The sequence below is a fragment of the Neovison vison genome, chromosome 11 (assembly GCF_020171115.1).
Source record: "Neovison vison isolate M4711 chromosome 11, ASM_NN_V1, whole genome shotgun sequence".
Lineage (NCBI taxonomy): Eukaryota > Metazoa > Chordata > Mammalia > Carnivora > Mustelidae > Neogale > Neogale vison.
The window spans coordinates 153351466-153495644 of record NC_058101.1 but is presented as its reverse complement, the minus strand read 5'-3'; the positions used below and the strand labels follow the sequence as shown (position 1 = coordinate 153495644).

At 43.8% G+C, this 144179-nt stretch overlaps 2 protein-coding genes across 2 annotated transcripts; one reads left to right on the top strand and one right to left on the bottom strand.

Moving 5' to 3' along the window:
- Positions 1 to 23847: 23847 nt before the first annotated feature.
- On the top strand, positions 23848 to 30421 carry SOX7 (SRY-box transcription factor 7). The gene is made up of 2 exons (XM_044225047.1): positions 23848 to 24085; positions 27700 to 30421. Exons 1-2 carry the CDS (start codon positions 23848 to 23850, stop codon positions 28620 to 28622), a joined length of 1161 nt encoding a protein of 386 aa, XP_044080982.1. The 3' UTR covers positions 28623 to 30421.
- A 23558-nt stretch (positions 30422 to 53979) lies between these two features.
- C11H8orf74 (chromosome 11 C8orf74 homolog) lies at positions 53980 to 89807 on the bottom strand. Its single transcript, XM_044268077.1, has 4 exons — positions 89739 to 89807; positions 88075 to 88267; positions 56586 to 56989; positions 53980 to 54219 (listed from the first exon to the last, which is right to left on the bottom strand). Exons 1-4 carry the CDS (start codon positions 89784 to 89786, stop codon positions 53980 to 53982), a joined length of 885 nt encoding a protein of 294 aa, XP_044124012.1. The 5' UTR covers positions 89787 to 89807.
- Positions 89808 to 144179: the final 54372 nt, after the last annotated feature.

Below are 144179 nucleotides of genomic sequence, written 5' to 3'. Positions count from 1 at the left end.
AGTTTTGGAAAGTGGCTTTAGTTGTGCAATCACTATAATTACTGTTTTATAGAACATTCCTATTAGTCAATAAATTTCCCTGTGCTCCTTTGTAGTCAGCCACCTCCCCCCATGCCCTGGCCCCCTGGCAACTACTGATCTACTTTCTATCATTACAACTTTATTGTTTTTAGAATTTCATATAAGTGGAATCATTTCAACTTAGCATAATGTTTTTGGGATTTAACAGTGTTATTGTATTTGTCAGTAGTTTGTTCATTTTTATTGCTAAACAGATTACATTTAAAAAAAAAGATTACATCTAAGGATAGGCCAGTTTATGCATTCATTAGATGACCATATGAGTTTTTTGCATTTGTATACTCTTGCACACAAACCTTCTATGAACATTCAAATACAAGTTCTTATTTGGACATACACTCATTTCTCATGGAGAAACACCTAGGAGTGGAATGGCCAGGTCATATGATAAATGTTTGCTTAACTTAGAAACTGTCAGTTTTCCAAAGACTACCACTTAACATCCTCACAAGCAGTTTATGAGAGTTCTGTATGTGCCACATCCTCACCAACACTTGATATTCTTTTTTTTTTTTTAAAGATTTTATTTATTTATTTGAGAGAGAAAGAGACAGTGAGAGAGAGCATGAGCGAGGAGAAGGTCAGAGAGCGAGAAGGTCATGGAGCTGGGAGCCCGATGCGGGACTCGATCCCGGGACTCCAGGATCACGCCCTGAGCCGAAGGCAGTCATCCAACCAACTGAGCCACCCAGGCGTCCCAACACTTGATATTCTAAACACTTTTAGTTCTAACCATTAACCAGATTGTATAATAGTATCTTGTTGTGGCTTTAATTTGTATTTCCCCCTAATATCTAATGATGTTGAGCATTTTTCATGTGCTTATTGGCCATTCTTATATTTTCCTTTGTAAAGTGTCAAATATTTTCCCACCCTTTCATTGCATTTTCCTCGTTACACTGAGTTGTGAGATGATTGTGTACGTAGAACACCCTCAAGAAATCTGTTCTAAAACCCTCCTTGAACTGATAAGAGTTTAACAAACTCACAGCATATGAGGACAATACGCAATTATATTTTTTTTATCTTTTAATGAACTATTAGAAATAGAAATTTTTAAAAATACTGTGTATAATCATTCAGAAAAATTAAATACTGGGAACATCAGCAAGGTGACAGACAAGGAAGCTCCAGACCTTAGTTCTAAAAAAAAAAAAAAAAAATCAAATAAACAACTCTAAGCTTACTAAGATAACTTTGTAGACTCTCTAGAAATCAGCCAAAGAAACACCCAATCAAGATAAAACTACACTCAAAATGCTAGGAAATTTCATGATGTTTTTACTTCCCTTCACCCCACTCCCCCACAATGAAATCAAGAGGAAATGACCCAAGCCTGAGTTCTGTCTCTTAGGCCAGAAAGAGTAGAGGGGAAATTATAATATTCTGTCCTATCTATGGGCTGACCAAGGGACCGTGTCTCTCTTGCCTGTCTGAGAGCTCAGACAGGAAATAGCAGCAAGGTTTGGATCTTTAGCTGGAAGCCTTGGAAGAAAGTGATAGGTACCATGGCATGTAAAACTACAGGGGGACTGCACTTGTGCAGATACCTGGGCATAAGAGATTGTGGGCAGAGGAGTATAACAGAACACCTAAGGCCCTGAGAAGATTCTGAGTTGGGACGCTTAGGGAAATTAAGACAGTTAAAAGCAGGGTAAAAAATGGGGAGGGGATGATATAGGGGGGAACATATACACAAAAGCCCAGGTAGGACACATGCTTAGAAAAGATCTTAGAGGGGGCGCCTGGGTGGCGCAGTTGGTTGGACGACTGCCTTCAGCTCAGGGCGTGATCCTGGAGTCCCGGGATCGAGTCCCACATCAGGCTCCCAGCTCCATGGGGAGTCTGCTTCGCTCTCTGACCTTCTCCTCGCTCGTGCTCTCTCTCACTGTCTCTCTCTCTCAAATAAATAAAATAAAAAAATCTTTAAAAAAAAAAAAAAAAGAAAAGAAAAGATCTTAGAAACTCTTCAGTCTTCACCCTGTGCTGATTTTCAGACTCAGGGGTATGCTTATTAGTAAAGGTATCCCATGACAATCTGGAAAGACTAGTAAAGCAGCCATTTTCTAAATGCTCAGTTTTCAACAAAAGATCACAAGACATGTGAAGACACAGGGAAACAGGCGCCATTTGAAGGAACAAAATAAATTTCCAGAAATAGTCTCTGAAGCAACACGCAGTGAACTTACTAGAGAAAGACTTTAAAACAAGTGGCTTAAATATGCTTAAAGAGTTGGGGTGCCTGGGTGGCTCAGTCGTTAAGTGTCTGCTTTTGGCTCAGGTCATGATCTCAGGATCCTGGGATTGAGCCCTGTGTTGGACTTTTTTCTGAGTGGGGAGTCTTCTCTCTGTCTCTTTCCTCTTCCACTCTCTCTCTCAAGTGAAAAAAAAAAAAAATCTTAAAAAAAAAAGTCATGGCGTACCTCTATTTTTAATTTCTTAAGGAATATCCACACTGTTTTCCAAAGTGGCTGCACCAACTTGCATTCCCACCAACAGTGTAAGAGGGTTCCTCTTTTCCACACCCTCCCTAACACTTGTTGTTTACTGTCTTGTTAATTTTGGCCATTCTAACTGGTGTAGGGTGGTATCTCAATGTGGTTTTGATTTGAATCTCCCTAATGGCTAATGATGATGAACATTTTTTCATGTGTCTGTTAGCAATTTGTATGTCTTCTTGGGAGAAGTGTCTGTTCATGTCTTCTGCCCATTTTTTGACATGATTATCTGTTTTGTGTGTGTTGAGTTTGAGGAGTTCTTTATAGATCTTGGATATCAGCCCTTTGTATTATCGTTTGTGAATATCTTCTCCCATTCTGTGGGTTGCCTCTTTGTTTTGTTGACTGTTTTCCTTTGCTGTGCAGCAGCTTTTGATCTTGATGAAGTCCCAAAAGTTCATTTTCACTTTTGTTTCCTTTGCCTTTGGAGACATGTCTTGAAAGAAGTTGCTGTGACCAATCTCAAAGAGGTTATTGCCTATGTTCTCCTCTAGGATTTTGATAGATTCCTGCCTCTGTTGAGGTCTTTTATCCATTTTGAGTTTATCTTTGTGTATGGTGTAAGAGAATGGTTGAGTTTCATTCTTCTATATACATAGCTGTCCAATTTTCCCAGCACCATTTGTTGAAGAGACTGTCTTTTTTCCATTGGATATTTTTTTCCTGCTTTGTCTAAGATTAGTTGACCATAGAGTTGCAGGTTGATATCTGGGCTCTCTACTCTGTTCCACTAGTCTATGTATCTGTTTTTGTGCCAGTTCCATGCTGTCTTGGTGATCACAACTTTGTAGTATAGCTTGAAATTAGGCAATGTGATGCCCTCAGCTTTGTTGTTTTTTTTTTCAACATTTCCTTAGCAATTTGGAGTCTTTTCTGGTTTCATACAAATTTCAGGATTGTTTGTTCCAGCACTTTGAAAAATGCTGGTGGAATTTTGATCAGGATGGCACTGAACGTATAGATTTCTCTAGGTAGTATAGACAGTTTAACAATGTTTATTCTTCTGATCCATGAGCATGGGATGCTTTTCTATCTTTTTGTGTCTTCTTCAATTTCTTTCATGAGTGTTCTGTAGCTTCTTGAGTACAGATCTTTTAACTCTTTGGTTTATGCCCAGGTATCTTATGGTTTTTGGTGCTGTCCTTCAACTGTCCTTCAAAAATGAGGAAGAAATTAAGATATTCCCAGACACACAAAAGTAAATGGAACCTATTCTCTAATTTCCCTTTCTACATTTTCATTGTTAGTGTATAAGAAAGCAACTGATTTCTGTACATCGATTGTATATCCTGCCACATTACTGAATTGCTGTGTGAGTTCTAGTAGATAGGGGGTGGGGTCTTTTGGGTTTTGGGGGGTGGAGTCTTTTGGGTTTTCCATATAAAGTATCATGTCATCTGCAAAGAGAGAGAGAGTTTGATTTCTTCTTTGCCAATTTGAATACTTTTTATTCCTTTTTGTTGTCTGATTACTGTTGCTAGGACTTCTAGTACTATGTTAAACAACAGTGTGGGAGTGGGCATCCTTGTTGTGTTCCTGATCTCAAAGGGAAGGCTGCCAGCTTTTCCCCACTGAGAATATTATTCCCTGTGGGTTTTTCATAGATAGATTTGATGAAGTTTAGATAGAAGTTTATGAAGGAATGTTAGCTCTATCCCTATACTTTGAAGTGTTTTAATCAGGAACAGATGCTGTATCTTGTCAAATGCTTTTTCTACATCAATTCAGAGGACCATGTGGTTCTTCTCTCTTCTCTTATTGATTTGTTCTATCAACAAAGATACATATGTAGTGAACAGAAGGCCCATCTGTACCCCAATTCATAGCAGCAATGGCCACAGTCGCCAAACTGTAGAAAGAGCCAAGATGCCCTTCAATAGACGAATGGATAAGGAAGATATGGTCCATATACACAATGGAGTATTATGCCTCCATCAGAAAGGATGAATACCCAACTTTTGTATCAAGATGGCTGGGACTGGAGGAGATTATGCTGAGTGAAATAAATCAAGCAGAGAGAATCAATTATCATATGGTTTCACTTACTTGTGGAACATAAGGACTGACACAGAGGACACTGGGAGATGGAGAGAAGTGAGTTGGGGGAAATTGGAGGAGGAGACAAACCATGAGAGACTGTGGACTCTGTGAAACAAACTGAAGGTTTTGGAGGGGAGAAGGGTGAGGGGTTGGGTGAGCCTGCTGGTGAGTATTAAGGAGGGCATGTATTGCATGGAGCACTGGGTGTGGTGCATAAACAATGAATCTTGGAACACTGACAAAATGAAATAAAAAGTTTTAAAAAGAGTTAAAACATGAACTAAAGGAACTCAGGAAAAGTATTTGTGGAAAAAAAATGGCAATATAAACAGATAGAAACTATAAAAATGAACCAAACAAAATTCTGTGCTGAAAAATATAATACCAAAATTTTCATTAGAGGATTTCAAGAGCAGATTCATATACATAGAAGAAACAATCGATAAAATTGAAGACTGGACATTTGAAATTATCTAGTCTGAGGAGCAGAAGGAATAAATAAGAAAAGTGAACAGAGCCTTAAAAACTTGTGAGACATGAACAAGCATAACAAATAAGCATTGTAAGAGACCTAGAAGGAGAAAAGAGAGAGGGGCAGAGAGTATTTGAAGAAATAATGGCTAAAAACTTACCAAATTTGAGGAAATATATGGATATAAATCCAAGAAGTTTAACAAAATCCAAGTAGGATAAACCCAAAGGGATTCATACCAAGACATGAATTATTAGACAATTAGACTGTTGAAAGCCAAAGATAAAGAGAGAATCTTGAAAGCAGCAAGAGAAAATTTACTTAGCACATACAAGAGATCTTCAGGAAGACTGTCAGTAGATTTCTCAGCAGAAAACAATGAGGTGATATATTTAAAACGATGAAATAAAGTGGAGAGGTGAGGCCCAGTCAATCAAGAATTCTATATCCAGCAAAACTGTCCTTCAAAAATGAGGAAGAAGTTAAGATATTCTCAGACACACAAAAGCTAAAGGAGTTCACTGCCATTAGATCTGTTCTATAAGAAATTCTAAAGGGAGTCTTTCAAGTTGAAATGTAAGGACACCAGATAATAACTCAAAGCCATGTGAAAATATAAGGTTCTCTAGTAAAGATAAACACTCAGACAAATACAATAAAACAGTATTATTGTAATTTTAATTTATAACTCTAATTTTAATTTTCTACAGTATTTAAAAGACCAATAAATATAAATTTATGTTAGTGGTTATGCAATACACAAGGATATAATTTGTGACATCAATAAGAGAGGTTAGGGGAGCTGAGCTGTAAAGGAATAGAGATTTTGTATGCGATTGAAATTAAGTTTGTATCAATTCAAGGTAGATTGTAATCTAAAGGTGTTTTCATTTTTCAAAGACAAATAATCTCTTCCCAAGCCTGTATTTCTTTGTTTGTTTCAGAAGTCTTCCTAGATGCACAGTTCTCCAAAATGTCAAAATGCTACCTTCAGAGTAGAAAATAGATTCTTCCAATCATATCTTAGACTTGAGGATGAATACCTAGTCCCCATGGTAACCACAGAGAAACTATCTAAAGAATATACAAAAAGGAGATGAGAAGAGAATCAAAATGTCTCACTACAAAAAGTCATCTGAACACAAAGGAGAGTGGTAATGGAAGAAATGGATAAAATAACCTATGAGCATATGGAATATTTTTTAAAATATCAAAAGTAAGTGCTTCCATATTGGTAATTTAACTATAAATGGGCTGAACTCCTCAATCAAAAGACATAGAATGGTAGAGTGGATACATACACCAAAACTGTCTATAAAAGATGCTGTCTATAAAAGCTATCTATAAAAGATGCACTTTTGGGGCACCTGGGTGGCTCAGTGGGTTAAGCCTCTGCCTTTGGCTCAGGTCATGATCCCAAGGTCCTGGGATGGAGCCCCACATTGGGTTCTCTGCTCAGCTGGGAGCCTGCTTCCTCCTCTCCCTCTGCCTGCCTCTCTGCCTACTTGTGATCTTTCTTTGTCAAATAAATAAATAAAGTCTTCAAAAAAAAAAAGATGCACTTTTCATAGGTTGAAAGGAAAAGGATGGAAAGAATATGTCAGGAAAATAGCAAGTAAAAGAGAGCAGGGAGCTATACCAATATCAGACAAAATAGACCTTAAGTCAAAAACTTACAAGAGACAAGGATATTATATATTAAAGGGTCAATTCACCAAGAAAATGTAACAATTATAATAACATACTCAAACAAATATCAGAGCTCCAAAATATATGAAACAAATATTGACAGGATTGAGAGGAGAACTAGATAGCTATACAATAATAGGGGGAGACTTCAATACTTCAATTTCAATAATGGACAGAATAGCTAGAGAGAAGATCAGTAAGGAAACAGAGGACTGGAATAAAACAATAGATCAATTGGAGCTAACTGACATATACAGATCACTCCACCCAACAGCAGCAGAATATGCATTTTTCTCAAATACATAAGGAACATTCTCTGGAAATGACCATATATTAAGCCACAAAACAAATCTTAATAAAGCTAATAAGACTGAAATCATACAACATATCTCTGTTAACCACAATAGAATGAAACTAGAAATCAACAGAAGAAAAACTAGTAAATTCACAAATATGTGGAAATGAAAGAACACATTCTTTTTTTTTAAGATTTTATTTATTTGATGACAGAGATCACAAGTAGCAGAGAGGCAGGCAGAGAGAGAGGGGAAAGCAGGCTCCCTGCTGAGCAGAGAACCCAATGCGGGGCTCGATCCCAGGACTCTGGGATCATGACCTGAGCCGAAGGCAGAGGCTTAACCCACTGAGCCACCCAGGCACCCCTAAAGAACACATTCTTAAGCAATCAATCAATGAACTCATAAGACAAATTAGGATATATCTCTTGAGACAAACAGAAGTGAAGACACAACATGCAAAATCTTACCAGATACAGTGAAAGAAAGCAGTACTAAGCAGGAAAATTATAGCTGTAAATGTTTACATTATAAAAGAAAGTCTCAAATCAAGAATCTAATTCTATACCTTAAGGAACTAGAAAAAGAAGAACAAACTAAACCCAAAGCTAGCAGAAGGAAGGAAATAGTAAAGACTGGAGCAGAGATAACTAAAATAAGGAATAGAAAAACAATAGAGAGCACCAACAAAACCAAGAATTGGTTTTCATTAAAGATAAACAAAATTGGCATGCCTTTAACTAGGTTGACTAATAGCACACATGCATGAGAGGATTCAGGTAACTAAAATCAGAAATGAAAGAGGGGACATTACTACCGACTTTAGAGAAACAAAAGGGATTACATATAAATATTCTCTTATAAAAAAAGTACTGTGAAAAATTGTATGCCAACAAACTGGATAACCTAGATGAAATGAACAAATTCCTAGGAACATACAAGCTACCAAGATTGAAACATGAAGAAATAGAAAAGTCCAAATAGAGCTATAAGGGAGATTGAATCAGTAACCAAAAATCTCCCAAGAAAATCCTGGGACTAGATGGCTTTACAGGTGAATTCTCCCAAACACATAAAAAATTAATACCATTTTTTCTCAAACTCTTCTAGAGATTAAAGAGGGTGAAATACTTCCAAATTTATTCTATGAAGCCAGCATGGTTTTGATACCAAAGCCAGACAAAGACACAAGGAAAACTACAGACTGATACCCCTTTTGAATACAGGTGCAAAAATACTCAACAAAATACCAGCCAACTGAACTCAGCAGCATACGGAGATGATTACACAATAATCCAAGTAGGACTTATTCCTGAAAAACAAGAATGATTCAAGTACAAAATCAATCAATGTAATACACATAGTTAACAGGGAAGGGAAAAGGAAACAGGAAAGGGAAGAAAACCTATGCCATCATCTCAACTGATACAAAGAGAGAGAGAGAGAGAGAGATAATTTGATACAATTAACACTCTTTCATGGGAAAAACACTCAACCAATGAAGAAGAGTAAGAAACTACCTCAACATACTGAAGGCCATATATGAAAAAGCCACAGCCAGCATCATGGTCAATGGAGGAAGACCTGAATGCTTTTCCTCTAATATCAGGAACAATTCAGTGATGTCCACTTTCACCATTTCTTTTTTCTTTTCATTTCTTCTTTTCATTAAAAAAAAAAAAAAATATATATATATATATATATATATATATATATATTTAAATTTGTTAGTTAATCTATAATGTAGTATTGGTTTCAGGAGTACAATTTAGTGATTCATCACTTATATTTAACACCCACTGCTCATCCAAACAAGTGCCCTCCTTAATACCCAACACCCACTTAACCCATCACCCCAACCACCTCCCCTCCATCAACCCTGAGGTTGATCTCTTAGCAATCACTCTCATTATTTCTATTCAGCATAGGACTGGACATTATAGTCAGAGAAATTAGGCAAGAAAAAAGAAAAGAAAAGAAGAAAAAAGCGTATCCAAAATTCAAAGGAAAAAGTAAAACTATCTCTGTTTACAGTAATAGGATCTTACAAGCAGAAAACCATAAAGATTGTAGTATTCTTAAAAACTAAGAATAAACAAATTCATCAAAGTTACAGGATGCAAAATCAACATACAAAAATCAGTTGGTTTCTATGCACTAACAATGAACAATCCAAGAGGAAATTAAGGGAAATTTTTCATTTAAGATAACATCAAAAAGAATAAAATACTTAGGAGTAAACTTATCCCAGGAGGCTGGGTTAAGTACACTGAAAACTACAAAATATTGCTGAAAGAAATTAAAAAAGACAAATAAATGGAAAGACATCCCACATTTATGGATTAAAAGACAACATTTTTAAGATGTTATACTACCCAAACAATCTACAGATTCATTGAAATCCTGATTAAATTTTAGTGACAGATTTGTGCAGAAATAGAAAATTCCATCCTAAAATTCATATGAAACCTCAAGGGACAAATCTTAAAAAAACAAAAAAAAAACCTTAAAAACAAAGTTGGAAGTCTCACATTTCCTGCTTTCAAAACTTGCTACAAAGTTGCAGTAACTAAAATACTGTGGTACTGGCATAAAGACAGATAAATAAACCAATGGAATAGAGACCCTAGAAATAAATGCTTACATGTATGGCCAAATAATTTTTTTAAGATTTTGTTTATTTATTTGAGAGAGAGAGGACAAGCAGGAGCAGGGGGAGAGGCAGAGGGAAAAGCAAACTCCCTGTTGAGCTGGGAATCCCACCATAGGCTTGATCCCAGGAACTCAAGATCATGGCCTGAGGTGAAGATATGCAAATAGTCAAAAAGCAAGAAAGTGGTCAACCTCACTAGGGAGGTGTAAGTTAAAACTACAAGAAACTATTTCACACCCACAAAGATGGTATTACAAAAAGGAAAACAAAAACAAAAAACAAAGTAACAAGTGTAATGAGGATGTGGAAAACCTGGACCATTTCCTCCACTCTCTTCCTGCTTGAATGATTTCTGAACAAAAGTCCAATGTACGGGATGCCTGGGTGGCTCAGTGGGTTAAAGCCTCTGCCTTCGGCTCAGGTCATGAATCCAGGGTCATGGGATCATGTCCCGCATTGGACTCTCTGCTCAGCGGGGAGCCTGCTTCCCTTCCTCTCTCTCTGCCTGCTTCTCTGCCTACTTGTGATCCCTGTCTGTCAAATAAATAAATAAAACCTTAAAAAAAAAAAGAAAAGTCCAATGTAATTCTTATCCTTGCTTCTCTATAAGTAAGGCAAGTTTTCCTCTGGCTTCTTTCAGGAATTTTTTCTTTGTCTTTAATTTTCTGCAGTTTGAGTATGATATGCTTAGGTGTAGTTTGCGGGGGCGGGGAGGAATTAATCCTTTCTGGTGTTCTCTGAGTTTCCTGAATATGTGCCTTGGGAAACTCTTGGTCCTTTTGCTTCAAGTATTTCTTCTATTCCTTTTTCTCTGTTTTATTCTGCAATGTGAGGACATGTGTAATTCCCTTACACATATGCTACACCATTTATAGTTGTCTCACAGTTCTTGAGCATTCTGTTCCTTTCTCTCTCTCTCTCTGCTTTTCAGTTTGGGGAGTTTCTTTTTTTGTTTGTTTTGTTTTGTTTTGTTTTCAGTGTTCCAAGATTCATTGTTTATGCACCACACCCAGTGCTGCATGCAATACGTGCCCTCCTTAATACCCACCACCAGGCTCACATAACCCCCCACTCCCCTTCCCCTCCAAAACCCTCCGTTTGTTTCTCAGAGTTCACAGTCTCTCATGCTTCATCTCCCCCTCCGATTTCCCCCAATTCACTCTTCCTGTGACCATTTCTGCTATGAACATTGGGGTACACATGGCTCTTCTTTTCACTATCTGTATATTTGGGGTAAATACCCAGTAGTGCAATTGCAGGGTCATAGGGTAGCTCTATTTTTAATTTCTTAAGGAATCTCCACATTGTTTTCCAAAATGGCTGCACCAATTTGCATTCCAACCAACAGTGTAAGAGGGTTCCTCTTTCTCCACAACCTCTCCAACACTTGTTGTTTACTGTCTTGTTAATTTTGGAGTTTCTATTGACATACCCTCAGACTTGCTGATTCTTTGCTTAGTCGCATCCAGTCTACTAATGAACCCATCAAAAGCATTCTTCAATTCTGTTATAGTGCTTTTACTTTGAACATTTCTTTTTTATTCTTTCTTAGAATTCCCATCTCTCTGTTTGCATTACCTGTCTGTTCTTGCATATTGTCCCCTTTTTCCACTAGAGCCCTTAGCATATTAATCATAGCTATCTTAACATGATAATTCCAACATCTCTTAATATCTGAGTTTGGTTCCAGTGCTCACTCTGTCTCTTCAAACAGTGTTCTTTGCCTTTTAGTATGCCTTGTAATTTTTTTTTTTTCTTGAAAGCCGAGTATGACGTACTGAGTAAGTGGAACCTGGTACTGGTTCCTGTGGAAGTTTCTCATCATGGATTTCTGCTCTGGCAAATTGTGATTCTTTGTATCCACCTATCTGGCTCTCTAATTTTGGAGACAGCAGTTAGCCTTTTGCTTGGAAAAACCTCTTTTCTTCCTTCTCTATAGGGAGAAAAACACAGTTCTTCCCTACTGTATGTTTCTTCCCTATGAGTCTCCTTTACTACTTGCATAAAGAACTTCACTTCTGGTTGCCAAATGTGTGGAAATTCTTCGAAACACCAAGAAATTCTCCGAAATGCCTGTTGACTGTCCTATAATTTATCTCAATTCTGTCATTATCTACCCAGAGATAACATCGGATCCTACAGGTTAAGGGCCTGGTCCCACAAGACTGCCCCCCATGTCCACACACTTCACATGTCAGTTGCAACACCTTCTTATCACCTATGCTTCTAAACAACTGATTATAGATCAGAAGTTCAAATGACCCCCTCCTTGGGCTCTACCAATTTACTAGAGTGCCTCAAAGATCTCAGGAAGACGCTTATATTTACCAGTTCATTAAATGATATGATAAAGAATACACATGAACAGCCCCATAGAGAGGTAGATAGGGCAAGGTGTGGGAGGGTCCTGAGCACAGGAGCGTCTATCCCTGGGGAGTTGGTGTATGCCAGCTTCATGCTGTGTCTGTGTTCATCCACCTGGAAGCTCTATGGATGTCTGGATTTGGAGACTTTATGAAGGCTTTCTCCTGTAGATATGATCAATTGTTAACTCAATTTCCAGCCCCTCTACCCCTCTTGGAGAAGTAGGGAGTGGGGCTGAAAATTCCAAATCTGATCTTTCTGGTGAACCCCCCCATCCAGGAGCCATCCAAATACCCACCCAGACTCACTTCCAAAGAACTTATTAGGGAATTGCAAGGGTTTCAGGAACTCAGTCCTAGGAAGCAGGGACAGAGACCAATACGTTTTTTTATTACCTAATTTTCATGACCTTTCATTATTTCAATTCTCTGATAGATCTAGAAAGAGTTGTTGAATTTCAGTTTATCTTCTTTCTTATTGTTAGAATGGGATTGATGATTTCCAGGCTCCTTACATGCCGGACTGGAAACTAAAATTGCCATGCCTTTTAACCTATCTGTGTTTTTGTGTCTAAAGTGAATTTTTTACAGGCACCATATAGTTAGTCTGGCTTCTTTTCCAATCTGACAATCTCTTCCACTTAAATGAAGTGTTTAGGCCATAAATGCTTAATGCAGTCATCAATATGGTTGTGTTTTAATCTAATAACTTACTATATGTTTTCTTTTCTTTTTTTAATATTTTATTTATTTATTTGACAGACAGAGATCACAAGTAGGTGGAGAGGCAAGCAGAGAGAGAGGGGGAAGCAGGCTCCCCGCCTGGGGAGAGAGCCCAATTTGGGGCTCGATCCCAGGATCCCGGGATCATGACCCAAACTGAAGACAGAGGCTTTAACTCACTGAGCCACCCAAGCACCCTTATGTTTTCTATTTGTCCCATCTCCCATCTGTTTTTTCTCTTTTTTTTCCCCTCCTTTCATATCTTGGGTAAATTAGATTAATTAAAGTTCTTATGATACAATTTTATCAACAGTAAGTCTATTTGCTTTTTTAAAACACTGGTTGCTATAGAGTTTATAATATGTATCTTTAATTGATCAGTCTACCATTAAATAATGTAATATCACCTCACATATAGAATGAGAACATCACAACAGTTTATTTTCATGTCCCTTCTTATGGCCTTGGGACTACTGTCATAACATTTTATTTCTACATATTTTAAAAGTGCCATAATATAGTGCTATTATTTTTGATTTAAAGAATCAATTATCTTTCAAGGAGGTTTTTAAAGTTAAAAAAAATATATCTTATATTTACCCATATATTATCATTCCTTTATGTGGATCCAATTTCCGTCTGGTATCATTTCCTTTTGCCAGACGGACTTCCTTCAGGAAAAAAAAAAAAAAAAAAATATATATATATATATATATATATATAATATATATATATATATTATATATGGCAAGCCTACTGATAATGAATTCATGAAGCTTCTGCCTCTTTGAAAAGCCTTTATTTTGCTTTCATTTTAAAGGACATTTTTGCTGAATATAGAATTCTAGGTTGAGTATTTTATCATTTTTCTTGATTAGCAGTTTAAAAATGTTATTCCATTGTCTTTTGGATTGCATAGTTTCAAGCATGGAGTCTACTGTGATTCTTATATTTGTTCCTCTAGTTATGTGTCCTTTTAACTGGTTGCTTTTAAGATTTTCAGAAGTTCAACTATGATGTGTCTATTTGTGGTCTCTTTATGTTTCTTCTGGTTGAAGATTGTTGATCTTTTTGAAACAGTGGATCTGTAGTTTCCATTAACTTTGGAAAATTTTTAGCCATTATTTTCTCAAATATAGATTTTAATATCGCCTTTTCTTCTGGGACTTCAGTTGCTTTTATGGTGGGCCACTTAATATTGTCTCATAGGTTATTGCTTCTCTATTTTCATTCATCTTTCTCTCTGCTTTTCATTGTGGATAGTTTGTCTCTTGTTCACTAATATTTTATTCTGTAATATCTAATCTGATGTTAATCTTAGCTAGTTTATTTTATATTCCAAATATTGTATATTGCAATTTTATAAAATTTTGATTTGAGTCATTTTAGATCCTTTATTTATTTCCCTATCACATTTTTTCCTTATCTTCTTGAACATATGGAGTATATTTAAAATATCTCTTTTAATATCCTTATCTGCTAGCCATTTGTATGTCTTGATTGGAGAAGTGTCTGTTCATATCTTCTGCCCATTTTTTGACGTGTTTGCCTGTTTCGTGTGTGTTGAGTTTGAGGAGTTCATTATAGATCCTGGATATCAACCTTTTGTCTGTACTGTCATTTGCAAATATCTTCTCCCATTCCGTGGGTTGCCTCTTTGTTTTTATGACTGTTTCCTTTGCTGTGCAGAAGCTTTTGATTTTGATGAAGTCCCAAAAGTTTATTTTCGCTTTTGTTTCCTTTGCCTTTGGAGACATATCTTGAAAGAAGTTGCTGTGGCTGATATCAAAGAGATTACTGCCTATGTTCTCCTCTAGGATTCTGATGGATTCCTGTCTCACGTTGAGGACTTTTATCCATTTTGAGTTTATCTTTGTGTACGGTGTAAGAGAATGGTCGAGTTTCATTCTTCTACATATAGCTGTCCAGTTTTCCCAGCACCATTTATTGAAGAGACTGTCTTTTTTCCACTGTATATTTTTTCCTGTTTTGTTGAAGATTAATTGACCATAGATTTGAGCTAACTCCATTATCATTTCTCTTTCTATTTCTATTGTTGCTTTTTTTTATCCTGGTTATGAGTTGTACTTTTTTTTTATGAGGCAGTGCTCTACTGAGGACAATACCTGATGCCTCATGTATTAAGAGCTTTACACCTTGGCCAGTGGGAACAGGAACTTTCTGGCCCCGTGTGAACTCAGATTATTCCTCCTACTTTTTTTCCAGATTTTTTTTCCCACACAGTATTAGTATTTTTTCACCTATATGTACAGATGAATACTCAGCCAAAGATCAAGGAGAGCCTTCTGCAACTCTTTGAGGCTCTTCCTCTGTGCAGTCTGTTCTTCTTTGCTTTGTCCTTCCTGAGCTCAGAATTTTGTCTCCTTGACACAGCAAAAACCCTGGTCTTTGTTTCAGTTTCTCTTCCCCATGCTATGGCTGGAAATTTTCTCCAGACAGTGAGCAGGGATATTTACTGGGTTCACCTTGTTTATTTATCTTTTCCATGATTATTGTTGCACACTGTGTATAATGTCTGTAAACTTCTGTTTTATATATTTCATCTAGTTTTGTCGTGATTTAAGGTGAGAAGATAAATCTAATCCCTGTTTCTCCATCATGAGCAGAAGTGGAAGTTTCTGTAACTTAAAGTTTACTTTCTTACACATTATTTACATTATTTGTTTATATACAACCAGCCTCATTTCATTTGAACACTACATCTTCTGGGGAACTGAGAGTGCATTGGGCTGAGTCATTTTACCCATTCTGCCTCTCACTAGCTATCATTTAATGTCTGTGAACCTCGGTTGCTCATCTACAAAACTAGGGTATTATTGTGTTCCTTGCTTTCCTTGTAGGATGTTTGGAAATGAGATGGGATGTGACTTGTAAAATCACTTTCAATTTTTTAAAAAATAAACAGATAAAAATAAATAGGTAAAATACCTGTTTATATAAGTAAACAAGACTGTTACTAGTTCTGCTTCAAAATTACGTTGACTAGATTCAGTGTTGAAGTGAGAGGATGGCAAGAGTTAAAACCCAGTTGAAGAAGGCCTTGGAAACCATTTCCCCTACTTGTACTTCAATTCTTACCAAATAGCCCAAACCCCCTTCCAATAAAACTTTACAAATTCCAGTTCCAAATGTGGATCCATAACTCATTAAGCTTTTTTCAAAATGTAATTTTGGTATCCAGACCCAGTCCCAACCTTTAAATTGTTTTATGGCCCTAATATACCTTATGCCTCAGCAGTCTCCATCTTTGAAATGAAATTACCATTACCCTGTTTCTATTATTTTCTTTGGGGAAGCTTTGAAAAACCTTTTAAAGGAATGGCATTGTGTATTATATGTGGGCAGAAGACATGAAGAAGAGGGTGACATATTTCTTTGCCTTGACTTTGACCTTGGGGTAGGAAAGAGTGTTGTTATGAGTTACTTAGTTATTTGAGTTCTAAATTTATGGTGTTCTTACCACCATCATCTCACACATACACATATTTCATAGTGGTTTCAAAGGTATGCCAAAATTCTTTAGCATTTCCCATATTGAGACTTGGGATCTATGTTACCTTCCCTTAAATCTGGCCAGGCTTGTGACTGCTTTGACAAATAGAGTATTGGTTAGAGGTGATGCCATGTGACTTCTAGGCCAGAGCAAAAAAATCCCATGTACTTTGTGCAATTCTTGGAGTTGCACTAGCATTTAAGAAGTCCATCTACTTAGAGGCCACCATACTAAAAGGAAGTCAATACAATATGGGAAATTCATGAATAGATACTCTGGTTAGCCCAGCCTTTGAGTGACTCCAGCCCTGGTGCCAGACACATGGCTGAAAAAACTTCCAGATAATACCAGTTTGTGATCATTCTAGTTACTTTCAGTTATTTGTACCTTTCCACCTGAGACCTCAGACATCATGAAGCAAACACCCTTACTGTACATGATCCAAATTCCTGATGCACAGAGTCACCTAGAATAATGGGTGGTTAATCACACAGCAGTAGAGAACTGGAGGGCATCCCTTCCTAAATCACTGTCACAGGCTAGTAGAAATGTGGGGCAAATCATTCAAGGACCAATTTAGATAGGTGGTCTGAGTGGATATGTGGAATGAGGGGTGTGTTTCCCAGTGAAGTCTTCATAAAGGGACATCTAAAACTGCTGAGACATTCAATCTTTCTGAATAAAAATCCAGAAGCTGTGGAATGCAGTCTGTTCACATGAGTTGTTAGGGGCAGCTTACTTCAGTGCTTGTGAGAAGTGATCCCTCTTGTTGCCCTACTAGCTACCCACCCACTGGACATTGTTCCCACTGCCCTTCCTCCCTCCCTCCCTTCCTCTTTCCTTCTATCTTTCCCCTTTCATTGAATGCCCTTTATGTGCAACACATTATTTTAGGTTTTGGAGTGTCAAAGATAACTGTGCATTAACAGAGTCCTTGGCTATATTTTGATGCTTTGATATCAGGGACCTTGCTGACTCTGGAGGGACTGCCCCTCCCAAGGCTAGCCAATCCCTAGAGACAGTAAACAAGTCAACTGCTAGTGCACTTTTCAAGTACAAAACCACACCCACAACCATCTCCTTCATAGCACTCTCACACTCTGGGCCACTATCCACCTGCCCAAATCACCTCAAGGCCAGGTACCAGACAAACAGGAACAGCTCTTATACTCTAGAGCCCGTTCAAATTCTTCAGACTAGCCAATCCTAAGCCTGATTCCCCTCCCTCACATGGCCTTCCTGAGGAAACCACAGTGAAGGCTTTTGCCCCCTTCCAGTGCTTCCCCATATGTCCCCAAGAGTATAGAGTACCCTCTTGGGAACTGCATGTAACTAGCTTTCCAGTGGCAGTTGTCTTCTGACTTGTTGGCTTTGTGATACCTCAAATTTTCTATTAATATTCTATATTGTAGGGGCACCTGGGTGGCTCAGTGGTTTAGGCCTCTGCCTTCGGCTCAGGTCATGATCTCAGGGTTCTGGGATCGAGCCCTGCATCGGGCTCTCTGCTCAGCGGGGAGCCTGCTTCCCTCTCTCTCTGCCTGCCTCTCTGCCTACTTATGATCTCTCTCTGTCAAATAAATAAATTCTTAAATATATATATATATATATATATATATATATATATATTCTATATTGTAAAACAGATGATATTCAGTCCTGCCCTAAGGAACTTACAATTTAATGGTGGTGGGATGCCTTAAAATAGCAGGACTAGTAAAATTCTGTTTCATGATCTGATTTTTACACAGGTGTGTTCACCTTATGAAATCTCAGCAGAGTCTCCATTGGCACACTTCTCCATAGGCATGTTATTCTTTATTAAAAAGCAAAACATAAAATAATGGTAAAAGCAAAACATAAAATAATGGCAAGCTGAAATCTATTCAAGAAGAAAATCTCATAAGCTAAACAAACAGGACGTATCCTTAGCTTCTCACACCAGAATTGTTGGTTGATGACACAGTTCTCCATGATGAGATCTCCATCAGGATCACCTCACAATATCAGTCATGATCCTGCCACTATTTACCCAGAAATCAGACTCCTGTACAGAAAGCCCAAGAAAAGACTCATTCCCATTTCTTCCTATTTCCACTATGTATTATTTAAAGATGACTTCTAATCAGTTTCTCTTATTCCTCCTAGGCATTTGGAAATGCCATATTCTTTGGAAAGAATAGGCAATAGGATAAAGAGATAGAAACAGACCCCCTTGAACCGTTAGTTTTTCTTGTAATCTGTTGGTTTTTCCATCTAAAGTCTGAAAGTCTAGCTTCTGACTAATTAAAGAGAGATCATTTCAGTGGAGTAATCCTACATACATACTCCCTTACAAAAGAAAAACTGGCCATTGTTCAGAGTGGAGTAGGAGAAAATTAATGTAGAAAAAGTGTGTTCTTGGCTTGGAGCTCTTCCAGCCCTCAGTGCTAGGGAGAAGCAAACACAAAACCCAGAATGTGCACTGGCTTCCCTCTGCCTTGCCCTGCAGAATGCATACAACACAGGCAAGCACTTCATCTCACTGGCTTCATGTTACTCTCCACCATGTGCACTGGTTAGGTGACTGGCTCAAACGTGTCAGCCAGCAGTAGCCGATGGGACTGGACTTACATCTTCTGGCTTCAAGTCAGGGTTCTTCCCACCATTTGCTGGGAGACAGGATTAATCGGCAAAGAGCACCTTTGTGTGTCGGGGGGGATTCTGTTGTGTGTGACAAGTCTGATGTGGGCCATCTCGGGAAATCTTGGGCTTCTGCACCCCAGTTCTTTTTTAGTATTAAGTCCTTCTTACAAAGGGATTTTGATATTGGCAAGAAGTCTACCCTCCCCACATTCAGGAACAATGTAGTTTGGAAACCCTATTCCACTTCCCCTAGTGCCTGTAGAAAAGCAATTAAACCTCAGAGGCAGTGAAGCTCTGTCCCGGTTTCCTTGTGCTCTGCCTACTCCAGGCCACTCAGGCAAGCCTACAGGTACATCTTAAGTCCACACAGTGTTGTTTAATCCCACCTACCCAAATGATTCTAAATTGGGGAACTTGATGAATTCCTCCTGAATGACTATGAAGAAATTGCTCTAGGTTAGAAAAGAGCAACCCTGGGTACAACTGCTTAGAGGAAAGTCAGGGTCTCTTTTTGCTAGATCAGCCGTGAGGAGTGGGGGGAGAGGCAGCTGGCAGGCCTGGGCAGGTTTCCTGGCTCTCCAACATGCACCTCACCCATGGCCAACAGGGTTTGCTCATTTGCTTTTCACATTTCCTTGAACTTCAAACACCCTTTGGGTGAGGAAAGCTCCAGTGGAACTTGGAGGGACCGGACTGGAAAGGGCACAAGGACAGAGGGAGACACAGCAGCTGGTTAGAAGCCCTTCTCTCTGGCCTGGGGCTCTGCTGAGGGTGGGAAGCTGGGAGTTGGCCCTGGAGAGCCCTGCAACCAGGGAACAAAAGCACAAAGGCAAGGGATGTGTGTTCATGTCTCTGCTCTGCGCCTTGCAAGCTGCAGCCTCACCTGTGTCATCAGGGAAAGGGCTTTATGATACCACTGGGGCTGTCTGCTTCCAAGAAGGTTTGTGTAGAGGCCCAGATGGGTCAGCAAATGACCTTTTACAAAGACTGCCGGTCAAGTACATAAATTAATGTGAGCAAAGATTATGGTGGTGATTATTTCAACCGAAGGATGAAATGCACCAGCAAACACATACACAAACCATTGTAGACATGAGAACTGGCAGCTGTGGCTCCCCCAGCCCAGTGCTATGCGTGGTCCAGATGCTGAGCTCCTGTGCAGGAGCTGCCACTCAGAGCAGGGAATGTGCACCAGACTCCCCTCCTTCCCCTTCTCCCAGAGTCACCAAAATTCTTAGGTTTGGAACAGAATAAGGAAAACTCCTTGAGGGGGAAGGTTCTGAAGGCCTGACCCTATTAATTTTATGTAAAATGTCATCCATTCATTGTAACAATTCACAATTCTTTAAAGCACAGGAGATGATTTGACAACTAATGTATCAGTCATCCTGATTTTGTCCCCATTTTACAGATGAGGAAACCCGGGCTGAGATCAAGTAAATGACATTGCTAGTAAATTGTAGCAATTTACACTGGGGCTTTCAGACTTCAAGTCCTGTATTCCTGGAAACCTATGTTCAACTACAGAGCTGAGCTGAAGAAAGATGGGAGGGAGTAGAGAAAGAGGGGGAAAGTGGGAGGGAAAAAGGAGGAAGGAGGGAGGGAAGGAGGGAAATAGGGGAGGAAAGGAAAAAGAAAAGAAAGGAAAGGAAGCAGAAGTCATTTGAGGGAGCAGAGAGTGCCGTTCTCGCAATACACACGGGAAAGTAAAGGCTTGCTCAGGTCCCTGTGCGGACAGGTCTCCTGTGTTGTTCTCGCTCGGTGCCCACTGTGTCCCTGAGGTCTCACACGCAGACCGCTGCTCAGACTCTGCTCTTCGGTGTTTGACGGAACCCTCCTCCCATCCCGCTGCGGACCCCACTCCATTGCCCCTACTGGAGACTTCTTGGTTTGATTGCTTGCGAATTCACCGTGCGGAACCCCTATGGACAACTGGCTGCAGTCCGGAGCCCAGCGCAGGCCCAAGCAAATGTAGGGGCTGTTGCGCGGTGAGACAGATGGAGGATGGGGGATCGCCAGCCTTGGCCCTACCTCTCAAGGCTCGGGAGCACCGGGCTTTGGGGACGCTTGGGGTCCATTCGGAGTTCCGGAGACTGAAGGTCGCAGTGACCAGAGAGGCAGAAGGACACGCATCTCTTAGCAACGCCCCCAGCAGGGCACGTTCGCATAAAGTTGCCCTGGTAAATCAATGCGCGGGTGCAAATTAAGTAGTGAAGGAAAGGAGCGAACAAAAGAGCCCAGGTTCCCGTGAGCAGAGCGCTCAAACGCCGAGAGCAGCGCTCAAGAGAGCCATGTGGCCCTTAACGTCCAGGTCCTGGACGACTCAGTCTCGTGCACTTTCTCCAGACGAAATGCAAGAAATTAAACAATTGGAAACATCAATCACAGCCTGTATTTTCTCTGCGCCCGCCCCCGCTGTTTTCTCCAACTTTGCGAAAGACCTTTGGAACCCAATTTGACCGCTCCGCGCTACCCGGATCCCGCGCCTCTTTCTAACCTGGTGCCTGGGCGCAGCCCCACTGCGTTCTCTCTCTGCTCCCGAGACGCGCCGGCAGCGCGCCAGAGGCTGGGGCTGGAGTGGGAACGTCCGCGGCCGGCAAGGGCGCTCTATCCTCTAGAGGCCTCTGGGCCCTCGGAGCACTGTCTGCGCCCTGCAGCGGCGGTGGGCTTAGAAAAAGTCGCAGCCCAGTTGTTTCAGGGATCCACGTTTGCAGCGCAGTTCCCCCTCCCGAACCCTCAGTCGTGGGCCCTTCTCCTTCCCTCCTTACCCCAATTAGGTGCCCTCCCGTGGCCTGGCGGGACTCTGGTGCCCCGGGGTTCCTAGATTATCCTGGCCTGGGGATTTTTCTTGAGGAGTTTCTGGTAGAGGGGTCTAACACAGGAAGTGACCTAGGCTTCCAGGGGTAGGGATGTCTGCCTAGACTGTGGACACATTCTCTCTGCACGCAGCCCCTTTTCTCCCCACTGTCCGCTTGGTCCCTGGAGCCAGCGAGGCCCTCTGCTCCACCTTGACACCCTCTTTCTTGCCAGCACCTGCTCCCTTTGCTGCTCAGCTCTGGCCTGTGAGGGTAGTGTTTGGAGCACATGGGTCTAGGGTGCTGCTGCTGTATCCTTCTGGAAAAGGAGAAGATAACTAAGCAATCTGTTATTTTATGAGTAAAGCCCATTCTGAGATGAAAATTATCCCGGGTTCTGTAGATTAAAATTAGGATTTAAAAACAGGAGTTGCATTTCTCTACCCACTTGCCTTGGGGTCCATGGGGCCTGTTTGGGAGTGCATGTTGCATACGAGGCACTTATGAACTGCGTGCACCCTAGGGCATTGAATTTTGGTCTTAAAATTTACAGGGCTTTACATTCAGAGTTGTATTAACAGCAAGCATCATATAGAGGTTAAGCTTTCATGTGTATTATCTCACCGAGTCTTCACAACAGCCTCGTGAGATCAAGTCTTATCATTGTCCTCCTTTTAGGTTTAGGGAAAAAAGGCCTAGAGAGATACATGACTTGCCCAGAGTCATGCATTAAGTAATCAAACACTGAAGACAGATCCTGGCTGCAGACCCCAGGGTCCTCCCAGGACAATGCTACCTCCTTTCAGGGTCACCTCTACTAGGCCCTAAACAGGGATGGCGCTCAGTAAATATTTGTAGATTGAATTCCAGGATCTAATCAAGCCTCATGATTGTCGTGTTTTATACAGTAGGGTGTGTCTAAGCCTTATTTACTCACTCACTTATTCTTTCACTTATTCGGCAGTTCCTGAGCGCCTACTGTGTGCCGTGTTGCCCTGAGAGCCAGGACAGCCCTACTCATATGAGTTACCTGGAGGGCTGGCATCTTGGAGAGACTACCCTGAGCTCCCAGCCCTCAGCCCTCCCAGAACCTGCAGCCATCTAACCTGGGAAGTCGGAAAGCCGCTCGAAAGCCATTGAGCAAGGGGGGAAGGGAGGGCCAGAGCAACTCCACTCCTAGAAGCAGGAGCCAGACGGAGACAAGATAAAATACAACCAGAAGGAAAACACAGAGAGAAGATGAGGGAGCTGAAGACCCAGAGGACCTCTGAGACTAGTGTGGTGTGGAGATAAGGGTGTTAGAGGAGAGACATCAGATGGCAGAGTGAATGAAGGAGAACTGAGAATGCAGTCCAGCCCTCAAGACAGCCTGGGAGTCGCAGGGGCTCTGTGAGCACGGCACAGGGCCCCATGCAGAGGGCATCCCTCCTCCTGGCATGTCTCTGGCCGCCAAAGCTGGCTGGGAGCGAGGGTGTTGGAGCCCTGTTCATTTTAGAAGGGCAAGAATGTTGCGTTCAGAGCGGTTCACACAGGCTGCTCTGGGGGGATTCATGGTCAATTCCTCTCCCGCCCGGCCTGGCCTAGCGAAACCTGTTTGGCTTCAGTTCTCCACGGGATTCCAGACGCGGGAGGAGCTGGTGGAGTGTGGCTGGGAGAGGCCACGGCCAGTCGGGACAGGGCACTGGAGTCTGGCTCCCGCTCCGGGGCGACGGGACTGCGGGCGGCGCCAGCCTCCTGGCTCTGCGACACCTGCACCCAGAGCAGGCAGGACGGGAGGCGGCCAGGGGCGGATTCCCGGGAGGGACTCGGAAGGCAGAGGGGCGGGCCGGGGCGGGCGCGGGGAAGTGGCCCTCCCTCCCTTATCCCCATCCTGGCAGGTCGGAGCGGGGACGCGGTGGCCCAGTACGCAGGGAGTGGGCCCGAGCCTAGACGGAGGGAGGGGCCGCGCCGCCTTCCCGAGAGTCATTGGAGGACGCGGCCGCACGAAGCTGATAAATAAAGGGACGGGCCGCGGCTGCCAGCCAAGTTGGACGCCCGACCCGTGCGAGGGCCAGGTCAGCGCCTGCCCTGCGAGGCGAAGCGAGGGGATCCCCGAGCGGCCATGGCCTCGCTGTTGGGAGCTTATCCGTGGCCCGAGGGGCTCGAGTGCCCGGCCCTGGAAACCGAACTGTCGGATGGGCTGTCGCCGCCGGCCGCCCCCCGCCCGCCGGGGGACAAGGGCGCAGAGAGCCGTATCCGGCGGCCCATGAACGCCTTCATGGTGTGGGCCAAGGACGAGAGGAAACGTCTGGCGGTGCAGAACCCGGACCTGCACAACGCCGAGCTCAGCAAGATGCTGGGTGAGTAAGCCAGCGGGCGGGCGGGGTTTCCCGGGAGGTTGGCGGGCTGGGGGCGCGGGCAGAGGCGGGTCCCGGGGGCTCGCTTCTAGGGGCCGTGTTGCGGTCCTGAGAGCGCGGGGTGCCTGGGTAGGACCCGGCTTGTGGGTATGCTCGGGGAGTGCTCGCGCTCGCTGTGCCCGCGAGGTTGGGCATCTGTGCGAGCGTGGGTAAGCGCACAGTAACCGGGATTCAGAGCCGGGATACCTCGACGACGCCCAAAGTGAAACCGCGAGGCCTGCTGGGGTGGGCCAGGAAGCCCACTCGAGGGAACCCAAGGGACAGGCGGGGCCATCAGCTGCCAGGCCCCGGTCGCCCAGCGACCGGGACCTATGCGCACACAGGTCGGGACGGAAACTCGGAGGCTGGGTGGAACCGGTGTTTGCTAGGAATATCAAAGCGGGAAACCCACTATTCCCTGATTTACCACTAGCACAATCACAGAAGGAGGTTGTTAACTATTATTAACTAATATTCGTCAAGAGAGACCTTGCAAGAACGCATCCTTTCTTTAACTTAATTATTAAACCTACAGCAAAAAATGCGCACATAGACTCGATTCGTTAATGTATTTCTCAATCGCAGGAGGTAGATACTGTGATTGGGACGCTCAGGGCGGCCAGTGAGGTCTGTCCTGAAGCCTGCCACTTTGAGGGCTGCTAAGCCGGGGCAGCGGGCCTGGGGACAAGGACAAGCCAGAAAAGAGGAGCCCAGAGAAAGGAGTTAGGGCAGGTCTAGAAATTTAGAGTTCCAGTAGGGTTTTTGTGAGGGTTTCTTCTTTCCCAGGTCTGGAGCTGAGTACTTTCAACTGCTCTACTCCTTTTTGCCCTTCCACGGAGGTTTTATTCATTTTAACTTGTGGAAACATTTCAAAGCACTTTGTAGGCACAGTGGGACAAGGGGAAGTATGTGGTCACCTGAGGCTGGACTGACCCTCCCCAACCACACCCCTCCCCCCCAGAACTGAGCTTTTTTTCTTTTCTCTCCAGAGCTCCAAACCTTGGAGTGAGGGCTGTCACCCACCTTTCTTCGGCTAAACCTACAGGCCCCCAAAAGGGGTCCTTCCTGCAGTGTAGATTTCCTTTCAAAGCTGCTGGTTTCCGAAAGTCTCCTACCCATGCATAGCCCAGTCCCCTGGCTAGATAGGCCCGGGACACAATGGTGGGTCAGTGTCAAAGCAAACCCCTTTGTCCATAAAAATATTAAAAATTATATTTCATACTGTATGGGCATAAAGACAAATATATTAATATATACAACAGTAAAGCATTTACCTAAAAGTTGATTTTTTTTCTTCAGGTTTTTAAAGAAATGAAAATACTTTTTTTTGGTGGGTCCTTCAACATTTTTTTTCATGGGCCCAGGCACTGTGCCTTTTGATAAAGTGCAGCTCCTGTGACCAGGACAGAGTGAGTTTTCCGTTGCAGGCCCAGGCCAGAGGTGGGAGAGGAGCTCAGGCTAGGAACCGGTTTGCTAGGAATATCAAACACCTCGGGACTGAGGCTGCCTGCAGCCCAGGGAATGGGAAGGCGAAAGGACCTACCTGACAAATGCCTCTTGTGAGCTGATCCCTGTTGACAAGTCTCACTTAAGCTTCCAGAGGTTATAATTCATTTTGCAGGAAAGACACTGATTCCTTCCTGCCTAACTGCACAAGGGGCAAGGGGCTTTTAAAAATATGGACTTCCTACACCTGTTACTAGGGGGCAGCATGATGATTCACTTCCACCCATGATCTTGCCCAGGACTTTCTTTTCTGACCTAGGAAAGGGTCCCCAGCTTTTTTGCCTCTAAGCTTTCCAGTCTACAACATCACAATTTCACCTAGTAGCACTACTATTTTTAGGATACTATGAATAAAAAGGCACATAAAAACAGTTAATATATTTAATGAAATTTAAAATGACTATTTTATTAATATTATGATATCTATGTACGCTTAGAAACTAGAGTGACATTTTAAATTCAGTCCACAGACAAGGTGTGGGGTGTGCCTCTATTTTGGGCCTCTTGCAACAACTCTGCAGTCTCAGCCACAGGCTGGGAACTGCTGACCAGCCCTAAACCCAGAGTTCCTGACACTTTTGGAGTTGCTCTTTTAAGTGACACGTAATTATATTAATTGATGGGTCTGTCACAATAGTTATAAACTTTCATCCCAATGGTAGAGTGCCTTTAATAATTGCCCTCCTCCAGTGCTCTATGAGGGCCAGGCATGCAGAGTCAGGGTCAGTGCAGGGTACTGAGGTGAGAGGACACGGAGCTCTGTATGGGGCCCTATGCCAAGGGTTCTGGGTGGGACATGTGGCTTCTTTCCTTACCTGGAGTGGGGATGGGTGTACTTACCTCCAAGCTAGTAGGTGTCAAACTTCAGGATACATTAGAGTTGGGTTGGGGGGAGGGGGCTTCCAAAGTTGCAGAACCCCCTGGGTCCGCCTGGGAGGTAAGGGTCCAGTGATGACCTTCAGAAAAGCAGCAGCCAGAGGGATGTGCAATGCATGTACTGACAGGTTAGAGAGAGAGAGAGAGAGAGAGAGAGATGCTAAAGCAATTTATAAAACTATACAGAAGGGAGTAAGGATGAATAGAAAGTCCAAGTGAAACCAGCACTTTAGCACCAATCGGTTACAAGCGTGAGATGCTTCTTAAAGAGAGAGTTTTGAATTGGACAATATCACAATACGTTTTATAGTGAGGAAAATAAAGACCCAGGGAAGTCAAAGAACTTGCTTCTGTGAGAAGAGTCAGTGACTGAGCAACTGGCCCCTGCCACAGTCACAGGCTACTAATTAAGTAGAGAGCAGGACGTCTTATCACGAGTGCGTGTGTGCATGCTTTTGCACCTGTGTGCGTGTGCACACATGTGTGTGCACGTATGTGTGTGCATGTTGCAGGCAGATGCTAGCAGGCTGGCAATAGGCTTCATATGGCAGGGTCCTAACTGACCTTCAGATGTGGGGCATAACTGTCTGTTCCCCTAAGTGAGATCCTGTAATTTACTTACATCTGTAAAACGATGGACAGAGCCCAGAGTTCCCTCACAAGAGGGCCTGTGGGATTTATGCCATAAATAAATATAGCATCACTTCCTGAGAGGCAGCGATAATCAGCAAAGGCAAAGAGTTTTCATTAAAATGCACAAATGAGTAGACTTGGTCCACTTAGGGTAAAAAAGAACCCAGATCAAAGTGGTCGTTATATATTTTTATCGGGCATCTGACATTGGGTCTGGTGGGCTTTTCAGTATGAATCCCGCATTTTTTATACGTTTGCGTGATTCGTGGCTTTAGGCTTTTATAGGAGAGGTGAAGCCACCCTGTGCATAGTTGACCTTAGTGGTTTTGCAGGCTGCAAGCGGGAGAGATTTGTTTGGTCCCACAGTGCCAGGATCTGGGATGGAAGCGGGATGCGAGGGGTGCAGTGTCCTTTGTGTCCTTTGTGGGTCGGGGCGGGTGGGATGGAGGCTGACGGCGAGTGCGAGTGTGGACGCAGGGAGGCAGGAGCGTCTGACACAGGTGAACCGGCCTCTCCAAGCCGCGCAGATGCTGAAAGGGGCCTTCTCTGACTTGTGTGAGCAGGAAAGTCGTGGAAGGCGCTGACGCTGTCCCAGAAGAGGCCCTATGTGGACGAGGCGGAGCGGCTGCGCCTGCAGCACATGCAGGACTACCCCAACTACAAGTACCGCCCTCGCAGGAAGAAGCAGGCGAAGCGCCTCTGCAAGCGCGTGGACCCGGGCTTCCTCCTGAGCTCCCTCTCCCGAGACCAGAACGCTCTGCCTGAGAAGCGGAGCGGCGGCCGCGGGGCGCTGGGGGAGAAGGAGGACAGGGGTGAGTACTCCCCCGGCTCCGCCCTGCCCAGCCTGCGGGGCTGCTATCACGAGGGTCCAACCGGTGGAGGCGGCACCCCGGGCAGCATGGACACTTACCCATACGGGCTACCCACGCCCCCGGAAATGTCGCCCCTGGACGTACTGGAGTCGGAGCAGACTTTCTTCTCCTCCCCTTGCCAGGAGGAGCATGCGCACTCCCGCCACATCCCTCACCTGCCTGGGCCCACTTACTCACCGGAGTTCGCCCCCAGCCCCCTCCACTGCGGCCACCCCCTGGGCTCCCTAGCCCTCGGCCAGTCCCCGGGCGTCTCTATGATGTCCTCTGTACCTGCCTGTCCCCCGTCTCCTGCCTATTATTCCCCTGCCACCTACCACCCACTCCACTCCAACATCCACGCCCACCTGGGCCAGCTCTCGCCACCTCCGGAACACCCCGGCTTTGATGCCCTGGATCAGCTGAGCCAGGTGGAACTCCTGGGGGACATGGACCGGAATGAGTTCGACCAGTATTTGAACACTCCTGGCCACCCAGACTCTGCCGCAGGGGCTGCGGCCCTCAGTGGGCATGTCCCCGTCTCCCAGGTGACATCAACAGGCCCCACAGAGACCAGCCTTATCTCCGTGCTGGCTGATGCCACGGCCACGTATTACAACAGCTACAGCGTATCATAGAGTACAGCGTCTGTATCAAAGAGGCCGAGGCAGCCAGCCCGGCCCTGCCTCGCGCAGCCTCTACTTCCCGAGCTGAGCAGAGGTAACCGCGCAGTGTTACCAACGTCCTCCGACAGCCCGGGGTGTGCATGTTTGAACTGTCAGCGGGGCAGAACCGGGCTCTGCCGATCTGAGTGCCCCTTTGCTCCCTGCCACCTACATTTTGAGTATATTCCTTCAGATGGGTTTTCCACTGGCTACACCCTGGGAATAAGGCAAGGTAGCTGCCAAAAGAAAGATGGTTAACTGGTAGATTTTCATTTACTTCTCTGGGTCCCCATCGCGGAAACCAATGTGTGAAAATCTCAGCGGCATTCACACCTCTCCAGCTTCTGACCCAGATGCTGGTGGGACCCCCACTTGGTTCTTTTCGCCTTGCAGCCCCTCCCCCAGTCTGTAAAGTTGGGGACAGACTTGACATCTAAGGCACCTTCTACTCCAGGGTTTTCTGATCTAGGATTCTTTCAAGGCTAATTAAAAGGAAAACGAAGTTTGTCTTAGTAAATTCATTAATGTCCAGCCTGGTGGTAGTCCGTGTGTGCAGCCCAAGAACACACAGCTTTCTGCACTCGCACGACCTTCTAAAATGATCTTGGTCTTTCAAAAGGACAGTACTCCTCTTGATTTGGGAAATTAACCACTAGAATTGACTGTGCTGCTGAAAACAAGATTGAATTCAAACCACTGGTTTTTAAATCTTTTTAAAAGATGAATTATTTTTTATCACACATTTCAAGAGAATATACACAGCCTGAACATATACAGTGTTTGTGGGACATGCACAACACACACACCTTCATGCACACCCTTAAATGCATGTCTGTGCAGCCTAGATCAGATACTCTTGTTGATGTTGGCAATTTCTTGTTAACTCCCTGTTCCGAATGACCCAAAGAGCAGGGAACTTAAAAAGAATTTCTACACAAAAACATCACTTACCTCCAATCTGAATGTGTTCATTTCTTGAGCAAAATTTTAACACACTCTCCCCTCTGAAGGTGCAAAAGGAGCTTCCTTCTCACTGTAGCTTACTTCCCTTCATCATTTCCTGGGATTTCTTTTTCTCTTTTTCACTGTTCTTCCTCCACCCTTGAGTTGCCCAGGAATTCAAAGATCCGCTGGCTTAAAAATCCTAAACATCATTCCTATGGCTGAGATGGGAATTCAGTCTCCTCACCAGACAGCTGGTTTTTGGGAACATCGTCGGCTAACACTTCAAAACAACTTCCCCTTTGCTATACTGACTTCCCAAAGAACAGAACTGCACTGTGATTCAGAAAATGTTTCTGAGCCCTGACCCCACCCCCAAAAACATTTCCATCCTTCTCTCAAACCTCCTTTGAAGGAACATACCTAGCAATGAGGGAAAAGACAGTTGTCTTTTAATTCCAGCCTATTATTGCCTGTATGAAATATGTAAGTGTTTTATATATTATCCTATTTTTAGCTTATATTTTATATTGTTGAGAGATCCTTTTTTTCTTCCAAGACATCCTACTATTAAATTACTTATAAGATATAATTAATCTTAATGCTATTGCTGTATATGACATTTGGTAATAAATAGTGAATCATTCACGACAGTATGATTGACTGGTGCAGTCCAGAATGTATATTAATAATCTTGTAAAACATTATCACAGACGTTAAGCTAAACTGTTCCATTTTTTTTTTTTTGTAAAAACTACACGTGCTTTGGAACGGTTGTAGATATTGATCTGTCTAAAATATTTAATTTAAATAAATGTTTTTGTACCATGGCCATTCTATCATTTGAAATGTAGTTTTGCAAACAGAAAAGGTTGTCCAGGGAGCCGTAGATATTATGCCCAGTTCCCCTTTATAGTACTGGTCAAAATACTTAATCAATTTTTTTTTATCTTAAAAAATTATCTTGTAGGTTGGTTTATTTTATTTTATGAATTATGATAAAGAGATAAAGCCTAATTTGACATGTTAGAAACAGTGTTTTTATCATGAATATTGAAAGAAAAGATGAGTTCATAACCTACCTGCAGAACCATTTTCTCCGGATGACTTCATACTTGCAACGTGGAATGAGGTGATTATCAGGCGCTCTCAAGATAGGATGTAAGTTCTGCCCAATTGCTTCCTTAAGGCTGCCACATTTTCTCCTCCTTTGAAATAATCTAGAAAAATATCTAGCTTTCTCCCGTTAATATGCATTTATTGATGTGGTATAACAAGACATCACTGACTTTCAAAACCCAGTGGAATGTTGTGGAGAAGGCAGAGAAGTACCTGAATTGGTAATTAAAAGATGTAACATCTTGTGAGGTTTAGGATTAAAATCCCAGCCAAAAAATGCCTGGAAAAAGCTGATGCTTACTCAGTCCCCTTGCGGGTCGCCGTGCCTGGCTTCTCTCCATGGGGAAGCAGCTGTAACTTGTTCTCCTCCCAGACTCTCTGGGCCAAGGAGTGGGTTCTGGGAGGGCCCAAATGGGCTTATGTTTATCCTTCAATTCTGATCATAATCTATAGTCATTACTTTCATAGCACTTTATAGATGTAGGGAAATTTACGGCAAGTTTTATGGGCTAATCCTCACCCACGATCCCAGGTGGGGCTCTGTCATCCATCCACCCGCTGTGCAGCTGGGACACTGAGGCCCTGGGTGGGAGGTGGTGCAGTTTAGCTCACCCCACTCAGCTGGTGGAGGCTGGCATTCCCCCACTTCATCAGATACATTTGTTGGCAACATCAGTCAAAGAGTCTAGAGGCTTCATGCCTCTTTTAGCACTTCACCATGGCATGGGACAACATGCAGTCCAATTCCTACCTCTCACAGCCCTGGGGAAAGAAAAATGGCAAAGAGGAAATTACAGGGTCAGAGTCAAATGAAACCCAAAGTCATGGTCATCCAGGCCCACTGCCGTGGCTGGCTGGCAGACTTCAGGGCCATCAGCTGTCTGGAGGATGCGTCGTGCAGTGTCTGCACAGGACTTGGGCCCTCGGCACTGCCAACTGGGCATTTTTCATTCCAGGAGATATTGTGGGGGCAGGGCCATCGTCCCTGCCTCTGGGAGGGCAGGAAACAGGCAGGCGATGGGGCTGCTCTTTTACTTCTGCTCAGCCATGGGTGAGACAGTTGTGCCCAGAAGCCAAAAGTACTTAGGAGCTTTAGCTGCCCATTCTGAGAACCCACCAGTCCCCAGCAACAAGAGGACCTTTTCCTTTAGCTGATGAGGATTGATGGGGTATGCACAGTTGTCCTTTTTTTCTCCAACATAGGTGTAGATATTTCATTCTTCCTTAAGATCCTTCAGTATTTGCTCATAGTGCACAGTACCCAGGGTGAGCACAGAAGTGGGATCACATGAATGCAATGAAGTTCCTGCTTCTGTGCTTCTCACTCATTAGCTCCAGTAATATATGCATATGCCAGCTTCTCACCCCCGGCTTCCCAACTGTATGAGCTTCAGGACTCACAACACCTTGCTTAGCCCCATGTGAGTGCCCCTATGGTTAATCTTCTTCCTCTTTCCAGAAGCCATTGGATACTTACTGCACAAAAAGCCTATTGTTCTCTGAGATGTTTTCCTTTCCCATACTTCTGTGTTTAACCCAGTGCTCTTACCTACAGGGGAGATCCTCACTCCCATCACCTGTCTGATCACATCCCACGAACCATCCAAGTCCACCTTACCTGTCCCCAACCCTGCCTGGCAGAGGGGCCAGTCACTGGTGTCCCTGAGCTCCCATGGGTCTTGAGCAGACCTTGGTAACAGCCCTTACTGCTTGGCAGTGGAATCATCCACGCATATGCATCTTCCCCAGGAGGACAGGCACACAGTAGTTGCTCAACAGAAATATGAGGCAATAAATAAATAAACGTCTGAGGTATTCCTGTTCATCTTGGTGATAAAGACCTAAAACCTCCTGGGTCCCTATTTCCCTGCCCATCCCTCTGGACACTAACACCCTAGAGCTTTTGTGTGTGTCTAGTTCTCAGGGCTCAGGCTGGATGTGATGCATCCATGGCTATTCAGTCCCACCTGCTAGACTGTAGTCTCTAGTAAACAGGTCAGGAATGGGCTCGAGGTACAGCAAGAAAATCCCCTCTCCCATCCCATCCTAGGGCAGCTGAATAGACCTGAGGCTTGTAACATTTGTAACTGCCTGCTTTGCTTTTGAAAATTATGCTCTTGATTTCCTCCCAGTGAAAAGGATTTGGAAGGAAGGGAGGGAGGAGGGAAGGAGAGAGGGAGGAAGGGAGAAAAGAGATCTATCTATCATCTTTTTAATCTATCCTTCTATCTGTCCATCCATCCATCCATCCATATCTATCATCTATCTTCCACTGATATTTAAAATTCTAAAAAGAGACAGTCTTTGTAGAAAGTGTAGAGAAAAAAATATCATCTATTATCCACATCTTCAAGACATTGCTTGTAATTCTTTTACATAGGTCATCCAGTCTTTAAAATTTTGTTTGCATCTAGCTCTATGTACACATATGTTTCTTATAATACACATTTTTATTCATTGATATTAAGTAAAAATTTTCCTGTGCTACTGAACATAATTTTTCTGCAAAAGGTGTTTTCTTGTCAGTTGAAACAGCAATTTGAAAAAAAGAAAAATCAGCCACCCCATGACTTTGATGTAACTATTTTCAATATGCTTATTTTGGTATCCTGAACTTGCCAAGCTTGTATTTGTGTGTTCAAAATTGTACCTGGTGTGATCATAGCGTAGATATGGATACTGCTGGCATTTGGCTTTAATTTTCTCGAGAATCATAGAAAACACAGAAGTTTTTGCCATATTGATATTTATCTTCATAATATTATTTCCAATGATGGCTCAGTATTTCAGAACATTAATGTAGCTTAATTCACTTGACCACCCTCTTGCTATTCAATCTCCCACTTTTATTTTTTTCCATTACACATAACACTGCAGTGAACATTTCCTTGTTTTTGTCTTTGACTTGACTTCCAGCAGGGAATCACGAGATCTAGATAAATGAACAAGTTTACAGCTTTTGCTTCAAACTGCTTGTTTGTTGGGTTCCTAAAGAGTCTCGATTGATAGCTAAGGCACAAAATGTCTCCATTCAATTCCCAGGATGAACTCACTCTCCACAGGAAGGATTAAAACCCCTGAATACTCCTTATGACTGACTTACATCTGACCATGCTCACTTGGCTTCACTTGTCATGGTGACTTTTTTTCCCCGAAGACCTATTATGTGCTCACTGCTGGTTTCCATCAGCAAATTGTGATGTTCCTTTCCCCTAACACAGCAATGGATGGCGTGTGTTTTCCCGAGCATCAATAACTATGTAGGGGAAAGGACTACTCTACCAGCAAGGCAGCTGGCTTAGTCCCAGAGCCCCTCAGAATACCATCAGCACGCTGGCTGCATTCACAGGGCACCCAGAGCTCTAAACTCTCTAGGAGAGTATCTGCAAAATGCCTGGACCTAGAAGCAAGTGTCTGACCTAACCCCATCACTAGATTTTAATGGGGACTTGCGTAAATCCCCAAACTCGTTCTCTCATCTAAGGGGCTAGTGAATTTATAGATTCTTAAGAAATTGTAAACTTTATATGCATGTGTAGGATAGGATACCTGTTTTCTATGTTTGATTTCTTCAACCAATTCAGTTTTGTTTGTTTGTTTGTTTTAGGCTTGGAGGCTGGTACTAGTTTGAAAAATTTGGAGCCATATGATTGTCCTACTGGGGTTGCTTGGGTGAGAGAAATAAGGGAAAAGGATTCCTTTAATATGGCTAAGGGGATTACAGAGGACTCACTCAGTTTCCTTGTCTGGATACTGAGTGGGATTGGAAGAAAGCACGGAGTCATTTAGACCATTCTCTATTGAGGGCTGCCTCTTAGCCACTCGTGGCAGACGGTTTTCCATCTGATCTGAGTCCTTCCCAAAAAAGGGATCTTTCTCTCTGCAAGGCAGTCTAACAACTTCCATCATCAGAAAGTTCTTTCTTGTACCTCACCTAAATCCTTCCTGTTTCAGTCCAAGTCCTTGTGGGCTTGTCATCATCTGTGCAGAGGGACACATTTGTTCCCATCTCGCCCAGGTCATTCTCATCCCTGCAGGCTGGTGGTCATGCTCCTCTGCTATTCACTGTGGGGCCATGTCTGAGGCCCGTGTTGGGTGTGGTTTCCTCCCTGAGGTCTGCATTCCCTTTAATCAGATGCTGAACTTTGTAGGGACGTGGGAGGGGCAGGAGGAGGAGGTCTTGTATGCTGGGTGAGAGAGGGAGGCTGGGGATTTCACCAGGGAGTGGGAGCGTGGACTCTGTGGGCACTATTGGAATGTTCTGTGAGTAGGCATAGGGTGTAGTCATTTCTCAGAGGGTCACACAGCTGGGTCACATGGTGGGTCCCCTGGCACTGCTCACAGTCTTTCAATGGTCACTCATCTTCCATCACTCTAAGGGGCCATGGGGTGGCACAGGTCTGGGACAAGTGGAGGGGACCTTAAAACAACAAAAATGTTCCAGTGGATTCTGGAAAAATCACTAGTTTCTGATGAGTGAAGAGTTTGCAGCCTCCAGGGGCCTCAGGGAGCTGGCTGTTGCGTCTTAGAGGTTCTGATGACAAAACTTAAAGGTGGGGCTGTGACTTCTGTGGGGAACAGGTCATGTGAAGGGGACAGGTAGCCACAGGCATCCACCTGCTCCAGCCTGTGTCTCTCCACACCGACTAGTTCTTACCATGTCAGAGGAGCTGGAGAAGTACAGAGCTCTTCCCTTCCAACCCAGCAAGTCCTGGAAACTGCTTTTCCTTCATTCCTTTCCCTGAAAAGCAGAAGCAGCAGTTCCACATCTCAGGGCCCTGTGAAGGTCAGGGGAAGTGTGCAACCTTAAAATCGACGATGAAGTGATTTGTTCTGGTGATGACTGTCACTCTGCTGGGGGTATCTTCATGTAAACAGAATGGTTACATTTTCACTGGAAAGAATATGGGGCTAGAAATTAGGAGATTCTCATCCCAATTCTGTGACCCTGAAAAAAATCACTGGAGGTCAAAACTGGAAGGAATCATTGTTATCATGCTGTCAACCCCCAGGTTTGATGAGAAAGGAAATGGAGGCCCAGAGAAGTCAGGGGACTGGCCTAAGAGCAGGCCACTGAGAGTAGGAGTGGGAGCAGGTCTGTGGGGGGAGAGCTGTGATGGGGAGGTGAAGGGTGAGAACCTTCAGGACCAAGGTGGTCAGTCTTCCTTAGCCATGCAGGGTGGCTAGGACGGAGCTGTGGGCGAGGGTGCCCCACAACTCTCTCTGCTACATGGGCAGGGGAGTTCCTCAGCAGTGGGCAGAGGCCAGGGGCATAGGTACAGGGGTGTGGGTTAATAGGAAGAAAGAGCCCTAGGAATGAGATGGGAGGGGAGGCAGGAGCACTGTGTGTTAGCAGGCCTTCAGAAGACCTCTGGAATTTCTTCTTGCACTTCTTGAAACCCAACTGGTCTTGGTGGGTGCTGGCCCAGGGGAGGGAGGCTGGGAACAAGCCTCCCAGAGGACAGAATCCCAGTGCACTCTGCTGAGAGGCAGGCACACAGCCCTAGGATTCCCAGACAATCCAGAGGCTGGCCCTGAGGGGCCTGATGAGCACACCAAGACCTCTCTAGGAGCCAATGGAACCTTGTGTTGTATTTCTGCCGTCTCTGCCGGCCCTCCCTTCCTGCCCCTCCATGTTCAGGCTGTAGGGACCCTGAAAGGTAGCAAGGGGGTCAGAGGCTGCTGAAGGGCTGGGAGGCCAGGGTGCCGGGGACAGAGCTCTAAGGGCAGCAGGCCATGGCCTTCCACGCCACCTCTCTAGTGGGCTGGAAGATGAAGAGGAGAAAGGGATGGGGGAGGGGCCTTGAGAGGGCGGAGGAGCAGCCTGGCTGCTGAGTATTTTCCTGCCCATGGGAGCTGCTGTGACCAGGAGGAGGAGGAGGATGTGGCCGGAGCCCAGTGTTTCCTGCCTGATAAGCCAGCCCCTCCCTGGGAGCCCTGGCTGGGCCCACCTTCTCGCCCAGAGCCCTGCCCAGGGAGGGACTGGCTGAGGAGGAAAATCACTTCTCCAGATTAGCTCGCCCAGGCTGAGCCTTCCTCCTCCGCCCCTGTCCCTACGGCAGCCACAGGAAATGAGGCTGGGGCCCAGCAGCCCAGAGGTCCCCACCTTCAGAGCACTCAGGCTCCAGGCCTAGGGACTCCGGTCTGTCTCGGGACCCCTCTGTCCAAGTCTCCCAAGAACGGAAGCCTTCTTGCTCTCAAGTCAACCATTTCCAAGGGGGGCAGTGAGTGCAAAGCTTTCATGTGTTTGTCAGATCTTATGCCTGGAGTTGGGGCCTAGAAAACAAGTCCCTTTACTCTAGGTCAGTCCATTCAGCCGGCCCCTCCCAAGGGGGCCTGTCCAAGGGCACAGAGTGTGGGGGGCTTATGAGGCAAGACACTAAGCAGGCCCAGGAGACCCAGCCCCTGCCCTTCTCTGCCCTGACAAGCGTGTGGTTGGGGTGATTCTCTGACCCTTTCTAAGCATTGCCTCCCCACTGTACATAGGAGGGGAGAGCCAAGTGAGAGCTAGAGGCCTGCCCTCCTCCCAGCATTCATATCGAGGACTGGATTCAGGGCACTCCTGGAGCGGCAGGCACAGTGGAGGGAGGGGACTGGAGGGAAAGCATCTACTCTTCAGCGTCATCTTGGACTGACCAGGCTTTATGCTCCCCTCTCTGTTGCCCATAGAGAACATCCCCTTTTGGTTTCCCACATACCATCCTGTCCCTTTAGGCCAGGTTCCTCCCTGGGAGCCAGGGAGCCTTGGCTCCAGGTTGGAAGCAAGGGTTGCGCGTAGGCTCCCAAAGCAAAGGAGAGATGCTTTTCAGAGAACACTGTTTCGAAATAAGGACAGAGTCCCAGAGAGTGTAGGGACACTGCTCAATGACACATTCACAGATACAAGCCTTACCAGGACTGCAGACCACTGACCCCAGGTGGGCCCCCTAGTGCAATGGTATGGTGTTCCCAGCATGCCAGAAGGGCCATCACCTCCCCTGCAGCCCAGAACTTCTTCCCAACCAACTGGTAAAGGCACCCCACCTCCACACTCCCACCCCCACTGGGAAGCTGATTCTTGGTAACCAAACTGGCCAAAGGGAGTATTGAATCCCAGCACAGATGAACACGCACTTGCCTGGGAAAAACATCTACATAGCTGTGGACAGATACCTGGGTATGCACACTCCCGAGGGTGAACAGGCAGCCCCTCTCTCTTCACATCTGGGGTGCACTGCCTTTTATAAAGCACGTCCTTATTTGGATTTCATGTAATCTTCACAGCAATCCCGATGTAGGTACAGTTATGCCCCGTCACAGGTCCCGGAGCTGAGGCTCGAGTGGGGCAAAGAGACTGAGGAAGGTCCCATCGCTGGTAAGTGCACAGGGACCCTGCCCAAGGATGCTCCCTGAAGCCTGCTCCCTGGGGTGAACTTCCACACAAGCTCAGCTGAGCCTGAGGAGCCCAGGTAAGCAGAGGAAGGTCTGGAATTCCCTGGGCAGCAAGACTACCTGCATCCCGGCTGAGCACTGGGAGCTACCTAGGCTGCCAGGCCTTTGCAGTCCTCTCTGCTAGGTGGTCTCCTGGTCACAGGATACTTGGAGATGAGAGAGGTGGGTGAAGGGGAGAAGATTGGGGTTTACACCTTTTCATTTTATGCTCTGCAGGGCTGGGCCAGCCAAGTGCCTGCTGCGCTGCTGTGCCACCTGGGGTAAATCACTTTCCCTCTCTAGGCTTCCATAAATGAGGAGCTTATACTCAAGAGTTTCCAAGGGGCAGAATGCTCTGCATCCCTGAGCCTGTGAAAGAGAAACAAAGAAAAGAGGGGAGTTCCCTTCCTTTCTGTTCCTGGCCTCAGCATGGGCAGTGGTCTCTGGGGAGATGGCTGTGGTGGGCTGTCCCTGGGCAGGTGTCACTCTGAACAGAGCCAGAGCTGTGGTTCTGACATCCAGGCCCTGAGCACCTCCTACACATCATCTGTTCTGTCTCAGCTACCCTGGGGGATTGTCCAGCCTCTGTCACCAGGCTACATCATGAGGCAGACACCTGATCTGACCCTATTCCTGTGTGTCACCCAGCCCCACCTCCTTGGGACTCTGCCCTACCTTACTTACATCAATGATCTTTCTACCTCTCTGCATAGGTTGTTGGGCTGGACAGGATGAGGTAAGAGGCTTCTTACCTCTGAGCCCGGCCTGGCAGGTCCTCAAGTAACCCTGACACAGAGGAGCAGCCCTCCCCATCAGGCATGACCTAGTGCAAATGTTGCAGCTGGTCTCCGGAGAGATGCTGGGATTCCTCCATGGTCCATGGAGACTCCTGGGCCCTGTCTGGTCAACCCCACTCCAGACACTCACCACCGGCACTCACGGGCTATCACCCTGAGCCTCTTCACCTCCAGTCCTGCTAGAGGTTCCATATGGTCTGGAAATATGACCCTTTTCATTAAACTTTTGCCTACAAGGTGAAGCTCAAACTTTTCAGAGGACATTCAGCCCCCACGCTCCTGGCCAGCCTCTTCTCCCCTGACTTACTTCCCATAGCACAGCCTGTGTTCTGGGTGCAGCAAATTTCCAAATAGGACCTGTTTCTTCATACCCCAGTGCCTTTGCATAGGTTGTTTCCTCAGGGTGGAAAGTCCTTCTCCCCATCTTCACTCTGTAGATTCGTCCTTCATGTCTCGGGACCTAGTTCAAATGCTTCCCCTCTCAAAAAGCCATTTCCACATGCCTTCTACCCATCTGACCTACCCTGTCCCAGTCTTCCCCACAAGCCCCATCTATTCCCATAGCACTCTCACACAGCATCTACAGTGCGATGAGGCAATCTCTCTGTCTTTGAGCATCTGTCCTCCCACTGGTCTGGGAACGTGTTTATCTGGGAAGGAATCTTATTTATCTTTGACTCCATGGGGCCTACTTTGTGTCAGGCACATAGTAGGTGTCCCATCAACCTCAGTTGGTTGACAGAACAGCTCTGCAGGGTTCAGACACTTACAGGTCTGTCCTCTGCCCAGTGTTTGATCTTAGACATGTCGCCTCATTTTCCTGTGACTCAGTTTTTCTGTCAATTGGTACTGGTTTATGTCAAGAGTTTTGAGATTAGGTAACAAATAGAAGCAATGGGTATAGCTCAGGAGATGATCAATGGTGAGATATAAATTTCTGAGACAATCACCTCTTGATGATCCTTGGAAAAATTCAATTCTATACTGGCTTTCTGCCACGTCCTAGCCCATGTTCATATCCCCCACTTGGTCATCAGTCAGGAATGAAAACTATTTGTAATATCATCCCTACCAGAGTAGGTTAGGAGGAAATTTGTTGCTGCATTTGGGAAGATGATACATACATACATATATATGTATGTGTATGTATATGTATATATGTGTATATATATGTATGCATAGAATTTATCACACGAAGGAGCTAACTGTTAATTCTACAGTAATAAGGAAGCTAAACTAACTTTGGAAGTAAATTTAGCCCTTTAGTAAGTTACCTTTTCTAGGCCTAATTATAAAAAACTTTTATTATTTCCTTTATGTAGGTACATACAGAAAACTTGGAAATACACAGGTACAAGAAGAGAGAGAGGGAGATGGAGAGATTCCCCCCTCTAATGGCCATGAAAAGGACACTTGCTGTTATCACTGTGTTGTATTCCTTTCAAACTTTTCTTTTTAGGTATATGTGTGTGTTCATATGAGTGGTTTTTTTTTTTTAACTTATTTTAGAATATTGGGATTACTTTGTTTAGTGACTCATTTTTTTAAAAAGTGAAAATGTATTCTAAATATGTTTCTGCATCAATGCATGTCTCTTATCAGATGATGAATATTCTGTTGTGGGCTCTTCTAGAAGTTGCTTTTCCATTCCCCATGTTACTGGACCCAGTGAACAACCTGTGGTTTGCTGAAGAAGTCTGAATTGCCCTAAATGAGGACCCAACTCTTCCACCAGAATGAGTGAAGTATACAATCCCCACCTTTGGGGGTTTCTTAGACTTCAGCTGGACCCCTTTCCCCTAAGACTCCCTCCCTTGCAAGTTCCCCAAGAGGTATGTGGCGCTTTCTTTCCGGTGGTGTGTATTATGAAAATAAATAGGCACGAATTTCACTTTCCAAGTCTAGGTTTTGTTTTCCTGCTAAATGTCAGTTCTCAAACAACACATTCCCTCTTCTCCCACATCATGCTGCCCCCTCTCCATGCCACCAGCTGCCGCTCAGCTCTGGTGGGAAAGGCTGCTCTGGCACGGGGAGTGCAGGCTCAGGTCCGGCGGCTAGGGACACAGGGATGCCCACTTTCATTGCCATGCTGGGTGCCTGGGAGGGAAGTGACTCGTCTGAAGTTTGTTTAGTGAGTCAGCAGCTTGGCCCGGCTGCCCTGAGAGTGCTGGGAATCGGCCCCAGGCTCAGGGCTGCCAGGCCTCAGCCTCTGACGTGCAAGGTCTTGCTCAGGGAGGAAACCTCTCTTCCTGGGAAGGCGGGGCAAAGGCCCTGGGGTGTGCGCCTGAGGCTGGGGATGATCTCCCTCTGCTAAAAACTGCACAGGGTGATTCTGGGTGGTATTTTCCTGTTTCTTCTTCTCTGTCCAGCCAGACTGTGACTGGAAAGGTCATGTCTTCCTGTCTCCAGTACCTTTCCAGGTTGAGCCCCTTCTAGCACATTGCTGCAGGGGAGAGAAAGTGTGCACACAGGGCAGAGACTTGGACCCGGCTCTCAGCTCCTCTACTTGCTAGCTGTGAGAGCCAGAGTGAGTCACCTCATTTCCTCGAGTCTCAGCCTCAGTTTCCTCAGCTGGAAGAATGGGGATACTGAGACCCCCTCCCCCGGTGGATAAGTAGATTGAAATCTCATGCTGTCATCTAGTGACTCAAAGCAGACACGTAATAAATGAGCACTGCTCCTTTATGCTTCATCTCGCCACAGCCCATCTGGGAATCACAGTGGCTCCCTACCCTGGGCAAACGGCCTTACATTTAGGGCCCCTTTCCTTACTCCTGTCCCCAGCCCTTGTCTGCACTGAGACAGGCTTCATGGAGTGGGCACAGTGCCTCAGTAAACACACAATTTATAGAACCACAGAGCTTGCTATGCAAATGCAACTTCAGGCCAGGCTCCCCCAGTCCCCTTGTTGAACTTGGAGGAGAGGAGCCCCCCCAGCACTCCTACACAGACATCCTGAGTCTTTAGGATCCCAGCAGCCAGACTTACCTCCAACACTGCTGCCAGCTTCAACCATCTGCTCTTCTTTCCAGCAAAGAGCCTTTGCTCAGATTGGTGCTCTGCCCGCTCAGGTGCCCCAGCCTGCCCTCCCTCTCTCTGAAGCCTCCTCTCCCTGAGGCCTGCCTCTCCTGTGACCCGTCCGCCCCTGCATGCCTCTGGGCCTGCCACCCTCCGTCACATACTACCCTATGGTGTTTGGCTTCTCCTCCAGATGGAACCTCCTAGAAGAGAGAGAGATCAAATCAGTCTGATGGCTGATTTAGAGGAAAGGGTGGAGAGTTAAGGTTAGGTCAGGGTTTGAGTCTCAGAAGGTTACTTACCAGCTCAGGTGGGAAGAACAGGTAAGTTCCCCAACTCCTCAGAACCTGTTTCCCTGTCTGTGAAATGAGGATAATGAGAGGCAGTGTCGGGCACTTGGTAGGTCCTCGGTGTTAAGCTGAAGATGGTTTTTATTGTGTATTGTCTGCATTCTCCTCTGCATCTTGCACACTCCAGGGGTTCCTCAAGCACTCCCCAAAGGAGGAAGCAGCACACTGTGGATGGTGTGAGTGGCGGGGCCGGGGAGCCGGGACGGGGACACAAACTGCCCAGAGAGGCCTTATTGGGTCCAGTTGGAGCTTCTCCCGTGCGTTGACATCCTCAGCCCTCTCACAGGCTCCCCTTCATGCTCAGTTTTAGAGAGTTTTCCACAGCTACTCACACAGATCGGAGGGGGGCATGTCCAAGGATAGACGCTGGGAAGGGACTCGGAGGCAGAGCTTCCTATGGGGAAGGCAGCCCTTCCTCTACACGCGCGCACACACACACATACACGTCTGCCAGGATCGCAGTTGGGTGGGAAGAGTGGGACTGGAAATTTTGGAAAGTGGGCCCTGGCTTCTGGGTTGGTGTTTTCCCTGCCAGTGGGCATGATAGTGACCTTGGGCAAATCCCTTTCTTTCCCTGCGACTCACTTTCCTCCACTTCAGGTGGCTGAAGTGGATTCCTGCAGCTCTAATATTCTATGACTCTGAGATCAAACAAACTTCTAGTCTCAAATAAATTAGTATCAAGTTAAGAGTTTACTCTAAAATTTCAGATAAGTGACAGTGACTGTACAGGTGCAGGGAAGATTACCATTGAGTAATGGCTGGCAGTGTTAATGAATGAATTTGCTTATGAAATTTACCATTTATTTAACCCTTCATTTACCTAGTGTTCTGTGCCAATGTGGCAGATCAGATATGGTTAAAAATATGCCACTCCCTGCACTGAGAGGTATGTCTATTTTCCTACTCCCTTGATTCTGGGCTGGGCCACTGCTTTGGCCAATAGAATACAGTGGAAGTGGAAGTGAAGCCCTGTGTGTTCCTTCTACTTCCTCCTGCTTGGAGCCCAGCTTCCATGCTGCAAGAAAACCCAAGTAGCCTGTAGAGAGGCTGATGTGAAGGAGAATCGGAGCTCTGCATCAACAGTCTCAGCTGAGCCTTCCGCTCTGGTTGAGTTATCCTAGCTGATGCCTTATGGACAGAGCCAAATTGTCCACATGAACCCTACCCAAGTTGCAAAATCATGATTGTTGTTTTGAGTCACTGAGTTTGGGGAGAATTGTTACACAGCAAAAATAATGGACACAGAGCTAGTGCTGGTATATGGGGATCCAAAGATGAAGAAATCTGTCTTAGCCTATACTCCTCCCCGAAAAAGACCCTAAGACAAAGATTTTCTTACAGCATATAGTGTTTTTGGGAAGTGATCTCAGAGAGCAGGAATGAAGACAAAATGGAGGAAGACAGAGGAGGAAAACGAATGTAGGGTGTGCCTCTGAGTTTTCCATTTCTGTGGGTGATTGGTGCTTGATACCACTGGGACCTTCTGAGGAGCCTTACAGATCATGTCTCAACATAGCCTGCCTAAGGAATAGGAGGGAGAAGCACTTAGCCATGAGTTCCCACTTTGAATTGGCTGGGTTGTTCCATGGGATGTTAAGTTCCCTGTACTTCTGGGATGTGCATGCATGAATATCATGTGGGTTCCTGATGGTGCCCCATGCTGTGACTTCAGAGAGGTCCCCAGGCAGAAAGCAGGAGACATTCAGCATATACTGGAGATGAGCTGTTGTCAGCATAAAGTGGACAAAATCTTCATGGAAGAACTTTTTGTAGCCCTGGCTCAAATCAGAGATGCGGCCATGAGAAGAGGAGGTAGCTTAAAGGAAGTGTCCAGGGTGACATGGACCTTTGAGGAGGTGGCCATCCACTGCATGTAGTAGTGGCTATTCTATGAAGCTGTCAGCCTATCTCAGCTGCCCCCAAAGGCTGGACTTTATACTGGGCTTTTGAGTCCCAACCACCAGCTATCTCCGGTTCAGATTTTGAAAATGAGTGTCCTCCAAACACCTAAAATGTCCAACCGGTATTGTCCTTGAGACAGAAGCCACTGACTCAAGTTAGTTCTTCTTGCCTTAACTGCCCCACTTTCACCAATAGATCTATCCTTTTGCTAGAAAAGTTTCAAAGCTTTTGTCCACCTGTCTGGCCTAAACAGTTCACAAATGCATTAGGGACATTTGGGGTCCAGAATCCAGATACCAAGTCTGTTTACATGAGAAACTCAGGACAATTTTGAACTGTGCTGCTTCCTTTACTGTGGGGGTCATGGAGGTGGCATTTCCAAATTTTGCTGGAAGTCTGAAACCCACAGGAAGGACAACAACCTGACAAACTCTTCTGGGATGATGGGGCCTGGACAACATAGTCTTACTATGTTATCCATAGTATCCATATACTATCTGAATCTTTTCAGGTTCAGAAAACGATTTCCCTGTTCTCACTCTGGCCCAGGTGCGTGTGAACCTTGACTGGGAGCCATGCTGCCATGTTCTGAGAATGCTGGAAGAGGAAGTAGCCTCAAAAGGGATATGAGTGCCACCTTGTTCCTCATTTCACACATGCAGGGACTGGGAATGGCCTGTTTTCTCAACCCTTTAAGCAGGTAAAAATAACTAGAGAAAATATTAGAAAGCCTTTTCAGTTCTTTAGAGGATGTTTTACAAGCACCACTGTGAGGAGTTAAAATAAGGCATTAATAATTGATAAATTTTGGACTTAATGCATGTTATGGTAGACACCCTATTGAATGAGAAGGGGCTGGTGACCCGCTTTTGGTGGGGGAGATGTTTTCCAAAGAGGGAACAATGATAACTGGTACATTTTGTGTAGTGTTGCTCAAATCCTCCATTTGACTTTAACTTTGTGTGTGCAAGTTCCCAGGGCAGAGGTTTGATCCTCTGGGCCCTGAATGGTTTTCCAGCATTGAAGAGTAGATGCTGTGGCTTCATTCCATGTCCAAGTCCAGAACAAAAAGAACGGCTTATATACAGATGCCTTTGCACAGGAGCACAGGGTGATAAACATGTGTATAGGTACTTTGCCCTTTGAGGCTGTGGATGAACCAAGAGGACAGAAGTTCTCATTGCTTTTGCTAAGGCTTCACCACCTATTAGTCAAGTGACCTTGAGCAATCACTTTACCTTTCTGTCTCTGTGTCCTAATCTGTCATGGGGGAAGGATTCCTTGCCCTGCCTGTCTTACTGACCTCAGTCAAATCATGGGTGTATGCACGTTGGCTCAAACCACTGACAGGGGAGAGATGTCTCTAGGATGACAAGATAAAATAGCAACCTTTCAATCAATCTCTCCCCCTTCTCTTCTGCTTCTTTTGTATGTAGTCTTCCTTCTCTAAGGCTGGAATCACAGCTACTGGCTGCTCTGATCAGAACCCTGCCTGTTCTCTAGAAAAATCCATGAATCAATCAACAGGGCTGGGGGCATGTTGGGTAGGGTGAGAATAGAGTATTTTGATTGGTCCAGCATGGGTCATGTGCCCGTGCAGGGCCCAACCACTGTAGCCAAGTGCAATGGAGTACCATGTGCCCATCCTTCAGCTTGGAAGGCACTAAGGCTAGGAACCCCCCTCAGAAACACTTGACTGGGGTAGAAGAAGGAAAATAGTTCTTCAAAGGAGATTTTGACCTAGACAGTCAAAACTGGAAAATTCCATGGAGGTGCAGGGCTACTTTGTAAACTCACCTGTAAGCCAGGTAATTGTAAGATGTCATTGGTGTCTCTGTTGTTATTCCTGTACCTGAGTTTCTACAGAAAGGAAGAGGGACTGGGAGCCTGGCCAAGAAGGATGAGAACACAATTCCTTACTTGTCACTGAAAATGCTGATATCTTTTAGATAAAACAGTTCTCCCCATTGACACAGAGAACCTAGGATGAGTGCTCCTCATCCATCATGGTTCTCCTTTCCTACTCCAACCACGCAGCCACTTGATCCCCCCCTGAACAGGTGGCCTTCAGCAATGCTCCAGTCCCAGAGCCTGGACACATGTCCAAATGTATGAGGTGAAGAAGACACAACAGATGTACAATGGCTCCTGGCTCTCATTGGAGTTGCAGACTAACTGGCAGCACAGTAGTCAGATAAGCCACCACAGTGCAGAGGGATGACTGCACAATAGCTGCTGGGGTAGAGGAGCTTGGGATGCCCGGACTGGGGAGAGGAAGGTCCCTGCTTTTGTGGACTTCTCTTCCCCACCCTCGGCTGTTGCCAGACCACCAACCCGTGAAAGGCAGGAAAACATGGAGGTGATGAGTATGAGCTCTGTGGGTACTGCCTGGTATTATTTAACCCCTGTTCATCAGTTTTTTCATTTATATAATAGGGATGATATTACTAGTTTGTTCATTATAGGATTGTCATGAAAATAAAGTATGTGATGACATAACAAGTGTTTACCAGAGTGCCTAGCATACAGTGTGTGTTCAATGCATGTAATTTATCACCGTGTGTTACACCCAATGTTTACTTGTTTATTCATTTTCTCTCTCTCTTTCTCTGTCTCTCCACTAGATTAGAATCTTCCTGAGCAGGGACTTATTTACTGTTTGGTGCAATATTCTCAGGGCTCAGAAGAGTTGTTAGCACATTATAGACACTTACTAAATATTTGTATATTTCACACATGTTGGCTAATATTATACTTAGCTTGAATTATTTTAATAGCCTCCTTCCTAGTCACCCTCCAGCCTCTATATCCCTGCAATAATTTTGCTCCCCTAAGGCCTTTTTAAAAACATGAGATATTTTCTTTGTTGTTGTTTTTTTAAAGATTTTATTTATTCATTTGACAGACAGAGATCACAAGTAGGCAGAGAGGCAGGCAGAGAGAGATAAGAAGGAAAGCAGGCTCCCCGCTGAGCAGAGAGCCCGATGCGGGGCTTAATCCCAGGACCCTGAGATCATGACCTGAGCTGAAGGCAGAGGCTTTAACCCACTGAGCCACCCAGGTGCCCCTTTTTCTTTCTTTCTTTCTTTCTTTTTTTAAGATTTCGATATTTTCTTTGTTTTTAAAAATTTATTTTACTTATTTAAGAGAAAAGAGAGAGAGAGAGCATGCATGGGAGTGGGAGGAAGGTCAGAGGGGGAGAATCTCAAGCAGACTTCCATGCTGAGTGTGGAGCCCAACACAGGGCTTGATCTCACAGTCCTGAGATCATGATCTGAGCTGAAATTGAGAGTCAGATGCTTGCTAGACCACCCAGGCACCCTTCCCCTGCCTAAACATTTTATTTTTTATTTTTTAAATGTTTATTTAGATTCAGTTAGACAGCATATAGTATGTCATTAGGTTTTGGTGTAGTGTTCAATGATTCATTAGTTGTCTATAATATCCAGTGCTCATCACATCACATGCCCTCCTTAAATGCCTAAACCTCTTAAAGTCTCCTTTCCCCACAGATCTTTTGTATAACAACCCCCCACCCCCCAGGTATAAATGGCTTTGTCACTTGCCCTTGCACTATCCCTGCAACCACCTGGCCCAGTCCACTTGCTGTCCTGGCTCCTGCTTTTTCTCCGCCAACCACAGCCTATAGAAATGCTTTTATTTTCTTTCTATTTAACGTGCTTTCTCCAATTTCCCCCCTCAGTTAGAATCCTAATTATCTCTCAAAATCCATTTCACATTGTCCTTCAAGGAGCACCTCTCCTTGATCCCTCCTATAACAGTCTATTTCTCCCCTTTGAGTGTTTATTTTAGCATTGTCTCCTTCTTCCTTGTGTTAGCATTAGCAGTGTATGCATCTGCCTCCTGTTTAGACTGCAAGCTCATTGAGGGCACTAACTGTGTCTTTTTCGTATCTTCATATTTGCCACTTATCTCAGCATCAGGCATCTAATAGACACTTAATATGTGCCTGTTGAACAGCCTCAGTAACAAAGTCCCAGTTACCCCAGGGTTATTCGAGTTCTGCACCTGCTTACAGTCTCCATAGCTCACTACCCAGCCGGTAAATATCTTGCTTATTTAATTGCTTCACGTTTTGCACTTGAATGTGAGTTCATGGATGGGAACCTTATCTATATTTCCACTCTTGAGTCCCTTGTGCCTAACAACATCTGGTATGAACAATCGGTCAGGTGATATTTGGGGGATGAATGAGTGAATTCCAGCTGGCTCTGAAGCATAGTGGGAGGGGTCTGACTCTGTTGTGCGGAGTTGCTCATCACTTTCTTCCATCCCTTCTCCACCTCATTTTTACTTTCTGACCCTCTTGGTGCAGGCCTGACATCTGTATGCCCAACAACCAATTCTAGGTACATTTCTGCTCCATGTTTTTTTTTTTTAATTTAGTGAAAAAATTGACTTTACCAACATTTATATATTTGAAGTGATATTATCACCTCAAAAATGATTACTTGCATCTGTCTTGTTGAACTTTTAAAAAGAAAATTTCCAGTTATATTCACCATATTGAGAGATAGTTCACCCTGAATGAAATGAATTTCTAAAAGTTTTACTTTGATTGCTTGAATTATATGAAAAAAGTGAATTGTTATTGGAATTATCAGGTTTTTCTTTTTTTTATTGTTGCACTGGATTTCATGAGTATAATACTGGCATCATTTAACCATGTGTGATGTTCTTCTCTGGGTGGTGCTATCAAATAAACACCATTTTCACTCATAGCATGTGTGCAAAAAAACTTGGAACTGACAAATGTACTAGGCAGGGTTCTTCAGAAAAACACAACCAATCAACAGAAGACTATGTATATTCATGGAAGAGATGTATTATAAGAGTTGGCTCATGTGATTAGAGACACTGGCTAGTCCCAAATTCTCATGGCTGATGTCTCAGGCTGTCAGGCTGCCATAGAAACAGGAAGAGCTATGTTCCATTTCAAATGCTGTCAGACAGGGACCATTCTCTCATACTCAGGGAGAAGTTGGTGTGGTGAGGTCAGTGTTTTGTTTTATTCAGGCCTTCAACTGACTGGTCAAGGCTCACCCGCATTGGGGAGAACAATCTGCTTTATTTAGTCAGTCAATTCAAATATTAGTCTCATTCAAAAACACCCTGACAGACACACCCAGGATAATATTTGACCAGGATTTTATTTTATTTTTTAAAAGATTTTATTTATTTATTAGATTGAGCAAGAAAGAGAGAGAAAGAGACAGAGAATGAGCAAGGGGAGGGGCAGAGGGAGAAGCAGACTCCCCACTGAGTAGGGAGCCCAATGAGGGACTTGATTCCAGGACCCTCGGGTCAGGACCTGAACCAAAGGCAGATGCTTAACCTACTGAGCCACCCAGATGTCCTTGAGCAGGATTTTAGACAGTGTTCTTAAAGTCACTGATGACCTTTGAGTTAGATGCTGATATTCCCTAAGCAGATTTGTGCCTGCTTTTTATGTAGTCAGTGACATCACCATGGTTCTCAGGGCTGATGGTAAATGCTGATAACATTTTTGTGATTGTTACAGTTTGCCATTAACTTTATTCAAAAAGAGAAAGATATTTACATTTTCATGACTCATGCACTTTCCTATTTTGTGGAACTCCTTGCTACTGAGGGTTTATTGAAAAATGAAAATGCAGTAGCAAACACGAAGATAAATAGTTGTAGACTGAGAGTACATGGTAAGTGGGAAAGCTGCTGCAGCAACACTGCCCATCACGGCCTATGAACCCTGGAGCAAGACTGCTACCTTCTAGATCCTGCAGTTCATACCTGTCTCTCCTTACTTTCCCCACTAACCTGGAGTCTGTTGGCCTGCTGCTTCCTGAACCTTGCAGGCCATGGCACAACTGGCATGGGTCTTTACCTTCCCACCACCCCAAAGGGGAAATGACTCTCCTCCATTGCTTATGTCTGTGTGCATTTCAGGGTCTAAGGGGAGCTGCATGCAGTATCCCTGAGAGGGTTGCACTGGGTTGGAAAAGAATTGGGAAGGAGAGGCAGGTCAGCCCTCATCATCTTCCAGATTTAGCCTGAGTTTAAGTGAAAACTCACTTGCTCACAGCACACATCACTCACACACCAAGAGATGCGACTATGGCAGAAGCTAGAAGTACAAGCAAAGGGGTACTGATCTGATCTTGGCTTCTTTTAAAGCAATTCTTAATAGGACTTCATTAAGCAATGACAAACTAGATAGAACACCAGGACAACAGGAGGCAACTGACACCATCCACGACAAACATAGAATTTGGCCACCTTACCTACAGAAGCTTTATCCTTGGGCTCAAAGGGATGCTCTGATCTCAACCCAGTTTTAGGGTAGTTTTTCCGCTTGGGGTTTCCATGTCTATGTGGTGTCAGTGTCCAGGCCTTACGTGAGCATAGGGGCACAGGTGGAGACTCTGCTTTCCCACAGTTGACTTGGGGTCCTCTGAGAGTTGCAGCAAAAGCCTGATCAGGGCTTCTTCTCAGGGGGGTGGGGAGATCCCCCAAGGGGATCACCCATTCTCTGATCTTACCTTGATGTAGAAGGCCCAATTTTAACTCTCAGTGTATATGTGGTCTGAGGCCTCCACTCCTGTCCCCATGCAGGCCTTAAATCCACTCACTGATGTGCCTTCTCACCTTGTTTTTGGTCTCTTGTGACTTCCCTGTCCCAGTCTCCTTCCCAAATGCAACTCAGCTACCCCTGAAATGGATATTTAACAAGCACTGAAACCAGAACTTCTGTATATTTGAGTAGGAGCTGGAGGAGGCAGGATGCTTAGGGTATCCCTCTCCCTCCCAGACAAACCTCCAGGCCTCCTCTGCTTATCCTCATTTGTCCTTGTCCACCAAATGATTGTGGAAGTCTGATGGGTTTTGGGGTATTTGTCTCCCTTGCTAATTGGGGAGAAACATGTTTTCTTTTTAAGAGAGAGAGAGAGAACGCATGAGGAGGAGAGAGAAGCAGAAGGAGAGGGAGAGAGAGAATATTAAGCAGGGTCTATGCCCAGCATGGAGCCCAATGTAGGGTTTGATCTCACAATCTTGAAATCATGACCTGAGCTTAAATCAAGAGTCAGATGCTTAACTGACTGAGCTACCATGATGTCCCCAGGAGAAATTCTTGAGGGTAGAAACTTCTAGCACAGGGCTGAGCCCAGTGGAGGATTCCATTGGGAAGGCAGGGTAGGAGAGATTCCTACCTCCATCATATGGTAAAGCCTACAACTCTGTTTTACCTTAGCAAGAGGGAGGAGTGTTTTATATCTGAGAAGTCTGGTAAGATTCTTCATATGCTCATCATCATTAGCCCTCAGGGAGATTCAAATTAAAACCATATTGAGATATCACCTTACACCAGTTAGAATGGCCAAAATTAACAAAACAGGAAACAACATGTGTTGGAGAGGATGTGGAGAAAGGGGAACCCTCTTACACTGTTGGTGGGAATGCAAGTTGGTGCAGCCTCTTTGGAGAACAGTGTGGAGATTCCTCAAGAAATTAAAAATAGAGCTTCCCTACGACCCTGCAATTGCACTCCTGGGTATTTACCCCAAAGATACAGATGTCGTGAAAAGAAGGGCCATCTGTACCCCAATGTTTATAGCAGCAATGGCCACAGTCGCCAAACTATGGAAAGAACCAAGATGCCCTTCAACGGATGAATGGATAAGGAAGATGTGGTCCATATACACTATGGAGTATTATGCCTCCATCAGAAAGGATGAATACCCACTTTTGTAGCAACATGGACGGGACTGGAAGAGATTATGCTGAGTGAAACCAGTCAAGCAGAGAGAGTCAATTATCATATGGTTTCACTTATTTGTGGAGCATAACAAATAGCATGGAGGACAAGGGGCGTTAGAGAGGAGTAGAGAATTTGGGTAAATTGGAAGGGGAGGTGAACCATGAGAGACTATGGACTCTGAAAAACAGTCTGAGGGGTTTGAAGTGGTGGGGGGTGGGAGGTTGGGGTACCAGGTGGTGGGTATTATAGAGGGCACGGCTTGCATGGAGCACAGGGTGTGGTGAAAAAATAATGAATACTGTTTTTCTGAAAATAAATAAATTGGAAAAAAAAAGATTCTTCATATCTGTTTGGACAGAGAAAGGAAGTTCCAGGGTTTTCTTAACATTTTCACTCATTCATTCATTCTTTCTTTCTTCATTCCCCAAATATTTTTAACATCTCCACCTAGTGTGGGGATGAAATGCTAGTTTTGACTCCAACCCTTCCAGGTTAAGGAGAAGAGCTACTCCTCAATGGGAGGGAGGGCCCTGCAGGCTGACCGTGTGGACACAGGGCTGCAAGAGACACTTTCTTCTCCCTCACAGCCACTACAGGGAGCACCCATCCCCTTGCTGGAGGAGTAATAGGAGGATACTGGTCAGGCTGTATGTCCATCCATGGGGATAGTGACTGGGGGTCCCTTGGCAGGAGACTTCCTGGGAAAGGTCCAGTTCCAGTGGGGAGGACAGCACCAACAGACCACTGTCCATACCTTTGTGTCCAAGTGGCCTGAGACTGAAAGGTTTCAAAGCCTCAGGGGTTCTGTGGGTCTATCTGGGCACCAGACACAGGGACAGGACAAGGCTGGGACCCTGAGTATGGATGAGATGGTTGAGCCACCATCCATGTGGAGAAAGGCAAGGTAAGAAGGAGCTATAAACCCTTTTATACTTGATTGACAACCACTACTTCCAGTGTCTCCTGGACATGAGAACAGAGCTTTCAGCCCAGTTTCTTGCCAAGAAAGTGAAAGAGACAGTGAGTGGCAATATCTTTTCTGCCCTGATCCTGGAAGCCACAGTCTCTTGTCAGTTACATGGCTGTGATAAGCCAACTACTACAGGATTTGTTTCCCTATCACCATAAGACATGATGCTGTAGGGGAAAAAGTGCAGAAATAAGAGTCCAGACACCTGAACTCTAGTCCTAATTCTCTCACTCCCTCTTGTGTGACCTTGATGTGGGTACTTGATCCCATTGACTCTTGAACCCCTTGAAAAATGGGAATAGCTAACCTTGCTTCATCATCTCCAGGTTAGAGTGGGAGAAAGACCTGACACCAGCTGGCAACACCCCCACCTAACAAAGAGGGAGAGCTGGGCCCTAGAGATAGAAGGGATGTGGGCAAGGTCACACAGCAGACCAGAAGCAGAGCTGGGTTCAAAGGCAGTTCTCTGGCTTCGGGCAGTACCGAGACCCCTGCCTCAGTCTAAGTGATGTAGGTTCTCACAAAATGAAGAGTTTTGCATAGGTTCTAGGCAGCTCTAGGTCTTCTAGCAGAGAGACTGGCATGTGCATAACAGGCTGTGGGCTGTCAGTCCTGTTGTACAAACTGCAGAATGGAAACAGAATCCTAGGTCCTGTTCCCACTCTAGCCAGAGAACCACTATGTTAGCTGGAATTCCTTCCTGGTGTCTGGTGTCACCCTCACTCTTATCCACTTAAACCTACTGGTGGTGGTTCTATCTTTAACGTCTAAACTCAGCCTTAGTTAACAAGTGATGTTTGCCTGCCCATGCAACACAAATTCTGTGCTCAGCAGAGTAAGACAGCTTTCTTCCACCACACAGGAAAAATCCATTTGGGTTGGATTTTCATGGGATAGAAGATAGAGGAAGACAGAAGAGGAAATATGAGGACTGTTGTTTTATTTCTTTTAATTGCTAGAAACCTTTGATCTACTGGGTGCTGAGCACATCACATAATACTTCCAAAATTGTCAACGGCTTTTCCTCAGTCAGTGTCTTCAGTCAATGGACACCAATGGCTTTCTACTTCTTCTTTGCTTTTGCTTTCTTTCCTTTGTTTGCTTTGTTGAACTTAAGAGCTTCATCTTGCCCTTGCTGGCCAGTGATTGCAAGTGGGGAAGGAATAGGAGCATTGAGGTTCAAAGTCTTCTTCTGAAGTTTCAGATCCAAAATGTCAAAAGTTATTTGTATCTCATACTGCAGCAGCTCCTTCAGGCATTCGATCTGGATGTGAATGGCCTCACTGATGAGATTTTCTAACTCCTGGAAGAAACGGAACATGGCTGGTGATCAGGGCCCTAGGAAAGGCTGAGGCTGTCTGCAGATACAGTCTTTCCACAGGATCCAACGCTGAACACATCAGCTCCTTTTTCTATTCTAGAACTTTCCACTTCCCCCACCAGCTCTCTTGGCCACCATTCTCCACCCTACTCTGTGCTCTGAGAGTCTGACTTATAAAGGCTGTCTCAACTGGCTACCTTACCCCTCTGGCTTTAGGCTGAATTCAGCCAATGGGAGGCGCTGGCAGGAGATCTGAGGCCGGAAGGAGAATGAAGTCTCTCGCCTCCCTCCCAGTCTGCTGTGGGCTGGCCGTGGCTCTTATCCTCTCCTTAAACTACACCTCCTGTCCCATAGCCTTCTCCCATAGCTCTCTTTTTGGACTTTCTTTCCTTCTCACTTCAGGACTACTGTAGCAATAACCCTATTTGAGTGGGTCATTTATTACTAATATTGTTCTGGGTCTATAGGCCAGTCGCATATTCCCATACCTTCTGATCAATGCGTGTTCCATTTGGATGTTATCCCCCTTCCCTACCCTCCTGCCCTCATCTCATTTTTACATCTTGAAGTTCTAGTAGCAGGCTTTATCAGAAGGGACAGGGCAAGTTACTCAGACAGTGGGCCTGTCCCTCAACCAGCCAGTCATGAGAAGAATAGAAACTCAGCCACCATCTGCCATGTTAAACAGGAGACACTATCTGTCATCTCAATCAGGACTATGGCATCATGGAATCCTGGAGACATGGACCATGTAACTGTGTTTCTCCAAATTCCCCGTTTGAACAACCAAACTGTAGAGGAGAATTTGTGCTTGTCTGGAGGGGACATTCTTGGAGTATCTGATTGCCTAGAAGATATCTCTTTGTGATCTCATATTTTAACTTAAAAATTCATGCAAAACCTGACATTTGCCCTGTACTATCTCCTGACTGTTTTTATATAAAAATAATATTCTTCCCCTAAGTCCTTGGGAAGGATCATTCTCCAAGAGGATGTATCATTTTATCCTGTGGTGTTCATCATCTCCAGCTCAGGCACAAGACTAAAGGCACACAGTGGAGGGGACTCTAGTCCATGAGCTCTACAAGGCAGGGCCAACAGCAAAGTAATGAGGGCTGGCAAGGGAAGCTGGGAGGGGCAGAGAAGGACAACTGTGTGAACAAGAAGCAGCAAGAGTGGGAGGGAAGGCAGCCCCTCACATTTCTGGCCTTGTCCACACATTCTTGAGTAAGGTCCCCCAGAGCGGGTAGAGACAAGCTGTTGCTTAGATTCTGCTGTGTTCTTGTTTGCTGGATATCTGAATGCTCTAAGATTGCATGGCAGCCTGATGTATTATTTCTCTGAAGACTTAACTTAACCTTAGAAGAGTATCATCTATTCTGTTGTGCTAATTTCTCTTTAAAGATTTTCCCCATGTTTTATATATATTTAAGGGAATATTTCATAGGGCCAGTCACTTTTTGGCTGATGATTTAGAGACCTTTTGAAATATATAGGCTCTGGGACTCTCTACCTCCATTTCAGCCCCAATCTCCCCAACACATGTACACAATTGTGTACACACATATGAGGACAATTGTCTCTGTGTTTACAGATGATGTGACAGTGATGATATAAGTGCCTATGTCTAGATTAAAAAATGAATTTGGACTCTTCCAGGCCCTTAAGAAGTTGGTGGCTCTGGGGCCATCCTAGTTACGATTAGTAAAGAGCTGGTCATTGAGCCTCTGGCTCCTGGAGCCTCAGTGGTCTTAAGAGTGGTCAACGAAGGAGCCCAATTTCTTAGATCCATGCCAGACTCTTCTAGGTTCTCTCTGATCCCCTAGCCCACAACTTTGCCTATCTCAGCATATCACCCACTTGGGCTATCCCCACTGGCCCTTCCTGTATCATCTTTCCCCACTATGAGGCCTCAAAGGATGAAGGACACTGAGAGAATCTGTGGTGATTCAGAGCCTAGGGTCTTCTTTAGTGGAATCTGTCACTGATGAATGTTGCAGTGGAAATAACTTGGACTTTGGGGTCAGCCAAGACTTAGCCTAAATGTAAACTCTATCCCTTGCTAGCTTGGTGACCCTGGGTGAGTCAATTAAATTTCCTGAGCTCCACTCCTCTCATTACTAAAATGGGTACATGAATTACATCTCACAGAGATGTTTCATGAAACATGCACACAAAACCTGTGGCCCCATGTTCAGTTTCTGTCTGTCCCCTTCTGCCCCATCCCATGTGTGCAGACAATGGGGTCCTCTCTGTGAGTATGACTCCAGCCGCCATGTTTTCTTGGTAGGAATGGGCATTTGTATGTGACAGGTGAACATCTTTCCACCTCACAAGCACAGCCTTACCTCTCTCTTCAGAACCCGACTGGGCTGCTCAGGCACCTCCGAGAATGTTCTCTGTAGCTTGTGCTCTTGCTCCAGGTGCAATGCCTCCTTTAGGAGCAACATATTCGTGCGTTTCTGCACCTCAGCCATATTGAGTTCTGCCATCTGCTGCTCAAGCTGCCAGATGTCCCTGTCCATGCCCTCAGCCAGAGGGAGGGGATGGGGCGGCGCACACACTTCCAGGTGTGTGACGGTCAGGTTGACCTCCTGGTCCTGGCCCAGGACATACTGGTAGAGTTTGTAGTGGCGGATAAAAGTGTTGTGGAAGTAGTCACAGAGGGCCAGCAGGTGGGTGGTGTTGAACTGCCCCTGGTAATCTCTGAGCTTGTTCCCCAGAATTGTCACAGCCTCAGTGATGGAGCAACCTGCAAGCACAGAGAGGCCAGGCATTAAGTGTGAACAGAGGTAGAGCTGCATTGATAGCTGATCAATATAGGTTCTGAATCCAGACCTTATGAACGCAGAGCCCACATCCTACCAGCTATTCTATATTACCATTTATTAGCTCTTAAAAACTATGGAGTGTATCACATTTTTCCTTTTGTCTTGACTTCTAGGAAGCTCAGTGCCTATTTTATGTAGTAATTTATATTTATCTCATTTTATATGGTTATCTCACTCTTTACCTATATTTTGACTTTTAACTCTCATTTTAAAGGTTTACTTCAGCTGTGCTTTATAATGTTTCCACTTCAAATCCCTCAGAAAGGAGATGAGGGTGTAGAAAAGAGATTCTGGTAAGAGTGGAGCATGAGATGATGAGAGACAGATGTCCAGGCAATTATTATGCTGTAGATGTGTGTCTCAGAGTTAGGCAAATATTGTTTCTACCATGCAACATTCTGCTCTGGGGTTACGCCATGGCCAATGCTTTTCCTGAGCAAACCTCTTCTCCCATATCCTCCCATTCACTCCTTTTCCTCACAACTCCATCAAAAGCTTGGTGTAGTGTTGTGGTTAAGGAGGTAGGACCCTTTGCAGCATATGATTGGATCTTAACACAGAGGGTGGTTCAGTAAATGGTCATTGCTAAATGATATGTATGCCCTGGTGAACAGACATCAGGCAGAGAAAGAGGCAAGACAAGGGAGAGAAAAAGAGTATGCCCTGGTGTAAGCATACCTGGGTCCTCACACAGATGCCTTCCCTGAAGTGCACTGTACACTCAGTCAAGTGTCTCTTGTTCCCTGATTCAGTGTCTATGTAAGACATATGGACATGTCTAAGGGAGCTTGGGCCAGCTGACCACCAAGTCACATGCTTTTGGGTATTCCACAGTTTTATCCACTGAAGATAGAGACCATGCGATGGATGCAGGGAGCCTGGCTTTACTCCTGGAGTGGAGCTCTAACATGTGTAGATCCCTTTCCTTGTCTTTCTTGTGTGAGCTCCCCATGGGGCTCTGGAAGAGTCTCTTACCTCTCCAGCCAGAGGTCTCCATGTTCTTTTAGGAGGGGCAGTTTCAGTCTTGTCCATGTGGTTTTTGTAAAGTCCTCCTCACCCCACCCCCAGTATATGTTCATTTTGGCTCCTCACTCTTGGCTCTGTAGGAGAATATTTACCTTAAATCTACCCAGAATACTGAGATAGTAAGGCATCACTGTTTTAGAAAAATGGTAGTAGATAAAGCACCACTTTGAGCCACTTTTGAGGCTCCACTTTGAGCCTCGTTAGAATGTACTAGGAAGTGTTACTTGGATGTAGACTTTAGTCTCCTGCAGAAGGGATGAAGAGGGACCTCTCCACTGTGCAGAATTGAAGGTTGTTGGGCTGTGTTTTCCCCGTCTTTCAAGGCAAATAAGCAGGTTCAGAGGCCCAAGAGAGTGCTTCTGTTTCAAAGTGGTGTAGAGGGAAGGTTTGGAGGCCTGAGACAGCTCTGTCACTTTCTAGCTATAACACTTGGGCCTTCATTCCCACAGATATAAAATGGGATAATTATACTTAGTTGATAGGATTGTTATGAGAATCAAATGGGATAATATGTCCAAGTGCCTTGCACAAAGCCTGCTACATGGTAGTAATTAATAAATGCTGTAGGAAAAGAAGAGTTTGTTTCTGCCCTCTGGGAAGTCTCTTCTAACCACATCTATTTTTCCTTCCTTCTATCTCTCCATCTATTCAACCACCCATCCATCCATTCATCAATCTGTCCATCCATCCATCCATCCATCCACCCATCCATCATCCATTCATCCATCCACTTGTCTGTCCATCCATCCATCTGTCATCCATTCATCCATCCACTTGTCTGTCCATTCATCCATCCATCCATCCACTCATCCACCCACCCACGTACATATCCATCCAAGATTAATTTGTCAACTGTTACTGAGTGCTTATTAATACTAAGTACTATGCTGGGTCTGGCAGTACTATGACAAGACACATTCCTTGACTTAAAAGTGCTCACAGGAGAGACACATAAGTAAATGTTACATGTATAAAGAGAAACAGAATCAGGTAAAGAGGAATGTTCAGCTGAGGACAGGGAGTCCCTCCTGAGAAGATAATGCATGAGGTACACCTCAGAGACTTAGTGATACTGAGCCAATAAAGATAGTAAAGAGAGAGGCACTTCATGGGTACAGCTGAGTGAGAGCATTGGGGCAAGAAGCTGCCTGGCATGAGTGCAGAATAAGACTGGGTTTGTTGTTGTTGGCACTTAGAAATGGAGGCAGCATATAGCAAGCACTGAGTGGAGAAGTAGGTGGGAAACAGATGGGAGGGCCTTGGAGGCTACATTCAGATTTCTGAGATTTGCACTGTAGGCAGTGCAGGGTCAGCACAGTGTTGTAGGCAGGTTGTACACATGGCTGTGGTTGCCTTGAATTAGATCGTACTGATGGTCATGTGGTGCTGGTGCATGTTGTGGCCCAGTCCAGATGGGAATTACTGTGGCCTGAGAATGCTAGGTTAGCAGGTATGGGCAGGAGAAGATTTGAGTGGCAGGACTGGTGGTCAGATGTGGAGTGTGGTAGCAACCTGCACCACTGCCACGTGCTCACTCTGGGACAGTTGGAGGGTGGCAGGGCCACCAATAGAATATGTTGTAGGTGAGACATTTACCTTTGACATGACCTCTGCCCTCAGAGAGCTTCCAGTTTGTAGAAAAGGTGACAATTACACAAATGCTTAGCCTAGCACAGGGCTTTGTGCACAGTAGGAGTCCATGAGTATTTAGCGAGTAAATGGACAAATTCTGATGTTAAGTGCAGTGACAGAACTGTTCATTTAACCACCGTGTGTCAAGAGCTCATCTGGCTTCCAGAGAGACAATGAAGGGCTAGGGAGGAAACACAGAGTATAATCCTGCTCAGAGCTACACAGGCTGGGTGCGCACAGAATAGGAAGAAGTGACTTTGTCAGGGAAGGTGGGGAGCAGTTCTCTGAGTAGGGGATGAAAGAGATGAGATGACCAATGTCAGAGGAGTTACTTGGCAGAGAGAGGTAGGAAAGAGTGAAGCAAGCAGGGGTAACATCGTGTACAAAGGCCCTGTGGTTGAAGAAAGCATGGCCTATTTGAGGAACTAGAAGGCTGGGGGATGAGGGGTTGGCAGGCTAGAAGGCAGCTGGTAAAAGATGAGGTTGGATTCTAGATGAGGTTGGGAGATCGGCAGTGGCCTAGAGGTGCTGGGCCTCCTAAGCCCCTATGGGAGGAATTTGGTCTTCAGTCCTTAATAGTGGTATTGTTAAAACAATGCCCCTTCCACAACATGGTCAGATCATGATCCTCCTCCTCTCCCTCTCCCTCAGCTCCTGCCTGGCACACTGACTTTTCCCTATTTTTCTACCATACCCTGTATACCCTTGTGCCAGGCCTTGGCCTAGGATGCCCTTTCTGGCTGTGGACATACTCCTCACTTTCAGGATGCCAGCTTCCCACAGAACCCTCCTGGGCCACTCCACCCCCACCCCATTTTCCGAATAAAATAGTTATTTATTGTATGAAGCAAAAGTGAAAGTGCTGAGATGCCCTTCAACAGACAAATGGATAAAGAAGATGTGGTCCATATATACAGTGGAATATTATGCAGCCCTCAGAAAGGATGAATACCCAGCTTTTGCATCTATTTGGATGGGACTTGGAGGAGATAATACTGAGTGAAATAAGTCAAGCAGAGAAAGTCAATTGTCATATGGTTTCACTTACTTGTGAAACATAAGGAATAGCATGGAGGACATTAGGAGAAGGAAGGGAAAAATGAAGGGGGGAGATTAGAGGGGAAGATGAACCGTGAGAGACTGTAGACTCTGAGAAACAAACTGAGGGTTTTAGAGGGGAGAGAGGTGGGGGGATGTGTTGGCCCAGTGATGTTAAGGAGGGAATGTATTGCATGGAGCACTGGATGTTATGCGAAAATAATGAGTCTTGGAATACTACGTCAAAATCTAATGAAGTGTTGGAGAGGATGTGGAGAAAGGGGAACCCTCTTACACTGTTGGTGTGAATGTAAGTTGGTGTAGCCACTTTGGAAAACAGTGTGGAGATTCCTCAAAAAATTAAATATAGAGCTACCCTATGACCCTGCAATTGCACTACTGGGTATTTACCCCAAAGATATAGATGTAGTGAAAAGAAGAGCCCAATGTTCATAAGCAATGGCCACAGTCACCAAACTATGGAAAGAGCCAAGATGTCCTTCAATAGACAAATGGATAAAAAAGATATGGTCCATATATGCAACGAAATATTATGCCTCCATCAGAAAAGATGAATACCCGATTTTGTATCAACATGGACGGGATTGAAGGAGATAATGCTGAGTGAAATAATTCAAGCAGAAAGAGTCAATTATCATATGATTTCACTTGTGGAGTATAAGGAATAACTTGAAGGATGTTAGGAGACAGAAAGGAAAAGTGAAATGGGGGAAGTTGGAGGGGGAGATGAAGCCAGAGACTGTGGACTCTAAGAAACAAACTGAGGATTTTAGAGGAGAGGAGGGTATGTGGACAGGTGAACCTGGTGGTGGATATTAAGGAGGGCATGTACTGCATGGAGCACTGGGTGTTGTGCATAAACAATGAATCTTGGAACACTAAAAAAATAAAATTACATAAAAAAAAGAATGATGGGGAGGAGTCAAGATGGCAGAGAAGTAGCAGGCTGAGACTACACCAGGTAGCAGGAGATGAGCTAGATAGCTTATCTAAATATTTCAAACACCTACAAATCCAATGGGAGATCGAAGAGAAGAACAGCAATTCTAGAAACAGAAAATCAACCACTTTCTGAAAGGCAGGACTGGCGGAGAAGTGAATCCAAAGCGACGGGAAGATGACTGGGGAGGGGTAAGGGCTGGCTCCTGGAAAGCGGCGGAGCAACGGAGCACAAAATCAGGACTTTTAAAGTTTGTTCCGCTGAGGGACATCGTTCCAGAGGCTACACCGGGGTGAAGCCCATGCGGGGTCAGCGTGGCCTCAGGTCAGCAGGGTCACAGAAGGATCGGGGTGTCTGAGTGTCACAGAGCTTGCAGGTATTAGAACGGGGAAGCCGGCTACAGAGACAGAGATGAGGAGTGAGCTCTCAGCTCAGAGTTACCTTGAACCGGTCGCAGGCTCGGTGAGCTCAGAGCGCGGCCAGAGCTCAGGCAGACAGGAGTTATTGGGTGCTATTCTCTGAGGGCGCACTGAGGAGTGGGGCACTGGGCTCTCGGCTCCTCTGGGAGGCGACCATTTTCATTCCCGTCCTCCAGAACTCTACGGAAAGCGCTCAGGGAACAAAAGCTCCTGAAAGCAAACCCAAGCTGATTACTCAGCCCTGCCCCTGGTAAGAGTGGTACAATTCCACCTGGGGCAAAGACACTTGAGAATCACTACAACAGGCCCCTCCCCCAGAAGATCAACAAGAAATCCAGTCAGGGGGCGCCTGGGTGGCTCAGTGGGTTAAGCCGCTGCCTTCGGCTCAGGTCATGATCTTGGGGTCCTGGGATCGAGTCCCACATTGGGCTCTCTGCTCAGCAGGGAGCCTGCTTCCCTCTCTCTCTCTCTCTGCCTGCCTCTCTGTCTACTTGTGATCTCTCTCTGTCAAATAAATAAATAAATAAATAAATAAATAAATAAATCCAGTCAGGACCAAGTTCACCCACCGAGGAGTGCAAGTTCAATACCAAGGAGAGCAGCGGAATTCCAGAGGAGGAGCTAGCAAAGCACGGAACTCATGGCTTTCTCCCCATGATTCTTTAGTCTTACAGTTAATTTATTTTTTTTTTCAATTTTTTTTTCTTCTTCTGCTAACTTTTTTTTAACTCTTACCCTTTTCTTTTGTAAAGTTTTTTAACTAGTTTATCTAATATATATATATATATATTTTCTTTTTTAATTTTTTCTTTATTTGTATTCTTTTTTAAATTTTTTTTTCTGAACCTCTTTTTATCCCCTTTCTCCCCCCCACGATTTGGGATCTCTTCTGATTTGGTTAAAGTGTATTTTCCTGGGGTCTTTGCCTCCCTTTTAGTATTTTACTTGCTCCTTCATATACTCTTATCTGGACAAAATGACAAGGTAGAAAAATTCACCTCAAAAAAAAGAACAAGAGGCAGTACTGAAGGCTAGGGACCTAATCAATACAGACATTGGTAATATGTCAGATCTAGAGTTCAGAATGATAATTCTCAAGGTTCTAGCCGGGCTTGAAAAAGGCATGGAAGATATTAGAGAAACCCTCTTGGGAAATATAAAAGCCCTTTCTGGAGAAATAAAAGAACTAAAATCTAACCAAGTTGAAATTTAGAAAAGCTATTAATGAGGTGCAATAAAAAATGGAGGCTCTTACTGCTAGGATAAATGAGGCAGAAGAAAGAATTAGCGATATAGAAGACCAAATGATAGAGAATAAAGAAGCTGAGCAAAAGAGGGACAAACAGCTACTGGACCATGAGGGGAGAATTCGAGAGATAAGTGACACCATAAGATGAAATAACATTAAAATAATTGGGATTCCAGAAGAAGAAGAAAGAGAGTGGGGAGCAGAAGGTATATTGGAGAGAATTATTGGAGAGAATTTCCCTAATATGGAAAAGGGAATAAGCATCAAAATCCAGGAGGTGCAGAGAACCCCCGTCAAAATCAACAAGAATATGTCCACACCCCCTCATCTAATAATAAAATTTACAAGTCTCAGTGACAAAGAGAAAATCCTGAAAGCAGTCCGGGAAAAAAAGTCTGTAACATACAATGGTAAAAATATTAGTTTGGCAGCAGACTTATCCACAGAGACCTGGCAGGCCAGAAAGAGCTGGCATGATATATTCAGAGCACTAAACGAGAAAAACATGCAGCCAAGAATACTATATCCAGCTAGGCTATCATTGAAAATAGAAGGAGAGATAAAAATCTCCCAGGACAAACAAAAACTGAAAGAATTTGCAAACATCAAACCAGATCTACAGGAATTGAAAGGAGTCCTCTAAGCAAAGAGAGAGCCTACAAGTGGTAGATCAGAAAGGAACAGAGACAATATACAGTAACAGTCACCTTACAGGCAATACAATGGCACTAAATTCATATCTCTCAATAGTTACTCTGAATGTTAATGGGCTAAATGCCCCAATCAAAAGACACAGGGTATCAGAATGGATAAAAAAAACAAAACCCATCTATATGTTGCCTGCAAGAAACTCATTTTAGATCCGAAGACAGCTCCAGATTTAAAGTGAGGGGGTGGAAAACAATGTACCATGCTAATGGACATCAGAAGAAAGCAGGGGTGGCAATTCTTATATCAGATTAGATTTTAAGCCAAAGACTATAATAAGAGATGAGGAAGGACACTATATCATACTCAAAGGGTCTGTCCAACAAGAAGATCTAACAATTTTAAATATCTATGTCCCTATCATGGGAGCAGTCAACTATATAAACCACTTAATAACAAAATCAAAGAAACACATCAACAATAATACAATAATAGTAGGGGACTTTAACACTCCCCTCACTGAAATGGACAGATCATCCAAGCAAAAGATCAGCAAGGAAATAAAGGCCTTAAATGATACACTGGATGAGATGGACATCACAGATATATTCAGAACATTTCATCCCAAAGCAACAGAATACACATTCTTCTCTAATACACATGGAACACTCTCCAGAATAGATCACATCCTGGGTATTAAATCAGGTCTCAACTGGTATCAAAAGATTGGGATCATTCTCTGCATATTTTCAGACCACAATTCTCTGAAGCTAGAACTCAACCACAAGAGGAAGTTTGGAAAGAACCCAAATACATAGAGACTAAACAGAATCCTTTTAAAGAATGAATGGGTCAACCAGGAAATTAAAGAAGAATTGAAAAAATTCATGGAAACAAATGATGATGAAAACACAACAGTTCAAAATCTGTGGGACACAGTAAAGGCAGTCCTGAGAGGAAAATATATAGTGGTACAAGCCTTTCTCAAGAAACAAGAGAGGTCTCAAGTACAAAACCTAACCCTACACCTAAAGGAGCTGGAGAAAGAACAAGAAAGAAACTCTAAACCCAGCAGGAGAAGAGAAATCATAAAGATCAGAGCAGAATCAATGAAATAGAAACCAAAAAAACAATAAAGCAAATCAACAAAACTAGGAGCTGGTTCTTTGAAAGAATTAATAAGATTGATAAACCCCTGGCCAGACTTATCAAAAAGAAAAGAGAAAGGACCCAAATAAATAAAATCATGAATGAAAGAGGAGAGATCACAACTAACACCAAAGAAATACAAACAATTATAAGAACATACTATGAGCAACTCTATGCAAACAAATTTGACAATCTGGAAGAAATGGATGCATTCCTAGAGACATATAAACTACCACAACTGAACCAGGAAGAAATAGAAAGCCTGAACAGACCCATAACCAGTAAGGAGATTGAAACAGTCATCAAAATCTCCAAACAAACAAAAGCCCAGGGCCAGACGGCTTCCCGGGGGAATTCTACCAAACATTTAAAGAAGGACTAATTCCTATTCTCCTGAAAATATTCTATTTCTTGTTCCAAAAAATAGAAATGGAAGGAAAACTTCCAAACTCATTTTATGAGGTTAGCATCTCCTTGATCCCAAAACCAGACAAGGATCCCATCAAAAAAGAGAACTACAGACCAATATCCTTGATGAACACAGATGCGAAAATTCTCACCAAAATACCAGCCAATAGGATTTGACAGTACATTAAAAGGATTATTCATCACGACCAAGTGGGATTTATTCCAGGGCTGCAAAGTTGGTTCAACATCTGCAAATCAATCAATGTGATACAACACGTTAATAAAAGAAAGAACAAGAAACATATGATACTCTCAATAGATGCTGAAAAAGCATTTGACAAAGTACAGCATCCCTTCCTGATCAAAACTCTTCAAAGTGCAGGGATAGAGGGCACATACCTCAATATTATCAAAGCCATCTATGAAAAACCCACTGGAAATATCATTCTCAATGGAGAAAAACTGAAAGCTTTTCCGATAAGGTCAGGAACACGGCAGGGATGTCCATTATCACCACTGCTATTCAACATAGTACTAGAAGTCCTAGCCTCAGCAATCAGACAACAAAAGGAAATTAAAGGCATCCAAATCGGCAAAGAAGAAGTCAAACTATCAGTCTTCGCAGATGATATGATACTCTATGTGGAAAACCTAAAAGACTCCACTCCAAAACTGCTAGAACTTGTACAGGAATTCAGTCAAGTGTCAGGATATAAAATCAATGCACAGAAATCAGTTGCATTTCTCTATTCCAACAAGACAGAAGAAAGAGAAATTAAGGAGTCAATCCCATTTACAATTGCACCCAAAACTAAAAGATACCTAGGAATAAACCTAACCAAAGAGGCTAAGAATCTATACTCGGAAAACTATAAAGTACTCATGAAAGAAATTGAGGAAGACACAAAGAAATGGAAAAATGTTCCATGCTCTTGGATTGGAAGAACAAATATTGTGAAAATGTCTATGCTACCTAAAGCAATCTACACATTTAATGCAATTTCTATCAAAATACCATCCATTTTTTTCAAAGAAATGGAACATATAATCCTAAAATTTATATGGAACCAGAAAAGACCTCGAATAGCCAAAGGAATATTGAAAAAGGAAGCCAAAATGGTGGCATCACAATTCTGGACTTCAAGCTTTATTACAAAGCTGTCATCATCAAGTCAGCATGGTATTGGCACAAAGACAGACACATAGATGAATGGAACAGAATAGAGAGCCCAGAAATAGACCCTCAACTCTACGGTCAACTAATCTTCGACAAAGCAGGAAAGAATATCCAATGGAAAAAAGACAGACTCTTCAATAAATGGTGTTGGGAAAATTGGACAGCCACATGCAGAAAAATGAAATTGGACCATTTCCTTACACCACACATGAAAATAGACTCAAAGTGAATGAAGGACCTCAATGTGAGAAAGGAATCCATCAAAATTCTTGAAGAGAACACAGGCAGCAACCTCTTCAACCTCAGCTGCAGCAACATCTTCCTAGGAACATCGCCAAAGGCAAGGGAAGCAAGGGCAAAAATGAACTATTGGGATTTCATCAAGATCAAAAGCTTTTGCACAGCAAAGGAAACAGTTAACAAAACCAAAAGACAACTGAGAGAATGGGAGAAGATATTTGCAAATGACATATCAGATAAAGGGCTAGTGTCCAAAATCTATAAAGAACTTATCAAACTCAACACCCAAAGAACAAATAATCCAATCAAGAAATGGGCAGAAGACATGAACAGACATTTCTGCAAAGAAGACATCCAGATGGCCAACAGACACATGAAAAAGTGCTCCACATCTCGGCATCAAGGAAAAACAAATCAAAATCACAATGAGATACCACCTTACACCAGTCAGAATGGCTAAAATTAACAAGTCAGGAAATGACAGATGCTGGCGAGGATGCGGAGAGAGGAGAACCCTCCTGTACTATTGGTGGGAATGCAAGCTGGTGCAACCACTCTGGAAAACAGCATGGAGGTTCCTCAAAATGTTGAAAATAGAACTGCCCTATGACCCAGCAATTGCACTACTGGGTATTTACCCTAAAGATACAAACGTAGTGATCCAAAGGGGCACCCGAATGTTTATAGCAGCAATGTCTACTATAGCCAAACTATGGAAAGAACCTAGATGTCCATCAACAGTTGAATGGATAAAGAAGATGTCGTGTATATAGACAATGGAATACTATGCAGCCATCAAAAGAAATGAAATCTTGCCATTTGTGACTATGTGGATGGATCTAGAGGGTATCATGCTTAGCGAAATAAGTCAATCAGAGAAAGACAACTATCATATGATCTCCCTGATATGAGGAACTGGAGATGCAACATGGGGAGTTAAGGGGATAGGAGAAGAATAAATGAAACAAGATGGGATTGGGAGGGAGACAAACCATAAGTGACTCTTAATCTCACAAAACAAACAGGGTTGCTGGGGGGAGGGATGTTGGGAAAGGGGAGTGGGGTTATGGACATTGGGGAGGGTATGTGCTGTGGTGAGTGCTGTGAAGTGTGTAAACCTGGTGATTAACAGACCTGTACCCCTGGGGATAAAAACACATTATATGTTTATAAGAAATAATAAAAAAAAAGAATGATGCCCTGTATGGTGACTAACATAATAAAAAATAAAAAATAAAATACCCCCCAAAGTTTTTAAGTTTATTGAACATAAATAAAACAATTAATTTTGTAAATTTTTTGTCAAGGAAATGACACTTTTGCATGACATTTTAAGATTTGAAGCATTGTTATTATGCATATACATAAATTGCTTCTTTGAACATGTAATTTGATAATCACAATTTACATAAATAAATTACATTAAGATTACTTAGAAGGTACAGTTGTAATGTTACTTTAGATATTGAGAGCTTTTTATTTTTTATTTTAAAAATTTTTATAGTTATGTTAGTCACCATAAAATACTTCATTAGTTTTTGTTTCAGTGTTCCAAGTTTTATTGGTTATAAATTTTTAAAAAGGTCTATTTATTTATTTATTTATGATTAGAGAGAGAGAGAGAGAGAGCATGAGTGGGGAGATAGAGAGGGACAGATGGCAAGGGAAAGAGAAAATCCCCAAGCAGACTCTGCTGAATATGGAGCCAGAAATGGGCTCAAACCCAACCATGAGATCATGACCTGAGTCAAAATCAAAAGTCAGACACTTAACCAACTGACCCACCCAGGTGCTCCCACCTATTGATACCTTTTAAATTTTGAATTTAGGGACACCTGGGTGGCTCAGTGGGTTAAAGCCTCTGCCTTCAGCTCAGTTCATGATCCCAGGGTCCTGGGATCGAGCCCCTCATCGGGCTCTCTGCTCAGCAGGGAGCCTGCTTCCTCCTCTCTCTCTGCCTGCCTTTCCACCTACTTGTGATCTCTGTCTGTCAAATAAACAAATAAAATATTTTAAAAAATTTGAATTTAATTTAAAAATTTTATTCACCTTTAAAATTTTTTTTTAATTTTTAAATTAAAATTCAATTAGCCAGGGTTTAGTACTCCCCATTAGTTTTTCATATATATAATGTTCAGTGACTCATTAGTTTAACTCTAAATTAAATAGAAAGAATATGGTTTATATATATATAAAGCAGATGTACCTGCAATATGTAATCAGAATATTTATGATGTTAAAATTTCAAAGGGGTGGATCATTAAGGAAAAATGTCTAAAATGCGTCCTCAGTATGATCCAGCGACTCCACTTCGGAATATATATCCAAGGAAATGAAATCAGGGACTTGAAGAGCTATTTGTACTCCTTGTTCATGGCAGCATTATTCACATTAGCCAAGACACTAAGTGTCTGTTGATGGGTGAATGGTTAAAGACATTGTGAGATACATAGATATAGAATATATAGAGAGAATTCTATGTCTATCATATATATAATATATCTCTATGTAGAATATATATAAAGAATATCTATTTATATACATAGAATATTACTCAATCTTAAAAAAGAAGGAAATCCTGCCATTCCCAGCAACATTGAGGGACCTGGAGGACCTTATGCTAATTGAAATAAGCAAGATGCAGAAAGACAAATGATGCCACATCCCACTTACATGTGAAATCTAAAAAAGTGAAACTCAGAGAAGCAGAGAGTAGAATGATGGTTTCCAAGGACTGAGGGGAGGGGAAAATGGGGGAGATGTTGGTCAAGGAGCATAAAGTTCTAGTTATGCAGGATGAATAAGTTCTGGAGATCTTCTGTACGGGATAGTGCCAAGAGCTAGCAATATTGTTTGCATATTTGAAATTAGCCAAGAGAGTAGATCTTAAATATTCTCACTGCAAATAAATTGGTAACTGTGTGAAATAACTAATTAGCCTGATTGTGGTAATCATGTAAATATTTGTAAATATTTTTGTCAATTATACCTCAATAAGGCTCGGGGTATTTCCCACGGAAAATATTCAGAAAATAAATAAAACAGCTTCTAGGGAAATGGATAATGCTTTAGAGTGCTGCAGTGTGCAAGGCCCTTTTCCTCCATTTTCTGTTTTGATTCTCAGAGCCTCTCACCTGTGTCACAGAGCTCCAGCAGGCCCTGGAACAATGGCCCATGTGTTCCTTGGACCATCTCTTGTGCTGAGAACTATCTGTCCAGGCAGATGATCTTGGGGACCCCTTCATTCCTGAACTTGTGTCCCAGGTCTGCAGTGGGGAGGGGGACGCGGGACCAGTTGGAGCCCTGTGTTCCATAATCACTTGGAGCTTTCCAAAAATACAGACACTGCCTGCCCCCCCCAACCCCAGCCACACACACACACACACACACACACACACACATCTCAAAAAAGGAAGTGCTGACTCAAGAGGGCTAGCTTGGGAATGGTTGTTCCTCAGTTATGAGCTAGATTGAGCCCAAAAACTCAGACATTGACATGCAGGGAGTCATGAAATTCTCACCTGGTAAAGGATAAAGCCAAAGCCCCCAGATGCCCCATTCTGCTAAGCGACCTTTACATATAGCACCTGTCTTCAGAACCTCAGTCCCCTCACCTATCACATGGCCACTAGGTCCCTTCCTGCATAGATATAAGCTTTGTGCTGCTCGGATCCGGTGGGCCTGTCATTCTAATTTTTTTTTTTTTTTTTTGGTTTTGGAGAGGGCATGGACTATCATACAGAATATACAAGACTCCATTTTAAAAAAACTTTTATTTATTTGACAGAGATCACAAGTAGGCAGGGAGGCAAGCAGAGAGAGAGAGGAGGAAGCAGGCTCCCCGCTGAGCAGAGAGAACCTGATGTGGGGCTCCATCTCAGGACCCCGAGACCATGACCTGAGCCGAAGGCAGAGGCTTTAACCCACTGAGCCACCCAGGTGTCCCATCCATTTTTTTAAATAGTACTCATGTACATTACATAATGACATGACAAGAGTTGAAGACTCCTCTAAAAGAAACATGCAAAGCAAGTACGCCGGTGGAGGCAAAACCAGGCCCTGCAGTGTGGCAAGGAGGAAGGGGAAACATGAGGAGATGGGGTGGGTGCTTGCATGAGGAAGGCATCCTGATGCAGGATACTGGGGGCCAGGAATCATGGAGGGATTCCTACAAAAAGGATACTGGGAGCCCAGAGTGGAAGAATGGGGAGGTTGGCAGGAGATGGTGGGGAAGAGCATTCCTGGAGAAGGGACCACAGGGATAAAGGCTGGATGCAAGTAGGGTACAGTGTGGGCATGTGCATGATCCACATGGCTCAGAGTTTCTGGGAGGAAAAGCTGGAGTCTGGGGGACTTGCCTGGGGGAACAGAAGGGCTTTGTGTCTTCAGTTTGCAAAGGCCAAGCTTGTGTATGTCACATGAAAAAGCTGGACTTCAAAACAGAAGCTGGGCTCCTCAACCAGAATTTGTGGACCCCAAGGATGGGCCACAAGGCTAACTAGCACTTCTAAAACTGCATCCAGAATTTCACATGCATCCCCCCACCCCAGGGGAGTGTGTGCAAAGAAAGAACCATCACATTTCTGAAAGGAAATGAACTGTGGCTGAGAGCTGCAGAGCCACTCAGAGGTCTGAAGAAGGGAAGGGAGAGGTCAGCTGGGCATTTCAGAAGCATGGTGGTTATGTGCAGAGGATGGCAGGCACGATCAGTAAAGGAATCTCAGAGGCTGGGGGACCAGGGTGAGGTCATTGGTTTCTGGTTATCAAAGCCGGACTCCAGATTGGTGTAGCGGCGATTGAAATTCACGAGGTTAAGTCATTGCATCTTCTCTGAGCTCCACGGAGCCAAATGAACATCCTGGCAAGTGCCCTTTCTCTCCTCCAGCCTGGTCTGGAGTACGTGGGGCTGGGATCACTTGCATCTTCCAGACGTGTGGTTGCCCACAACTGCCTGGTTTGTCAAGGCTGGCCCCTGGTCTTCTTTATTCAGCTCCCGGCACAGAGCCCAGGTTTGAATCAAGAAGTCTGAGGGCCAGGGTACCTGGGTGGCTCAGTAGGTTAAGACTCTCCCTTCAGCTCAGATTATGATCCCAGGGTCCCCGGATCAAGCCCCGCCTCTGTTGGGCTCCCTGCCTAGTGGGGAGCCTGCTTCTCCCTCTCCCTCTGCAGCTCCCTCTGCTTGTGCTGGCTCATGCTCTCTCCCTCCCTCCCTCTTTCTCAAATAAATAAATAAATTCTTTTTAAAAAAAACCCAAGAGGTCTGAAGGTCCAGTCATGTTGCGTGACCTCAGCAAATGCTGGCAAGTGCTCCCAGCTACCTGTCATCCTGGCAGGTGCCCTCTTATGGGCATAACTATGGCCTTAGCCTTAAGGTCATAAAACCCAAGTATGGACCTCCTCCATGATCACAGGAGAAGGAGTCCCTGGGCTGGATTTTAACTTCCAGCCCCAAGACTCTTTTGACCAGCTCTGGTTTTCAGCAAAGATCATCCCAAGCTGGCTCAGGAGACACACTTTCTTGGCCCAGAGACCATTCTCCATTTGCTGCAGGTTGAGGAGGTTCTGATGACTCAGAAAGCCAAGGATTAAGTCTCAGAGAGAAGCCTCTAGCTGCCGGGGGACAGATCTGTACGTGCAAGTTGCTCTTCAATAACAGGGAGGGGCCTTCATTTGCATTGGCTCCTGGGAACTTCCTGAAGATGGTCCCCAAACCCCTGGAGGCCAGCACCTGCATGGGGATGCAGGCACAGGAGTGGAGGAGAGCCATAAGCTGGGAAAGAGCGGGGGTGGGGTGAAAACACCAGATGCTCCAGAATCAGGGCAAAAAGCCACTGGGCTTGGACCAGTCACTGTGGGTGTCCTCCTCCCAGTGCCCCTCATATGTGGAGTTTGAGGCTGGGTGAAAGCAAGGGAGATGTGCCATGTCCCCAAAGGGTTGGGAACAGTGAGGTGGGAGTGAGGGGGAGGATCCAGGTGCCATCAGTGCCCCCTGACAAACCAGTTTGTTTGCCCCTGCCTTGGCTCAAAGGGGAGGAGCCAAGTCAGGCTGCAGCCTGGATGGCTTACCTTTTTGAGCACCTACAGGGCTGGCATGGGACAGTGGGAAGCAGACAAAAGCACAGGACCCACATCTCCACCCCCATCCTGCATCCTTGAATGCTGTCCCCTGCCCATCTCTCTGCTCCTGGTAAGGTTCTGCCAAACTCATTTATATCAAGGTGCCAACGACAGTGACAGCTCAGAAGACAGGGTATGCTTTCCTTGAGGGAGCAGAGGACTCTTGTTTAGGGAGTTCCCACTGGGCCCCATGTGCCCTGGGTCATCTCAGGCTCCACCCAATCCCTCCCAGCTCTGTGAGGCAAGTGTAGGCACTTTACCCATGAGAGAAACTGAGGCTCAAGGAGTAAAGAAATTTGCTTAAAGGTCACATAGCTGGTGGGGTGGGGAAGTCAGAATTCAAAGCCCAGCCTGACCCAACCACCCACTTTCAACCAGTCATGGGCTTTCTCTGTAGACCCTTGGAGGTGGACACTGGAAGGAGCCCCCAATCCTCTCTGTCATGGTTTTCCAAAGGATGTTCTGCAATCTGTATTACATAGAAATGTACACTCTGCAGCCAGAGACCTTGAAGATATGTTGGACCAAAAGAAATTAAATGGAGCCCTTAATTCGCTGGTGGGCTCAGCGAATGGCCAAAAATCGTAGAGTGTAGACAATATTGCTCAAATTTATTTGAGGCAAATGGTCTCTCAGACCAAGGAGCACATTTTGACAGCTATTGAACTAGTCTAGTCCTCTCATGCTAGAGATGGGAAACCGAGACTCCTTTCTGCCTCCATGAATCTGACTACTCAAGATACCTCACACAAATACAATCCTACAGGATATGGCCTTTTGTAGCTGGCTTATGTCACTTAGCATAATGTCCTCAAAAGTTATTCTAGATAACTTTTGAGGACATTATGGGTGGCTCAGTGGGTTAAAGCCTCTGCCTTCAGCTCAGGTCATGATCCCAGGGTCCTGGGATCGAGCCCCGCATGGAGCCCTGCATCAGGCTCTCTGCTCAGCAGGGAGCCTGCTTCCTCCTCTCTCTGTGCCTGCCTCTCAGCCTACTTGTGATCTCTGTCAAATAAATAAATAAAATCTTAAAAAAAAAAGTTATCTAGAATTTCCTCCCTTTGTCAGGCCAAGTGACATTTCATTTTATGTATGCATTCCATTTTGTTTATCCATTCACATGCTGACGGACATGTAAATCCCTATGGATGGGTTGCTTCTGCCTTTTGGCCTTTGTGAACAAAGCTGCCATGAACATGGGAGGACACATATCTGTTCAAGTCCCTGTTTTTAGTTCTTTGAGTTGGGGGGCGGGGTTAGACCCAGAAAGGGCATTGCTAGGTCACATGGCAATACTATGTTTAATTGTTTGAGGAACCTCCCTACTATTCTCCTGCCTAATAGGTGCTTTGCTTTTGTTTTTAAGATAAACCAATAGTCACATTACAGAAAAAAACCTACCCCAACAGCGGGATTAGAAAGACTTTGTTGACCCTGTAACTATTTTCTCATGGTTCACTCTCCTGGGATCAAAGGGCAAATACAGAGCCATGTATTTTAGATTGTCATGGGCTTTTGCCGAAATAATTCTTTTTGCCACAGGTAGTCCCCCAACCTCATCTGCTTAGCACAGGTACCCCCTCACTGTTCCTCACCCCCATTCCTCAAGAAGTTGACTTTTTTTCATTAAAAAAGAAGTTTTTTATTTTTTTAAGTTTTTATTTAAATTCTAGTTAGTTAACATACATTGTTATATTAGTTTCAGGTGTGCAATATATTGAATCAACACTTCTATATATCACCCAGTGCTCGGTGCTCATCACAAGTGCCCTCCTTAATCCCCGTCACCTATTTTACCCAAACCCCGCCTACCTCCCTACAGATAACCATGAGTTTGTTTTTTATAGTTAGGAGTCTGTATAAGAAGTTTGTAAGCTTAATGCTAAAGAACTTTGGCAGGAAGAACAGACTCTGGGGCCAGAAGATCTCAAGGTTAGTGATGGTTCTGCCCTTTACTGTGTGAAAATTTGTAAGTTACCTAACCTCTCTGAACTTCAGTTGCCTCATTTTGAAATGGGTACAGAGTACCCACCCATCTACAGTTGCTGTGAACATTAAAGGGATGATCTATGAGGAGAGATCAGCACATAAGGAAGGCTCTATCCCCTCACACAGTGCTCTGGCAACGTTTGCTGGAGAATGGCTGAGTGAGGGGTGGATTGGACTGATTCAGGAAAGAGGCTTTGGAGGACAAACAGAAGTCTTCAGGCAGAAGGCTCAAAGCAACCCATTTCAATTCAGCAGCAGGAGGAACATTCTAAAAGCAAGAGCTTTATTAAAGGAGCAGTCTAGACTTGAGGAGTGAGGAGGTTTTTGGCTGGTGAGAGGATTCTTGAATAATGTGTGTGTGGTGGTGTTGGTGCGGCTTAAGTCAGGTGATCTCTTGGGTTCCTTTTTGATTGAGCTGACAGTCTTCCACAGCCACATCTAAGGGTGCTGTAGGCCAAGCCCTGCAGCTGTCTCAAGTTTAGTGAAGGGAATCCTGACTTCGAATCTTCATCATCATCCTTGTTGTCATCATCCCTGAGTTGAAAATGACTAAGTAATCCCATGGTCTCAGGGACATGGAACTGTACCTAGACCAAAAATAGGCTATTCCATCCCCGGACCTTGTCACTGCTGATGTCCAGCTAGCTAGGAAAGGACATGGGAAATTAGAGGTAGAGCATGAGGTCACTCCAAAGGGCCAGAGGTCAGGTTTGAGGGCACCAGTACGACCAGCCCACACACAGGTGGCACACATGGGCCAGAACACATTAGCCAAAGGACACAGCTCCTCTTCTCAGATGGGCCTGCACCACCCACCACTTTGGAGCCATCCTACTGAGGGGCAGGATCCCAGTCACATGCTGTAACTCCAGGTGACCCAGTTAGGAGCCCCACCCCCAGGTGTTCCACACCTTGTTCTTCCAGGTGCTCAGCTCTTCCTGCATGCCAGCAGTCTCATTCCACTTACCATGGGTGCTCTCCCAGGTTTCATGCTTCTTAGACTCTCATGTAGCCCATGTACAGATCCCTTCGGTCAAGATGGAAGGTCACATGGCAGGACATGTGCTCTGCTGTCAGACGGACCTGGATTCAAATCCCAACTCCATCTACTGGAGGTGTGATCTGGGCCAAGTTATTTCAACTCTTCGGGCCTCAGTTCCTCATCATTAAAATGATGTCTGTGATGCAAGATCACAGTGAGGCTTATAGATGTTACATGGGAAAATGCCAGGATCATAGAGTCCTCACTGTTCTTCCCTCTGCAGGGCGTATGTCCCTCAGGGAAGGCTGGGGGAGGATTCTATGGCACAGTCTTGATTTCTGGCCTAACAGTCTCACCTAGAGAGCTGTGACCTTAGTGTATGGGCTGAATTAACAGCGTGTCCCCCGTAATTCATATGTTAAATCCTACCCCTTGTGCCTCTAGATGGGATTGTACTTGGAAATAGAATCTTTGAAAGAGATAATTCAGGTTAAATGAGATCATGTGGATAGCTCTAATTCAATATGACTGGTATCCTTGTGAAAATAGGACATTAGGACACACACACACACACACACACACACACAGGAAAGGTCATGTGATATGCACAGGGAGAAGGTGGCCATCTAAAAGCCAAGGAGAGAGGCCTCAGAGAGGCCTCAGAAGAAACCAACCCTGCTGATACCTCAATCTTGACTTCCTGCCTCCAGAATTGGGAGGCAATAAATGTCTGTTGTTGAAACTGCCCAGTCTGTGGTACTTTGTTATGACAGCCCCAGCAGACTGACAGACTCACGGAGGTAGCTCTGGAAGGGCAATTGCCCATTTGTCCCAAGAAATGCTCTCTCAAGATTTCAATCAATGGCTTTTGTGGAAGCTTCCACTCTCCAGCAACAAATAAGTTGTCACCAAAGGCTCCTCCTCCGGGTCTAATGGGAGAGACATGGGATTCAGGCCACCGTGGAGAAGGCTGCTGGACAAGCTACTTTACAAGAAGACTGAAAGTGCATTTTTTCTCAGCTTGTGCTAGTCCTGAATCACTGGAGGATCCCTGACATGGGGTGGGGTACTCAGAGGGCTGCTGGTGTAGACCTGGGGCAAGGCCATGAGTGTTCTGGTAGGAAGTACTTGCATAGGTTACCGTGGGGAAGTAATGCCTCCTGCTAGCCCAGGTTTCTGGAGACAGATGGTAGGGCTGCCTTCAATCCTATGTATGCCAAGATGACATTTCCTGGAGAATCAGGAGTGGCCATGGATGGAACTACCAATGTGGGCTATGACTGACTGAGCACTCCCCTGCCTATCTCATGCCTCCACCAACTGATCATCAAGGCTCACTTCCTCAAAGCCCCAGGAAATGGGGCCAAACCAGAAGGAAAGAGGTTCTTCTAGCCCAGATGTGTAGGGAAAGCATCAGAGGGTGAAGTCTGAAGCAAGATAGGATGTTCCCCTCACCCCTCACCTGCTGCAATGCGTCAGTCAAAGATAGGATGTATGGGCCTTCAGGGTACCCCAAATCTCTGCCACTCCCAGATGCAAAGTTGGACACCTCAAGGGTTTCCATATGCCCCAACACCTGTCTCTTCTCCTTTCCCAGAGACTCAACAGGGTGTGCAAATTATGCCCACTTCCTGCGATTTCTTCCCATTAAGACAGAGCAGCAGCTTGTTGTTTCTCTGTGCTGGGCCCGGTGACTTCCCTCCAGGCCCATGGAGACAGCAGGATGGGATCTTCCAAAGGCTTTCTGTAGGCTGGCAGTGGAGGTGAGGTCGACAGGACTCTCTCTTTTGGCCTGGGGTTGAGACTGGATCATCCTGGTGAGACATTTGCCAGGACAGAATCAGCTTGTGCTTTTGAATAAAGGGAAGCTCTTTCCCTCCTGGTAGCAAGGCCCGGATGGGCCAGGAGTTAAGCCGGGCTGGCAGCTGTCCTGTCAAAGCTTTGAATCACTGTTGTACAAACATGAGCTTCCTTAAATACTATCAGCCAGATTTGTTATCTAGTATGCAAACAGAATTCAACCATCCTTAGCCTCAGATAAACAACAACAACAACAACAGCAAGAAATCCCTGGAGATGTTCCCTTCTGAGAAGAGTGACAGTCTCCTGTGGACATTAGTCGAAACAAAAGCTTGCATGTGAGCTGGCCAGCCAGGTCTGAATCCTGCACCTCTCCACCTGTGATGGGTGGGATGTGGATCCCTGAGCAGGGGCAGGGTGGGATGTGAGATGGGAAGCACTACAACTCTTTGGGGACCTGACCTGCTGTCTTGACAGCTCTTCCTGCCCCTTGCTGCCTGGATCCCCTAACAAGGGTAGTGAACAGATGCCTTCCACCTTATGCTTTTGGGCAGTGGCACTTCTTCACACACGTGCCCAAGGGCAGGTCATGGATATGGGGTGGCTCCATTAGGCACTGGGCTTTAGGTTGTCTGGATCACCATTCTGCTGGCCTGTGATTGGAATACATCTGCAGTCCTGCTTGCAAGGTGAGGGGAAGACAAGAAATTTCGCAGACAGTAAGCCCTCTGAGGGATGTCAAGCAGCAGCTTCTCATCCTAGACAGCCAGCACCTTCTGTTCATCTCATCTCCCATCTGTGTGTCATGGGCACATGGGAGTTAACATTTATTGAGCATTTACTATGTGCCTGTCACTGTGCTATACATTTAGCAGGCTCTGTCTCATTTAATCCTCCCAACTACACTAGGAGTTCGAACTGTTATGACCCTCATTTTAGAGCCGAGGAAATGAAGGTACAGACAGGTACAGTAACCTTTTCAATAATTATTTCCAGTAATAAGTGGTGGAGGTGGAATTTCAACCCAAATCTTCTGACTGCAGAATTTAGAGCTAATCCCCCTGACATCACCTGGACAAGCAACACTCAAGGCAGTCACCCTGGACAAGTCAAGTACCCTAACCTCCTCTCTGCCTATAGGAAATATCATCTCCAGGGGTACCAATTTAAAAATTAATTAATTAATTAAAAATTAATATTAATTTTTTTCATGTAGCACCTACTGTGTGCCATATGCTGCATTTGGCATGGGGGCACAGATAGAGGGAGAAAAGTGAAGTGGGTATAGACCCGTCTCCAGAAGATCCAACCTCCTCAGGGTCTAGCCTTTCTTGCTGTCTAACCATGGCTCTTTAAGGGAAGAGTTTAGATCTGAATAGATAAGGAAGGAGGATACCTCCATGGACACAGGGTTTGAGAAGAATGAGGCAGCCACTGCTGGTGGCAGTGGCGGGGATGATTGTATGCATGTGCGTGCCCAGAGAGGATACAAATGCAGAAATCCAGTTATGAAGTGTTGAGGACCTTGGGAAGGTGTGGCCATGGCCATGGAGAGAGGGGGCCAAACTTGGGCCTGATGTGGGAGGGTCCAAGACTGGCTCTGGGTGGCAAAGTCTGGGGACCTGGAGGGTGAGGGGATGGAATAGGGTGGGGGAGTGTGAGAGGCCCTGGGCTCTAAGATCAGCACAAGGGGCATCTCAGAGGTGGTGCACAGGACCTTGGCAGGGGCAGGTTGAACAGAGAGAACATTTGGAAACACCCTCCAGCAGATGGGCCTGATGTCGTATGCCCATTTGTCCACCTGGACACTGGCTTAGTTGGCCCCCACTGGCATTGTATCCTGGATTAGGAGGGGAATCTACCCAGAGCTGGTAAGCACAGGAAGGAGCAAAGGGTACATGGACCAACTCCTTAGAGAATGTGGTCTAGACCTGGGTAGCTTGGCTCAAACAATACCAGGCGGTAGAGAAAGAACAGATTAAGGTCGGGTCGGGAATTGGGTTGAGTGGGAACAGAGCTAAGGAAGCAAAGACAGGGATTTTGGAAACAAAGCCTAGAGGAGCAAACCAGGTACGTTCAATGAACAATGCTGTAGGGTTGCTTCCTGCTGCAGTGATAAGACCTACACTTCTGGATGGACAACAGACCCATGGGAGTGCCTGAAATCCCCGAGGAATGGGTATTATAATAATAATGGCTAACCAACTGCACATTCACAGGGCTTCTTTGTACCAGTCACTCTTCCAAGTGCTTTACATAAATGAACTCATCTAATTCTTGCAATGATCCCATGAAGTTGGTGAGATTCCTATCCTCCTCTTGTCCTTACAGTCATCTGAAGCAGAGAGAGGTTAAGGGATCCTCACAGGGTCACACAGCAAGGAAATGGCAGAACCAGGACTTGAACCAGGGCACCAGGAATGTTGAGGACCAGTCCAGCTTGAGACTGGTGTTGACTATAAAGTGAGGAGGACAATCCCATGGAAGAAGGAAGCTTCAGCTGAAATTCCATCCCCTATCTCGAGAGAACTAATGAACTTGTTCATGCTCTTGAAAGTGTCCCTGTACTGGATTTCTGAGAAGCAGTGTGGGTATGGCATGGAGATCATCTGGGCCAGCCTGACCATCCTCAGGAGCAACAGGCATCATCCTGAATGGCACCATGGCAGACCCAAGGTGAGCAGGACCTAGCCCAGGACGCCTGGTTCTAGAGTGGCTCCATATCCATGGGTGCTCCCACCACAACCCACTGTCACTCCCTGCAAATCACAGCCAGCATGTGGTATTACTCTCAAGAGTCAGCTCAAACAATGAGTCTGTTACCTGGGAGCGGAGCTGGGAACCCAGGTAACAGACTCATTGTTTGAGCTTGCCTGCCTCTTTCTCGCTTCCCCACTTACCAAACAAGTCTGCCAGTTTCCTTCACCTCCTTGGACTGCTTCTGGCTGAAGTGCCAGCCCCTTTGCTCTCAGCCCATTGTCCTGCCCTATTCCCTGTGATGCAGGGTCAGCTGTGTTAGTGCTGGCGTCTGAGGAGAAAGGGCCTCAGATGATCTCTGTTGCCCTCGGGAGGAAGCTGATGCTGCTTCTGAACCTGTGGAGGCTGATCTGTCCTGGCTGCTGCATCCAAGTGCATGCAGCCACTTCTGATCATGCCATCTCTGAATCACATCATTCTCTCAAGTCTTCTGCCTTTGTCCCTATGGTCCCCTCCTAAGAATAACGGCTAGCTCTCACTGAGTCCTTACTAGGCACCAAATTCACATTATGAGCTTTATGTATATAATCTCATTTAATCCTTAAAACAATCCCAGAAAGTGGGTATTCTTGCTTTTCCCATTTTCCAGATGTGTAACCAGAGGCTTGGAGGTGATGTGCCTTGCCAAGGACCATATATCCAGTAAGGGACTGACTTAAGATTGGAATGTTCCCTTTGGGTGCTGAGCCTTCGGATGGATTCTGTTTTCAGTGAGTCAAATTTCAGGCATGAGGGGCCTACCCAAGAGCTTGTTCCTATTCTGTGTTTGTACCAACCATGTTTCTCAAATTTGGGGATGATTTAGAGGTAAGAGGAAGAACTCATAAGCTGGAGAGCCCAGGATCAAGATTTAGAAGATGTCAGGAGGAAGGAAAGATGGCCAACACTGACAAGATGGAATCAGCGGGAATAATTGTGAAGTCTGGCATGAATAATCAAAATTGCCATTGCACAAGGGCAGGATGGGAAAAATGGTTCCCATGTGGGACTGCCTGCCCAATATAAATCAATGTGACTTTGATGTTGATTAAGTAAACTTACCCATAGGCTATATAAACAGGAGCATCATTACCAGGACAGAGGAGGCCATAAAATCCCTAATCACTTCACTGATCAAATTGCAGGCTGTTTTGTGTTTGGATTTGGATGATATATTTTAAGAACAATATTGGCAATCACAATTACGCCCCGGAAAGGCAGGAAAGAAGATGGCAGGGGTGAGGGGTTAGGGGGATAGGGTCTATGGAAATGATTTATATATTAAGAAAGACAAAAGTGACTGGGGATTTCTAGTCTAAATGTAAAGACATGATAGTCACATTTTATAAAGCAAATGAAATATCTGCAGGTCCTGCATTCTGGTTCTAAAGGACAAACTTTGATCATTTGAGTAAAAGGTGCAGAAGACAGGTATAGCTAGATATAAACAGGAACTTCCAAATAAGAGGAGTGTTTGTACAACGGAATAAATTGTTTCAAAAGGAGGGAGCACCCTATAGCTTGGAGGGTATCAGCAGAGGCTTGAAGAACCTTTTTGGCTGGTTGAAGGGGCTCCCTGCAGTAGAGGGAATGAAGTTCCCGGATCACCAAATGTCCTTCCAACTGCACGGTTTTAGAAATCCACAAGGCATAGCTAGGCTGTGCTGTCAAGTTATGCGATAACCAGAAATGCTGAAAGCACCAGTATGAGCTAATCTCCCAAGTCTGAAGTTTGGTTTGCATCATCATTGACTGCCTTTCACAGACTCAGCTTGTGGAAGTCTCTGATGGAAACTTGAAAGAGCCCGAGTTCCCACCTGCTTGGGGCTGACATTCTTCTTCCTGCTCGTCAGTGTTTGTTCTGGCCATGAGCCACTACAGAGCTCAGCCGACAGGCTTGAACTCTGATACCTGTGCATTGCTGTGAGCAGCAGGGAACAGGACCAAGAGGGATGCCAGGAAGGCTGCAGTGATGAGGGCTGAGTGGGGGGTTGGATGGGATACAGTTATCTCTTAAGTCAGCCCAGAAGCAGTGCCATGCCTGGCTTAAGCCTTCAGACCGGGCTCACTGGTTTGGAGGAGAGAAGGGAAGGAAGGGTACATGAGCAGTTTAAGAAATAAAAAGAGTCTAATCCACGTTCATATAAGATGTGTGATTCAGTGGCAGCCCCTAAATAGCTTGAAACAGAGGAGTGGTGGCATTTTATTTGTGTCTGAACAAAATCACCATGCTGTTTAGTAAAAAGATGCAGTACAAGATTTGAAAGCTGTGGGTTGGTCAAGAGATGGAGGTGGGTTAGAAACAGTGGTGGACAAGGAGCCAGTGAAAAGTGGTAAGATTATGGAGGGACATTGAGTTACTGTTGCTGGGACTGGTGGGTGAACTCTGGGCACGTAAGGGATGGGGATATCATGTATGAGGGACAGGGCATCGTGTGTCCTATTTGCTTAGCAGTGGTTGGAGGTCTTGGACAGAAGTCCAGCAGAGGACCTCAAATAGGCCACATGTTAAAAAAATATTATACTGAGGGGCACCTGGGTGGCTCAGTGGGTTAAAGCCTCTACCTTCGGCTCAGGTCATGATCTCAGGGTCCTGGGATCGAGCCCCGCATTGGGCTCTCTGCTTGGCAGAGAGCCTGCTTCCCCCCCTCTCTCTCTGCCTGCCTCTTTGCCTACTTGTGATATATCTTTCTCTGTCAAATAAATAAATAAAATCTTTTAAAAAATATTATACTGAAAAAAAATTCAAAATAAAGAAATACAGCAAAGTTTCAAGAAGAGTATATAATCAAGGCAGTATGGTATCGGCAAAAGAATAGACAAATAGACGAACAGGGCAGACACAAGAGAGAGCCCAGAAACAGACCCACACAAATATATGTGTCTGATATTTAACAGAGGAGCAAAGGCAATACGATGGAGCCAAGATAATCTTTTCAACAAATAGTGCTGGAACAAATGGACATCCACATGTATAAAAATGGAATCTAGATACAGATCTCATACCTTTTCCAATAATTAACTCAAAATGGATCATAGGTCTAAATCTAAAATATAGTACTATTAAATCTCTAGAAGATAACATATATAAAAAACGTAGATGATCTTGGGTTTGGTGATGACTTTTATAGATACAACACAAAGACGTAGTCTATGAAAGAAGAGCTGGTAATTTGGACTTCTTTAAAATTGAAATTTTCTGCAAAAGACATTGTCAAGAACAATAAGACAAGGCCACAGGCTGGGAGAAAATATTTGCAAAAGACATACCTGATCAAGGACTGTTATCTAACACAGACCAAGAACTTTAGAAATTCAACAAAAAGAAAACACCCTGCTTGAAAAATGGGTAAAAAACTTAATAGACACTTTGTCAAAGAAGTTATATCTATATATCTATATATAGAGAGATATACATATAGATGTATAGATATATAGATCTGTCTATCTATTTGGCAAACGAGCATATGAAAAGGTGATCTTTATTATATGTCTTCAGGAAAATGCAAGATACCACTACACAGTTATTAGAATGGCCGAAGTTGAGAAAATGGACACTACCAAATACTGGTGAGGATGTGGGGCAGTAGGAACTTTCATTCATTGCTGGTGGGAATGCAAAATGGCATAGCTACTCTGGAAGACAGTTTGGCAGTCTCCAGCAACACTAAAAACATTCCTACCTTACAATCAAGCAGTCTCATTTCTTGTTATTTACCCAAAGAAGTTGAAAACTTATGTCCACATAAAAACCTACACACAGGTATTTATTGCAGCTCTAAATTGTCAAAATCCATGAGCAACCAAGAAGTCCTTCAGTAGACTGAATGGATGCATAAACCTGGGTGCATCCAGACAATGGAATATTACTCAATCCTAAGAAGAAATGAGCTATCAAACCATGTAAAGACATGAAGGATACATAAATGTATATTACTAAGTGAAAGAAGGCAATATGAAAAGACTATGACTTTTAACTATATGACATTCTGGAAAAGGCAAGAGTATGGAGATGGTAAAAAACTATGGTTGCCAGGGATTGGCAGAGAAGGAGGAATTAATAGATGGACTGCAGAAGATTTCTAGGGCAGCGAAATTATTTTATGTGATACTTTCATGGTGAATACGTGTCATTATACATTAACTGAAATCCATAGAATGCACAAAACCAAGAATGAACCCTAATATAAACTACGAACTTTGGGTGATAATGATGTGTCAAGGTAGATTTATCAGTTGTAATAAATGTTCCACTCCGATGGGGTACATTGATAGTGGGGGAGGCTGTGCATATGTGGGACAGGGTTTCTGTGGGAAATCTCTATACTTTCTGCTCTATTTTGCTGTGAGCCCAAAGCTGTGCTAAGAAATAGTCTACTAAAAAAAAGCATAACTGAAGCCACAAAGCTTCTGCAAGTAAACAGGAGAAACCTCCTTGACATGGGTCATGACCATGATTTTTTTATTTTTTTGGATATAACACCTAAAGTATAAGCAACAAAAGCAAAAATAAACAAGTGGGTCTACATCAGAGTAGAAAGCTTCTGCACAGCGAAAGCAATTACCAAGAAAATGAGAGCGCCGAATCCTAACCACTAGACCACCAGGGAGCATCTATTATCAAGAAAATGAAAAGGCATCTTATGAAATAAGAGAAAGTATTTGCAGAACACATATCTGATAGGTGTTAATACAGTGAACTCCTACAACTCAATAGCAAAACCCCATATAATCTAATAAAAATGGACAATGGACCTAAATAGGCATTTTCCCAGAGAAGATATTCAAATGCCCAATAGGTCCATGAAAACAACTTCTATATCACTCATCACCAGAGAAATGCAAATCAAAACCACAATGAGATAACTCCTTACACATGTTAGAATGCCAGTATCAAAAAGACAAGAAATAAAGTTGGTGAGGATGTGGAGAAAAGGGAACCCTCATGCACTGTTGGTGGGAATGAAAACTGGTGCAGCTACTGTGGAAAACAGTGTGGAGGTTCTTCAAAAAATTAAAAGTAGAACTGCCATATGAACCAGCAATTCCACTTCTGGGCATATATGCAAAGGAAGTGATATTGCTATCTTGGGGGCGGGCGCCTGAGTGGCTCAGTCGTTAAGTGTCTGCCTTTGGATCCTGTCATGATCCCAAGGTCCTGGGACTGAGCCCCACACTGGGCTCCCTGCTCAGCGGGAAGCCTGCTTCTCCTTCTCCTTCTCCCACTCCCCCTGCTTGTGTTCCTGCTCTCACTGTCTCTCTTTGTCAAATAAAAAAATAAATAAAGTCCTTAAAAAAATTGCTATCTTGAATTGATATCAGTACCTGCATGTTCCCGCCGGCATTATTCACAACAGCCAAGACATGTAAACAAACTACAGTCCATCAATGGATGAATGGATAAAGAAAATATGATATTTTGGCAGCAGCTCTTCCTGCCCATGGGTCCTGTCCCTATGCTTTAATAAACCAACATTTTGCACCAAAAAAAGAAAATATGATATTTTTCAGCCATAAAAACATTACTCAGCTATAAAAAAGAAAGAAACTCTACCTTGCGCAACACTGTGGATAAACCGAAAGAGTATCAAGACAAATACTGTATGATCTCACAAGCGGAATGAAACAGACTGATGGTTGCCAGAGGTGGGTGGGCAAAAAGGATGAAGGTGTTCAAATAGTACACACTTCCAATTATAAGATAATTAAGCCCTGGGAATTAATGTACAGCATGGTGACTGTAGTTAACACAATTCTGTTGTATATTTGAAAGGTGTTAAGAGAGTAGATCTTGAACATTTGCACAAGAAAAAAAATTGTCACTATGTGAGGTGATGGATATTAACTCACCTTACTTTGGTAATCATTTTGCAATAAGTTCATATGTCACATCATTATGCCACACACCTTAAACTTATACGATGGTATATGTCAATTATATCTCAATAAAACTGGAAAAACGTAGTACAAAGAAATTTTTCCCAAGCTACTTAAAGAGTAAGCAGCCCACAAAATGCCCCATCATCAGATTTCTTTCATGTACGTTACCTAACACAGGGCATTCATAACCACACTCATCAGAATCAGGAGGTCTCCCTTGACACACCACTATTGCTTAATCTCCAGACCTCATTTGCATCTTCCCCGTTGTCCCCTTTTTACATCCTTTTTACTCTGATGTAAAGACCCAAACTGAGGCCACGTGTCAATTTAGTGGCCACATCTCGGTGTCTTTCAGTTTAAAACAGCTCCTCTGTCTTACCTTGACTCTCAGGACCTTAATATTTTTGAAGCTCGCAGGAGAGGGACTTTGTTCAGTGCCACTAATTCAATGTTTTCTTGTGATTAGATCATGTTTTGAATCCTTCCTAGAACCATCACTGAAGGATGCTAGGTTTTCCTTTTGCATTCTACCAGGTGGAACATGATTCACAATGTGTACTTTTACTGATGATGTTGACTGGATCATTTGATGAAGGAGATGTCTGCCAGGCTCCCTCACATAGAAGTATTCTTTTTCCCCTTTATAATCAGCAAGAATGTTGTGAGGAGGAAATATGTAAATATCCCATTTCTCATCAAGCATTCAGCCACTGGTTTTAGCACTTATTAGTGACTCTTGGCTGAGTGTTAAAATGATGGTGACCCAAGAGGGGCTGTTCCAGATATTTGCTTAACGAATGAATCTGCTGCTCACAGCCCAAGAGATAGATGGGTGTGATCACATCCCTTGTGCAGTAGAGTCCCAGGAGGAGATGGCTCTTCTCATGAAGGCAGGGCAGGGGTGGGAGAGATGCTCCGTCTTTAAACTCACTTGACTGCTTTTACCCCATCCCTGCCAGCAAGCTAATGCCTGTAAAGGATTTTTCCAAGACATTCAGCAGACCAAAACCTGATATATGAAACAATTTGCTGTCTTTCATGAATGCAATGGGGGAATCAGTGAAGGGTTTTAAACAGAGGAGTCACATGTTTATGTAAGTAAAAACAAAATGAAACCAAACAAAAGGTATGAATCATGGCCCCTACTCCCTACCCCAAAATAAAACCTGACTCTACTCTGAGCCTACTCTCAGCCAGCTGCCCCAGTGGTATTGATCTGATGATGAGAGTCACACCAAAGTGTAAATGACTGACCAAGAGACAAACACCCTGACTGTTATGTGAACAGCTTGGAGTAGTACAAAATTTTCAGCCAGAGAGATGGAGTAAAAAGACCCAGGAAGGACATTCAGTTTGCTTCGCTTTCCAGAAACCTAGATAGGAATATTATCTATAAGCATGTGAGGATACTAAATGTCGGAGGAAGAAAGGAAGAGGCTTCCTGTTCCTCAGAGAGTTCCTGAGACTATGGACCTTGGTGGTGGTGGTGGTGGGGGCTTTGACCCTTATTCCCCAGAAAGCCTCGCTGACTCCTGCTCCACATGTCCCATACCTTTGGTTTCCTTGAGCAGCTCTTCTGTGAACTTGACCACCTTGGTCACTTCCACCCAAGGGAAGCCTTTGCCTACAGCAAAGATGATGCTTTCGTAGAGGGTATCCAGCAGAATGCTTTGGCGGGAGTCTCTCACTTCATCAAACTCCTCCCAGTTCAGCAGTCTCCGTAGGTGTTCCCTACCTTTTGGTTTCTGCAGGGCATGATATGAGGGATGGTGGGTGAGACTGAGGAATCAAGATGCCAAACTCATTGAGCAAAACACTACCGGGTCTTCAGGGCTCCCCATCATCCTGAAGAGTAACCAGGACTGTGGGTATGTCTGGGCAGAATTATGCTTTCATTTCTAGACAGCTTTCCCTCTCCTTTCTGGGAATGTGTTCTTTTTTCTAACACCTCTCCTTCGTCTGAGAGTTCTCGTGCTAGACACTATAGTTTCCAAGCTTGTATGCCTCCAGCAGGCTTCAAGTCCTGATTTATGGTCCCTCCTTCCTCTTCCTGAAGACAAAATTTGACTTCTCTCTGTGTCTATTCTCAACTAGCTGTCCCGGAGGTATTGATCTGATAATGAAATTTATGCTAAACTGCAAATGACTGCAAAGAGGCTTGGTGAGGTTATGCTGTAGGAGAAGGAATGTGTCTTACTTGGTGAAAATTCAGGCATTTTAGTAGACTAGTCCGGGGGCAGGGGGGAGCTTGATCAGAGTCCTAACTGTAAGAACCCAATTCACCTGAGAGTTTGTTTTGCTTTTCCAGAAAGTTTCCTGTAGAACGTCAACAGATGTAGGAGAAGCAAGTGCCTTTTAAAGACGGGGTAAGTCAAGGTGCAGCATGAAGTAGAGACCCACCAAAAATGGGAGTGTTGCAGCTCTGGCTGGGGGAATCAGAGCTGCCTGGGAGATCTCCAGCTGCTGGTAAGAGCACATGCCAGGATGGGGAGGGAGACCCCACCAAGAAAGCCTTTACCTGGTGCCTGCCCATCAACTCATGACTGCAGGTCAGAAGCTAATCTGTGCTTGGGGTCCTCTTGCCTGATCTCTACAGCAGTCCCCTGAGACACCTCTGTGGACAACCCTTTTCTGCAATGAGATTGCAGAGAACTCCAGGTCCTGCACTTGGTCCTCATTACTCCACAAGGCCATCCCCATTTGCTCATGTCTTTTGGCCTCAGAATTGGCTCTAAGAAATCAACAAAATCTGCCCTCTCCCGGCATTAAAGCAAGAACCCCCTCCACCCCTCACCCCACAACCACACACACACAACCACACACATTGGCATACAAGCCCAAAAGGCTCACAGGGCCCTGAGTTTATCTGGTGAGAGGTGGCATCCCATGGTAACAAGCCCCAGGGTTCTCCCTGGCCCTCCTCAGAGTAGAGGAAGGTACAGAGTCTTTGTGCTTGTCTCCTCCTTTGCTCCAGCCAGGCTCTGTTCCTGTAGGCTGGGAAAACAACCTCCAAGCTCCAAAGGCTGCTAAGACTTTGGCCTGGCATTCCAGCTGACACAAACTGATTGGAGGGCTCATAGGTGGTGTGCTAGGATAGGAGTCATGTCCAAGGTAGACACCTTGAGGAAGAACCATTGAGGGGCCACTTCTCAAACACACAGCACACCATTTTACCAATCTGAGAAAACTCTTTTAAAAGCTGTCTTTTCTCTTCACCTGAAATTGGAAGACTTTTTTTACTCCCTGTGGTGTTAAGAGTGCCATGGTCCCTGCATCCAGTTGCTAGGAGACCTAGCCAGGACTGACTCAGAGTTTCTGGAACCCTGGAGGTGAGTGTGCCAGCTTTGTGAGGTCATGAAGACCTGCTTTGAGGTGGCTTTTTCCAGGCTTCTTTCCTCATGGCCCCTCCTCTCCAGCTGGGTTCTGGGTTTCATTCCCCCACACCTGTTTCATGGGTCTTGATCCATTTCCTACAATGTCCAACCTCTACTCACAGGTGGTGAGCTTTCTCATGCTTTCCTGTGAACGCTCACAAATGTCCCCCATCCTACATCTCCTTTAACCCAATCCCCACTTCTCTCCTTCCTTTCACAGTCAAGGATTTGTCTCCATGTTTTCATGGAGTTGTTGTCTTCATGTCTTCATTGACTTTCCTCCAATCAAGGCCTGGTCTTAGATTCATTCTTCTTAGCTGGCCAGAAGTATCTGTGACTTCCAGTTTCCTGCATGCTGACTTCTCTTCAGGGTGCAGAAAACAGGTTTGTAGGGGTATCCTCTAGTTCAGTGCCCAAGCAGCCACAGCCAAGATGAGTAGGGATTGAGTCTCTTCTCTTGGGGTTGGGAGCTGAGCCATCTGATCATGGGGCTGCCTCCATTGGTTGGTACCTTCCTAGACATCATTGTCTCTTTTGGTTCGGGCCTAGCAAGGGAGTTTCTGGCCCGAAGTGAGAACTCACAGGTCATAGCTTTACCCTGTGCCAGGGAAGAAGTAAGAGTTCCCAAGTTTCCAGCATCCACCACTTTAACCATTAAAAGTCATTATTCCTATCAGACCCATGGCTTCATCATGCTGGGTGGGTTTCATGACCCACTTTTGCTACCCTCATGGACTTCAGGGCCTTACTACATTTTCTTCCATGAGGAAGAACTTGGTTAGGGCCACTTAGTTACACTCCTGCAAATTACTAGGGACAAAGGGATGGGGAAGTGGTGCCCTTCCTTCCCATGAGGCCTCGGGCTCCTCATGCCAACTTTACCCATTCTCTTTTCAGCAACCCTTGCATTCTTGTTTATCTCATGGAGGGTGTCCCTTTTCAACGTGTGGTTCCTTCATAATGGATCCCTTTTCATCTTCATCATCCTTGGCTGATGCTTCTTGACTTCATTTCATTTCATTTCTTTTCTTTTTTTTGGCTTTATTTAAAATCAGATTAGTTAATAAATAGTGTATTATAAATTTCAGGATAGAATTTAGGGATTCATCAATTGCATATAATACCCAGTACTCAATTACATCAAGTGCCCTCTTTTTTTTTTTTTAAGATTTGATTATTTCTTTTTTTTTGTTTGTTTGTTTGTTTTTTGGTTTTTTTTGTTTTTTCTTTTTCCAATTTATTTATTTTCAGAAAAACAGTATTCATTATTTTTTCACCACACCCAGTGCTCCATGCAAGCCGTGCCCTCTATAATACCCACCACCTGGTACCCCAACCTCCCACCCCCCCGCCACTTCAAACCCCTCAGACTGTTTTTCAGAGTCCATAGTCTCTCATGGTTCACCTCCCCTTCCAGTTTACCCAAATTCCCTACTCCTCTCTAACGCCCCTTCTCCTCCATGCTATTGGTTATGCTCCACAAATGAGTGAAACCATATGATAATTGACTCTCTCTGCTTGACTGGTTTCACTCAGCATAATCTCTTCCAGTCCCGTCCATGTTGCTACAAAAGTTGGATATTCGTCCTTTCTGATGGAGGCATAATACTCCATAGTGTATATGGACCACATCTTCCTTATCCATTCATCCGTTGAAGGGCATCTTGGTTCTTTCCATAGTTTGGCGACTGTGGCCATTGCTGCTATAAACATTGGGGTACAGATGGCCCTTCTTTTCACGACATCTGTATCTTTGGGGTAAATACCCAGGAGTGCAATTGCAGGGTCGTAGGGAAGCTCTATTTTTAATTTCTTGAGGAATCTCCACACTGTTCTCCAAAGAGGCTGCACCAACTTGCATTCCCACCAACAGTGTAAGAGGGTTCCCCTTTCTCCACATCCTCTCCAACACATGTTGTTTCCTGTTTTGTTAATTTTGGCCATTCTAACTGGTGTAAGGTGATATCTCAATGTGGTTTTAATTTGAATCTCCCTGAGGGCTAATGATGATGAGCATTTTTTCATGTGTCTGATAGCCATTTGTATTTCTTGATTGGAGAAGTGTCTGTTCATATCTTCTGCCCATTTTTTGATGTGTTTGTCTGTTTCGTGTGGGTTGAGTTTGAGGAGTTCATTATAGATCCTGGATATCAACCTTTTGTCTGTACTGTCATTTGCAAATATCTTCTCCCATTCCGTGGGTTGCCTCTTTGTTTTTTTGACTGTTTCCTTTGTTGTGCAGAAGCTTTTGATTTTGATGAAGTCCCAGAAGTTTATTTTCGCTTTTGTTTCCTTTGCCTTTGGAGACGTATCTTGAAAGAAGTTGCTGTGGCTGATATCAAAGAGATTACTGCCTATGTTCTCCTCTAAGATTCTGATAGATTCCTGTCTCACGTTGAGGTCTTTTATCCATTTTGAGTTGATCCTTGTGTACGGTGTAAGAGAATGGTCGAGTTTCATTCTTCTACATATAGCTGTCCAGTTTTCCCAGCACCATTTATTGAAGAGACTGTCTTTTTTCCACTGTATCTTTTTTCCTGTTTTGTCGAAGATTAATTGACCATAGAGTTGAGGGTCCATATCAGGGCTCTCTACTCTGTTCCACTGGTCTATGTGTCTGTTTTTATGCCAGTACCATGCTGTCTTGGTGATCACAGCTTTGTAATAAAGCTTGAAATCAGGTAAGGTGATGCCGCCAGCTTTATTTTTGTTTTTCAACATTTCCTTAGCGATTCGGGGTCTCATCTGATTCCATACAAATTTTAGGATTATTTGCTCCAGCTCTTTGAAGAATGCCGGTGGAATTTTGATCGGGATGGCATTAAAAGTATAGATTGCTCTAGGCAGTATAGACATTTTAACAATGTTTATTCTTCCGATCCAAGAGCATGGAATGGTCTTCCATCTTTTTGTGTCTTCTTCAATTTCTTTCATGAGTGTTCTATAGTTCCTCAAGTATAGATCCTTTATCTCTTTAGTTAGGTTTATTCCCAGGTATCTTATGGTTCTTGGTGCTATAGTAAATGGGATCGATTCTCTAATTTCCCTTTCTGTATTTTCATTGTTAGTGTATAAGAAAGCCACTGATTTCTGCACATTGACTTTGTATCCTGCCACGCTGCTGAATTGCTGTATGAGTTCTAGTAGTTTGGGGGTGGAGTCTTTTGGGTTTTCCATATAAAGAATCATGTCATCTGTGAAGAGAGAGAGTTTGACTTCTTCATTACCAATTTGGATACCTTTTATTTCTCTCTGTTGTCTGATTGCTGTTGCTAGGACTTCTAATACTATGTTGAACAAGAGTGGTGAAAGTGGGCATCCTTGTCTTGTTCCTGATCTCAATGGGAAGGCTGCAAGCTTTTTCCCATTGAGGATGATATTTGCTGTGGGTCTTTCATAGATAGATTTGATGAGGTTCAGGAATGTTCCCTCTATCCCTATACTTTGAAGCGTTTTAATCAGGAACGGATGTTGGATTTTGTCAAATGCTTTTTCTGTATCAATTGAGAGGACCATGTGGCTCTTCTCTCTTCTCATATTAATTTGTTGTATCACATTGATTGATTTACGAATGTTGAACCATCCTTGTAGCCCAGGGATGAATCCCACCTGATCATGGTGGATAATCTTTTTAATGTGTTGTTGGATCCTGTTGGCTAGGATCTTGTTGAGAATCTTAGCATCCATATTCATCAGTGATATTGGTCTGAAATTCTCCTTTTTGGTATGGTCCTTGCCTGGTTTGGGGATCAGGGTAATGCTGGCTTCATAGAAAGAGTCTGGAAGTTTTCCTTCTGCTTCAATTTTTTGAAACAGCTTCAGGAGAATAGGTGTTATTTCTTCTTGGAAGGTTTGGTAGAATTCCCCAGGGAATCTGTCAGGTCCTGGGCTCTTGTTTTTTGGGAGATTTTTGATCACTGCTTCAATCTCGTTATTAGATATCGGTCTATTCAGGTTGTCGATTTCTTCCTGGTTCAATTTTGGTAGTTTATATTTTTCCAGGAATGCATCCATTTCATCTAGGTTGCTAAGCTTATTGGCATATAACTGTTCGTAATAACTTCTGATGATTGTTTCTACTTCCTTGGCATTAGTTGTGATCTCTCCCTTTTCATTCATAATTTTATGAATTTGGGATTTCTCTCTTTTCTTTTGGATTAGTGTAGCCAGTGGCTTATCGATCTTATTGATTCTTTCAAAAAACCAGCTTCTAGTTTCATTGATACGTTCTACTGTATCTCTGGTTTCTCCCTCATTGATCTCAGCTCTAATCTTGATGATTTCCCTTCTTATGTGTGGAGTTGGTTTGATTTGTTGTTGATCCTCCAGTTCTTTAAGGTGTAGAGACAGCTGGTGTGTTCTGGATTTTTCAATTTTTTTGAGCAAGGCTTGGATGGCTATATGTTTTCCCCTTAGGACCGCCTTTGCTGTATCCCATAGGTTTTGGACCGAAGTGTCTTCATTCTCATTGGTTTCCATGAATTGTTTCAGTTCTTCTTTGATCTCCTGGTTGATCCAAGCATTCTTAAGCAAGGTGGTCTTTAGCTTCCAGGTGTTTGAGTTCCTTCGGAACTTTTCCTTGTGATTGAGCTCCAGTTTCAAAGCATTGTGATCTGAGAATATGCAGGGAATAATCTCAGTCTTTTGGTATCGGCTGAGTCCTGATTTGTGACCCAGTATGTGGTCTATTCTGGAGAAGGTTCCGTGTGCACTTGAGAAGAATGAGTATTCTGCTGTTTTAGGGTGGAATGTTCTGTATATATCTATGAGGTCCATCTGGTCCAATGTGCCATTCAATGCTCTTGTTTCTTTATTGATTTTCTGCTTCGATGATCTGTCTAATTCTGAAAGAGGCATGTTAAGATCTCCTACGATTAGTGTATTCATATCAATATGACTCTTTATCTTGATTAACAGTTTTCTTAAGTAATATGCTCCCATATTGGGAGCATAGATATTTACAATTGTTAGATCATCTTGGTGGATAGTCCCTTTAAGGATTATGTAGTGTCCTTCTGTATCTCTGACTATAGTCTTTAGTTTGAAGTCTAATTTATCTGATATGAGAATCGCTACCCCAGCCTTCTTTTGAGTCCCATTGGCATGAAAGATGCTTCTCCACCCCTTCACTTTCAGTCTGCGTGTATCTTTAGGTTCAAAATGGGTCTCTTGTAGACAGCATATGGATGGGTCCTGTCGTTTTATCCAATCTGCAACTCTGTGCCGTTTTATGGGTGCATTTAGGCCATTCACATTGAGAGTGATTATTGATAGATACGTTTTTATTGACATCGAGTTACCTTTGAAGTCTTTCTTTCTGTAGAATGTCTCTATATTTCTGTTCAATGCTATTCTTGGGATTTTTCCTCTTTTATAGAACCCCCCTTAATATTTCCTGCAGTGTCGGCTTGGTGGTTGCATAGTCTTTTAAGCCTTGCCGGTCTTGGAAACTCTTTATCTCTCCATCCATTTTGAATGTCAGTCTTGCTGGATAAAGTATTCTTGGCTGCATGTTCTTCTCATTTAGTGCCCTGAATATATCTTGCCAGCCTCTTCTGGCTTGCCAGGTCTCTGTGGACAGGTCTGACGTTATTCTGATGGGCTTCCCTCTGTAAGTAAGGAGCCTCTTTGCCCTGGCAGCTTTCAAGAGATTATACCTACAATTATAATTTCTCAATTTGACTATCAGGTGTCGTGATGTTTTTTTGGAGTGTATAATCTTGGGTGGAGACCGTTCAGCCTCTAGTACATGAACGCTGGTTTCATTCGCGAGATTCGGAAAATTTTCATGAAGGACTTGTTCCACGATATCTTCTAGACTTCTTTCTTTCTCCTCCCCTTCAGGAATTCCAATAATTCTGATGTTGGAACGCTTCATGGCATCATTTATTTCCCTAATTCTGCTTTCGTGGGATCTAAGCTGTTTGTTCCAGGCTTCCTCTTGATCCTTTCTCTCTATCTGTTTGTCTTCCAGATCACTAATTCTATCTTCTGTCTCAGTTACCCTAGCTTTGAGAGAGTTTAGATTGGATTGGAACTCATTGAGAGCATTGTGGACCTCCTCCCTGGTAGCTTTAAGCTCCGCCCTAACATTGTGAACATCCTGTCTGGTCGCTTTCAGTTCGGCCCTAATCAGTTCTGTTTGGTCATCCATGGCTTTCTCCAACCTAGCTATTGCCTGGATAATTGTTAGCTTGAATTCTCTTTCCGACATATTGTCTATGTTGATAGCCGTTAGCTCTGTTGCAGAAGGTCCATCCTCTGTATTTTTCTTCTGTTGGGCATTCCTCCTCCTAGTCATTTTGGTGGGAGAAGACTGAACAGATGTAGCTGGATGTATCAACTCTGGTGCAGTCAAGGTGCACCCTGGAACACTTCCTGGTCTCCGTCTCAGAGAGAAGCCTCAGTCTGGGTGCAGAAGCTGAATAAATTCCCCCTTGGACGCTGGCAGTGCAGGTTCCAAGTTGCAGACCCTGGGGGCGCAGGATCTTTTGCTCGTCCCCAAAGCCAAGGCAGTGGCGGCTGTCTGGGAGCTCCTGACCGCCAGAGAGTTTCCAAGCAGCGATCGCACACTGAGATTTTGCCGCCGGCCTGGGCTGGGAGTGCCCGGCTTGCGCGCACCTCTTTTCAGAGGCGGCTGTGGGTCGGGCGCGCGTCTGGGGCATTGAGAACGGGGCGCTGGTCCGTAAGCCGCAGGCTGGGCTTTTGCGCGCCTCTGTCCGGGGAAGAGTTTCGCGCGCGCGCGGCTTAGACTTTGGAACAATGGCGCGGGTCAAACTCAAGTGCCCTCTTTAATGCCCATCACCCAATTACCCCATTCTTCCACCCTCCATGAACTGTTTTCTCCCTAAGGATCTCTCTATCCTTCTCCTCGCTGCCTTCTCTGAAGACTTCTTTTCCTCTATTTTTTCCTTACATGTTGGTGTTGTCCATTGCTCTATCTTACCCTGTTATCCTTCTAAGCCACATATTCTTTTTAAAAACTCTAATATGGTAGCACTTAACCCAAGATCTACCCTCAATACATTGTTAAGTTCATAAGACAGTCTTGTTAACTACAGGCAGTATGATGTATGGTAGGTCTCTAGAACTTATCCACTTTGTGTAACTGAAACAACATATCCATTGATGAGCAAACCTCCATACTCCTCTCCTAGACCCTAGAAACCACCATTCTATATGCTGACTCTATGAGGGTGACTACTTTGGATACCTCATATAAGCAGAATCACATGTACTTGCCTTTTTGTGATGGGCTTCTTTCACTCAGCATAATGTTCACAGCTCATGTATTCTTAAGGGATTTTTTTTCCAGTTGCATGACTTTAATGTCCATCCATAGAAAATGACTTCCAAATTCATGAAACGAATATGTCTCCTCTGTCCCCAGCTTGGGGTGTGCTGTTGTGCTGTCTCTTCCCTGAGAAAGGATGACGGGTAGCTCTGCTACTTATTAGATTTGAGGTGGATCACAGGGTCTCAGGGCTTCTGTGGGGTAGAATCCCGATGCAGGTGTTTGAAGGAATCAGTCCCCAAGTCTAGTGTTACTCGGTGGGTGCTGTCCCTGTCTATAGTCCTGGGGTAAGTGATGCAGGCCAGCCTCTATGCCTGGACACTCTGATGCTTTTCCTTGACTTCTTTCCCAAGTAGTGCTGGGCTGGGTCTCGATATGCCAGACCCAGAGCTCCTTCTCATCTCCTTTCCCATCCCTCTCAATTTTCTCTTTATGGTCACAACTCTCTTTGTTACATCAGGAACTCAAACAGGCTTAGAAATGAGATTTTATTGTTGCACATAACTAAAATGTCTTGGGGTATGTTTAAGGAGAAGCTAGATCCAGGTGTGCCCATCTCTATTCATTCCTAGGATCTTCCCTGAGATTTTCCTTTATCATTTCTTTTCTAAAATGTAATTTTCACTTCCCTCACCTGGCTAACTCTCATGGATTTTGCAAAACCCAGCCTGCACACCAGCTCTTCTGGAAAGTCTTTCAGATCCTTCATCCCCAGGCTTGTTAAGCATCTCTCCAACTGTTCAAGCCCCAGCAATCTGTGGGACGTTCCATACTGCTCCTCCCCCTATTCCTTTGCAGATACCAACTTTACCTCCCAGATTTTTATTGAGCTCCTTCTCTTCTCTTCATCCCATTGCTACTTACCCAAGTAGAGTCCCATCAATTCTTGCCCCCAATCCCTTTACCCATTCTCTATATTGTTGCCAGAGTAAACAAACAAATTTGATTATGGGCTGGAAATTGGCAAAGGGGAATTTGCTAATGAACATAATTTCATAATGTTCTGCATCTTGTTTTGGGGGTTGGTTACTCAGACATATCTTCACTTATGATCTCTGAATTCTATTTTATATAAATTACATTTTCCCCTTTGTTTACACATGCAAATACATTCACACATAAAATTGGACTATGTCAGTTTCTTGCTTCAAAACTTTAAATTGTTGCTCATAGAGTAAGTTCTAAAGCCTTCATGGGGCTTAAAAGTCCCTATAATGATCTGGATGCTTCTTCCTTGTCCAGACCATCCTGGCCACTCTGCCACTGGCCACTTTTCCAGTCCTCCTCTGTCCTCCCTCCAGAACTTTGTACACACTATCTTCTCTCCTGGAACACTCTCTTCTCCCTCACTCTGCATCCAACATTCTAATATCTCACATCTCAACTTTATCATCTCTTTCCTGGGGAAACTTTCCTGAATCCCTGTGACATGGTCTTTTAGTACTAAATGCATCACTGGCAGCACTTTGCTCATCGTAATTTTTCACTTTGATTAAACATTTTGATGATTTTTTTTTAATTTAATTTTATTTTTTCAGTGTTCCAAGATTCATTGTTTATGCACCACGCCATGCCTGTTTCCATCTAGATCATAAGGCAAGATGGCATTTTGTTTTCTTAAAAGATTTTATTTATTTATTTGACAGAGTGAACGAGAGCACAAGCAGAGGCATCAGAGGGTGAGGGAGAAGCAGGCTCCCTGCTGAGCAGGGAGCTGGATGCTATGCGAGGCTCAATCCCAGGACCCTGGGATCATGACCTGAGCCGAAGGCAGATGCTTAACCAACTGAGCCACCCAAGCACCCCAGCATTTCATTTTATTGATGATGATTTTATTTCCTGCTCTACAAACGTAATAGACAGAGCTGCTTGTTGACTGGATGTGACTATCATAACAACAGGATATCTCACCTGTTTATTGAGAACTTCTCCCTCAGCCTGCTTTCCCCATGACAACGTGAACAATGTTTTCCTCTCTGGGGCCCTGCTACCTTACATAGGGCCTGAAAGGTAGCTGGCACTCAGTAAGTGTTTTCTAGTTGAATAACTGGAAGCATCACAAGGTGATATTGACAAGAGGAAAACAAGTTATAACTGCCTTTGCACTCGACTCATTTGGCCACAGCCAATGTTCTTTAGTAATTCATGGACTTTCTCAGATCTCCTCTGCAATCCATACAAAACCACAGAGTCCAGCAGTCTTAAACTTAATGGTATTTGAGGTACCTTTTCCTATTTACTGTATGTGTATATTAACTCACCTATGTTAAAGATCTGTTTGTTCATAAGAATAATTTCATATACTTACTAAGCAATGCTTAAGAGTGTTTTTAGTTAGTAAATAGTGAGCACTATGTTTCAGGAACTTTAGCTATCTCTTTGAATCCTTGCAATAATTCCATAGGATAGATATATTAATGATCATTCCTTTTTGGCATATGAGGAAACTGAAGCTTAGAGAGATTAAGTATCTTGTACAAGATCTCACAAAACTAGTATTGGAACCCTGACCTTAACACTTGGACATGCTAACCTCTATTGCAGGATTCAAGAGTTTTCTAGATAAGATCTGGACATTTGGGTTCATGGACTCCAGTTAGTGCTCAAGTAGAATTTACGTAACTTCTCACTTTGGGCTACAGTATACCTTTGAATGATTCAGGGGAGATCTGACCAATATTTTTCTTTTTATCCTTTATCATCATCAACAACTTTTTTGTAGCAGTCATCATGTTACCCATTCATCTTATAACTTATTCATCTTGTAACTGAAAGTTTGTTCCCTTTTACCAACTCTCCTTACTTCTGTTTCCCATCCCCAACCAATGACAACCAACAACTTTTGAACTCTCTGTTTAAATGAATTTGACTTTTTTTTTTTTTAAAGATTCCACACATAAGTGAGATAGTTTTTGTGATGGGCTTATAATGTCATCATAGTTCATCCGTGTTGTAGCCCGTGCCAAAATTTCCCCTTTTTTTTTCAAAGATTTTATTTATTTATTTGAATGAGAGAGATCCCAAGTAGGCAGAGAGGCAGGCAGAGAGAGAGAGAGAGAGAGAGAGGAGGAGGAAGCAGGCTCCCCGCTGAGCAGAGAGCCCGACACGGGACTCGATCCCAGGATCCTGAGATCATGACCTGAGCCGAAGGCAGCGGCTTAACCCACTGAGCCACCCAGGCACCCCCAAAATTTCCTTTTTAAGACAGAATAATATTCCATCGTATGGGTAGACCACATTTTGTTTATCCATTCATCCACTGGTGGACACTTGGGTTGTTTTTACCTGTTGGCTTTTTTTTTTTAAGATTTTATTTATTTATTGGACAGACAGAGCTCACAACTAGGCAGAGAGGCAGGCAGAGAGAGAAAGGAGGAAGCAGGCTCCCTGCCAAGCAGAGAGCCCGATGTGGGGTTCGATCCCAGGACCCTGGAATCATGACCCGAGCCGAAGGCAGAGGCTTTAACCCACTGAGCCACCCAGGCGCCCCATACCTGTTGGCTTTGGAGAATGCTACTGCTATTACCATGGGTGTTCAAAGAGATCATTGTAATTTGGAGTCTTACAGGATCAAAAATAAAACTGCTTCTAACTGAACAGTTTATAAATAGTGGCTTAAAAATGACAGCCACAGTAAGTAAAGACCACTATCTAACTAGGCAAAGGCAATGATCTCCTAGTAAAGATAAGATTAAACCTTCCAAACAGAACATTGTTGGAAATTACCTCAAGTCAGTAGTCCTATTTTATGGGCTAAAGTATTATGCTGTGGCCAATAGAAAAAGGTCATCAGCCCTAAAAATGAAGTCTAGATAGGATCTTTGGTTCCATGTGGTTGGTTGCACATGGTATCAGTAGGAACCAATGAGAACCAAAGTCACCAAGTTTTGAGAGAATAATGTTACCATCGAAACCCAATCTGACTTGCAATGTCCCATGACTCTTAAAACAAAACTACTTCGATACCTCCAACCCCAAACAAATGAGAGGTGAGCTTTAAGGGTTGTGAATTTCTAAGAAAAGTCTCCCAAACACCATTCTGAGATGGAGCTTGGAAAATAATGGATGAGGAAAAACTTCCCAGAGGGGAGAACTATGAGGAAAATGCTTAAAGGAAATTCTCTCAGAGGTTGAAGCAACTGTTCAGGAATATGATCCATGGCCAAGACCAAGAGCCTACACTGGTTCTATTCCAGAGTATTCCAGGATTGCCATCAATGAATGCTGTGGGTTTCCCATTATTCATTTTCTCTCTCTCTCTCTCACTCTTTTTAAATTATCTCTCTTTTATGGGAGTTTTAAAGACAGTTATCTTTCCTTTCTGTCATTGCATATGAGGGCTGCTGGGGCAGATTCTTTGACTTAATGGTTTTCAGACCTTGGGCTACAGCAACCATATTTATTTATTTATTTTTAATTTAATTTTATTTTTTCAGTGTTCCAAGATTCAGTGTTTATGCACCACACCCAGTGCTCCATGCAATACGTGCTCCCCTTAATACCCACCACCAGGCTCATCCATCTCCCCATCCCCCATCCTCTCCAAGACCCTCAGTTTGTTTCTCAGAATCCACAGTTTCTCATGATCCATCTGCCCCTCTGATTTACCCCAATTCACTTTTCCTTTTCTTCTCCTAATGTTCTCCTTGTTATTCCTTATGCTCCACAAGTAAGTGAAACTATATGATAATTGACTTTCTCTGCTTGACTTACTTCATTCAGCATAATCTCCTCCAGTCTCGTCTATGCTGATACAAAAGTTGGGTATTCATCCTTTCTGAAGGCTGAGTAATAGTCCATTGTTTATATGGACCACATCTTCTTTACGCATTCGCCTATTGAAGGGCATCTTTGTTCTTTCACACTTTGGCAACTGTGGACATTGCTGCTATGAGCACATATGGCCCTTCTTTTCACTCCATATGTATCTTTGGGATAAATACCCAATAGTGCAATTGCAGGGTCATAGGGTAGCTCCATTTTTAAATTTTTGAGGAATCTCCACACTGTTTTCCAAAGTGGCTGCACTAATTTGTATTCCTGCCAACAGTGTAAGAGGCTTCCCCTTTCTCCACATCCTCTCCAACATTTGTTGTATCCTGTCTTGTTAATCTTTGCCATTCTAACTGGTGTAAGGTGGTATCTCAATGTAGTTTTGATTTGAATTTCTATAGGGACCATATTTAGATATGATAGAAAAGAGAGCCTCACTCTTAGTAGGCATGAATATGACTATGAAGAAGGGTATTTATGGATAATGGGTAGTTCAAGGGGCTGGATCTCTTTGTGATTTGTCCAGTATTTATTCTCCCCTAGTCATACCATTAGGACTCCAATCCTCTTAAGATTGCAATGTATGCAACTGAAAAATATTTACCTTTCTTCCTTGCATATTGGAGAGATTATGTGACATTTATCCTGGACAGATTTTCTGGGCTTTGGAAATCCTACTTGCCCTTTATTCCTTTCTTTCTTCCAATTTGGAATGTAGAGATGATCACAGGAGCAATAGCAGTCATGTTGCAAACACATGAGTGAGAATTCCATCCTGGAGTCTCTGATGATAGCTGAGGCTACTGCACCAACCACTGACTACAGAAATCAGAACTTTTGTGGTATGAGAGAAAAAAAAACACCCACTTCTTAAGCCACTGTTATTTGGGTTTAGAGTTATGTGTATCTACACTCAGTCTCTCAGTATTGCAGAAACTAATTGCTGAGGCCCAAGTTGGGTCAAACCAGGTCATAAGATGGATCCGGCAATGGGGGTTTCTTGTTCACAGAAATAAAGTGATTTGCCAGAACCAGGAAGTGGGGGCGTTTAGGTTGCAGGATATCTCCCCTGGTCACCAATGTGCATTGCACGTCCTACTTCCTGTCAGGGCCCTGAGAAAGAGACAGTCATCAGTCATCTTGGAAGACTTTTCCATGGCTGGGGGTGGGGTGGGCAGGAAATCTGCTCATTAACATAAAAGGAGTCCCGCTAAGGACAAATTATTATGAGAAGCCAAAGGTCTACTGTGTTTTGGACACTACTCAGAAGGTAAATTTAGGCTTTTGAGCATGCAACCTGTTAGACCTTAGTTTCCCTGGGCAAGGACCCCTGGAATTGAGATGGGGGAGGTACACAACAAAGAAAGGCCAGTTTTAGGACCTAGTAAACCTCAGCATGTTTCTAAGCATTCATTCATTCATTCACTCAAAAATGTTTATGAAGCATGTAAGAGAAACCATTTTGTCACAAACGTGAGATACAGAGATAACCTGTAAATTCCTCTATGATGTGGTCCCTCCCCCAGCCCTGCCTTGGGGCATGCTCAGTCTTGAGGATTTTGAGCCTTTTCTTGCCTTTATCCAGAAGGCTCTTCTCTCAGGTTTGGCTTGGGAGAGAAACAGGGAAGAGCCTATTTGACCAGCTCTTTCCACTCTGGACTTGACCAATGTCACATTCTCAGAGATGCTTTCCTCTCACTCTCTGTACCGTCATCCTGCTTTATTTTCCTTCACAACACTAATTACCACCTGCCATATATTTATTTGCTATATGTTTGTCTTTTCCTCACTAGAATGTAATGTCCATGAGAGCAGAGTCTTTGCTCACTGCAGGAACCATGTGCCCACAACAGTGTCTGACACTGAGCACACACTTCATATTAATTGAATGAATGAACAGAGGCCTTGTCCCCAAGATTTCTCCAGTTTGGGAGAGGAGCAGATCAAGTCACCAATAGTGCTGTCTAAATGTAAGAACAACACTCAGGAGGCTGTGAGGGAAGAGAGGAAGGGCACGCGGACCAGACAGGAATGGATGTCTGGAGAATATTACTCTGCAGAGACAGAGCAGAACTAATAGGGGACTCAGGGTCAGGGAAGAGAAAGAGGATGGAGTCTGGGTGATTAGCCATGTGAGACAAGTTGGGGAACATTTCTTTCTCTAAGAAGAAATGGGTAGATGATAAAAGAAAGACGAATACTATATAATTTCACTCATATGTGGAATTTAAGAAGCAAAGCAGATGAACATAGGGGAAGGGAAGGAAACATAAAATAAGAAGGGAGGCAAACCATTAGAGGCTCTTAACTCTAGAAAACAAACAGGGCTTGGGGCGCCTGGGTGGCTCAGTGGATTAAGCCGCTGCCTTCGGCTCAGGTCATGATCTCAATGTCCTGGGATCGAGCCCCGCATCGGGCTCTTTGCTCAGCAGGGAGCCTGCTTCTCTCTCTCTCTCTCTGCCTACTTGCGATCTCTCTCTCTGTCAAATAAATAAATAAAATCTTAAAAAAAAAAAAGAAAACAAACAGGGCTGTTGGAGGGGAGATGGGTGAGGGGATGACATAACTGGGTGATGAGCATTAAGGAGGGCATGTGATGTGATGAGCACTGGGTTTTATACACAGCTGATGAATCACTAAACTCTGTACTGAAAGTAATAATACAGTGTGTTAACTAAATTGAATTTAAATTGGAAATAAAAAATAATGGTAAGGTGGGGGTGTGGGGTCATAATGGAAAGTTGAGAAAGGCCACTGTAAGACATGATCCTAACTTCAATGTAGGAAAGAGACATGTGGAAGTTATATTTAGGGTCAGGGGAGACATCATTCTAGGGAGAGATTTTTTTTAGACTAGTTTAATAGGCTTCTTTTGTTGTGCCAAGATGGCTTTTGGGGAATACTGGAGGAGAGGGCAGAAGGCTACATAAATGGCTCTGCATAAAAAGTGGATAGAACATTCAGTATTTGACCTCAAAATGGGGGTTCTTACTGGCAGTGAAGAAAGTAGGCATGGCAGTTAGGTAGGCAATCAACCTCACCTACCCCAACAACAAAGGCTTTCTGCCTAGGAATAATAAAGCATTTCTTGGGATAAAAGAAGGGGCAGGGCCTTGTGTGTAGAAAAGGTGAAGAAACAGAGGACTACAAAGAGGATCTTGAAGAATAGGATACAATGAAGGAAGCTGGGACCCAAAAAGAGGGGCCACCATGAGAAGTCTTCACTGGTGGGGAAGGTGTGATGACCGAGGACTTTGGCACACAGGGACGTGTCAGAGTCGCTTCTTGGCCTTTTGGCTAAGATCAAGTGTAAAGTGTCCTCCTTCACTGGGCTATGACATAACGCCAACTGCCCTTCTTTACCCCTGAAATCACAGACATTATGTACAATGGTCTGGTTATGAAGAAATTAAGACAATGCGGGGCAAAGAATGGTAACAGCTCAAAAGCTACCAGGTGAGAGAGTGGGAATTTAGCAGTATGAAAGTTCTACTCCCACCAAATCCCTCCAGAGACCTGGAGAAGGGGGGGGCGTTTCCCATCAACATTGGATGCAGCTGGATTCTGTTTATCTTCTTCTTTAAGAAGAGAGTGACCCCAATCTGATTTTTACTTTACAATAGTAGGGCATAGATAATGCTGTTGCTAAGGGTGAGGGGGGCATGAATGGGTTTTGGTCAGGTGGGGAAAGCAGAGATTTGGAAGAGCAACTGTAGAGGATAGCCTTATATCCCCCAAACTGTAGAAAACATAATTTAAATAAAAGGACTTACCACACTTGGTGAATACATATTAGTCCAGGTCTAAAGTTTCCTTGAGAGCCTCTCTTGGAGAGGAGGGGGTGGTAGAGAGATCAAAATCCAGGGAAGGGTAAGTAGAGAGGAAAAATTTTAATTCCATGATCAGAGAGCCCAACTCCTATTATCCTGGTCAGAGGTCTGTTGAGACAATGACCTGGAGAAATTGGTGATGATTTGGAATAGCTAGAGTGAGGACTGACCTGACCAGAGAATGGCAGAAGCACTGAGGAGTATCACTGGATGCTCAGATAATGTTGATACCATGAGTTGGCAGAAACCTCAACCCACAGGAATGAGTGAATTCCTCCAGAAGATTCCCACCCCTGAGTGTGGAAAAGAAAAAGGATGTGGCAGGATCGATCAGAAAGACAGTGACTGAAGTAACATCCCATGAGCACTGGGTTGGAGGCAAAGTGATCGGGTGCCAGGAAGGGGGCAAAGGAAACTGAGGAGGGTGACTAAGTTCTGGTGAGCATGAAGAACAGATATAGTGGGGGCGGGAAGAGAGAAAGAGAGCCAGAGATAGAAGACCATGGCCTGACAATGATCTCATAGAATTAAAATTTCCAGAACTAAGAATGTCCTGGGTGACCAGACCAAGGAACGGACATGGGTTTTCACAGTGCTACACCCTTCCCATTTCTTGACTCCTCTCCTCATTCCCTTTTTGAAACTTTATGCTCTTTTTTTATTCTTTTAATAAAATCATTGTTTTTCTTGGCCTATGCTGTTCTCCCCATAAAAAGCATAGTAGAGTGGGAGGCTGATACCAAGCAGCCTGAATCTAAATTCTGGCTCCATTGCATACCAGCCAAATGACTTTTGGAAAGTTAACCTTTCCAGAACTCAGTTTCTCTATTCAAAAAGTGTGATAATAATATCTACCCCATAGATTAGATGAATCAGCATTTCCTGAATATCAATGAATGCTGTACACTTTTCAGGTATTCAGTGAGCCAATACACACCATCTGAAATTTCTTCATGTTGCTTATGGTCCAGAGTTGGCATGAAGAATCTGGATTTCAGTCAATGACTATTGCATTGGACAATGCCTGTTCTGACTTACTACAATTATCTGAGGAAGCCTGGAGTGACGATTAATTTTAGGTATCAACTTGGCTGGGCCAAGGGATGCCCTGATAGCTGGTAAAATATTATTTCTGGTTGTGTCTGTGAAGGTGTTTCTGAAAGATATTCACATTCAAATCAGTGGACTCAATAAAGCAGATTGCCCTCCCCAGTGTGGGTGGGTGCCATCCGATCTGTTGAGGGCCCCCCAAAGATCAAGAAGGCAGAGGAAAGGTGAATTTGTTCTCTTTGTTTGAGCTGAGACATCCATCTTCAACTGCCACATCAGTGTTCCTCAGTCTTGGGCCTTTGGACTCAGACTGGGACTTACACCATCAGCTCCTCTGGTTCTCAGGCCTTCTGGCTGGGACTGGAACTACACCACCAGCTATCCTCACTCTCCAACTTGCAGATGTGGGGCTTCTCAGCCTCCGTAACGGCATGGGACAATTCCTTATAACCTCTTTCTATATATCTAAATCTCTCTATACTCTACTCATTCTGTTCTACTTGAGAACTTTGACTAATACACCTAGCTTTCAAATACAGAGTGATCTCCACTCTGCAGCCCACATGTATGCACATCTGATTGGATTGAATCCCACACCTGTCAACAGAGGCAAGCCTTGAGTGATTTTGTGGAACTGATCAGTCATGTTGATATTGAACGTGCATTGCTTAAGTTGTCACCTCGTGAGGGCAATGCATTCTCAGTCCCCATCGTTTCTGCAGCTGGGTCTTTCACCTCATTAAATTCCAGTGAGGAAGCCACCAGGTGTTAGGTCATGTAGTTCATTCCTGCCTCGAAGAAACTCTTCACCTAAATGTGAATATTCTTAGAAAGGATAGTTTTCTGCTCTCAGAGAGAGTGGATTTGATAATTCCAGGCTTCAGTAGTTCCCCAGAAGTGTTGCCAACATAAAGCCAAAATGATTAATTCAGTCTAAAGTCAGTAAGTGGGGCCCTCTAAGACTTAGTAGAGAGAATAGATGGTGGATGGTTTTACCCATCAGCTGGTTCTTTTAGGCCTTTATACACCTATAAAGCCTGGACAGGCTGCTTGTGGCCCACCCAGGTGGCTGGAGTCAGGCGGGAGCCCTGGTGCTGGGAGGGTGCCCCTGAAAGCCCATGGGGGCTGTGTTTAACAGCCTTGAAGAGTGCACCCTTGGGCAGAGGGCCAGGAACAATCTGTGTAAACCACTAAGCTAATTATTCTTTCTGCAGATGGTGTCCCCCACTAATCCTCTCTTGGTTTGTCATAATCCAGTTCTTTTCTGAGGCGAGCTTCTGGGTGCCCGGCTTTTGTGCAAAAGGGCTATCTGCTAAAGCAGAGGAGATAGGGTGACTGCTTTGTGGGACTGGGGTTCTGGGCTCTTGAGCCAAGGAGAGTGGCTGCAAGTACTGTCCAGAAGGCCACTAGCCCTGTGGCCCTAGGAGGCTGAACCAGCTTCAGAGAGTGGGGCAAGCATCCTCACTGGCCTGACTTTCCACTGCTGGCCGTCTCCTTGGGGCTCAGATTGCTCAGAGGAGCTGGCCATGACCTTTTGCTCTGCAGAGGACGGTGAGTCTGTAGGTCTGTATCCCTTGGGGTCAGCCGCCCCAGGGGTAGAGTATCTTAGCTCTGAGAAGTCACAGCCAACAGGGCGGCCATTTCAGCCTGAGACTCTGGGAGGGACGTCTTGAGTGGGATGCTTGTGGTAATGCAAGATTGGGTCTCTTACCCAGTCTGCTGGGCTGTTTGGAGTAGGTCATGTTTAAACACGGTGCTGCTGAGATTCAGGTTCCTGCTCGTTGATTTACAGGATATTAATATTATAGCCTGTCTGGTTCTCCCACCCATTCCGGGAGAGTGAACAATGCAGTCACTGGAGCCAGAGAGGGAGAAATCCCTCCTGAGGACCCTCCTCAGACTCTTAGAGTGGAGGGGGCACTGCCCTTCAACTTCTGCAAAGTGAAGATGGCCCATGGTGGGATGGTTCAGGGGTCACATTTGGTTCTCAGAGGATCAAGACTTCAAGGGAAGGCTATAAAGATCCAGGGTGAATATAAATATTGACAGGGAAAAGGGTTGGGAGTACCTAGGAATTACATAATTGATTTTTCTCTACTGGTTTAGAGTTAGCACCCATTCCTACAAAAGAAAGTGGGACATGGAGAGATTAAATTATAGAAGGGCCACAAAGCCAAACCCAGTTTCTGCCTCAAACCTCTTTCCTCCTTGTTGCTCTTTCTATGGTCATTCCTGGATAAAGACAAATGCCATCCTCCTATCCCAGGTTTACTGACAAAGAGACTGAGACTTGGGCTAGCTGGGTGATTTGCAGACGGCACACAGTCAGCGAGGGCAGACTGGTTAGCCAAATCCAGTGTGACTGCCACTAATTGTCTCTGTGCTTCAGTTCTGTACCTTCCTGCAGGGCTGCACCTTACTGCCGACTCATCCCCTACTTGGAGGAGGAAGTCCACTCCATAGTGTGGGGAAGGGGGCACAAGCCACTGCCTGCCTGTTGTGTAACCATGGAGGAGGAGGCCTGGGAAGGGATCTGGTCCCTTCTCACAGTCAAGAAGTTCACCTCAAAGAGTGAGAATAGCCTCTGCTAGGCTCAATTTCTAGAGAAGTACAACCTGCATCAGTCTCTATTTACCCTCTTAGATATACGGATGTCATCCAGAAATCCTCTTATTGCAGTGATATAAGACAGGCCTGCTTTCCTTATTCAAGCTTGGGGGAAAGAGGAGAGCTGGTTGCCATTTTCAATACCTTCATGCTTCAATGTATGTTTGACTATGTGCATGTGGGGGTGCATGTCTATATGTATGTGTCTGTGTGTGTACATGTCTGCATGTGTAAATGTACATGCCTATAAGTTGTATATATGTGAATGGGTATTTCTTTGTGCATATGTATGCACCTGGGTGTGTGTGTGTGCGCATGCTGGTGCAGGAGAGCTGGAGGTGCTGAGACACCACTGGACTAGCAGTCAGAATGTCTAGACCTGCTCTGGCTGGCTGCCTGGTACTCCTGCTCTCTAGGTCTTGGTTTTCCATGTGGAAGGAGAGCAGGATGGACTAAAGGAGCCATCTCTTCTTTACATGCCTGCAGTGTTCACCCGCTTTCTCAGCTCCAAGCCAAATAACCCCAGTCCCTATAACCTTTCCCTGTAAAGCACATTTTCCAATCCTTTAATCATCTTAGTTATTTTCCTCTGAACTCCCTCCAACATACCTATGTCATTGGATAAGTATGTCGTATAAATTAGTCAGTGAATCAATCTGTCAACAGTATCTCTTGAGCAACCACCCTGTGGCTTGCAGGAGGTGCAGGGCTGATACAATCCAACCACACAGGAACAGAAAGAGTTTTCACTGTGGCTCAGACCAAGGGTTCGTTTGTCCAACAGTGGTCTGGGGCACTGTGGACATGCTGGGAAGATATTGTTCCTTTAAATACCACCATCTCTTGAAGGTCAGGGTTGTGCCTCAACATCAATATCTGAAAATGTTTAAGTAAATGTTTAAGGGCACCTGCTTTGTTCAGAGCCATATGATAGGCATGTTAAGAGTTCGGAAAATGAGCATGATGCAGTCCCTGACCACTAGGAGGAGAGGCAAGTGCAAGAGGTAGAGAGTAAAGGGACCAGGTGGTGGGTATTATAGAGGGCACAGCTTGCATGGAGCACTGGGTGTGGTGAAAAAATAATGAATACTGTTTTTCTGAAAATAAATAAAATGGGAAAAAAAAAAAGGGTAGGTATGGAAGCAAAGAGGGATAAGTGTGTCCTAAGACAGAACCTGCCAATTTCAAGGCTGCAGATAGGACATTGATATTCAATGTGGGCTGCTTTGAAAGCTTTTCTCTCAGATGCATCATGGTCAATAATAAAGTGAAGTAGACAAAAGAATTCAGAATTTGGAGTAAACCAAACCTTTATTTGAATAATGATTTCACTCTTCATTAGCTGGGTGAACCTCAGGCAAGTTGATTAAGGTTTCTGAGTTTCAGGTTCCCTACATGGAAGAATAATACCTACTAGGAAGGATTATTTGAACTTATATGACATCATATTTGTAAAGTGTCTGGTGCATAGTAGGTGACTGGTATTATAATCTCCCTTCCCCCGTCAATTCATTAAGGATCATTTGCTGAAAAGTCTTCAGCTCTTCTGGATGGATAAATGTTGGTCATACCACCAGTTGGGGTTCTAAGTTCTGTGAGTTAATTATATGAGTTGACCTTTCTGAGCCTGCTTCTTTATTTATAAACTTCTTTATTTATAAACTCACAGGTCAGATTTAAAGGTAATAATTAGAAAAATTATGATGAGCAAAGCACTTCATAAACTATAAAACACAATAAAACTACTAATGGCTTAATATTACCCATCAACTTTAGCTTACTCACCCATAAAATGAGTATAATAATAGTAATTTCTATGAAGATGAAGTGAGAAGACCGATATAAAAATAATTTGTGAAATTATAAAGAACTGTAGAGTCTTGTTCTTAGAACTTCCCTAAGCTTCAAATTCCTCATCCATAATACGACAGGATGGCCAATAGTTTCATCTTATGTGCCAACCTTGGTCATGTGATAGCTCATTATTTTACATGTGAATAGTACAAATTTCTAGTTAATCCCTGCTGCTGTTGCCTTGGGTCCCATTGTCCCCTTTGGTCAAAGCTACACATTGGACCACTGTTATGTCAGGATGCTTCTGGCTACAAGAAACAGAATTCCCAGCTAAGAGTGGTTTTAAGGTAAGGGATTTGGTGTCTCATCTAACAAGAACTCCAAAGGCAGGGTGATTTCAGGGTTGATTAGTTCAGTGGTTTGACCAAGTTAAGACTCTGGAATTCCCTTGGCTTTCTCTTCATTGTCACATGGTGGCTATAGCAGTGCCAACAATCACATCTACATAATGACAACAATCTGAAACAGGAAGAGATGAATCCCTTTTAATGTACAAAACAAATTCTTGGAAGCCTCTTATTTTCTAGGGTTGTATCACATGCCCTTTGATAGGGGGAATGGATTGCATGATTGAATGTGACTAGTCAATATTCAAGCTGTGTGGCTGGAAGAGGCTCATGAAACACGTGGTCACCCAATCAGGCCTCTGTTAGCAAGGGAGAAAGTCCGCAAGTGCAAAGAAGGAGGTGACCAGCAACATCTCTTTCTAATTAGAACTGGGTCCATAGGGCTTTACTTGCACACCTTCCCACAATGTTGTGAGGTTTTCCTATAGCTGGGGTCACAGCTAGAAAGGCCCCCACCACAATCCTGAAAAGCAGTTTAAACAGATATTCGCCACCCTTCATGAGAGAAATTGAGCTTTCTGGGAACCAGTGGGAGCAATGCAGCCTCCTATCTTGGCAGGAAGATTACTGGTCTAGAGGGTCAGGGCAAGATCATAGCCTTGTGGACTCAGCGGCCACAGAGTCTTTCCCAGGCAAAGTGCTTGACCCTGAGAATTGCAAATCAGCATCACAACATTACTACTGTGTGTGGTATTTCCTTCTGAATCTAGCATAGTGCTAGTACCTACAGCATGTGCCTGAAAAACACCTAAGGTGCTTAAGAAAGGCACTCTAATTGCCACAATTTTAGCAGTTCAATCAGCGAGTGGGTTTTTTTGTTTTGTTTTGTTTTAAGATTTTATTTATTTATTTGACAGGGAGAAAGGGAGAACATGAGCAGGATGAGGGGCAGAGGGAGAAGCAGGCTCTCCACTGAGCATGGAACCCAAAGCAGGGCTCTATCCTGGAACTTCAGGATCATGACCTGAGCCTAAGGGAGACACTTCAGCAACTGAGCCACCTAGGCACCCCAAGAATGAAGTCTTTTATAGTGGAACAGGTTTTGATGGCATTTTAAGAAAGTAATTTCTGTGGATTTAAAAAATCTCATTCTCTTCCTCTATAAGAGCTTTGTGAATCCATTGGAATGGTGGATACAGGGGTTTTCTGAGGGAAGAGGAAATCCCCACCAGGTATCTATTCTTTTTTTTTTTTTTTTTTTTTAAAGATTTTATTTATTTATTTGAGAGAGAGAGACAGTGAGAGAGAGCACGAGCGAGGAGAAGGTCAGAGAGCGAAGCAGACTCCCCATGGAGCTGGGAGCCTGATGCGGGACTCGATCCAGGGACTCCAGGATCACGCCCTGAGCCGAAGGCAGTCGTCCAACCAACTGAGCCACCCAGGCGTCCCACCAGGTATCTATTCTAAGGAGCAGGCTCGGGTCTAGGCCCAGGGATGGCCACCCAGCTCTGAAAGGAAGCAAATTTGGGGGGGAATGGGATGGCCACAGCCCTCACTGCCCTGGATCCTCATGCTCATGAGGTGGATGCCCTTGTTCTTGAAGCTCCCTATTTAACTCCTATTAAGCGTTGTGGGAAAGTTATGAGGTTGAGATCCCCAAGGGTATCTCTAGGGGAGATATGTGTAAGATGGAGGAGGATAAACACTGAGAAGATAGAAGATTGTGTCTAATTCCCCTGTATGTATGGTATCTGTCCATGCTCAGCAAAAGTGATTTCTGTAAATGAGTTCTTACTTGGAACTCTAGCACAAGAGCTGAATAATGGCAACGCCAAATGGACCTTATTTCTCTTCCATTTTGAAGGTCTCATTTTACTGGCAAAGACAAGGAAGTCACTTCAAATAAGACAAAGAACTGAGGGCTTTGGATGTCAGGGTCCATGCCTATCCCACCATTCTTTGTGACTTGTCTTAAAAGCTTGGAGATTTATATCATATCTGTGCAGGATCAGGATGCTATGTGTACTAGATTCCAGAGTGGTGGTTCTCAAATCTATTTGTGGCTTCTGCCTGAAGCCCCTCTAGGACAAGGCCTGGAAACTTACATTGAAAAACAACTAGCAGTCATTAGGCTGGCTACTTGTGCACTGTTGGTGGAAATGCAAAATGGTGTAGTTCTAGGGAAAACAGCATGGCAGTTCCTCAAAAAATTAAACATGCAATTACCATATGATCCAGCCATTTCACATCTGGGTATACACCCCAAATCATTGAAAGCAGGGTCTTGAACAGCTTTTTGTGCACTCGTGTTTATAGCAGTATCATCCATTATACCCAAAGGATGGAAGTAACTCAAGTATCTACCAACAGATGAAAACATAAGGAAAATGTGGTATACATATATCAGACAAGGAAGTTCTGACACAGGCTACAACATGGATGAACCTGGAGGATGTCATGCTAAGTGAAATAACCCAGCCACAAAAGGACAAATGCTGAATTATTTCACTTATATTAGATTCCTAGAGGAGTCAAATTCATAGAGACAGAAATGGTGGTTCTATCAGAAATGGTAGAAGAGTAGATGCTTGGGGCTGGGTAAAGTGAGAATGGAGAGTTAGTGTTTAACACAGACAGTATTTCACTTTTGCCAAGATGAAGAGTGTTGTGGGTAGATGAGGGTGACGATTGCACAACAACGTGAGTGTATTTAAATTTATGGCACTGTACACTTATAAATCGTTAAGATGGTACACTTATGTGTACTTTACAACAACTGAAAATAACAATAGCAGCAATGACAATGAAAAGATGCTTTTAGCTGCCACAGACTAGGTTCCTTGGGAAGCAGAATCTGAGAGGCAGGTTAGAGTGTTGAAGTTTATTAGGAGGTGTCCTTGGAACAATCCCCATAGAGGAGGGGGAAGAAACAGGATTGACAGAGGGAAAAGTGGGCTGCCATGGAGTTTCAGTGGAAACTCAGACAATTTTGCAGGGAGTTCTGAAAGTAGACAGCTCTTTACTGCTATCCCAACTTGGAGCGAGATGACCAGGTATTTATAGCTGGGCATGATCTGTCATTGGATGTGTGGCCCTGGGCAAGGCTATCTTCTGCTGAAGCAATTCCGAAGGGGGCTCAACCCTGATGTCTGTCATTTGAGAAGAGCAGATGCAGAGTGCCTATTAGCATAAGCACATACTTGGCTTCAACACCCATCCTTGAATCTTCTCAGCAATCTTCGTAGTACTTTCCGAGGAGAGCCTTATCTCCTTGTTCTATATGTAGGACATAGAGCAGTTAAGTCACTTGCCCAGCCATGTGGCTAGTAAGTAGCTGAGCTGGTTTAGAACTCCAACCTCTTGTCTGAGTCCAGGGCTTGGTCCACACCTGCCACCTGTAGATGCAGACCACAGTGGCTCTGCCTTGGATCCTGGACATTAGAGGGTCTGGCCCTGGCCCACCTCCATCGATATCCCTTCCTAGGGATGAAGATCCCAGAGAGACAGCATATTTGTCCCACCTGGAGAACTCATTTTTCTCTCCCTTCTTGAGCAGATACTGGGAAGTCATGATTCTCTGGAAGTTACTAGGGCCTATATCACCTCTTCTCTGAGTCCATGCTCCCAAGGCTCCTAGTAAGGTATGCAAAATCCTTCAGTGGTGAAAGTGAAAGACAAGGTCTTCACATAGCACCAAGACATGTAGCCATTCAGAAAACCAGTGCTAGTGTCCATGTTTTGGGGTTCAAACCCTAGCTTCCTTTTGCAGTTGCTGCCTGTATCTAGGTATTTAAATCTCTAATTTCTTCATTTTCTCTACTACAAAATGCAGATGATAGTGGTGGGTCTTACAAGGTGTGTGAGGATCAGGTTGGCAGGGCAAACGACTCATAAATGGGTGCTGGCATTAAGAGGTCCTCATCACATCTCAATGACATTGCTGAATCTGATTTACTCTTTGCTTCTCCTGACCCAGCCTGGTCCTCTTCACCTGTCTCTAGACAAGACTCTAAGTTCCAAGGTGCAGGGATGGCTTCTTTTGTGCTCTCCTTGGTGACCCCAGTGCCCAGCATGGGGAAGAGTTTTTAATCTGCTGAGTGATAGAATGAAGATGGGGCAGGATGGACTGCAGGTTGTTGAAGGAATCAAGACTTTCTGAGTGAGATAGAGTGCAAGCAGGAAGGAGAAGAAAGCCTACATCAGCAGGTACCTCCAGATTCCACAGTGTGGAATCTGTGTTCACTGTAACCAAGATAAGAATGTGTCCTCCGCCCAGCCTGGTCGTGACACGGGAGCTCTACTTCCTTGTGCAATGAGAAACAGCTTGTGAGTTATGTCTCTGAGCATCTCTAGAGCCCATCATTTACTGGTGTCCCATTTCACGGCTAGGACCATGGAGGCCCAGTAAGCAAGCAGAGGCCAAAGGCTCAAGGGCACATGACGCTTCCCTTCCCAGAGGCCTTTTTTCCTGGCAAGATGTGCCCATCCCAGTGTTAGCAATGATTCTCTAAGCTGGCTGTGCTTCAGAATCACCCGGAATAATGGCTCATACCAATTCCCCACCCTCGAAGGTTTGGATTCAGCTCTAGGAAGCCTTGTTTGGAAAATCTGGGACTTAACCAAAACCTCTGGTTGTTTGGAAAATTTGGTGTTGAAGACTGATGTTGGGGAACCCCTGGTTTGGAGAAGACCTTTATAGAGATTAATTTAAGATTTTATTTCTTTTATTTGTTTGTTTCTTCATTCCCACAATAACATAAGCATTATAGAAAGCCAAGAGATCTGTTGTTAAAATAAAAGGTCGTTACTACAAAAGTCAGTCAATTGGGTTGTTAGTGTTGTATAAGCTAAATAACTGTTGGCTGAATTATTCGCCTTTATTAGCAGTAACATGTATTTATGTGGAGTCCGAGAGAAGTGGTTCTCATTCCTGGCTATACATTAGAATTCCAAAGGGAACACTAGAAAAGAGCTGGTTCAATAGGAATTTTTGAGGTGGGGCTCTAGGTAGAGTCTAACATTCAGCAAGGTTTGAGAACTCCTGCTATGGCATTGCCAGAGCTCCCCCTAGTCACCAGCTTCATGGCATCCTCAGAACAAGCCTGTGAAATAGGCAGGGATTTTGTTTTTATTTTATTGATGAAAAAGAATGAAAAGGCTGAGGCCCAGAGAGGTGAATGAACCAGCAAGAAGCTAGAGAGGGAAAGAGCGGTTCTGTGTCTTTGTTTATAGATGGCTGTAACCTCACCTTGACTCAGTCAACTCTTAGTAGTCATACTTCGCTGTATAGATGAGAGCATGCATGAATCCAACCTGCATAGTCTTATGCGCATCTTCAAAGAGTAGGGGTAGCACAAGGATAGGCTGCTGTGGGCTGCCTTTCTCTGAAAGCTACAATTTGGGAGAGCCTTTGGTTTCTTCTAGAATCATAGACTTTTAGGAGGAACAGCCTCTTTAGGGGCCACCTTGTACAGCCTCCTCATTTTTTTGGAGAAGAAATCAGAAGTCCAGAGATATGATATGAAATCCCCGAGTCCCCATTGCCCCAATGAGATAGCATCTCAGTCACCTGTCCCTAGTCCTGACCACTCCCTGTAATTCCAGTTGCCCAGACCTTGAATGGAGCTTGGGTCCTCCTGGAGGAGGCCAGGGAGCAGAGCATAAGCTTTCACAGAGGGCAGAATTGGGCTGGGTGCTCTCAGGACCACACATGACCTTCTCATGTCCCAAACTTGTCCCTGGAAATATGGCCCCTTGTTGACAGATGCTGGAAGTTTCTTCTACCATTCTTGACCACTTCCCAATCTCCTCCCACCCACCCTTTGCCACATTTGCCAGAATGACACAGACTGTACCCAGTTTTATTGCCTGGTGTTGTGAATCAGTTCCTTGTAACATACCAGTTGCTTCCATTCTCTGAATTTCCATGGATCCATCAACACGTTCTTGGAGCTGGGTGGTTTGCCACTCACCACCACCTGCCCAGGTGAGAGGTAGTCGGCAAGCCCCAGGCGAGAAAGGAGTGTTTTTCCAGCACCCACATTAGGTTCTTGGCTGAATCAGGATCCTTTCTATCCTGGTGCAGGGATTGGCTTTTCTCTTCTGGGCAGGAAAGACCACATTCCAGCTTTTTCCAGGCTCTTTGTTACCTTGTTACCTGGCCGCAGAGACAGATGGAAAACATTGTTTTTTCCTCCCTAGAAAATTAATCTCAGTGCTTTCCCTTCCTTTCTGAGAAGTCATGAATGTGTCCATAATTCCTGAATCTTTCAGAGAATGCATAGCAGACCAGCCATCACCCTATGGCAGAAGCTGGCTTGGGAACCATCAAAAGAGTAGAAGAGCTACTACCAGCACCTGCAGGGATCCAGGCATTCTCACACACATGATCTCATGTAGCATTTGGGGGTAGTTTTTAGTTTCTTTTTCAGATGAGAAAACTGGGTCTTGGGCTACTAGTTAATTTATCCCAAATTACATAACTAGTAAGTGGGGAAAAATTTTTTGACTACAGCTGTGTAACCGTAAGCTTCCTTGTGTCTTGCTTGAAGCTCTGCATTAGAGAGAGAGAGAGAGAGAAATAGGAATGCTTGGGTGGCTCAGCCAGTTGGGCTTCCAACTCTTGATCTTGGCCCACTTTGTGACCTCATGGGTCGTAGGATTGAGATCTGCCTCAGAATCTACACTGGGCAGAGAGTCTGCTGGAGGATTCTTTCCCTCTGTTCCTCCCCCCAACTTATGCACAACCATGAACTATCTCTAAAATAAATAAGTCTTCAAAAAAAAAGAGAGAAATAGAACCTCTGTAACATTCTTCATCAAAAATATTTTTGTACTTTTTAAAAGTTGATCATGGTTTTTTTTTGAGCCAATGTTCTTCTGCTTGTGACTCCTAAAAGGACCTTGCTTTCTTATCTTTCACCTAAGTTACTGAGCATCTAACTCAGGGAACCCTGGGTATATAGACAATTATTGTGTAACTGAAATGCACCAGGGCTCTCTGTTGGCACTTCACAGCATCTAGGCAGAATCGAAGAATCTCATTCTGAAATTAAAAAAAATTTTTTTTTCTCAAAAATCTAAATATTTACTAACTTCCCCAAGAGGCTGGAAGGCTCATTTCAAAGGAAAATATACAACAGCTCTTCTTCAGCTATCTTCCATCCACTACCCAGATTTTTCTAGTTTTTCCAAAAAATTTTCTCTCAGGATTTTAGCCAGTACTACTCTCCTTTTATCTCTCACTTTCAACTTCCCAATTATTTTTGTTTTTCTTAAGTTTCTTGAGAATTTTATTTTCTTTCTTTAAAAAAAAAAAACCCACTTATTTATTTATTTATTTGAGAGAGAGGGAGAGAACATAAGTGTGCGCATGGAGGGGAGGGGCCGAGGGAATGGGAGAGAGAGAATCTCCAGTAGACTCCCTGCTCAGCAAGGAGCTGGATGCAGAACTTGATCCCAAGACCCTGAGATCAAGACCTGAGCTGAAATCAAGAGACAGATGTTCAACTGACTGAAGCCTTCAGGCCCGTCAAGAGAGTTTTCTAATGTAAATGAATCAAAAGCTTTTTCTTCTTTCTCAATTCAACAGACTTACTCTTTCCTCTTAAGCACAAACACCTAACTCCAGACCAACAAGACACCTTTCCACTGTGGGGACATGCATACAGTTGGACCTGGGCAGGGGGAGATGAGGCACTGAGATATGTGGTGACTTGTATGGTGAGCCAATTAGGTTAGATTTGACTGCAGGTAATGAAAAATCAAGTTTTAGTGGCTTAAGTGAAAAATGTAGAGGCAGTCCAGTGCTGGTATTTCCATGGTCATTGGCATCTAGGCTCCATCTATCCCTCATCTTTATTACTGGATTCTATTCTGGTGGCAAAATGGTGCCTGTAGCTCCAGTCATTGCATATAAATTCCAGGCACCTTGAAAGACATTTCTAATATGTCTAAAGATAAAATAAATAAAAAATAAATAAATAAAAAGAATATGCAACATTTTGCATCACAACTTATGGTATGCATCAATAGCTTGTTCCTTTTTCATTGTTGAATGGTATTCGATGAAATGGATATACCACCAGTCTGTTTAAGTATTCATTCATTGAAGGACATCTGAGCTGCTATGAGTATTTATATACAGTCTTTGTGTATAGCTATGTTTTCATTTCTTTGGGATAAATGCCCAAGAGTGCAATTCCTGGGTCTTATGGTAGTTGCTCTTTTAGTTTTATAAGAAGCTGCCAAACTTTTTTCTTTTTTTTTTTTCCAATTTATTTATTTTCAGAAAAACATTATTCATTATTTTTTCACCACACCCAGTGCTCCATGCAAGCTGTGCCCTCTATAATACCCACCACCTGGTACCCCAACCTCCCATCCCCCCGCCACTTCAAACCCCTCAGATTGTTTTTCAGAGTCCATAGTCTCTCATGGTTCATCTCCCCTTCCAATTTACCCAAAAGCACATACCCTCCCCAATGTCCATAACCCTACCCCCCTTCTTCCAACCCCCCTCCCCCCAGCAACCCACAGTTTGTTTCGTGAGATTAAGAGTCACTTATGGTTTGTCTCCCTCCCTATCCCATCTTGTTTCATGGATTCTTCTCCTACCCACTTAAGCCCCCATGTTGCATCACCACTCCCTCATATCAGGGAGATCATATGATAGTTGTCTTTCTCTGCTTGACTTATTTCGCTAAGCATGATACGCTCTAGTTCCATCCATGTTGTCGCAAATGGCGACATAGTATTCCATTGTGTATATATACCACATCTTCTTGATCCATTCATCTGTTGATGGACATCTAGGTTCTTTCCATAGTTTGGCTATTGTGGACATTGCTGCTATAAACATTCGGGTGCACGTGCCCCTTTGGATCACTACGTTTGTATCTTTAGGGTAAATTCCCAGTAGTGCAATTGCTGGGTCATAGGGCAGTTCTATTTTCAACATTTTGAGGAACCTCCATGCTGTTTTCCAGAGTGGTTGTACCAGCTTGCATTCCCACCAACAGTGTAGGAGGGTTCCCCTTTCTCCGCATCCTCGCCAGCATCTGTCATTTCCTGACTTGTTGATTTTAGCCATTCTGACTGGTGTGAGGTGATATCTCATTGTGGTTTTGATTTGTATTTCCCTGATGCCGAGTGATATGGAGCACTTTTTCATGTGTCTGTTGGCCATCTGGATGTCTTCTTTGCAGAAACGTCTGTTCATGTCCTCTGCCCATTTCTTGATTGGATTATTTGTTCTTTGGGTGTTGAGTTTGTAAAGTTCTTTATAGATTTTGGACACTAGTCCTTTATCTGATATGTCGTTTGCAAATATCTTCTCCCATTCTGTCAGTTGTCTTTTGGTTTTGTTAACTGTTTCCTTTGCTGTGCAAAAGCTTTTGATTTTGATGAAATCCCAAAAGTTCATTTTTGCCCTTGCTTCCCTTGCCTTTGGCGATGTTCCTAGGAAGATGTTGCTGCGGCTGAGGTCAAAGAGGTTGCTGCCTGTGTTCTCCTCAAGGATTTTGATGGATTCCTTTCTCACATTGAGGTCCTTCATCCATTTTGAATCTATTTTTGTGTGTGGTGTAAGGAAATGGTCCAATTTCATTTTTCTGCACGTGGCTGTCCAATTTTCCCAACACCATTTATTGAAGAGGCTGTCTTTTTTCCATTGGACATTCTTTCCTGCTTTGTCGAAGATTAGTTGACCATAGAGTTGAGGGTCTATTTCTGGGCTCTCTATTCTGTTCCATTGGTCTATGTGTCTGTTTTCGTGCCAGTACCATGCTGTCTTGATGATGACAGCTTTGTAATAAAGCTTGAAGTCCGGAATTGTGATGCCACCAACTTTGGCTTTGTTTTTCAATATCCCTTTGGTTATTCGAGGTCTTTTCTGGTTCCATATAAATTTTAAAATTATTTGTTCCATTTCTTTGAAAAAGATGGATGGTACTTTGATAGGAATTGCATTAAATGTGTAGATTGCTTTAGGTAGCATAGACATTTTCACAATATTTATTCTTCCAATCCAGGAGCATGGAACATTTTTCCATTTCTTTGTGTCTTCCTCAATTTCTTTCATGAGTACTTTATAGTTTTCTAGGTATAGATTCTTAGCCTCTTTGGTTAGGTTTATTCCTAGGTATCTTATGGTTTGGGGTGCAATTGTAAATGGGATTGACTCCTTAATTTCTCTTTCTTCTGTCTTGTTGTTGGCGTAGAGAAATGCAACTGATTTCTGTGCATTGATCTTATATCCTGACACTTTACTGAATTCCTGTATAAGTTCTAGCAGTTTTGGAGTGGAGTCTTTTGGGTTTTCCACATAGAGTATCATATCATCTGCGAAGAGTGATAATTTGACTTCTTCTTTGCCGATTTGGATGCCTTTAATTTCCTTTTGTTGTCTGATTGCTGAGGCTAGGACTTCTAGTACTATGTTGAATAGCAGTGGTGATAATGGACATCCCTGCCGTGTTCCTGACCTTAGTGGAAAAGCTTTCAGTTTTTCTCCATTGAGAATGATATTTGCAGTGGGTTTTTCATAGATGGCTTTGATGATATTGAGGTATGTGCCCTCTATCCCTACACTTTGAAGGGTTTTGATCAGGAAGGGATGCTGTACTTTGTCAAATGCTTTTTCAGCATCTATTGAGAGTATCATATGGTTCTTGTTCTTTCTTTTATTGATGTGTTGTATCACATTGACTGATTTGCGGATGTTGAACCAACCTTGCAGCCCTGGGATAAATCCCACTTGGTCGTGGTGAATAATCCTTTTAATGTACTGTTGAATCCTATTGGCTAGTATTTTGGTGAGAATTTTTGCATCTGTGTTCATCAAGGATATTGGTCTATAGCTCTCTTTTTTGATGGGATCCTTGTCTGGTTTTGGGATCAAGGTGATGCTGGCCTCATAAAATGAGTTTGGGAGTTTTCCTTCCATTTCTATTTTTTGGAACAGTTTCAGGAGAATAGGAATTAGTTCTTCTTTAAATGTTTGGTAGAATTCCCCCGGGAAGCCATCTGGCCCTGGGCTTTTGTTTGTTTGGAGATTTTTAATGACTGTTTCAATCTCCTTACTGGTTATGGGTCTGTTCAGGCTTTCTATTTCTTCCTGGTTCAATTTTGGTAGTTTATATGTTTCTAGGAATGCATCCATTTCTTCCAGATTGTCAAATTTGTTGGCGTAGAGTTGCTCATAGTATGTTCTTATAATAGTTTGTATTTCTTTGGTGTTAGTTGTGATCTCTCCTCTTTCATTCATGATTTTATTTATTTGGGTCCTTTCTCTTTTCTTTTTGATAAGTCTGGCCAAGGGTTTATCAATTTTATTAATTCTTTCAAAGAACCAGCTCCTAGTTTGGTTGATTTGTTCTATTGTTTTTTTGGTTTCTATTTCATTGATTTCTGCTCTGATCTTTATGATTTCTCTTCTCCTCCTGGGCTTAGGGTTTCTTTCTTGTTCTTTCTCCAGCTCCTTTAGGTGTAGGGTTAGGTTGTATACCTGAGACCTTTCTTGTTTCTTGAGAAAAGCTTGTACCGCTATATATTTTCCTCTCAGGACTGCCTTTGTTGTGTCCCACAGATTTTGAACCGTTGTATTTTCATTATCATTTGTTTCCATGATTTTTTTCAATTCTTCTTTAATTTCCCGGTTGACCCATTCATTCTTTAGAAGGATGCTGTTTAGTCTCCATGTATTTGTGTTCTTTCCAAACTTCCTCTTGTGGTTGAGTTCTAGCTTCAGAGCATTGTGGTCTGAAAATATGCAGGGAATGATCCCAATCTTTTGATACCGGTTGAGTCCTGATTTAGGACCGAGGATGTGATCTATTCTGGAGAATGTTCCATGTGCACTAGAGAAGAATGTGTATTCTGTTGCTTTGGGATGAAATGTTCTGAATATATCTGTGATGTCCATCTCATCCAGTGTATCATTTAAGGCCTTTATTTCCCTGTTGATCTTTTGCTTGGATGATCTGTCCATTTCAGTGAGGGGAGTGTTAAAGTCCCCTACTATTAGTGTATTATTGTTGATGTGTTTCTTTGATTTTGTTATTAATTGGTTTATATAGTTTGCTGCGCCCACGTTGGGGGCATAGATATTTAAAATTGTTAGATCTTCTTGTTGGACAGACACTTTGAGTATGATATAGTGTCCTTCCTCATCTCTTATTATAGTCTTTGGCTTAAAATCTAATTGATCTGATATAAGGATTGCCACTCCTGCTTTTTTCTGATGTCCATTAGCATGGTAAATTCTTTTCCACCCCCTCACTTTAAGTCTGGAGGTGTCTTCGGGTTTAAAATGAGTTTCTTGGAGGCAACATATAGATGGGTTTTGTTTTTTTATCCATTCTGATACCCTGTGTCTTTTGGTTGGGGCATTTAGCCCATTAACATTCAGGGTAACTATTGAGAGATATGATTTTAGTGCCATTGTATTGCCTGTAAGGTGACTGTTACTGTATATTGTCTCTGTTCCTTTCTGATCTACCACTTGTAGGCTCTCTCTTTGCTTAGAGGACCCCTTTCAGTAATTCCTGTAGAGCTGGTTTGGTGTTTGCAAATTCTTTCAGTTTTTGTTTGTCCTGGAAGCTTTTAATCTCTCCTTCTATTTTCAATGATAGCCTAGCTGTATATAGTATTCTTGGCTGCATGTTTTTCTCGTTTAGTGCTCTGAAAATGTCATGCCAGCTCTTTCTGGCCTGCCAGGTCTCTGTGGATAAGTCAGCTGCCAATCTAATACTTTTACCATTGTATGTTACAGACTTCTTTTCCCGGGCTGCTTTCAGGATTTTCTCTTTGTCACTAAGGCTTGTAAATTTTACTATTAGGTGACGGGGTGTGGGCCTATTCTTATTGATTTTGAGGGGCGTTCTCTGAACCTCCTGAATTTTGATGCTCATTCCCTTTGCCATGTTGGGGAAATTCTCCCCAATAATTCTCTCCAGTATACCTTCTGCTCCCCACTCTCTTTCTTCTTCTTCTGGAATCCCAATTATTCTAATGTTTTTTCGTCTTATGGTGTCACTTATCTCTCGAATTCTCCCCTCATGGTCCAGTAGCTGTTTGTCCCTCTTTTGCTCAGCTTCTTTATTCTCTGTCATTTGGTCTTCTATATCGCTAATTCTTTCTTCTGCCTCATTTATCCTAGCAGTGAGAGCCTCCATTTTTTATTGAACTTCATTAATAGCTTTTTTGATTTCAACTTGGTTAGATTTTAGTTCTTTTATTTCTCCAGAAAGGGCTTTGGAGAGGGTTTCTCTAATATCTTCCATGCCTTTTTCAAGCCCGGCTATAACCTTGAGAATTGTCATTTTGAACTCTAGATCTGACACATTACCAATGTCTGTATTGATTAGGTCCCTAGCCTTCAGTACTGCCTCTTGTTCTTTTTTTGTTGTGAATTTTTCCGCCTTGTCATTTTGTCCAGCTAAGAGTATATGAAGGAGCAAGTAAAATACTAAAAGGGTGGCAACAATCCCAGAAAAATATGCTTTAACCAAATCAGAAGAGATCCCAGATCGTGAGGGGGGATTTCTCCCCCCTCACGATTGGGTGAGGGATCTCCTCTGATTGGGATCTCCTTTGATTGGGATCTCCCAATCTCTTCTGATTGGGATCTCCCAATCTCTTCTGATTGGGATCTCTTCTGATTTGGGGATAAAAAGAGGTTCAAAAAGAAAGAAAGAAAAAAAAGAAAAAAAGAATTAAAAAAAAGAGATTGAATTAAAAATTCAATCAAGAATTTAAAAAAGAATTAAGAAAAAAAAATTGAAGAGATTAGGATCTCTTCTGATTTGGGGATAAAAAGAGGTTCAAAAAGAAAGAAAGAAAAAAAAAAGAAAAAAAAGAATTAAAAAAAAAGAAAATGAATAAAGAAAAGTATAAAAAAGAAAAAAATATATATATTAGATAATCTAGTTAAAAAACGTTAAAAAAGAAAAGGGTAAAAGTTATAAAAAATTTTAGCAGAAGAAGAGAAAAAAAAATGAAAAAGAAAAAAATTAAATTAACTGCAAGACTAAAAAATCACAGGCAGAAAGCCATGAGTTCGGTGGTTTGTTTTCTCCTCCTCTGGAATTCTGCTGCTCTCTCCTTGGTATTGAAACTGCACTCCTTGGTAGGTGAACTTGGTCTTGCCTGGATTTCTTGTTGATCTTCTGGGGGAGGGGCCTGGTGTAGTGATTCTCAAGTGTCTTTGCCCTAGGCGGAATTACACCGCCCTTACCAGGGGCCAGGCTGAGTGATCTGCTCGGCTTTGCTTTCAGGAGCTTTTGTTCCCTGAGCGCTTTCCGTAGAGTTCCGGAGGACGGGAATACAAATGGCGGCCTCCTGGTCTCCGGCCCAGAGGAGCCGAGAGCCCGGGGCCCCGCTCCCCTGTGCGCCCTCAGCGAACAGCTCCCAGTAACTCGCGTCTGCCTAACCTCCGGCCGCGCTCCGAGCCCACCGAGCCTGCGACCGGCTCAAGGCAACTCCGAGCTGCGAGCCCACTGCCGGCTCTGTCTCCGCAGCCGGCCCTCCCGCTCCAATAACCGCAAGCTCCGCGACACTCAGACACCCCCGATCCCTCTGCGACCCCGCGGGACCCGAGGTCACGCCAACCCCGTGTGGGCCTCGCCCGGGTCCAGCCTCCGGAGCGATGTCCCGCAGCGGAACAGACTCCCAAAAGTCCTGATTTTGTGCTCCGTTGCTCCGCCGCCCGCCGGGAGCCGGCCCCTCCCCCCGGGGTCCATCCTCCCGTCGCCCTGGATCCACCCCTCCACCAGTCCCACCCTCCAGAAAGTGGTCGACCCTCTGCCTCCAGAATTGCTGCTCTTCTTCTCTTCGATCTGCCGATGGACCCGCAGGTGTTTGCAATATTTAGATAAGCTCTCTAGCTGATCTCCTGCTAGCTGAGGTAGTCTCAGCCTGCTACTTCTCCGCCATCTTGACTCCTCCCCCCACAAGTACACACTTTAATCCCCATCACCTATTTCACCCATTCCCTAAGAAGCTGCCAAACTTTTTTCTATGGTGGCTGCAATAAATTACATCCCCATTGGCAATGTGGAAATGTAAAATTATAGCCATTCTGATAGGTAAGTAGATTTCTTATGGTGATGTTAACTTGCATTTCCCAATGGCTAATGACGTTGGACATATTTTCATTTGCTATTTCCTATCCATATTTTCCCTTTGGTGAAGTGTCTGCTCATACCTTTTACCCATTTGCTAACTGGGTTCTTTTTGTGTTCCCTGTTGAGTGTTGAGATTTCTTTATATATTCTAGATACCAATTCCTTGTTAGAAATGTGGTTTGCAAACATTTCCTCCCATTCTGTAGTTTATCTACTTAATGGTATCTTTTGCAGAACAAAAGATTTAGTTTTTTTTTTTTTTACCATTTTAAAAGTTTTTTTTTTTAGATTTTTTTTCAATTTATTTATTTTCAGAAAAACATTATTCATTATTTTTTCACCACACCCAGTGCTCCATGCAATCCGTGCCCTCTATAATACCCACCACCTGGTACCCCAACCTCCCCCCCACCCCGCCCGCCATGGTTGAATTTAATCAAACTTTCTTTTTCTGGATCATGTGTTTTGAGTTAAGTACTTTTACCAAGATACTAATTATTTTCTATTTTTCTCTGAGAGTTTTATAATTTTATGTTTTACATTTAAGTCTATAATTTTGAGTTAATTTTTGCTTAAGATATGAGGTTTAGATTGATACTAATTTTCTTTCTTTCTTCCTTTTTTACTCTGGATGTTCAATTGCTCTCTCATCATTTACTGAACAAATTATCCTTTCTCATTTTGTATTTCTGTCAAAAATCAGTTGGACATTTTTGTGTGAGTTTATTTTAGGGGGTTACTCTCTATTCTGTTCTGTCCATATATGTGTCTATCCCTCCACCAATAACTTTTGGGGTTTTTAAAAGATTTTTTTCCCACTAAAAGTAGTATATTACAAGATAGAATATTGAAAATATAAAAAAATTTTAACTTTTTGAAGAACCTCCACACTGTTTTCCAAAGTGGCTGCACCAACTTGCATTCCCACCAACAGTGTAAGAGGGTTTCCCTTCCTCCACAACCTCTCCAACATTTGTTGTTTCTTGCCTTGTCAATTTTTGCCATTCTAACGGGTATAAGGTAGTATCTCAAGGTGGTTTTGATTTGAATTTTCCTGATGGCTAATGATGATGAAAATTTTTTCCTGTGTCTGTTAGCCAAATATTTGTATGTCTTCTTTGGAGAAGTGTCTGTTCATGTCTTTTTTTTTTTTTTTTTTAATTTCTTTTCAGCGTAACAGTATTCATTGTTTTTGCACCACACCCAGTGCTCCATGCAATCTGTGCCCTCTCCAATATCCACCACCTGGTTCCCCCAACCTCCCACCCCTTGCCCCTTCAAAACCCTCAGATTGTTTTTCAGAGTCCATAGTCTCTCATGGTTCACCTCCCCCTCCAATTTCCCTCAACGCCCTTCTCCTCTCCATCTCCCCTTGTCCTCCATGCTATTTGTTATGCTCCACAAATAAGTGAAACCATATGATAATTGACTCTCTCTGCTTGACTTATTTCCCTCAGCATAATCTCTTCCAGTCCCGTCCATGTTGCTACAAAAGTTGGGTATTCATCCTTTCTGATGGAGGCATAATACTCCATAGTGTATATGGACCACATCTTCCTTATCCACTTGTCTGTTGAAGGGCATCTTGGTTCTTTCCACAGTTTGGCGACCATGGCCATTGCTGCTATAAACATTGGGGTACAGATGGCCCTTCTTTTCACTACATCTGTATCTTTGGGGTAAATACCCAGTACTGTTCATGTTTTCTGCCCATTTTTTTTTTAACCTGATTATTTGGCTTTTGGGTGTTGAGTTTGAGGTCTTTATAGATTTTAGACATCTATCCTTTAGCTGTAGTGTCATTTGCAAATATCTTTTCCAATTCTGTGGGTTGCCTCTTTATTTTGTTGACTGTTTTCTTTGCTGTGCAGAAGCTTTTGATCTTGATGAAGTCCCAAAAGTTTATTTTCGCTTTTGTTTCCCTTGCCTTTGGAGATGTGTCTTGAAAGAAGTTGCTGTGGCCGATGTTGAGGAGGTTACTGCCTATGTTCTCCTTTAGGATTTTTGATGGATTCCTGTCTAATGTTGAGCTTATGTTTGTGTACGGTGTAAGAGAATGGTCAAGTTTCATTCTTCTATATCTAGCTGTCCAATTTTCCCAGCACCGTTTATTGAAAAGACTGTCTTTTTTCATTTGAATATGTTTTCCTGCTTTGTTGAGGATTAGTTGACCATAGAGTTGAGGGTCCATGCCTGGGCTGTCTACTCTCTTCCATTGGTCTATGTGTCTGTTTTTGTGCCAGTGCCGTGTTGTCTTGGTGATCACAGCTTTGTAATAGAGCTTGAAATCAGGCAATGTGATGCCCCCAGCTTTGTTTTTCTTCAACATTTCCTTGGTGATTTGGGGTCTTTTCTGGTTTTATACAAATTTTAGGATTGTTCGTTTCAGAACCTGGAAAAATGCCATTAGTATTTTCATTAGGATGCCATTGAAAGTATAGATTGCTCTGGGCAGCATAGACATATTAACAATGTTTATTCTTCTGATCCATGAGCATAGAATTTTTTCCCATCTTTTTGTGTCTTCAATTTCTTTCATAAGAGTTCTGGAGTTTCTAGATTACAGATACTTGACCTCTTTGATTAGGTTTATTCCAAGGTATTTTATGGTTCTTGGTGCTATTGTAAATAGAATCAATTCTCTGATTTCTTTCTACAGTTACATTGTGAGTGTATAGAAAAGCAACTGATTTTGGTGCATTGATTTTGTATCCTGCCACATTACTGAAGTGCTGTATGAGTTCTGATACTTTAGGAGTGGAGTCTTTTGGGTTTTCCACATAAAGTATCATGTCGTCTGCAAAGAGAAAGAGTTTGACTTTTTTTTTTTTTTGGTCAATTTGAATACCTTTTATTTCTTTTTGTTATCTCATTGCTGTTGCTAGGACTTCTAATACTATGTTGAACAATAGTGGCAAGAGTGGAGGTTTCTCAAAAAGTTAAAAATAGAGCTACCTTATGACCCAGAAATTGCACTACAGGGCAATTTACCCCAAAGATAGAGATGTAGTGAAAATAAGGGCTACATGTACCCCAATGTTCATAGCAGCAATGTCCACAACAGCCAAACTGTGGAAGGAACTGAGAGGCCCTTCAACAGATGAATGGATAAAGAAGATGTGGTCCATATACAATGCAACATCACTCAGCCGTCAGAAAGGACAAATACCCACCATTTGCATCAACAGGGATGGAACTGGAGGGGATTATACTAAGTGAAATAAGTCAAGCAGAGAAAGACAATTACCACATCGTTTCACTTATTTGTGGAACAGAAGAAATAACGTGGAGGATATTAGGAGAAGGAAGGGAAAAATGAAGCGGGGAGAAGTCAGAGGTGGAGACAAACCATGAGAGGCTATGGACTCTGGAAAACAAACTGAGGGTTTCAGAGGGGAAGGTGTTGGTGGGTTGGGGGAACTGGGTGATGGGTTTTAAAGAGGGAACGTATTGCCTGGAACACTGGGTGTTATACACAAACAATGAATCATGGAACACTACATCAAAAACTAATGATGTACTACATGGTGACTAAAATAACATAATAATTTTTTTTTAAAAAGGCAAAAAATATTGAGTGATTTACAGCATAGAAAAAAACCTTGGTATTATGAGAAGAAAACCTGCTGTTATTTGGAAAGTTGAAATATGCAAAATGGCTCATTTTCCAACTATGTGAAGTATATGAGACCTCACAGTCAAAACAGTATCATTGTTGAAGTCAAATCAAATTCAAATCATTCAGCTTTCCTGGGCCAGCTGAAGGCTCCTCAGATCTTACAGTTTTTGTAATTTCTTTCCTATGACTGGTATCATTCCGATGGAGCTTTATTTTTCATTTTATTTTTTAGTAGATTAAAATACAACCAAAAGATAAGTGAACAACAACAGCAACAAACCCTGACCATTCAGAACCCTGTGATAAATACATCCCATGCAACATTTTGCCAACATCATCTCTGAAAAAGAGGCAAATGCTACAGGAATTCTTTTGCCCAGGCTGTTCCTTCTACTTGAAATGGTTTTCATCCATCTTCATCAAGTAAAATGTCATTCATCTTTTAGATATGTCATGTGGTGCATACCTTGATGCATTGGTAGGTCTGAGTAGAGTTTGGCCAAGCTTTCTCTGTGGTCTTGAAACAAAAAGGTTCACAATTAGATGCTCAAATTGCATGGTTTCTTTTCATTTATTTATTTATATTATTTACCCCAGGGGTACAGATCTGTGAATCATCAGGCTTACACATTTCACAGCACTTACCATAGCACATACCCTTTCCAAAGTCCATAACCCAACCACCCTCTCCCTACCCCTCCACCCACTCAGCAACCCTCAGTTTGTTTCATGAGATTAAGAGTCTCTTATGGTTTGTCTCCCTCCCAATCCCATCTTGTTTCATTTATTCCTTCCCTACGCCCAAAACCCCTGCCCTGCCTCTCAAAATTGGTTTCTTAAGTAAATTGAAAACATCATCAAGAAGCAAAGAGAAAGAGGTAGGTCAGATTAACACACTTAGAATTGTATTACCTGCATCCTTGATAACATAATTTCCGTATGTCCTATTTCTCTTTCTCTCTGCTGCACTGTCTCTTCTGCTGATGATGGGGTTACAAGGACCAGAATTGAGAGTGAGCAAAGGGGCTCAGCAAAATAATGTGTGCTTGAGCTGTCAGAAAGCAGAGGCAAGAACACCTGGCTCCAGTTACCTCTCTATAGTTCTTCCATTAATCTGTTGAGCAGCTAATGGTTTTAATAGTTTCTTCTGTCTGGTGATCCCCTTTATTTGTCTCAGCTCTAGTCTGAATAATTCCAATTCTTAAACAATTTGAATAGAAATTTTTATTGATATTTTGAGAAAAAAAATCAAAGGAATGAATTATTTAAATTCTTCCTTTAATTTTTTATTTCCATGTGACACTGTCTTAAATTTCTGCTTATGTTCCAGCATCCATGGAAAGTTCCTATTTCAGTGCTTCCATTTGTACTTTGATAATTAAGACTAACCAAATTATATACAAATGGCTAAGAGACACATGAAAAATGTTCATTATCATTAGCCAGCAGGGAAATTCAAATCAAAACTACATTGAGATATCACCATACACTAGTTGGAATGGCCAAAATTAACAGGACAGGAAAGGACAAGTGTTGGAGAGGATGTGGAGAAAGGGGAACCCTCTTACACTATTGGTGGAAATGTAAGTTAGTGCAGCCACTTTGGAAAATAGTGTGGAGATTCCTCAAAAAATTAAATATAGAGCTACCCTATGACCCTGCAATTGGACTACTGGGCATTTACCCCAAAGATACAGATGTAGCGAAAAGAAGGGCCATCTGTATCCCAGTGCTCATAGCAGCAATATCCACAATCATCAAACCGTGGAAAGAGCCAAGATGCCCTTCAATGGAGGAATGGATAAAGAAGATATAGTCCATATATACAATGGAGTATTATGCCTCCATCAGAAAGGATGAATACCCAACTTTTGTATCAGCATGGATGGGACGGAGGAGATTATGCTGAATGAAATCAATTAAGCAGAGAAAGACAATTATCATATAGTTTCACTTACTTGTGGAGCATAAAGACTAACATGGAGGACATTAGGAGGAGGAAAAGAAAAGTAAAGTGGAGTAAATCGGTGGGGGAGACAAAGCATGAGAGACTGTGGACTCTAAGAAACAAACTGAGGGTTTTGGAGGGGTAGGGGGATGGATGAGCCTGGTGGTGGGTATTGAGGAGGGCACATATTGCATGGAGCACTGGGTGTGGTGCATAAACAATGAATCTTGGAACACTGAAAAAAAAAAGTAAATTCAAAATTAAAAAAAAAAAAAAGACTAACCAAACTGTTTTAGTATTTGGTTAGACTTCAGTGAGAATCACTAATGTCTATAAATAAGTGAAAATGTGTTTGAATGTGTTTAATTTGCATAGGCAAGCTTAGCCCATATTTTTGTTGTCCCATGTGTAACTGCCATAAGCCATACCTGAAACTAACAGAATATTGTCCAATCTTTCTTTCTTGCCACAGGCTTAGAGGATTTTCTCCAGGTCTGTGTCTGCTCTGGCATCTCTGGTCACCAGCTCCAGGAATGGGTGCCATTGCCTGCTCTTGCTGGAGAGTGGACTGGGCCCCGGGGCTGTAGACAGGATGGTGGAGCTATCCTAAGATTTTGTTCCTTATCAGGAGGATACAGAGTCCTGAAAAATTCCCCCACCCCCAGAGTTCGTATTTCCTTTTGGATCCCTGAGCATCTTTTGATCTTGAAATGAACCCATTTTTCCTCTCTCTCTTCCTATTTCCCCCGTCTCTCTCCCCTCCTATTTCAACCAACTTAGGGAAATAAAGCCTATATGGGAGATAAGTTACCACAAATAACATCTACATTAACTCTTTCTTTGCAGAAAAGCTCAACTGAGCACATTAACAAGAGCATCTGATATATTATCAAGTGGGTCAACTGACCAAGGGGGAGTTCCTTGGACTACACTTTTTACTTCTATATTCATTCCTCCATTTAATACCAAAAGACCTAGAGGAATCTTTCAGTTGCTCTATAACATCATACAAAGTAAATTTATCACCTAATTAAATTTACCACCTACCTGGCTTGATTTCAGTACAGCAGATGAGTACTGAAGGAGATAATGTCCTCTCCCCAGGAGGTGGAAGAAGGCACAGTCACTCATCTTCTGTGATAAGCGAGGATGGTTGGGGAATGTGAAGCTGATATCCTGTGTGAGCCTTGATTTTGGGTCCAGACTCAAACTTCTTTCTCCTTACCTGTTCCTTGGGCCCTGAGCGGACCCTTCTCCTCTCTGGGCCTCAATTTCTTGCTCTGAATGCTCTCCAAGGATAGCTGAGAGCAGGTGAAATTTCTTTGTGTTCCACAAAGACTCTCCTCTAACAGGGACCTTTTATCATGATTTGTGGTCCTAAAGCTGGTGGCCTAGGAGCTGTCTCAGGGAACCCTGTGGACAGGTGACGTTTGCCCTGGTCACTCCCGCTCCTTCTGGGTGGCAGATAGCTTCCCAAGGGGCACTGTGCCCAGGCAGCCTGAGTGACAACAAGGATAGGTTGGTTCTGACCTGCTGCGGGCATAAGGCCCAGCTCTGAATTACCTAATCCCAACTAAAAGCATTCTGATTGCTTGACCGCTGACCTCCTGCAGCTGGATTATCAGATGTGGCTTTGGGGAATAGGCTTGTTTATAATGCCAGAGACAAAGGGAGGAAACGCAGAGCAGTTAAAACAACAGTCCTTCCTGTTGCCCCAGCGCCTGTCATCCAAGGAGGTCATTATGAAGCAGGCTCCTTGGAGCTGGTGGGGCCCTGCGATGCATTTCAAAGGGGAAGTGGAAGAAGAGAGGCATTGACTCTGCAGGGCAGGTGTTGATGTCTCTATTTTACACAGGAACAATGACCAGGCTCAGATAGGTTGATTCATTAGTCCAAGTCAAGACTTTTAGCTGTTAGAAGGTAGCGCTAGGACTTTGTGGGGGATCTGGCTGACTGCAAAACTACCTCTCTTTCCTTTGCCTCATGTTGCCATCATCATGTCAGACAAAGCATACCTTAACCTATCCCAAATGCCCTCAGTGCCCCTCTTCAAGGCCCAGATGTGAAGTATCCTAGAGTCCTTGTTACAGACACAAGAAGGGTGAGCACTGAAAGGACCCATATACATCACTGAATCCAAATAACCCATTTTACAGATGAGAAAACTGAGACACAGAGAGATGAAGCAAATCCTCCACACCACATGGCATTAAACAATGCCTGGCAGAAGGCAGGTTGTCCACAGAGAGTTGTTGACTAAATGATGGAATTGGTGGTAGGACTGGACATAAACTCAAGTCCCATTCCCATGTAGTTCTTCTTCTGTGCCAGCCTCTTCAAATGGACCATTGTCCATAGGTCCACAGGGCTTGATCTGGGGGATCTTCTCCTGCCACCTCCAAGCATTCCACCCACTGGCCTCCAGCTGACCCTGAGTCCCCACTATTCATGCTTTTAAAGTAACTAATATTTATTTTAAAGTAGTTCCAAAAAACTCCCATATTCTCCACCATCTCTGTAGGTACCCCAACACCCTTACCAATGGCTCCTTCAACCAACAGCTCTGTGCAGGGAAGGGAAGGGAAATGTGGAGGAAATGGGAAGCTCTTAGTGTTATTTAAGTCAAAATGTTTTCCTTTTCTCAGTTTCATGGTTGCCCAGAGAGTAGAACATTGAAGAACTCTGTCCTAAGAAGTTACCTAGTCTTTCTTGACAATGTCCAGGATTCATTAGACATTCAGTAGGTATTTCTAGAACAAAGGAATGAATTGGTCTCACAGACTAACATAAGTTTTATTAATTATGTTCCCTTAGGACATCCAAGAGAAAACAAAGTACATGAGGAAGTGAGTATCTAGGGATGGGCTGGGGGTAAAAAGGCAAGGTGTGAAGAAGACCCAGAGATTAACATGAGGGGTTTTGGATGCCTAGAAGGGGTTCCTCTTGGAGGAGTTAATAGAATCCAGGCTACTAATGCTTAAGGGTCACTTGGAAAGCACCTGGGCTTCTGTATCCTACCCCATTTGTACCCAGTGAGATAAACTGACTTTCTCAAGGATGAATGTTGGTCCATGGTGGGATTAGGATGAAGGCCTAGTCTTCTGACTCCTAAGACTTTGCTTGTCTCCCCTTGCTCCACAGTTTAACTGTTCTGTGCATATATTATTGGCTGACATTAATGTAGGAAAGAGGAGGCAAAAGCTCACAAACACTACATATTTTCAGCTATGCATGGCAGAAAAACTGATTAAGAAGGCTCAACAGTGCCTATGGTCTGGATGGATGCATTCCTGAGGGAGGTGGGTCCCTAATTCTTGGTGAAAAGTGTCCCATGGAGACTGGAGAGGCCATGTCTATTGGTGCCCCTTAAGGAGGGGATATCCCACTTGGAGGTTGGTGAATTCATATGAGGTGAAAGAGTCATAAGGCCTGGAGGTATATTTGTTCTGCCCACAGATGGGATGGAGCCCCCTGGCCTAGTGGGTTCTGTGTGGTGCTTCAGTAATATTGATAGTAGTAGAAAATGTAGCAGCTACCTCCATGCCTGTAGACTCAATTCCTGTGGGTATGTCCCTGAATCCCTTGGGAAGCCTCTTAATCCAGCAAGAGCCAAGGGAATTGGAGCTCTTCTGCCAGCTTCCCTGCTAAACCCAGAACATCCTTCAGCTCCAGAAAGCAGTACCCAAGTAATGTCAGTAACTCTGAGGGTAGACCTGGATAGTCTGGAACCAAGTTCTCTTCATCAGTAGCACTGGACACAATACACTACTTTTGTGCTTTGTTTTGCTTTCATTGATTTGCTGTTCCTCAATTATGGCAATCACAAAGGATCAGTTCACATGCTTGTAGAAACCTTGAAGATGACAGTGAAGATGAGGTTGTACAGCAGGGTGCATCTTGTCCTGTGGTCCATGTACTGAACATCTTGCTGCTTGTGCCCAAAGCCACAGTTGCTGCTACTTCTTGGATACTGTGTGAGCATATATTCTGTACTATCTGCATAAGAATGAGTGAGTGGGGTTCAGAGAGGAATCAAATGTACCTTCTGTCCTCTGTAAGTGCTCTGTGGCATGAGCACTCTACACCCATTTCACGCCCCAATCATCTCTCTTCCTGCTCAGACAACTGTGCTGTGGTCCAGCCTGAACCTCTGGGCCCTGTCTTCTCCTCTTCAGGGGTCTGAGGCTACCTCCAGCCTACAGCTAGGAGGCAGGGTGAGTTTGGGAACCTGGTTAGGCCTTTAGCCACCCTTCTTTACAGTAAGAGGGAAGGGTTTCTAGAGTCATGAGGATCAGGTTCCTTTTACATCTACCAATCAATTTCCTCATTTGAGAAAACAAACAAACAGGGAGAGTAGAAAGAACTATTTTTCATTCCTCATGGTACAAGGTGAAGATTATCTACAGTACTATGAAAATGCCTTGTAAACAGTGACCCACCATGAAATAGTGGCTACTGAAGTTCATATGAACTTGATGGAGGTCTGGAAAACTTTTGTAACTGGGTTACAGTCTGGAGGTTTGAAGCCCCTCCAGCTACTCTAGGTTGATACCAAATTCAAATTTGGTTGATATCAGAAAAAAAAAGACATTTTGCTTCCTGCCAGGACCTTGGACTCCTCTGAGCAGGCTTATGACTCCACAGTGACTCTCTGGTGCCTGGCACATAGGAGAGATGTGGAACGGATCTTTGGAGCCAAAAGGCACAAGCATGGTCTCAAGCATGTTACTGGTGCCCCTGCCCAAGGTTTTCTTTGTCTGGAAGCTGATGTCATTTGGGATATTTGGTTTGTTAAATCTCTGTCTGCCCCTCCACATCTGTTCTTAGTCCTTTGACTTCTGTGGATTGCCTCACAGATACCCCTGCCTTCTGGCTTCTATTTGGGTTTGGGCAATGGCAGGGTGAGAAGACAGACATTGGCACTATTTGTTTTCCCATCCACTGCCAGGACACAGTTTTGGCAATGTCTACATTTTTCTATTCAAGGCTGTCAGGTGCTTTTACCTGACAGGCTGTCAGGTAGTTTTGCCTCTCCCTGGTCCAGCAATGCTCTTTCACTCCTCTCACCCCTTCAGTCACAGGGGCAGTAACAACTTCCCTCTGTTGTCATCTCATAGGCACATCACTATCCCTTGTTAGATACATAGCATTGGACATTCTACCCATGTTTCCTCCCTAAACTCTCAAAATCCACCCTTTGACTGTGCCCTGTGTTTCTCAAGGGAGCCCTGACTGACTGAGGTGGGTACAATTAGATGCTAACCCTCACTCTCAGAGTGACTCCTTGGGTTCAGTGGCTCCAGATCCAACCTTGGGGGGGGGGCAGCATAGCATAACAAATAAGCAGGGGAAGTGGCTGGCGTGTTACTCATTATACGTCAGTCTTACCCAAGGAAGAGTGAATATAAACTTTTATTTATTTTAAGTCTGAGTATGGGCTGAGCAGTCTCAAAGAGAACTGAGGCTCCCTTCCCAGTCTTCTTGTGATGATGTGAGATGCTGAAATGGCTGCATGTCGAGATGAAGTAAGGTGAATGATGCAGGCACTGTGATGTAGTGTTAGACTACTGCTCGCCTTCTGACAATAGGTCAGAAGGAGATTCATCTACTTCTGGATGGCTGCTTATGGTGGGTAACAGAAACTGCAGCAAGTGGGGGGGGGGGACAATTGCCCTTATTAAGGCACTCAACAAACATTTCCAGAGCACCTTCATTGTGCTGTGCTCTGTACATAGCTATGCATGGGAGACCCCAAAATAAATGGCCTAGTTCTCACCCTCAACCATCCTCTAGTGGCATAGGAGAAATAAGCCATGTGCACACATATCAATTATACAATTAGCATAAAAAATGAGAGCAAGAGAGATAAAGCACTGTAGGTACTCAGGAAAGAAAGAGGAGCATCACCTCCCCTGGATTTTGGGTGGAAATAACCCATAAATCAATATATTGGATTGTATAGCCAAGAGACAACCCTTTGCCAAAAAGCTGAGCTAAAAGGGAGACCTAGGGGTGCCTGGGTGGCTCAGTGGGTTAAAGCCTCTGCTTTTGGCTCAGGTCATGGTCCCAGCATCCTGGGATCGAGCCCCACATGGGAGTCTCTGCTCAGCAGGGAGCCTGCTTCTCTGCCTACTTGTGATCTCTGTCTGTCAGATAAATAAAATCTTAAAAAAAAAATAAAAGGGAGACCTACTAATCTTCATTAATGTCCTGTTGTGTGCCAGGGACTTCACAGCCATCATCTCAAAACTCCTGGGAAACACTATTATCCTTATGGTGCAGGGAAGGAAATAGCTTTGAAGGTTGAATGGTTGCCCAACAAGTTCTAGATTCAAGATGTGCCTTTGTGTAGTCTCTTCCAAATCCATGCATCACAGAAAAACTTCTGTCCATTTCTCAGAGGAGAAAAGAAGGTTCTGCCTGCATCCAATGAAGGGTCATAGAGTGCAGTGCTAACCAGCTGTTGCTAAACCTAAGGAGGAAAAACAGGGATTGTCTACTGTTCTTGCATCCCAGGGTTGCCGCAGGTTATTTTACATCATTTCTTCAAACCAGTGTGTCATGATTTTTTAAGTCATTTTGACTGGGCAAAGGAGGTAGCTAATAAAACATAATTTACTGGGGGTGTGTGCGAGGGTATTTTCAGAAGAAATCAGCCTTTGAGTCAGTAAATCGAGTAAAGTAAATGACCTTCACCAATGTGGGTGGGCACCATCCAATCCAATGAAGACCCACACAGAACCAAAGGCAAAGGAAGGAGAATTTGCTCTCTGCTTGAGCTGAGACCTCCATCTTCTCTTGGTCTCAGACACCATCACTCCTGGTTCTTGGGCCTTCAGACTCTGCTGGGACCAACACCATCAATTCCCCTGGCTCTCCGGGGCCTCCAGCTGGTAATGCCAGACAGTGGGACCCCTCAGTCTCTAGAATCTCCTGCACTAGTCCCTCATGATAAATCTCTTTATATCTCTCTCTATACATTCTGTTAGTTCTGTTTCTCAACCTGGTTTCTCAACTACTATATGGAGGTACGATAGTGGAAAGAGAAATTGCCTGACCTACACCCCATCCCCCTCCTCAGGCTAGGTCTGTCCCCTGTCTTTGCTCCCTTTCCTTCCTCAGTAGGACCTGTCCTCTGGTGGCTCCTTGACGGCTCCTCCCCCACCATCTCCCACCATGTGAAACGTGATGACACAATGACAAAAACATTCTCAAGGAAATGAGCGGCACCTCTCATGGAGGCCGCCCTAAGTGTCAAGAGAAAGCAGGATTTGGAGTTATTCATTCTACTTCCATGGATCGATTCCAAATCTACCCTGTGCTGGTTTCCCCCTTCCTGTTTTTGAATCCAGACGTTTGCGGTCACGGTGTCTTCCCCGTGGGGCAGTCTTTAAGGGCTTGTCATCTTTGGTTTTCATTTCATAAAGAATGGGCTGCTTCTCTTCTGCCTTTGGCCAGTCCTTATCAACAACGGATTGAGGCACCCTGAGAGAGAGGTGAGGTATTGGCAGTCTGAAGGCTGGCAGAGCCTTCACTCTGTCATTTGTGACCCAGAGACCGAGGGACAAACAAACTCTGGAACTGTGCCATTCTTTGGATTTCTCCTTTGTTCAGTGGGGTTTCCCATGCTCTCCCTTGTAGGTTATGGTAGAAGCAATGAGATAATATGTATGTGTGTATATATGTATGTATTACACTCAGTATCATGTAAATATATTTATGTACATATATATAATCATTTTGTAAACTGAAAAGGACTTCAGATATGTTGCCTTAAACAATTCTTCTCTTCTTTTAATTTTATGTTTACAAGGGCGTTTTATGTCAGGATTGTCTATAATAATCATGGTAAGAAATGCCTACCCATAGGGTATTGGCTAAAAATACTTGGTAAGTCTAATCAACAGGATATCACAAAGCTTTTTTTTTTTACATTGGACTTTATTTTTGTTGAAGTATAACATCATACAAAAGAGTATGTAAATCAGGAGTGCAGAACCTGCTACACTTAGTGAGTTGTCACTGAGCAGAGCAAAGTAACCATTACCAGCTCAAGAACAGGAATTAGCAGCATTCCAGAGCTGTCCTCGGGTATGCTCTGATCTTCAATCCCTTCCACACCTCCCCTGTGAATAGAACCACTGTCCCTTAACAGTGTAAATGATTACCCCTATTCTCAACTAGACAAAAGATTACTGCATGATTCCTTCTGTGCAGTTAAGGGTTCTTAGGTTTCATGAGCTCTTGCTGAGATATTTATCATGTATTTTAAAGCAGTGCCCCCTGCACACTTTGCATGTGCGTGTGCGTGTGCGTGTGCGTGTGTGTGTGTGTGTGTACTGTTGTCATGACGATATCTTCCCCATCGGTCCTCCAGTTCATCTTGCTGGTTGATCTTGGGTGATCATCATGTCCTACTCAAAAGTCCCCCATGGCTCCTGAGTATGCAGCTCCTTATATACAAACCCTCTTCCCCCAAACCAGGCAATCTCACTATTCTTGACAGTCGGGAAATCATTCCCTCAAGCAAGACCCTACTCACAATGTTGCTGCTGACCTCATCTTGCCCTGTCATGCACATCTTCCCATCTCCCAAAGGCCCACTGGGAAGTCCTATAAAAATTCTCTGGCTTGAGACCAGTCTCCCCTTTTATGAATTTCTGTTGTACCTTGACTTAACATCACTTGGGGTGGCCTGCAATTGCCGTACAATATTGTCCAGGTTGTTTTTTTTTTCCAATTTATTTATTTTCAGAAAAACAGTATTCATTATTTTTTCACCACACCCAGTGCTCCATGCAAGCCATGCCCTCTATAATACCCACCACCTGGTACCCCAACCTCCCACCCCCCCGCCACTTCAAACCCCTCAGACTGTTTTTCAGAGTCCATAGTCTCTCATGGTTCACCTCCCCTTCCAATTTACCCAAATTCCCTACTCCTCTCTAACACCCCTTGTCCTCCATGCTATTTGTTATGCTCCACAAATAAGTGAAACCATATGATAATTGACTCTCTCTGCTTGACTTCTTTCACTCGGCATAATCTCTTCCAGTCCCGTCCATATTGCTACAAAAGTTGGCTCAAGAAATTAAAAATAGAGCTTCCCTATTGTCCAGGTTTTACTTTAGCTTAGTGGGTTTCAACACTGGCTGAGAACCACTTGGGGAGTTTTTTTCTTTTCCCCAAGAAACTGAAAGCCACTTTTAAATTCTAAAAAACTGTTTGGGCTTCATGCCAAAACAAAAGCTCTGAATCTCTGAAGATGGAATCTGAGTGTCAGTACTTTCCAAATCTCTCTAGGAGTTCTGGCTAAATTGTGTCCCCCAAATTTGTCTCCCACCAAATTCAGACGTTGTAGTCTTAACTCCCAGTACCTCAGAAAATGATTGTGTATAGGGTCTTCTAAGAGGTAACTAAGTTAAATAAGGACCACATTAGGGCAGGCCCTAATCCAATATGACCAGTGAAGAGGAAGATATTAGGACACAGACACACAAAGAGAAAAGGCTTTGTGAGGGCCCAGGGAGAAGGCAGTCATCTTCAAGCCAGGGAGGGAGGCCTCAGGAGAAACCAACCTTGCCAGCACTTTGATCTTAGACTTCCAGCCTCCAGATCTATGAGAATGCAAATTTCTGTTGTTGAAGCTGCCCAGTCTGTGGGACTTTGATACAGCAGCTGGAGCAAACTCATACACCAGGTGATTCTACTGCACATCAAGGGTGCAGCACCTTGCTGGCCACAATGATCTCCCTCCACCTGCCACCTCTCTAGCTGGATCATCATCTCCCTGAGGTGGGGGTGGAGCTGTACCTTTTGATTCCCTTGGTATAATAGCTGGCTATTGACCCATTGGTAACTAATGGCTTATTACATCACAGAATATGGCCTCCGTAGGCATTTCTTCATGGTTTTTTACTCTTTATGTCCCCATTGTACTTGCAGATGCTTTGGACATTTTTTTAAAGGTGACTTTCCACTTATTATCTTGGCCACTTTTACTTCTGCTATAGTTTTCTGTAAAAGGACTTTTTCTATTCCAGGGAGCCTGACCTGAGTTGGCATTTTAATATTTTATATTGAGTAAACATTTGACTTTTCTTATCTTCTTTATGTGGCATATGCTTGGTCTACTGGTGTTAGGTAACTGACACTTGTCCCAATGACTTGTCACTTCTGGTAGGATTTTAAATCTTATGCAGGGTGACCACTTACTTTGACCTGCTCCCTTCTCTCTGGGTCATCACTCTGTTCACTTCTGTTGTGCATGCAGGAGAAAACCTTGCCAAAAAGTACACCCACCTCCACATATCTTTTGTTGTTCAAGACCATCAAACCAGGAGAATTCTTTTTTCCAGAAATGGACAATTTGAGAACCACTGGATTCAGGGTTTGGAAGTGAACATAGATGTAATTTATTGATATGAAACTGAGGCCAAGAGGTGAAAAGTGGTTGCCCAGGGTTAGACAGCTAGGGAATGGCCAAGCCCATGTTTTCAAGCTGCCTGTCAGATAGTGCAGAACTCTATTCTGTGACCCACACTGCTACCCTCTAGACAGGGATTTATTTTCTCTGGAAACAATGTGGGTATAAAGCAAAAACAAAATGCATTATTCTCCAGAACTTGTCTTGAAGTTTTCTCTCAATCTGTCCTTTATAGTCCTCAAACTTTATATTACATTCTCTTTTCTCCACTTGAAAGCCAGTGATGGCCTAGAGTGGTCATTACTGCCAAACCTCATTTCTACCCTTGTTGGGGTCATTGCTAATCCCCCCTATGCAGGTTGCAATGGCCCTGTAAATTCTACATTAGGAAGTAGGTGGAAGATGACAGTTTCAGGTTAACCTTCTAAGTGGCTAACTCAATTGATAAGTGCCTCTGCCTTCCCCCTGTCTTCCTCCTGAAATGTGGATGGGTGGCAGAGTAAAGAAGAGTACAGAGCTAGAACAAAGCAAGACAGAGTTCTTCACTCTCCATTCTCTGCAAGTGAGTGACACCTGAACAGCAAATGATTTTTGTCTAGCCAAGACCCATGACCGAGCTCTAAAGGAGACCTTTTGGACTCTTTAACTCCATCCCACTTGGAGCAGAGTCTCATCAAGTTATTTTGGGCAGAGTGGATTGGTGGGGACTATGATGTTCACTTTTCTAAGCTACTTGGGTGACTTGGGGTATGGATAGTACCACACAAGAGCTGACGGGCTGGCAGTCAAGCTGTGGTAGGTGGTCTTGATGAGCATGGAGCATGAGGAGGCAGACCATTAGTTCTGGGCTGAATAGATTCCAATCAAGCTGCTTGCCAACAGCAGCTATTTTGTGGCCATGAGGAAAGCTAAAGAGAGAAAATCGGCAAGCAGTATGGGCAACAGGGCAGAAAAATGGAAGTTGTCAGGAACATTCTATACTAGCTTAAGCATGTCCATTACTAGACTTCTTCTATATGAGAGAAAAATAAACAACTACCTGGTTTAAATCATTTTGGGAGGAGGGTCTCTGTTACCAGGAACCAAATGCAATTTCTGATACAACAGTCTCTTAGGATCATTCCAGTTATCTAAAAGTTGTCTCCTAAGCTCAAATGAGAGCAGCCTCAGTGTCAGGGAAAGGCTCTGGCCATTCTCAGAGCACCCAGTAGTGCCTTCTTGGCCTGCCCCATTGAAATATAATCCTTCCTTCTTTCCAGCTTCTGCCTAGTTCCTTCCCATTAACTTGTTTATTTGATCTTTATTCCATTGCTTTTACCTATGGTTGTATGTTTGTTGGACCTCAGGCCTCCTTAGTTGATTTCTTGACTTCTTGGGGCCATTGGCAGCCTGAGGATGTGTGCCCTGTCTGTGTGCCTCACAAACCCTTCCAGCTTTCTCTAGCCTATGGCAGTTGTGGGACTTGCACTT

Bases quoted from the DNA above. Each gene is read 5' to 3' on its own strand.
- SOX7 (XM_044225047.1), top strand. From the start codon at position 23,848: ATGGCCTCGCTGTTGGGAGCTTATCCGTGGCCCGAGGGGCTCGAGTGC. The intron at 24,086-27,699 runs GTGAGTAAGCCA...TTGTGTGAGCAG, and splicing joins CGAGCTCAGCAAGATGCTGG to GAAAGTCGTGGAAGGCGCTG.
- C11H8orf74 (XM_044268077.1), bottom strand. From the start codon at position 89,786: ATGGCACTCTTAACACCACAGGGAGTAAAAAAAGTCTTCCAATTTCAG. The intron at 56,990-88,074 runs GTATGGGACATG...CTGTGCTTGCAG, and splicing joins GCTGCTCAAGGAAACCAAAG to GTTGCTCCATCACTGAGGCT. The intron at 54,220-56,585 runs GTAAGGCTGTGC...CGTTTCTTCCAG, and splicing joins GTCGGGTTCTGAAGAGAGAG to GAGTTAGAAAATCTCATCAG.